Source organism: Pomacea canaliculata, linkage group LG4 (genome assembly GCF_003073045.1).
Source record: "Pomacea canaliculata isolate SZHN2017 linkage group LG4, ASM307304v1, whole genome shotgun sequence".
NCBI classification, from domain to species: Eukaryota; Metazoa; Mollusca; class Gastropoda; order Architaenioglossa; family Ampullariidae; genus Pomacea; species Pomacea canaliculata.
Genome location: NC_037593.1, coordinates 24473495 through 24617673, shown reverse-complemented (window position 1 = coordinate 24617673; position 144179 = coordinate 24473495). Strand labels below are relative to the sequence as shown.

The 144179-nt window shown below is 40.1% G+C and overlaps 8 protein-coding genes and 1 long non-coding RNA gene across 21 annotated transcripts in view; 4 read left to right on the top strand and 5 right to left on the bottom strand.

Moving 5' to 3' along the window:
- LOC112562724 overlaps positions 1 to 763 on the bottom strand; it is a 955-nt gene extending 192 nt beyond the window's left edge. Inside the window, exon 1 of the mRNA XM_025236171.1 lies at positions 168 to 763. Within this exon, the coding sequence (XP_025091956.1) occupies positions 168 to 426 (259 nt within the window). The 5' untranslated portion in view covers positions 427 to 763. The remainder of the gene's footprint in view (positions 1 to 167) is intronic.
- The window catches only part of LOC112562721 (peroxisomal acyl-coenzyme A oxidase 1-like), a 15985-nt gene extending 9279 nt beyond the window's left edge, over positions 1 to 6706 (top strand). Inside the window, exons 7-14 of the mRNA XM_025236168.1 lie at positions 1387 to 1556; positions 2480 to 2642; positions 2966 to 3156; positions 3556 to 3708; positions 4216 to 4321; positions 4754 to 4894; positions 5089 to 5295; positions 5683 to 6706. Coding sequence (XP_025091953.1) covers positions 1387 to 1556; positions 2480 to 2642; positions 2966 to 3156; positions 3556 to 3708; positions 4216 to 4321; positions 4754 to 4894; positions 5089 to 5295; positions 5683 to 5772 — 1221 coding nt within the window. The 3' untranslated portion in view covers positions 5773 to 6706. The remainder of the gene's footprint in view (positions 1 to 1386; positions 1557 to 2479; positions 2643 to 2965; positions 3157 to 3555; positions 3709 to 4215; positions 4322 to 4753; positions 4895 to 5088; positions 5296 to 5682) is intronic.
- Positions 6707 to 10112: 3406 nt separating this feature from the next.
- On the top strand, positions 10113 to 32094 carry LOC112562718 (RE1-silencing transcription factor-like). 10 transcript variants are annotated; one of them, XM_025236158.1, is made up of 11 exons: positions 10113 to 10254; positions 10815 to 10908; positions 14732 to 14776; positions 16393 to 16586; positions 16968 to 17075; positions 17204 to 17318; positions 19531 to 19614; positions 20922 to 21116; positions 22879 to 23030; positions 24213 to 24578; positions 24981 to 32094. In XM_025236158.1, the coding sequence occupies exons 2-11, from the start codon at positions 10836 to 10838 to the stop codon at positions 25671 to 25673; spliced, it is 2025 nt and encodes a 674-aa protein (XP_025091943.1). In that variant the 5' UTR covers positions 10113 to 10254; positions 10815 to 10835; the 3' UTR covers positions 25674 to 32094. The 10 variants fall into 10 exon arrangements, with proteins under 10 accessions (XP_025091943.1, XP_025091947.1, XP_025091944.1 ...); XM_025236159.1 differs by having other exon boundaries at positions 10134 to 10254; positions 10779 to 10908; XM_025236156.1 differs by lacking the exon at positions 10113 to 10254 and adding an exon at positions 11895 to 11997 and having other exon boundaries at positions 10796 to 10908.
- LOC112562722 lies at positions 32094 to 40912 on the bottom strand. Its single transcript, XM_025236169.1, has 4 exons — positions 40597 to 40912; positions 35334 to 35873; positions 34951 to 35100; positions 32094 to 34691 (listed from the first exon to the last, which is right to left on the bottom strand). Exons 2-4 carry the CDS (start codon positions 35866 to 35868, stop codon positions 34456 to 34458), a joined length of 921 nt encoding a protein of 306 aa, XP_025091954.1. The 5' UTR covers positions 35869 to 35873; positions 40597 to 40912; the 3' UTR covers positions 32094 to 34455.
- An 8698-nt stretch (positions 40913 to 49610) lies between these two features.
- Positions 49611 to 91748, bottom strand: LOC112562810 (calmodulin-like). 3 transcript variants are annotated; one of them, XM_025236324.1, is made up of 6 exons: positions 90893 to 91748; positions 57288 to 57336; positions 56156 to 56308; positions 54473 to 54587; positions 54032 to 54168; positions 49611 to 53612 (listed from the first exon to the last, which is right to left on the bottom strand). In XM_025236324.1, the coding sequence occupies exons 1-6, from the start codon at positions 90974 to 90976 to the stop codon at positions 53578 to 53580; spliced, it is 573 nt and encodes a 190-aa protein (XP_025092109.1). In that variant the 5' UTR covers positions 90977 to 91748; the 3' UTR covers positions 49611 to 53577. The 3 variants fall into 3 exon arrangements, with proteins under 3 accessions (XP_025092109.1, XP_025092107.1, XP_025092108.1); XM_025236322.1 differs by lacking the exon at positions 90893 to 91748 and adding an exon at positions 72065 to 73802; XM_025236323.1 differs by lacking the exon at positions 90893 to 91748 and adding an exon at positions 72065 to 73792 and having other exon boundaries at positions 56165 to 56308.
- A 710-nt stretch (positions 91749 to 92458) lies between these two features.
- LOC112562726 lies at positions 92459 to 101735 on the bottom strand. Its single transcript, XR_003098917.1, has 3 exons — positions 101167 to 101735; positions 99544 to 99681; positions 92459 to 92912 (listed from the first exon to the last, which is right to left on the bottom strand). It is a non-coding gene; the product is annotated as an uncharacterized LOC112562726 (long non-coding RNA).
- An 18359-nt stretch (positions 101736 to 120094) lies between these two features.
- LOC112562473 (alpha-2Da adrenergic receptor-like) lies at positions 120095 to 123566 on the top strand. Its single transcript, XM_025235753.1, is given in 4 exon segments — positions 120095 to 120563; positions 120566 to 120608; positions 121011 to 121254; positions 122067 to 123566. Coding segments are annotated over 4 exon segments (1209 nt in total). The 5' UTR covers positions 120095 to 120232; the 3' UTR covers positions 122658 to 123566.
- A 1497-nt stretch (positions 123567 to 125063) lies between these two features.
- On the top strand, positions 125064 to 132108 carry LOC112563130 (protein D1-like). Of its 2 annotated transcripts, XM_025236886.1 has the most exons (5): positions 125064 to 125343; positions 130240 to 130258; positions 130503 to 130598; positions 130778 to 130814; positions 131647 to 132108. In XM_025236886.1, the coding sequence occupies exons 1-5, from the start codon at positions 125120 to 125122 to the stop codon at positions 131853 to 131855; spliced, it is 585 nt and encodes a 194-aa protein (XP_025092671.1). In that variant the 5' UTR covers positions 125064 to 125119; the 3' UTR covers positions 131856 to 132108. The 2 variants fall into 2 exon arrangements, with proteins under 2 accessions (XP_025092671.1, XP_025092670.1); XM_025236885.1 differs by lacking the exons at positions 130240 to 130258; positions 130503 to 130598; positions 130778 to 130814; positions 131647 to 132108 and adding exons at positions 125939 to 126034; positions 126354 to 126390; positions 128170 to 128549 and having other exon boundaries at positions 125064 to 125362.
- Positions 132109 to 132586: 478 nt separating this feature from the next.
- On the bottom strand, positions 132587 to 136995 carry LOC112563148. The gene is made up of 5 exons (XM_025236906.1): positions 136272 to 136995; positions 135852 to 135978; positions 135288 to 135467; positions 134301 to 134517; positions 132587 to 133272 (listed from the first exon to the last, which is right to left on the bottom strand). The coding sequence occupies exons 1-4, from the start codon at positions 136983 to 136985 to the stop codon at positions 134360 to 134362; spliced, it is 1179 nt and encodes a 392-aa protein (XP_025092691.1). The 5' UTR covers positions 136986 to 136995; the 3' UTR covers positions 132587 to 133272; positions 134301 to 134359.
- Between the last annotated feature and the right edge of the window lie 7184 nt (positions 136996 to 144179).

Here is a 144179-nt window from a genome sequence, read left to right as displayed (position 1 = left end):
TTCATGGAAACAGTAAAAAGTAGCCAAATTAGATTTCATCTTTTTATCTCCTTCCTGTCTCCTCAAGTAATTATGGCATAGCAGTCATTTTGACAATTAATGCTCACACACTTCATATATTTGCTTTCTGCACAAGAATTAATTATGAATTAAAAAATTGCACTTACTTAATGACTTGTGCAGGCGAATTCGATACAATGGCCATAAGGAATCTGGCTTTTTAGCTTTAATAATGAAGTTTGCATCTGCTTTAACAGATTTTGGTGGCCAGTTGCAAAACCTGTTACCACTGGGATCTGTATATGGTAGCAGCCAGCTGTCGGGAATTACTGCTACTGGCCCCTTTAAACCTGCTTGTGCTTCTTCCAAAAACTCAACAACATGGAATAAGGCCATCTGCTGAAACAAAATGCAGTTTATAGGCATTGGATCCTAAATATGTAAAGCCTATATCTTTGTAAACATCACTGTTATATACATGTGTAAAGCAAGCATACATTAAACACAACATAGCACAGTACATTTATTTCCCTCTTAAAGGTGGTAAAACTCCTCTGTACGCATGAATTTACCTCTTTTTCAATATATTATTAACAAATAACTAAACAAGATAGACGAACAATTCAAATGGATACTGACAGATCAAAATGTGTTGAAGTGGATCCATCTTACCTTAATGCTGCTTAAGAACGTACTTTTATGATAATCCAACCAGAAATGGGTATGTGAAGTGGAGTTCTGAACAAGTTTTTTACACAAATGCTTACACAGGTAATATCATCCAAGATAGACCTCCAGGAAGCTGAGTCTGATGTTTTAAATTCAGAAAGACATGAACACACAATGTTCTTGTCAATAGAAATTCACAGCTGTTTCATTAAGAAGGTGCAAGAGCTGAGTACATCCACCTCACCATATGTTTCCAATCGTAAAAGACAGGTAGTGTTGGAAATCGCCGAGACTTTCGTTCAAACGTACGTCCTTCGTCACGTAAGGGAGATAGTTGTGTTCATAAATGCCTAAACTATCTTATGAAATTTTTTCTTCTAAACCACGAGCTGTATATGCCTAAAAAATATTTATATATTTATATTATATTTCAACGCTAAATCTTACAATGCACTCAATAGAAAAATAGTTTGATACTGTAGATAACTCTTAAGCATATATAAATGTACTAGAAGAGCTAAATTGTTGCATGCCAAATATCTAAATAATTCACCCATATTGATCTTCATCTTTAAAAAAAATGAAAAAAATTGGTTATATTTATTAAGAAAAATCAGTCTCATGAATAGTCTAATAAATACCACAAATGTTGTCCCACTGACACCATCTTGCATAAATGAAAGGATAAAATATGATTTAATTGTCTGGATTATTCAGATTCTACCAGATGGCACATATATCTCACCAGCAAATGATCGTCTCCTCTATGCTGGAATGACATCATTACGCGCTATGATTGTTGGAAGCAATGAACGCTCTTTGTGTATGGCTGTCACAATTGCTGTGCGATATAGCGCAGTACGAAGACAGTCAGAAATTGAGCCTGGGTATGCTTCACTGATTTATCACTGTTTATTAATTAGTATTATGGTTGTGTCAAATAAGGAAGAAAGACCAGTTTTGTAAAATATTTTTGTCGTCAGCTTATTTTTCTAAAACATCAAGGAAAACAGTTTTTGACAACTGTTCTTGGGACATTTTTTTCATTTCTAGTGCTACCTGAACCTGTTTAGGAAACCTTGCTGTTTTGTGGTATGATAGTGATTTAGTGTGTGTTGTTAATTGTGATATAGTATTGCCTGTAAAAATTTGACTTCAAATCAGTGATATTCCTGTGCATTCGCGAACCAGTTCTTCCATTGAAAAGAATGCTGTTCGCATGGACACAACAGATTTCATTTAATTTCATTTGTTTATTTCAATATTTGAGCTTGCTAATTGAATTACTGGTGGCTCTACAAAATTTCAGTTTTATATAGATATAACCCTCCCTTAAAATTTTGAACAGGTTTGTTGCTTTGTTTGCCATCTTGTTGAGAACGAAAATAGAGCAAAACACAACTTGAATTAGAGATACTGTGGTGTATGTCAAATAACAAATGGGAAAAGCAAGGCACTTTCACAAAGCTATTTCCTAAAAAAAGAGTTTGCCAAATGCTGAGTGTCATATATAGCCTTGAGATTTATCCTGATTGGTTGTTTATTTACATGAATGTTGGAGGGGGTTAACAAGATAAATCAACAAGAAGGTGAATAAACAGCAAGTTAGTTGAGAATAATAACAGAGTGAAAAAATTATATTTCTTGATGTTGATAAAAGATCCAAAGCGCCATAGTAGATATGTTAATATGGTTTGATATATAAATATATAGTGTTAATACAAAGTTGTAAGGTTCTTTCTTTGAGGTCTAAGAATGGCAGAACACAAATTGTCAGTATCTTTAACCTTTTTTGCTTTTTTGTTTCTAGCTCTGGAGAAGTGCAAGTGTTGGACTTTCAGACACAGCAGTTTTGTTTGTTTCCGCAAATGGCAAATGCCTATGCCATTAAGTTTGCAAGCAAAGCCATTATGGCCTACTATCACAATGTGGCTGTTCATATCAACAAAGGAAATTTAGAAGAGTTGCCCATTGTAAGTATAGCCCAGACAGATGAAAAGAATGTTTCTCAAAGTTCCAAAAATTGAGCATATATAGAAAACAATGCCATAGACACATACAAAACCAAAGATATTAAACAATTAACTCTATAACTGTTATGACTTTTGACAATTAATGATGAAGAGGATGAGACTGGTAATTCGTGGTGGTGGTAGTTTGGTATGTTGCCTGATCTTTCTGAGTCCCAGAAAGACATATGAGCTGCTAGCACACTAGTTGAGTACAAGCTTGGCATGTTTTCCATACTACATCAAAGTCCTTAGTGCTTGATGTTTGGTTATTCTTTCTTTTACAGCTCCATGCACTATCTGCAGCCCTAAAGGCATACTCCGGATGGATATGCACAGAAGGAGCCAAGGCATGTCAGTTTGCATGTGGTGGTCATGGTTATAGTGAGGCAAGTGGTCTGCCAAAGATCTTCAAGTCTGTGGAACCATCTTGTACTTATGAAGGGGAGAACACTGTCCTCATGCTTCAGACAGCGAGGTAATTGTGTATGAGAGAATTATAATTGTGGTATCACTACATAGTGGTAGGCATGTAAACTGCTTGGTCTTGCTAAGTTCAGAAGCACACTCAAACTACTAACACACACATTGAGTATTGAAAGTCCACTGGAAAGACCTCCTCAAGCCATTTTAGCCAGTTACCATTAAAAAAAACGCAAACAAAATAGGAATACTTTCACTTACAATGAAAATTATAATTATCCATGACACTGTTGGATTCACTTTATATGTTGTTACTAGAAACAATTATAATTTTGCCCCTTTCAGAAATCAGTTAAATTCCTACCAAACTGCATAATCTCATGCTCGTTCAAGTTTTTACAGAATTTTGAAAACCATTAGACTGTTAGGGAGATTTTTTTTTTCATGTTATCAGGTTCCTTGTGAAAAGCTGCAGCAGAATAGCTAAGGGTCAGTCACTCCCAGGTGTGTTAGCATTTCTGCAAATGTCTTCTGGAGGTAGGAGTTCACTAGACAACAGCTGGAGCACAGCTGACCTTATTCTAGCCTACAAACACCGTGCAAGAAGGTGGGTAGTTTTTTAGCAACTGAAGAATGCCACAGAGTCTTTTTATATGGTTCTTGTAGTCTTGCCATTGTGGCTCTATGCTCCTGGAGGAGTAACAAAGAATAAACAAGTCTGGCCAACACACTGTTGAATATGAAGGCAATATTACTGTTTCATTGCAAGGCCATGATGCTTGATATCTATTTATGAGCTGTGCCAGAATTCATGATTTTAAATTTCTTGTTGCAAAGAAAGTCTGTTACTTACAAATTTACAATCCACATAAAATGATGAAAAAGAAAATGGAATAATATGCTTTAGACAATTAGACCGAGGATGCTTTACAGGAAAAGAGAGGAAAAAGATTTAGAAATAGCAGAGACAGAGAAAATGGAACCACAAGAAAATGGAAGCACAAGATACACAGAATGTTACCTTGAAATGTGCTTTTGAAGAAATGAGTAAGTCTGCAAGTTTATTTATACACCAGTAAAATTTTTATCATGACTGCTGTCCTTTCTGTGGCAGACTTGTGTATGATGTAGCACAAAAACTGCAAACATCAATCCAGCAGGGAAGACAGTCTGGAGATGCATGGAATGCTAACTCTGTAGAACTGGTCAAAGCATCAGTGGTAAGGCAAGGATATTACCTATTGTATAGAATATAAACAACTAGAGTTGACCACAGAAAGGTTAACTCCTTTTAAAAAGAATTTTCTTTCACAAAGATTTTGGAAAATAAAATTACCAAGAAGATGAGTATAAAGGCCTAAATGTTTCTGACATTCTGGCTAATAGTTTTATATAAATATAGATGATAATTTAGTATTTCCATTCATTAAAAAACATGAAAGCTTTCCTTGCAATGGAGTGAGAGAAAAATGAGATATACAATTATTTGTGGGCAGAGGTATACGTACACATTTCACTCCATTAATAAACTTTTACTGAAGTTTCTAAATAATGGAATCATTTATATTATTTGCCACTTATGTGGCTAATTTTGTTTATGAATGTTCAGAATTATTCATTAGCGTTCAGATGGTCCTTTGTCCATTTTCAAGGCCTTTGCCCAACTCTACATTGTGGAAACATTTGCTGATGTCATTGAACCTTTGAATGGGAGACTTAAACATGTCATGGAAACTCTATGGCAGTTATATGCCATTCATGGAATAAGCAGTTGTCTTGGAGATTTTCTGCAGGTTAGCCATACTGATTGTATTATTTTTATTATTTCACTTTTTGTGTTATTTAGCACTGACATCACTGATGAGTACAATAGAAAAATTGTTTTTATTAATCTATATTATTAAAAAATCATGTTGTTGGTATTGATTTTTAAATAGTTTTAATCCAAGTACTTAAGTTGGACCCATATTTGTTGGGGAAAAAACAGGATGGATTCTTCAGTAGTCATCAGGTATCACTTCTGCAGTCCCGGTTGTTGACACTGCTGGCAGAGTTACGTCCAAATGCTGTGGCCCTGGTAGATGCATTTGACTATCCAGATGCTGTGCTAGACAGTGCACTGGGACGCTGGGATGGAAACGTGTATGAGGCTTTGTATGACTATGCCTTGCAAAGCAAGCTTAATGAGAAACAGGTGAAGAACATTGTGTTTTGTGCTCTTCTCCGCTCCCCTACACGCTATATGTAACAGTCAGTTTATTATTTTTAATAGAAGTTTGGTAACTAATGTTTTACATTAAGGTAATTTTTTGTTTTGTTTTTGTTCTTTCCTGTTGGCGGTGTTTTAAAGAAAAAAAACTACTCACATAGTCTGTCAAATTAATAAAGTAGTCTTTCATTCTGCATGATATCATTGTGTGATGTAACATTATCTCTAGTCTGAGACAAGAAAAGTAACCTTGATCTTGACTCAGCCTTCATTCTTGTCTCATGCACAATCTGATCCAGCCGAGTCTGTACCTATATTGTTAAAGCTCCTTATCAGGGATATTCTATTATGCCTACTGTTTATTTTGTGAAGGTTTTGGATGCATACCACAAGTACCAGCGCCCTTTTATGGAGTCACAGTGGAAGCAAAACTCACTGCCAGTGGTTCAGTCTCACCTGTGACATGATAACTGAATTTTTTTTATATCTGTTGTTAAAAATAGCCAATTTCAAACATTTACATTTGTAAATGTAAAGTGTTTGGTAAAACTTTTTTTGTACACATGAATGTTGACGGATTTCTGAGGTATACATTGAATGGACAATGTCTTTCTGATAAACTCTGATGGTGTTACAAAGAATTGAAATCAAGAATGCAGAATTCAAGTGACTGGGTGCTATAGGCTGATTATATAAGTTGTTGCTGGAATGCTTTGCAGTATTTCACATTTTCTTTCATTTCAGATCATTACTGGTTAGAATGCTAATAATCACTACCCACAAGAAAAACTACTTTATTTGTGATGATAATATGGATGATAATGACAACTATAGCAATGAATGTGAAGAGGAAATGTGACATTATCACTCGGTTTCATTATTTAACTTTCAATTTATTCTTTATTGTTAAGTTAAGAAGTGTGCAAAACACTTGAACACAAATACTTTTTTAGAAGCTTGTTGATGTGTACACCTGGACAAAAGCAGCTTGCATACATAAATATATGATCATGTAGTAGATGAGAATTTAAACATTACCATTCTTTTATCATGCCTTTTATTCGTGTATAGAAATACCAAAGTGAAAATATGTTCGATTATGGTCATTCAAATGCTCAGTTTTAATGATAATGAAATTATATCTTGAATTCAATCATTTCTTTGAAAAGCATTATTACTTCTCCAGTTGGTCATGACCATCACATTCTCCCATCAAGTTTTGTCATCAGAAATCTTTTTAAAATATGAAGTTAAAATATTGTATGACACAATTAATGTATCAGCAACACCCTTGAAACCATGAAGCTGACTAAAACAGAAAAAAATTTGCACTGCATAACTATTTGTGTAAAATAATATTATTATTAGTAATAAAAATTAGGGAAAAATTTGAAAATGTGGTCTTGTTTTGGCCAATCACAAAGAGAAACGTATAAAAGTTCTTTTGTACCTGAAGGCACACTATTTCAATGCCTTTTCATACACACTAAAGGAACACTTACATAATAACATTTGTTTCTTGAAATGGACAATAATAAAGTATCACTGTCATCAACATCTTAATGTAGAAAAACCATGTTCTCATTTTAAAAATTTTATTCTCTTCTAGGACAGAACTGCAGTATCTTCACAAAACAGTCCATCGATTAATAAGTACTTTTCTCTCTCACTTGCACCAACAATTCTTTTCCCAATTTTCTACAGCTGTGTCCCTTGCCTCTTTGTCTCCCCTGCCCCAAGAACATTTCCTGCCACACAGGGTTTTAACAGTGACTGTTGTCAATGCTGTTGTGTCAAATACCTAACCTATAGTGTGATCTTAAAATCATTTTCTGATAACATTGTAAAAAATAAAATCAAAGCACGGTACAAAAATAGAGAAGAAAAATAGTAAACTAAAAAAGCCTCAGATAACATAATTGAAAGTGGCCTAATAAATTATTGGAATGCATTTTAAATATATATATACTTTCTCAAATAACATCTAAATTAAATGACTGACAAATCACAAATAATTGAATTACATGCTAAGACCAATCCACAAAAGAGCTAGCGAAGTCTGATATTTTTTTCAAATTTACAAAAAAAAAGGAGCAGCGTCTGTAAACGCTTTGAAGTTCTATACCGACCGAGCAAGGGTGTACCTCCTCTCACTAATCTTCCCACCCACTTCACTACCACCACTCACTCCAGGCGAGATCAAAGACTTCTGAACAGACGAGGCCCAAGAGATTAGCAGTAACGAAAAAAGATTTGAATAGATTAGATTAATCCTCAAGTTTTGGGAAGATTATTAAAAAATTTTGCTGTACGCTAAATATACCGACAGAAAACAAATTAGGGAGGGGGAAAATTATGTTTTTGTTCCGATGGGTCCTCTTCGTTAGCTCTGATTACAGTTTTTTTAATAAGATAAGTTGTTTTTTTTCCAAAAGGATCGCTTGTTGGTCATCCCAAAGGCAACTAAATGTGCAATAGGACTTTGTTGACTTGTCCTTCGTCTCCCTCCCAACCCCTTTCTTCTAAAAGCGGTCCATCCCATCACCGGACAGATTTCCTTAAACGTCTCCCTGGTTGCACTATTCTATAGATCATACTAATCTGCCTATTAAAATGGTAAGTTTTTTTCGATGCAACATATCTTTAATAAAAAGAAAAATTGTAATTACATATGGATTTGCAACAAGTGAATTATTGACCGATTATTGATTCTTTTAGAGTCTTCTGTCCTCCCTTGGCGGTGCATGGTTATTGTCTAACTGATTACATCATTTATTCAATATATACTGGTTTGAACATAACTTAATTACAGGCAGTTATCTCACACGTACGCTACTTAGATAAGTATCACATTTTTTGGTCCCTCTCCGTTAGTCTCATTTGCCGGGCGCGGAGTAGTCGAAGAAAAGGGATCATAACCTTAGTTTTCATAACCCACCCATGTCCTGGCGTGACTTCAAGGACTATGACTCTATGTATATACGCGAACTGTTAGTCAAACATGCATCGCTTGATTGTTGTCCGCAATTTAGTTTTCTATCACGGGGTGCGCTTAACCAAGGCGAGACTTTTCATTGTTCACATGCCCATGAGATCTGTTTGGACTGGTGGAAGGAAAATATCTATATCTTTGCCAAATGAAATGATCGATTGGATTAATATAATATTCATCTAGCATCTGGCTACTGTAATCATCATATGAGGGTGTGTCTGTCACGGACTTCCTCTCATCTGTAAGTCGGAAGCCATAAACATGATTACAAGCATTTCTACGACGCTCTTAAGGTTATCTAGAATCCAGTCGATCCCGTCCTCGCTGTAATGGTACATAGCTTACCACTGAAGCACATCCTGGAGAGATGAACTCAGAACTTCGACAGTGTCCATCGTTGATCAACGATAAACCGTTTCCCGTTTGTCCCTGGTGAAGACACACTATGCGACCTTCGTACACCACTCACAGAAGATCGAGGAAGTCGTTCAAGAAGGCCATCAAGCAGATGGCGAGTGGTAAGGCTTCAAGATCAGTTGGTATCCCCGTCGAATTGTACAAAGCAGGAGCATGCTGCAGTGGGCGTTCCAATTCTTCTAGTCCTTTTTGAATGGTGCACAATTCCCCAGCAACTTAAGAATGTTACCACAGTCACCAATTAGAAAAGAAAGGGCAATCGCTAATCCTGCTATAATCAAGGGCATCTCATTGCCTTACACATCGGGAAAAATCTTGGCCCAACATGCAGTTACTTAACTGCCTCGATTTTCAGCTTCTTGAGTGCTCGATCCTGAAAACCACTGTGGTTTCCATGCTGGGCGCGACACCACAGACACAATCTTCGAGGCCCGCCAACTCCAGAAAAAGTGTCAATCCCACCTGCTGGATCGCAAGATAGATGGGCTGGGCTTGTCGTCCGTGCGCGTTCCATGGCGAACTGTGCAAGGTGGAAATGCACTACAAAGACAACATTCAAGCATGCATGCCCCTCAGAAACCGTGGCATCGATATTGGCTTTGCACACCCATCCCTCACCCAAGGAGCCCATGCAGCTGAGTTCAGACCTTACGGTAACTGGTAACACAATAGAAACGCAAGCACACACGGCCAGTGTCCAGCTCCGCCAACACCACTCCATGTCCCACATATGCTCCACATGTGCACTGGGAGACCATTCAGGGCCCGGACTGGCAACACTAGAGCCACCTCCGGAACGACAATACCGAAACTAACATTTTACTTATTTTTATGGTGAATTTATGGTTATTATCGCCATTCGCTTTGGCTTTGCCCTCCCACACCCATCCCTCACCCAAGGAGCCCATGCAGCTGAGTTCAGACGCATTACGGTAACACAATAGAAACGCAAGCACACACGGCCAGTGTCCAGCTCCGCCAACACCACTCCATGTCCCACATATGCTCCACATGTGGGAGACCCTTCAGGGCCAGGACTGGCAACACTAAAGCCACCTCCGGAACGACAATACCGAAACTAACATTTTACTTATTTTTATGATGAATTTATGGTTATTATCGCCATTCGCTGGACAAATACTATGCTGTTATTGCTATAAACACACGTACGTTGCAAATAATATTTTTGTTCTTAGGAAATATTTTTCTCTCTCGATCACTGATATCGCTCTCTCACACACACACTCTTAAACAATAAGTAGGTTAAAGGGTGAAAAACATCCCAAGCAATTAACGAACAACTTTACTAAGGTCATCCCAGTACATAGTCTCTGATTGTATTGTAAACACTGTCTTTCTGTTTCGCAATAAAATAGCATCAGCATCACTTCCCTCACCATCCCGCACACGAGACGACCAAGGGAGGGAACTGTGAAATATGACCGCGGCTACAGGATGCCAAGTAAAATTCCTGGCGCCAAAACATTGAGAAAACTGGAGATGGGCTTCACCAACTTTAAAGTACAGATAACTAGGTACAAAGTTTGATCATAAATTTTCTGATACAAAATAGTTACTGACTAATGAAATCGGGCAAGTGTATTTTTATGACCCGCGTCCGCCACAAACCATTCCCAGGTCACGGTTTGAAGGAGCTTGATGGCTTGCCTGTAATGACTGATGTAGCATGTCGCATAGACCATTCAAACTTTACAGTCTTTCAGAAAAACAATATTAGAAACGTATGCACGGCCACTATATATACTTTAAATTTATTGGTAGGCATGATGCAACATCGGTAACTTGGATCCGTCAACTCCCTCATTATGATTAGAAGGAGTGGGTGGGTGGTGTGACGTAGGAAGGTGGTGGCGGGTGGGAACGCGCGACAAATTGGAACTGAATTTATTTATTCTCAAGTAAACTGGATGTTTAAAAATTCTTAAAACATTATCTTAATATTTTGATGTTATAAATATATTTTATTATTTTCATTTGGATGCATAATATTGACAATTTATAAAGATTTAGCGAAAAAAGAACACACCCACGCTTTCAGGGGACGTAATTTTTGTGACGCTCTTTCGCGTCGAAGGTGAAGTTGAAGACTTCCTGAATGTCCCCCGTCGGGCCCCCAGATTCCACATCCATCAAGATTGATCAAAAACACCACCTCTTTTTGCCCACTGGTGAGTATTTTCTCGGCAGAAATTGAGAGAAATCATTTTTTATGAAACAAATCAAAGTTTTTTGCATGAGTTTTCCATCCGGAGGTAGATTTTGATATTAACTTGGCGCACCCCATGGCGGTCAGTGTTTGGGTTCCACAGAGGGAGGGAGGGAAAAGGGGGAAATTGGGTGGGTGGTACGGCACCAGATTCGGCTTTTCAGAGCGCGGCTCGACTCTCATTGATGCCCGATGGCCGTTTTCGGATTGCTAAATGCCCGCGGAACCAAGATCCAGGATATTTGAAAGAGTTTTAAAACAAATTATACCTAAACTTTGAGGATAATGGCAAGGTAAGCCATCAGGAAAAATCAACTGCGTCTCCTTTTTGGTAATATCAAAAAACAGTGTTGTGGCATTGCAATTGCTATTTAAATACGAAAATAAAGTGTTACTTAACATTAATTTCAATAAATATAACATTATATTGCTTTATTATTTCACCTGATGTTTATTTTTATTCTTTGATATTGTTGTGGATTAAACAAACTATTTTGATTGCTTGGCTGTTGGGTTTGGTTTGCTGACAGAATTGTGCATTTTTGCATCTTCTGGTGGGATTCATGCTTGAAAACAATGATTTCAGTTCATATTTTGCATGATTTTAGCAGGAAGTGAAATAGTCTTTTTTTTTTTAATACATGTTACAATCACTTTCCTGTGAGTGAATAAATTGCTGAAATGCACACATGACTGCACAATCCATTTTGATTCAACACTCCATCTATGCAGAGAAAGTAGTGTACATTCTTAATGGTCAATATAAACAAGTGTCGCCGTACTTTTACAAGAAGTAAAGTATGAAAGTTCTTGCCGAGAACTTAGAAAGGTAGAATGCGTTTTTCAAAATTTATATTCTGTTTTTCTCTGAAAACTTACGGGGCCAGTATCAATAGAAACCTTAATTGTATCTTATGCCTTCTAAGTTTGTCTTGTTAATCTTTGCAGTTCTTTCTTTCCATGGATGAAATTCTGAAAAATGGCAAGTCTTTGCCAAATTCAAGGCTATTTTTGCAAGCAGAAGCAGTACAGACAATTGAGACAGGTTATGGTAGGTTATTTTATGTTGAATAGTTTTTTTTTTTTAATGGCTAATACAATATGGTGATTTTTCCTTCATGTAAGTATTAATGCGACAGGACCAGCAGTGAATAAAGGTGACTTCGGTGCCTTTGGGACTTGTGACATCCACTTTGTGGATAAGCTAATAACCTAGAACTGCACACTTTTTGTCTCAAGCAGTTTTTGAAGCTGTGATTATGCTGTGTCTGCAGATCTGTCAGTTAGTGAAGGTTTTGCAGGTAGTGAAGGCTTTGCGTATTGATTCTGTCTAAAGCTTGCCAAAATCTGAGAGAAGATAAAAACTTGTAGATGATAATATTTTATGCAGATGAAATTCGTCGAAGGGCTATCATTTGTCAGGAGATTGAGAACAAAATAATTTAGGTAACTAAGTATGGTTTATAATTTTGAAGAGCTTTGATTTTATTTTACTCCCATAATCATTATCTCTAAAGCAAGAGATACGTATGATTGTAAACAATAGACATCGACTGTGAAAGAGAAGTGAGCATCATAAATGAAAAAGATTATACTGAGCATTGTACAGAAAAAAAGAGAACATCATTCTAAAACAAAAAACAAAAAAATCAGCCACAGCTTGTATTTAATTAGCTGGTCTCAGGTATATTTCAGATGTACAAAATGAGGGTATCAATAAAGTATCACATTAAGGAGCACTTCACATTAAAAGTTTTACATTTTGAATAAAATGAGTGGCATGTTCTTTCTCAGATCATTCATTGTTTCTACTTACAGTGATTCCTGCACCATATTGTATTTATCTTTCTTTGTTTCTTACAAACATGCAGATGCACATAGCGAGAAAGACAGACACATGCATACATTTATGTACATGTATGTGTATACAGTAATCCCTCGCCACTTCATGTTTCACCTTTCGCGGGTTTTTATAAGAAATTAATGGGAAAAATGATTCGTGGATCTACGCTTCTTCATGGATTTTCTGCGAAATTTGATCAGTGGAAAATATATATATATTTGTGACCGTCCACAACGAATTGAGTCTTAAGTTGCGCGGAGTAGTTTTGTGCTCGAGGTCCCGAAAGGTGATAGGGGTCAATTTTGTGCAGCTTGACTTTTCTTTTGAAAATGGATTCCTTGGTTATTTCACTATCAGGAAAATACACTGCTATGTCACTGCTAGTTAGAAATTGACTTAAAATACCTTTTAATCAAGGTACCCTACTGTGATTCGTACTGATTTCAGACGAAATTCAAATGCTGTTTTGATTCTGTTTCCCAGTCATAACCCCATTATACCTTTCCTTAAAGTCCGGAGTCTGTATGTTCAACTTCTTTGAGGAATGATTCAAATATTAACCAATCAAAAGATTTTTTTGCAAAAGTTTAGTAGGAGTAAACAAATGTGGTTGACCATCTCGACGCTAATCTTTGAACCCGATTTTTTCAAAATGGCTGTCACCGTACTGTCACACTTCAAACATTTATAGCACACTGAATTTTTAGACTAGAAGAACAACTTTTGTATCAAAAGAAAGTTTAGAACCTGTACTTTTTTAAAATGTGCAATATGGCAAATCTCAGATTTCTGACTTAAGACTCAATTCATCGTGTAGGGTCACATTTTTTGAATTCTTAGATGAAAAAGCCCAAAGTGGTATAAAAATATATTACTATACAATTTTTTTACATTATGTGTGTGGCAGAGAGAGATTTTGTTGGTTTATTGTTCTATTACAGGTACTGTATTGCTCTACAGTACAGTACATATTATGTGCTTGTTCTTTTATTTACTTTAAAGGTACAATACATGCGCAGAACAGTGTGGGAATGGTTATTAGGGAAATGGGAAAGGTTTATGTAGTGTAAAAGTATGGGGAGGGTTTATAAAGCCTTAATATAGTGTATCAATTACATAAATAGATATACCGTTTCTAGTTCATGGATTTTTGGTTTTCACTGGTGGTTCTGGAACGCATCTCCCGCGATAAATGAGGGATTACTGTATATATATATACATTTAGAGAGAGAAACTGGAGCTTCCAGCTCCCCCACCCCTCCATCGCCACTCTTCACTCTTTAATAGTGCCAGAAAGAAAGAGAGTAAACATTCTTGTGTTTGATTTCCCTGCATCATTAACCCTTTAAAGCAGCATTTTAAAAAACAATACCTTTCATAGAAGCATGAAAATCATTTTTAACCTGAATTTTACCATAGCAGTTTATGTCAGACATATCTTCGTTGAGACATATGAATGCAATGTGACGTTTGGCAACAGAGATGAAGGTAAAAGCATGGGCCAAGATGGTATATTATCCTAACAATAACATCTACCCGGCTAACAGAGAAACAGCTACCTGGCTGGACCATGGCTGAATGCATTGAAGGCAGATGGAAACACCTGCCTTGACTGGTTTTATGCATACTTATTTAAATCTGACTTAATTTGCACTTTGTTTTTTATTTTTAAGTTAATTTATTTTTTTAAAGCATTTTGTTTTTTTTTCCCTTTTTCCAGCATACCAAACTTAACAGCCATTTCAACAATTGTTGGTTATGCAGCCTTAGGCTTTCTGGACTCGGAACTTTTATGCCTCAGTCTTATTGTATCCTGATATGTACAGAATCCATAAAAAAATGCCGGCTTCTTTTGAGTCAGCAGTAATTCAGATACAAATAATGAATTTATGAATGTACCATGTTGGGCCATCTAAGGTTTGAAAAATCTGTGTTGGAACAGGTGTGCACTCCAGTTTCACAGCAAATGAAATGAACTCACTGCAGTGTGAGCACAAATTTTGCTTTATTTTTACATCCCATTCACCAGGAATCAAAGATGAAATAGTAACTTTACTGCTTAGTACATTTGACTAAATCTCCTGTCTCATATTCATTTCCCTTTTTCTAATTCCAAAGAAGGATCAGAATGTATTTATTGCATGTTCCTCGGAAAATGTTTAAACTTATACTGTGATTATTAAAGACTGTTCTTAAATGATATAGAAAAAGAAACAATTTTTGTAAACACATCAGACTAGTGTTTGCTATAGTATATATCATTGTTTGACTTGCTGTTGTGTAATTCTGCTTTTGGGAAATGTATCTAACAGCATTCGTCACCTATGGCAGTTTCAGTCTTTTCTGATCTGCCAGAAGTTTATAGAATGCGTCTAAAAAGTATACCATGCCTCGTTGTGCAGGAGTTTTAATAGTAATAGAAGAATTGGTGTAAAAGCTTTATATATATATATAACTGTTAATGACTTTTGAAAATACAAATTTCCAATCGTAAGAGTTATCAGCTAAGAGGGCTTAAAGTAAAGCAGTGGACATTTCACTTATTCATCAACATACACACACACCCTACATATCAGCAATAGAAATAGTAGACTACATTTTAAAAGTGAATTTCCAAGATGTCTTATTTTGCTTAGTTCTATAAAATAATTTATGAAAGTAGTGCATAGAGCTGGTGCACATTTATAATTTTGCTTTTTTAAAAATAAATTTTAACTAATGTTGTCTGAGAGATGATAGAGTTGAAGAAATTTGTGACGTAGAACCAGAAGTATTCAGCTTGGTGATGGTAATATTGTAGCTGTGTCCTTTAAGTTTATTGTTTTTAACTAATTAAGCTAATAAAGGAAGTGAATAGAAAGTTGTGCATTAATAAATCTTTCAATAAACAAATATTATGTTAATGCATTTATTCTATTCTAGCCAGTTGAATATTGATTGTCCATTTTAATGAAATGCATGAATAAATTTATCTTGAGGAAATGAAAGCGTAGAATGAAAAAATAATAAGTGTTGTGAAGTTGAACAAACATGAACACTTTTTAACATATTCTGTCAGTTGTTATTACTAAAAATTTCAAAATGTAAATGAGTTTAATAAAGCAAATTTAATTAAGAGATGAGACCTTTGACTACAGAATGCTTTGCACAGTGAAAAGAGCCTGCTGTCTGAAGGGTTAAAATTAAATATCAGTATGCAAAGAATAGTACAATGACTTAAAAAGATAAATTTAATGTCAGATTGTTGTAAGTTACACATTATCAGGCTAAATGCTTGATTTTTGCAAGGTAGGGTCTTGGGCATTCTTGATACCATTTATTTCGTCTTCATTATAGTAAATTTAGAATCTGTGAGATGAAGGGAGAAGGTTGTTGAGGGGTTAGCTGTCGTCTTTGTCATCATTCTGAATCTTGCCAAAAATATTTTGCCCTGAAAGGAAATGTGGGTGGTTGAAATTGTTTACTTTTAAGAATATTTACTTTTTTATTTGTTTATTAAATTATATTTTGGCTTAGCTGCTATTGGGAAGAGTGTTGTTTGTTGACTGACTCAAAATGTTTTTTTACAAGACATTTTGAGATTGGGGAATGTGTCCATTTCAGGGCCCCTGCCGCCTGCCATTATGGACCAACTGGCAGCTGCGGCAGCGGCGAGTTACGTCACTCAGCCAGGGCCACCTCCAGGGCAACAGCAGCAGCAGCAGCAGCAGCCGCAGCACCAGCCTCCGCCGCGAGCACCTAATCTGGTAGACACTGCTGTACAAACAGATGTCACGACTGTGGTGCAAAGCAAGCAGGCACGCGTGACTTTCTTGTTTGACATGTTGACATTTTGGTTGCTTTGTTTATCTGCCCTTCTCTACAAAACTTTTGCTGATTAGGGTGCAGACAGAAATTAGAGAATTTTATAGGTACACTGATGTCATAAAATTATGATTATTACCTTCTAAAGTACATTAGTATTTATCATAAATTTGATTGTCAGGCTAGTGAGAAATTTCGTTGGTAGTACGGTCGACTGTAGTGTAATTAGGAACATTTTTAGGATTTTATGGGAGCATTTTTAGGGTTTCATGCTAGGTTGATACTTATGTCAAGAGTGTATGCTGTATATATACCATACAGGTGTGTTGTTTGCCAGCTCCTCCTTTAAGTATGTGAAAATATGGTGTTCACAGGAGATGGCCAGGGCTCAGATTGCAGCAGCAAACAGGCTGTTAGCATCTACCTCCTCTATCACCTTCAACTCTTGCGAATACTGTGGACGTGTCTTTGCCAAAAAAGAGGTAACGTCTGCTCAAGTTAGTTTTTTCCCCCTAGTTTCTTAGGAAAATAAGTTTTGTTTGCTTCTCTAATAAACACTTTCCGTTGATCGTGGAAGTTTTTACATGAATTTGGATATTTCACCTTGCAGTATCTACGACGCCATGTCAGAATCCACACAGGTGAACGCCCATACAGGTGTGTTGTTTGTCAGCTGAGTTTCCGCAGAAGTCACCACTTGCGGCGCCATGAACTAATGCACACAGGTCAGTGGAGAGAAGGGCTAGTTATTGTAGTGTGCTTCTTACCACCTGTGCTTATTCTAGGACATTTAATCTTTTGAGTATTTTTGTGATAGCTGTGCAGCAGTAGTTCTAGCACTTGGGTTAATTCTTGACATTTGCACATGGCTGTAGTTGTCTCTAACTCTCATTGGGTTGAAAGTATTTTAGAAAAGGTTGAAAATAACTGCCTAGTGGGCTTTTTATCAACTGTGCTTGCTGGCACTATGTTTCGCAATGATCAGTTATGGTGGCTAGTGTATTGCTTGGAGGCTTATGTGTATGCAGCGCAGTTTGTAGAGGGTTGGTTCTCTAGTCTACAGGGCGCTGCCTTGCCATGATATAGCCTTAGTTGGTGGCTTGGCGTAAAACACCAATTCCATCCACCCTCTAGTCTACAGTTCCTTGTTGATTGTTTTTAATGGTAACCATTTTTTAAGCTTTAAAGTGGTTTTGATTTTCTAGGGTTTTTAGGTCAGATGGATGCTCTAAGAAGTAAAATATATATTTTGACTATTATTAAGGGTCTTTTAAATTGTAGAAGTGATAAAATACTATATAAATAGCTGTTAAACAAACGTATTTGTGTAACTACAGTGAAAGTTGTAAATTAATCATTTTTGTTCAAAACATCCAATTATTTTATAAACCAAGTTACCCAATAACATCAGTCATATACCAAAACTTTTGTGTATTTTGTAAACTAGGAACAATATGTTTGTGAACTTTTTGAACTCTTCAAATGCTATTTTAAGCCAAACTAATGTTCATACCAGGATATCCTTTTGTCATTCTTAAGTTTATGCATCTTTGATAAACCAACTAAATTTCAATGCCGTAGCATAAGCTAATCTTGAGATCTTTTTGTTTTTGTGTTCAAAAACATCAGTTGGAGAAATTCAAATTTTTAAGTTCTATGATGAAAATAATCTGTAAAATATCTGGTAATATTGGTTAAACTACAATGGACAACCTACCATATGATTTAAGTAAAATCTAATATGTCAATATCATAGTTTTTCACTCTTACAGATTTCTCGCTCAGGAGCCATTAGCTCTTTTGTCCTCCCTGTTTTCTGTTTTTGTTTTCTGTCATGGCTTCATGTTCTGCTTGCACAAATAAGATTAAGTTTGGATTACATGCAAACTTGCTTTTATTTTAATTATTTGTAGCTCATCATCACTATTAATAAGAGGTTGATATTTTTAATTTTTCATCATGAAATTTACTGAAACATTCATTCTATACCTGACATTGACACTATTGTCAAGTCTCCATTTCCATGTAATTGGGAAGAAATGATTCTTAAAAAAAAAATAACCATCAGAAAGTTTTAATTATTTGTTCTGTCACAAAAATAGGTTTGGGGGGAAAACCTCCAGAGATGCCTAATATATCACAAAATAGCTGATCAAGGAAACGTGAAAATGGCTTCAAAACTATTTATGGTGTTAGTCTTTCACTTGTTTAGCAAATTAGGGGATAGAATACAGATTCCAATGATATGCATGTTGGGCTTCATGCACTTGTCATGTGCATAACCTAGGCTTAAAAAAGTATCAGTATTAGCATGAAGTTTTTAAAAAAAAAATCGATAAGGGTAGGTGTAAAAAAGGAATTTATTTTTCATCAAAACCCATGCTTTGTAACAAATAGGTGTGAACTTTATAAATATTATGTATCGAAGTATCAAAATTTGATGCTGTAGGCCAGGTCTCCCCAAAACTGTTGCTTTCTCCAGCCACCCTTCGCCTTAAAGTAACTGCTGTATTGAGGGGAAAAGTTAATATTATTGTAAACTTAAAACCTTCTGTAGGGACTTACAAGGATCTGTTGATTTGGTGTCATAATTTTAAGGTTAGTACCACAAAAGCAGCTTACTGGTGAATATCTTCAGACTTACACTGTATGTCAACTTTCTGTGGAAGTAATGTTTATGATCTATTTTCTCTGTTTTCACATCATTTGTCTCAACGTGTACTTGCACAAGCTCGTTCATAAGTGCTTTAACAGTCTGCGATTGCAGGCACACCAAGGGTAATTGTGGGCATTGATGTGTATTTGGAGCATGGGTTACATAGCTGTTGAGATGCCTGATGGATCCAGTTATGTTTAATACAGCACCGGTGGTTTGCAGTAAAATGTATTCTCATTCTAATTTCTGTGAGTTTGAGAAGTTGCATAATTTGTGTGCAGACGTGAAGCCATTTGGCTGTCATCTGTGTGACAAGGCCTTCAAGCAGAAGCAGCACCTCGATCGCCACCTGACAAGCCATTCTGGTGAGCAGCTGCCTTTGTAGAGCAATTGCAGGAACGACAAACCTTCTTTAACACCTTTTTCTGGCATCCCTGTCCCTTGATCTCATTTTCTATCCGATAACAAAGATTTCAGAGTCATCCGAAAAGATGCAGATCTCCACTTGTAAGCTCTGGTTTGCCTTTTTATGTGAGACCTCCATTTCTGTATGATAAAGAATTAATAAATTTCATAAGGTTGAAACAAAAGAGAAAGTTTTTTTTAAAAACCCTCCTTATAGCGAACGACACTTGCGGGAATAAGTAGCAACTTTAGATCCGTAAATGTTTATGCACTTATATGAGCAGGAAAAACATTCGATCAAAAGTGTAGTTTTTTCATAAATCTCTCTTGCTGTCATTATTATGACTTGTAATTATTTTTTAAATCTTTTCTACAAAAGACTGAAGCTGGTTAGATAAAGGACGTCTTAAGGTGTGTCCCTCAAGAATAGTCTTATATATATATATCTCTGTCTTTCTCAAGCAGTGAATTCTCGCAGCTGTCGTTCCTGCAATTTGCTGCAGTAACACTTGATATGTGATTTATTTTCGTTCCGGCAATTGCTGTATAAAAGCAGCTGCTGTTGAATGGGGTTGTACTGAATATAATTTTGAAATTCTGAATATCCGGAGTGCTTTGTTGCTGTCATTTAATGTTTCCTTTTTTCAGTTCTTCTGCGTTTTAAAAAAATTTTTTTTTCCCCTTCAGCATTCTTCAATCATAAACTGACAATCTGACAGTTTTGAGGTGTTTTTTTTAAGTGCCCTACCCCCCTTCAGCTCCCAATGTTGGGGAGTCTTGTACAGAGGACAATCCGATTGCTCAGAATCGCACCAGTGACCTTGTATTTAGTTCCCACAGTTTTGGAGCAGTCCTTTTTTCAAGACTCTGACCTGCAGCCATACAATTCCATCAGTCCACACATCAGTTGTGAAACCTTGGTATAAGGGGAGGTAAAACGAGGCTGAAAATGTGTGCTTTGCCTCATATGCTTTGGCTCAGACATTATGAAACCGCTTAGGGTTACAATTTTTATGACCACAAAGCTAAGGTGCCATCATCCTTGCACTTTTACCATGATGTCAGCATGTTAGGGAGCAAATCAAACACAAGAACATACATTGGCACTGTCACCAGTGCTGCCTGCTAAGGGTTTGGCCTAAAGGAGATAGGTCTGTGCTGAGAGTTGAGAAGTGTGAAGGGCTGATCTGGACCCAGTGGTGGCGTCAGAATCCTTCATAACAAACAGCAGGCAGTGAACACTGTGGCCCTTTCTTGCTGATTACAGGTGAGAAGCCCTTTGCCTGTCATCTCTGTGAGAAAGCCTTCACACGGAAACAGCATCTGGATCGACACGTCAAGATGCACACAGGCGAGCTGGAACGTACATACAAGTGCCATGTCTGTGAGAAAATGTTCTTCCGCAGCCATCACCGTGACAAGCACTTGAAGTCACATGGTATTGCTGCCCTTGAAACTAAGAGTAAGTGTCGCTAAGGGGACTTACTAGTTTGGAGCATAGATAGCTTCATGATTGTTATATTATCAAAAGACTTTTTTTTTTGTGTATGAAAAGATGCATTACAAAAAAAAATTGATATGTAAATACTTTTATGTAAGTGTTGAAAAATAGTCTTTTTTTATGGTAACTTATTTTCTCTTTGTACAATATTGAAATCTGTGTGATTTAATATTTCCTCTAGTAGTGTTTCAATATTTGTACTTTTAACCTAAAATGAAGACACACCATTTTAAAGAGCATTTTTTGAAACGTTGATGTGGTGTGACTTTTTGGAAATATAGTTTTTGTTTTCTAATACTAAGTTCAGATGAAAGATGGTAACTGTACTGTATGGGACAGAGAACTCGTGTACTGACAGTAGATTATTAATTAGAAATTAACCCCCCCAAAAATCTAAGCAAAATATATAAACATAAAGTGCCAAACAAACAAATATTAGAATATACATTAGATTTTAAATATTACTATTTTTTTTTTGGTTGTTGGATTATGATTCCTTGTCGAATTGAGAAACCACCAACCTGAATGGGGCACTGTTAACAGGGATAATATGGATCAGGAAAAACTTCAGAAAGTATATTTCGAAAAATGATTTCTAGTCCATGGAAAAGTCAGTATTTAAAAAATTCATTCAAAGTCAGAAGCGAGTAAAAAGAAACATTGTTGAAAATTGATTATACTTAATTTTTGAAGCATTAACTATTTTTGATTTTTGCTTTAGATTGAATGTTTTTAATTGTTTTCTGTATGAGTCAGAAATTGGCACATGGCACAGTAACTTTCCCTGCTGATTTGACTGTTGCCATCCTCTTTAATGTTGACAAAGCAGACTTTAATCAGCTGTGGCTTCCAGATAAAAAATATATCTTTTTGGTCATGGTTTCAAGAAGTGAAAAACTTTAAAATCAGATGTTCATTCTTCAGCATTTATTAGAACTCTTTCGAATTGTTCCTAAATAATGACAAGTTAAATAAAAGCCTAATCTGTGCAACACAGTTTGCCAAAGCCATGATCCATCCAGTGGATGGGCTTAAATGAAACAGATGGTCCTGATTGTTGTGTGTACAACTGATATGTTCTCAGGGAGAAGCAATATTATTAAATTGAGCTTTAAGATGGGGTTCTATGATGGTATGAGTTGTATTTTTTTTTAATAAGACTGAAATCGCACTTACATGTAAAAAGGACTCAGAAACATGGCAACATTCTTTTCTTCATCATGTCTTTCCCTCTTTATTGAGAAACATCACATAAATGAATACATTTTTTTACTGTAGTACCTGTATAAATAGATCAGAATGCATTGCAAGTGATTAAAAGAGCAAAATATTGATAGACTGATCAGCAATTGGACGTACATGGATGCAAAATGTTTAATGCTGGATGTTGGGTTTGGACCATTGAAAACATAAAATCTTCTCCAAAATATTCTTTGCAGTATTCAGTTCTGGCTTTCCAGGAAAATGAACTGATGTAAAAAATTAAAGAGAAGTGGTAAAAACTAGTGATTGGTTTCCTTAAAAATTTTATGCCTATCATTTTCTTTCTTTTTTTTCTGTCGAGTGTTTTTGTTGCTGTAAAAACTTGTACGGGTGCATCTTCATTTTTACAAAGGACTGCATTGGCATGTTTCTGTTTTGCAGTAAAATATTTGATAAGTCTGCCTTTTTACTGTGATTGTTGTGCATGTTTTTATCAGAAGACTGGTGATTGTTGTTACAGATCGCAACCTGAACTTCCTGCCTCTGAATATTGATCTGACAAAGCCTGGAGCTGTGGAAGCACTAAGTGCTACATCCCCACACAGTGGCACCAGTGACTCCTCAGATTCTGACGATGAGAAACAACCTACCCCTGACAAGCAGAATTCACAGGTACCAGTTTCTTCATGTAACAGATTACTAAAAAGGATGCATCAAGAATATAATGTTCAAAATATTTTAACTTATTTTAAAATATGGAACTTTCATAATATTCCAATGAAGACTGAGAGGTTTTGCAATATACCAAGACAACAACGCTATGTTAAATGTAAAGTTTGTAAAATATTGGAGAATTCTGCTATATCGTAGTGTGTGATTACTTCAAGAATAGAAGAAAAAGATTAATTCATGGATTTTATTTTTAACATCCTAAAGCAGTTACGCTTAGCTGTCTCTTTTGTTCCACAAAAAAGCATGTACGGAGAAAACTGTCCAATTTATAAAAAAAATTAGTTACAGTTTTTGAAAGTAATGTCATTGTAAGTAAGTCATATTATAGATGCAATAATATTATTAACATCATTGCCATCCTTATCTTAATATAATTATGGTTTCCTTTCTCTATATAACATTATTCTTAAAAGTATTTTTATTCAAGCTCTGTCGGAGGAAGTTGTATGGAAGTGAACTATTTATAATGTCAGTTTCTCCATACTCATCAATGAGTAAAATTAATGTTTAAACTTTGTTTCGAGGAGTATATTCATGGTTCAGATGTAAATTAACTTGGTTGAGTGTTGTCCTTTCTTCCTTTTGTTTAAATTGGCAGCAGAAATATTGGAGTTGAAACTTGTTCTGTCAAATCACAAAATAAAATCTTATAGATCTCATTAATCCTGGAAAAAAGTTCCAACACCTGAACATGGTCAGCAGGAGAAAATATGGGAAAAAGTCCTTGAAATTTTTTATGATGGCATGTACCCTTTAATACTTGGTTCTGGTTTTCAGTTGGTAGTAGCTAGGCCAGTTTTAAAAGTGCCTGTGTAGCCATTTTCTGATACAACTTACAGAGCCCATCGTTTATCATTTGTGGGACATTTCTTGTCGTAATAAATCTTGTTTATTAAGTTCTTAACCTATCATCCAGACATTAAGTTTATGTTTTTCCAAGTGTCATCCCTTTGATTATGCAAGTGTTCCTTTGTTGTATGGTCAGCTGTCAGTGTGTTTGGGGTCTTTTGCTCATGGTGCGTTGAGCTTGCAGATTCAGTTATTATTATGGCTGTTGATATTATTATGGCTTTTATCCTTTTTAATGATTAAAGCTATTTGTTGTCAAATGATCATGATCAGGTTACCAAACTAGAAGGATGTCGCAAACGCAAGACTCATTCGCCAGTACGTTTGGCCCTGGGTGAGAAAAAGAGCAGAAGTTCAAAGAATGACACGGCTTCCAACACTACGACAAGCACCAACACTGGCGATGCTAATGGGCAAAATTCTGCACTCGCCAACCAGAGGTCCACCTTTGACTATGGTGGCATGCGAAACGACATTGTCTTTCCACGCAATGAAGCAGTGAGTGCTATGGCCATGAGAGACAACACTGGCGGCAACAATGGCAACAACGGTGGCAATAATGGGGGCATGAATCAGCAGACAGGTTCCTCAACAGATGGAGGAATGCAGACGCCTCATCATCTGGGTAGTGGAAACCAGGTATGCTTAATTCGCTGTTGTTGGTTTTATGTATTCTTTGTCTGAATTAGAGGACATGGCAGGGACAGTGAATGTCATGGTCCATTCTTCGGAGGTTTGAAATGTTTTTATATGCAAGTCCTTTGGTTGCATGCTCTTTTTCTCTTTTTTTCTCTCTCCCCACCCTCATCTATTCAGTTATTTTAATAAAGGATTTTGAGGAAGTAAAATTTTAATAAGTTTTGGTGATAATGCCATTTGAAGGTGTCACTTAATTTTGATGATAATAGGTTGCTGCTGATGAAAAGAGGTAGTTTGACTTCAGAAGTAGAGACTTTATAATAAGGTGTTAATTTAAAAAAAATTATGTTTTGTAACCCAGCATCATTCTTATTGCTGCATGTTTCTTTCTCTTGTCACCAGGGAATTGACATGCAGCAACAGTCCCAGCAGCAGCACTTTGCCATGGGTGCAGCTATGAACTGCCTGAGTGCAGCTCAGCTTCAGCAGATGATGGCAGGCCAGCGCACAGACATCAAGGTGGATCCTTCTTCACAGCAGCAGGAGGCTGGCGGCGGTGGAGGAGGTAATGGAGGGAAGAGCTCACAGCCACTTGTTGTCCCAACCTCACACTTTTCCTCTGCCTCCAAAATGGCCGAGATTCAACAACCCAAGTACACTTCTGCAGCAGCAGCCATTGCTGGCAGACAACTGCAGCAGGCAGGAGTTGGAATGGGTGTTGGGGTGATGGAACAGCCTGTCCACTTCAAGTCTGTGGTTGGAGCTCAAGGAGCAGCAACTCCGCACCAGACATGGCCCCCAGCACTCAACTGGCCACCAAGGTTATCTCTCTTGCCAGATGGCAGCTTGCAGAGTGTTCCTGCGCTGACCACGTATGGAACTGTAAACATGGCTGACCTCAACCAGGTTAGTGGGGCAGCCATGTACTCTGCCCAGAAAGCTATGGAGATGCGCATGGCAGCTGGTCTTCACCGCTCGCCTTCTCTCGGTGGAGATGCATGGGTACCTGTTAGTGTTGGCTCTGATCGCAACGGTCAGCGTGGAGGGCCAAGTGCTGGTGATCGCAGGATCTACAGCCCTCAACCCTCGACCTAGACAGCAGGCTTGCCTTCTGCCTGATTCTGTTGGTCCTGGCATGGCAGGAATTTTGCTGCCTTCAGGATTTTAGTTCATCATATTTTAGCTGGCAAAAGTAGCTTGTATGGTGTTGGAAGACTTTGCCCCAAACCAAAATGTTAGAACCAGCTTGGTTCTGGAGAAGAAGGGACGTGCAGTTGTCTACTTGTGTAACTGCTACCAATCTCTTATTTGGGCTTATGTTTTTTGTTCAAAATAACAGCAAAACTGAATTGCTTCCTTCATATTTTTTGTCAGCCCCTTCTTCCATTATAGGCCTACATGTTAAGCAGCCTTGGAATCTTTTAGGGATGGTCCTGTGTTCCTATTTGTAGAGAGAAAAGTTTGCATGTTCACTTTTATTAATGATTGAGTTCCGAGCTTATTTTGGAGAAAATTCATGTCTTAGATGTATGCAATTTGTTTTTCTTTTTTGTTTTTTTTTTAAGTTTGCGTGAAAACGTGTGCACTTCATTCTTAAAGCCACCATTATTTGGTCCCAGCATGTTATTTTGGTTATTTGTTCTTTTTCTCTTGCTGTCTGGTAAGCTCATATTCTTTCATCTCTTCCCTCTTATTTTATTTTACTAGCTCTTTCTCTGCCTTGTGCTATCATTAGTATGATTGTCTTTGGACCAAAAGTTGTGGATTTGAGACTCCAATGTGCCAGAGGCTGAAATCTCTATCCACCTAGCAGTATTTTCCAAAGAAGGCCAAAGGCAGCAGAAGAGGATTGGACTCAATATGCCATACCCTAGACATGGTGAACCATTCTGAAGTTCATTATCCCTATGGCCACTAGAATGTGGGACACTTTTCTGCATGATAAGTCTTTGTCCTGGCTCTGGTTATTAAAAGGATTTTTATTTTATTCATCTTTAAACCAACTGGTAGCCATACATTTTCTGTGGATACTCAGGAATAGGACTTATGAAAACAATTTGAGATATATGGTGAGAGGGTGGGGGATGAGTGGTTTGGAGTAGTTCGGGTTAAAGATAAAGAACCAGGTATTTACTACAGATAAAGGATGACAGGCCATGTGTAAAGTCTTGTCATGGCAATGGGCTGTAAATAGCCAGAGCAGGGACAGAATTTTCATGTAGTCAGTACCATGTCATAATTGCTTGGGATCAGTATATTCGTTTCCCACTTATCATGGACTCTTGTCAAAAATGTTTTCATTATAAACAAAAGATTAAGATATATATAGCTCAAAAAGAAAGAGACATCTATTTTCATTTCTGTTGCAAAGTTTCTATTTGGAATGCGGAAGTTAACCTGTATATAATGATGTAGTTGTTAAACACTCTGTTGTCTGCTGGGTTTCATGGGTTCAGGTGCACAGTTGTTTCCACATAACCGTTTCCATACGCAGATGTATTTGTTAAATGTGGCCCCAGAATGTCAGACATGTTACTTTCCTGGGTATTCCCATGTTCTAGGTAACTGACATTTCTGGATTTGTTCATCCCTCCTCCTGTTAACTGTTGTTCAAAATAACAATAGTGTCACCTTTATGTATACAACGTAAAGCCAGGTGTCTCTGGAGGCTTCAAAGCCGCCTTGAGAAATACAGAGCTCGTGTTGGTCCAGCGTGTGTTGCATACTGTTCTGTAATACCTCATTATACTGCAGTGGTCTGTCACTTTCGTTCTGTACATACTGCAAGCCTCACAACAGTGGGAAGGAGTGCGTGGTGGGGCGTCATCACAGTCTTCAGTATCATTGACTTCAATTTACTGAAGACCCTGCTACAGGAGGTAGGTTTTTATTGTGTCGTCAAGTAATCCTGGAATCTGCTGGGAGTGGAGGGGAAGGTTGCAGGGCCTATATCATAACACCAAATATAAGCTGAAATAGTATTTTCCTTCACATTCGTCCCTAGACCAGATGCTGCCTTAGGTCATCGGTAAAACATAGTTACATTCTGCCTCCATGGCTTTGTCATAATACTGAGTGGTTAAACCCCAATGTGACTGTCTGTGTACATAAGTTGTGTGTAACGTTTGGTATGGGGAGACGTCTGTAGGGCTGTACAGTGATGTGTGAAGAGGAGACAAGCATGTGACAAATACATTCATCGCCATATATCTGTACTGAATGAGTCATCTCTACTTGAGAGCATATTGTTTATATTTCTTATAAATACTTTGGATTTGTGTTAAATGTCCTTCATAGATTTCTCTTGCACCTTTGTGGATATTTTAATATGTTTTTATCAGATGACGTTTTGTGTTCTTATACATGTGTTGGTTTAGCTGAAGCTTTGTTGCAAAGGGCTAACCAGCAACAGCAAAGTTTCAAGTATATATCATGCAACATATAATGAGTGTACCACTGTTTTATTTTACCTTTTTTTGAAATTGTATATAATATAAACACTGATAGCTTATGTGTATGCTGTCAAAGAGAATTTCCCTCTGATTTGGTTTTTATCATAAGAGTTTTGGGTGAAGATAATACACACAAGATATATCTTCTAAAACTTACTGGCAGGCAGAATACACCAGGATGATTTTAGGGCAAAAGCTGAAAGATTTTACAGCAACTTGTTACCAGGAGACAGAGTTAGTAGTCTGTACTGATGACTTTGAAATAGGTGTTAAATAATCACTAAAGGCCATTTGAATAAAACATTTAAAGCACTTGCATAGTTTATCATTGTCTTAAGCAGTATTTTAAGTTCAGAGAAAACATTCTATCTTATAAAACTGGCTGAGAGTCAAGCAATAGTCACATATTTAGCCAGATAACTTGTCTACATTTTATAGGAAAAAACCCCACTGAATAAATTTTATTTTATTGCTATCTTTACATTTTCCATATTACAAAAAATGTATGCTGTGTTTAAGCTGTGGAAAAGCTTTTTGAAGTTTGGTTTCCTGGTGAATTTGTTGAAGGGCTTCACTTACAGGCTGTTGTATCTTTTGCCATCTGCTTTACCCAGCATTCTAGCTCTATCAGCTGCAGTGCATGACATAGTACAGTAGACTGCCATCTTTGTTCCATACTAGCTGTCAGCTGTAGGTGCCTAGACCATACTTAGGAAAAAAAATCCAAAAGAGGTCTGCTGCTTGTTGGTCACCAAGTTCCTGGGGTGAGTGAAATGAAATTTCTTGCATGGTCATGTCATGTCTCCTTGACTGTTCTCAACTCAAGAAGAATGAACCTATGAGAACGTGGCTTCCTGTTTTCAGGGTGCTATATTTTACGAAATCATTTCATGTAATAGAAATCTTTGTGGTTAAAATTTTTAATCTATTTCTGTACTAGGGATTTTCAACCAAGATGTTTATATGTGGTAATAAAGACTTACAGAGTGATCATTAAAGCTTAACACCTTGGGTTTGACTCTATAGTTGTCATGTGATCTTTGGTAGATGCATGTTGACACAACAGCAGTTAGATTAATGCAGCAAATTGCCATATCCTGAAATGGGGATTCAGCTCTTGGGCTGTAGTGTTAATGTCGAGCACCATGTTTGATAGTGAACTTAGTTAAGTAGAATTGCTGTTGTTGATGATCATTGATGTGTGGTTCTGTTAGGCACGCTTATTGCAGCATTTGCATCACACAGCATGTAATAGTCTTTAATAAGTTGTACCTTTTTGCAATAGCCAGTTGAGTTTGAGGAGTGGGAAGACAAAATAGTTTGACATAATGCGTTGTAGTTGTATAGGATTTCAGATACAAAATGTTTATGTTGACTGTCATTAGGGGAGGAATAACGACTGTGCTGCCATCAGTGTTTCCTTGATTGTGTACAAGACACATATTTGTTGCATATTATGCTTTTAATGTCAATTTTGGAGATAGCAGTTTGATGTACATGGATGCACGAGTGTGTGTGTGCTGGTGGTGGTAGTGGGAGGGGGGAATGCGGTGATACAGTCTGTTTGAGAGATGAAACAAGGGGAACATCTGGGGCACATTGTGTGCACTCAGGTTTTTCTTTCTATAATTAAAAATCAAACTAGAATTTAGTCACAGCTTTTTATGTTTGCTTAGTATCTATGGCATTGCTGTCCTTAGTTACATGTCTTTACAGGGATTTATCTGTGTGTGTGAATGTGTGCATGTGCACTGTGTGAATACACATATGTACTTATATGCACCTGCATGTTTGCTTTATATGTTGGATACAGGTGATGGTGTAATAATACAGTGTTTTGTTGGGCTGCTTATTGTCATCTCCCCCATACAAAAATACCCAAGTCATGATGACAGTATTTTTCTCTAAGAATTGATTTATGTTAAAGAGCTGGTACATGCTTTTTAACTTTTTTGCTTCCCCTTTCTCAAGAGAAAAGGAACAATTACTCATAAAAATTACTTTTGATCAGGTTTTTTTTTTTTTACTGAAGTAATGGCATTTCTTTACAAATTCTTATAGGCTCTGTTTAGTTTCTGATGCAATATTTGTGTACAGCACTAAAACAAATGAGTGCCTTGAATGCATCTACATATAGGCAGTGCACATTGTATCCAGTTTCTTTGACAGGTATTTCACTCTTGTAAATTTTTTTTAATCTTTATTTTTTAAGATGTCACATGTAACTATTGCTACAGTGTACATAAACATAAGACAAAAATATTCAGTTTTAGATGTCAGTTTTTTTCCCCATCAGTAAAAATAGCATCAGTTTGAAGAAATAATGGCATGCCAACTAAAGATCTGTGTGTGAGGTGTTGGGGCACTTACTGTTTTCTCAAGAAAAAGCCCATAGAACAGAAGAAAACATCCTGTTCTGTTTTTTTTTTTTTTCAGTGGGGGAAAAATGGAGAACTGTAAGCAGGAGTAAGGGACAAGAAGTGATGCTCACATTTTTTTCTACAAATAATTAAAATCGATCCAGTTAGGAAGTTTAAAACCAATTTTTTCTCAGTTTGTATCAGACGTGATAAATAATGCATGTGTCATTACAATCCATTTTACTTTGATGAACATTGAAGATATTTGCATCTTGGATTTTTCTTTTTAAAAGCATAACTGGTCACTAAATTATACAGAATGTGGGGTTTATAATATGTGTTTGTGTGGTTGTGTTTCTAGCATCATTATTGCTACATTATTGTTGGAGAAGATGGATCTTGGACTTGCTTGTTTCATACTTTTTCCATTGGATTTCATCTCAGTCTGAATTCATGAATATGTTGGGCCAGATTTTTCTTTTGGATTAAAGCACTGTAAAAATGTAACTTTAAAAATAAAATTTTAAATGCGGTTATAAATGTTGTAAAGTGGAATAATGAGAACCCAAACACAAGCCCACAGTAAAGATTTAATAAATGACCAATCATCTTGACTTTACACTAATTGGGGAGAAAATAATGAATATGCCTTTTAAGGATTTTCCCCCTTTTACTGCATCCAGCCTTTTTTTTTTTTTTTATGGCGAGAGTTGTTATTTTGAGTGTATGTTGTTATTATCTTTCAGTCTAACAGACTGCTGTGTATCTGGGCCGAAAGCATGTGTATGTGTGTTTATTATATAATCTATGAAACGTGATAGACATTTGACAGAATTATCTCCATATTTTAAATTTCTTTTTTGATATATCTGGGAGGGCATATTTCTATGTATGTTATTATTTTGAGCATGTAAAATGCTCGGTTCTAGTACTCAAGTCATTGTATCACATTTAACTTTGCCCATTCCGCGGCATATTTTACCACCTTGTTAGACTTGCAGAATCCACCCCTCTTGCTGTATACTTGTGCCTGTTGCACTGCTCTTTCTTTTTGTGGATTGTAAATAATTTTTTTAATGAACTCCTGCACTGCAGCACTGATGAAATGCCACATGGTGATTCTCATAACGGTTGTAAGATGGGACAGACTGTTGGAAAAGCAAAGATAAAAGTACAGACTCTTCATGTACAGTGTATGGATGTGTTGTCTGTTTTGTCTTCCTGTGTAACAAGTAACTTTTGTGTAATTAATTTGTTTTGGCAGATGTGTTTTATTAGTTTTAGCAAGAAGTTTGTACTCTACAGATGTTAAACATGTTAATTTTTGAGTGTCCTTGCAATCTCTAATATTGTGCAAATACTGTAAACCTTTTGTATGTTCTAATCATGAAATTTCTTTTTGCATTATTTTTAAAGCTAGAATTTCTTAAAATTTAAATTGAATCAGGATTTTTTGGTCAAAATTTGATTGTAACATGAAAGCTGTTCTTGTTTGCATATAAATTTGCACGAGTGAAATAGAGCTTCATAATTATCTTTTTGTGTTTCGCTTCAATTTTACTTAGCTCCAAGCTTAAAATAAATGCAGCATTTTCTCGCATTTTCTCATGTCTCTTTGTAAATAAAAGCAGAGTTTTTTTTGTGGTCCAACACTACATTGCATTAATCAGTAGCAAAACCAATAAAAGCAAGTCATTTGCAAAACCATTTGGAATTGGCTTTTATTTGCATGGATTGAGCAGTTTGTATTAATTTTTTTAAATAAATAGTGCAAGCAGATTAAGCAGTTCCATGTAAGGTTAGTAAAACGTAGATGCAACTTCGTGTTTGAAATATCCAGCATGCAATTAGTGTAGTTTGTTACATTGCTTTGGCCTTGTGTTACTCATTTTGTTAAACACTTTGTAATGGTAAAATTAAAATGAACAGTTTTACCCGAGGTCATCCGAAAGCATGTGTGCGGATAATTATAGCATCCATCAAAGTATCTATGACCTCAGCATTTCTTCAACGGTGACAGGCTTGACTGTTGCAAAACCTCTGCATAACGCCATCTTGTAATTTTCTATTCGGTGACCCAACGTTTAAAATAAAAACCAACGAAGCAGCAACCTGGGCTCAAAACAGCTTACATCAGATGTGTATAATAACGTTTAGGCTGAACACAGGCCAAGTCTGAGAGCTGTCTTCAACCAACACACTTTGTGGCCCTACTTCCCTCATCTGCCCCAAATTAAAAGAGACTACTTTTGAGGCTACAAGTAACAAAGTTTAGTATGTTCAAGGTTACTTTGACATCTTCAAGGTCCAGCAGTGATGCTACTTTTCATGTATGGTAGTGCTTGTAATTGTATATCTCGAGAATGGAAAACAATTTGCCCCTTTTTAAGAAATAGTATTTCGCACTGAGATTTACACAAAAAAAAAAGAAATTTGTACAAGTAGAGATTAATCACTAAATGATCGAAACGTTAAAAAGCGTGTGGAGAAAAATATCCTATTCATGAAACAACTCACAGCTCTCAGCACTGATTGTGAGTCTTGCCATTGTAATTATAAAATGTCAGCAAGCACCGTAGAGGGGTCGTGATATTTCACTGGTTACTTGACGGTGTAGTGCAGGTCATGATCAAAGAGCATGTAAAATACAGCAACTATTGTGGTTAATGGGCAAATGTCAGGACATTCGATGTGTCACTAAGTGTAATTTTAAAGTCCGTCATGATGGTGGCTTATGGGATGACGGGGGAAGTGGTGGGTCTGTCCCTGGTGGTGCTATCCAACTCGTATCTGTTTTGAAAGGTCTACGTTTATGCTATTAGCATGAAAACTTTTAAAATGCTTTGTTTTGTTTAATATGATGCAGATCAGAATTATATGTTTGCTCAAAATATCTTATTTTTAATGATTTTTGTAGTTGCTGCAGTCTTTCGCTGAAGAAAATTTAGTAATTTTAATAATCTAACATGGTTGGTAATGGCTGGTACTAATAATACGCCAGAAAGTTTCCTTTTAAAACACATTTATGTACAGAAAATAATTGATTATCATGATGAATTGATAATAAATTCAAATCGTTAGATTCTTTTGACAAATATATGGTGTGCAAATATACACCTCACATTAGATAAACTGTATAAAGTCTATATACACTATTAACAATTTAAAAGCACTTTTAAAGATATGATATTGTATTAAAAACTTAGAAGATATAGACAATTAAGCGGTTTAGCTGTTTCAATATAATTGCTACTTCAAACTGGATAGGGAGTTCCGTTTTCGTATGTACAGTAGCACTTATCTGTCCAAGTATTATATATTTTTTTCCTTGAATGTTTAATGCAGTTTTGCTTGTGTAACTCATCGCAGTGAATACCTGGTACATCTGAGAACTCGTGCCTTTCACTGGCACAGCCTTATTCTCACGCTGCAATGTTCGGCACTTAGCAGAGCAGAAGACCATGCAAGGTTCATTGGATGTGTCTGGCACGGTACATCGTTCATACTCTCGGCGAAACGAAAAACTTGCAGTAGTGAAACCACTTGCATCAAGGCGGGCAAGTAAGGTGACACTAGGTCCTCCTCCGTGTCAGTGGTTAGACTGGTTACACAATGGAATAACAATAAACATGCGATGCTCTAAACATCTACACACCTTCAGATAGGTCACGTGAAAATTAATTCCTCCAACGCTCACACTACGGAGCTGTGAGCACTGCTGACAGAGTTTGCTGTGAACGATTTGTCCACACTGCGGTCAGCGGCAGCTCGATAAGGGGAATCACTCCTGGGGACGCGAAGCGTCTCCAGCGGCGGCTTGCTGTCGGTGGTCTCCCTTGCACCGCGCGGGAAACGGGTTGTACTCCTCGTTGGTGGCGGTGACTATCGGCACAGTGGCCTTTTCTGTTGGTGCCGCGCTTTGCTGAGACTTGCCTCTGTTGAACTTAGACAGCGCCAACGGGAGCTTGAGCAGCGCAAATCCAGACAGCAGCTTGGAGGATCGTGGTTGGGCAGGGCTTCTGGAATGTTCTCTGGGAAATGGCTTGTTGCTGGAGGCGAAGGACCCTACACTCGGGGCCCGTTTGGAAACCTCGGTGCTGCGCGCGCTTTGGCAGGACAGGTTGCCCCATACCTTGAGCCCGGTACGAGTCGCGCACGTGGGTGAGAGTGAAGCGAGGCAGAGAAGAAAACCGATGATTTGCAGGGCGAAGGAGAAGTGGTAGTAGACCTCGCCTGGTGGGAAGTCCTGCTTGTCGGGGTAACCCCTCCGTAGACCACGATGCTCAGGAAGGAGCAGATCACTGCAACATAAAGCTGATACTATGAGAGATTTGAATGGCTTACAAAAGATATTGCCAAGCTCATTGAACAGAAACCTAAAAGTCTCATATGCTTAACAAAATTCCTTTGTTTTCTGCCCACTATACACCATCATCGTCAGTCAACACACTTTTTTTGGAGGGATGGGGGGGGGGTGAGAGGCTAGGGTAGCTGAGAGAGAATATCAAATATCCACTTAAGGTTAATTTTGAAACGATGACAAAAATCGCTGTAACTGACCTGACGACGACAACAAGACGATAAAGGCCCAGGAGGCCTGCGAACGGCGCCTGAGGTTGGGGATGCAGGTGTAGGGCGTCATGACGACCAAAACTGGCAGCAGGATGAGAAAACCCAGCACCGCTAGGATCTGAGCCGCCTGGTACCAGGCTGAGGACAAAGGAGCAGGAGAGAGGGAGAGAATTAATTTACTTTCGTGCCAGACAGTCGGTAAGGGATTCACGAGTTTTGTCACAAGGCCGAGGTGAAATGCACATTTTCACCTTCTCATTTTTTTTCGCTGTATTTCTGTGTCGGTCTTTGTATTTTTTCCATAGAACTCAATAAAATGCTAAAAAAAAAACTTTTTAAAAATCTGCTGCACAGAATGAAAGATAACTCACAGGGCAGACCATTAACTTTCCTGATTCCGTTATATGTTGTACAGATCCACCTGCCGACCGTAGTCTCTCTGTAGCAGCTCACCCAGATGCCCTCGTACAGCACCATCTGTTGGCTCATGTAGCCAGCTGTCCAGTAAGGAGTCGTGACGGCAATGAGGTGGCAGAGGAAGCCCAGTCCCAGCAGAAGCACCGACAGCTTCTGCCAGCCCCCAGTCCCGTCACAGCTCCACTCGTTCTTCTCGTAGTCGAGGTGGTACCTGTCGGCAGACCGCTCGCCTACGTATCCCACGTTGGAGGCGCTGATGTCTTTCTGCGAAAACGAGACTTCCCTCTGAGAGCGCGTGGCATCCCGCTCCGTGAAGGTGTCATCCCTCTCAGTGTAGTTGTCGTCTCTGGTGTTTTCAGTGTCGTAGCTGCTGCTCCAGGCGGAGGTGGTGCTGTAGAAGGTCTGGTCGTGAGAGGTGTTCACTCGCCGTCCGTAGCGCGGACTGGCGCTGTAGCCTCCCTTGGGCGGCACAGCCTGGATGCCACTCATGCTGCCTGGAAGGACAAGAAGGAGGGACAGCGGTTATTTAGAGCGCTGACCATGAGATATATTTAAATATGGATCACCTTCGAAGATTTTAATACCTCTATTAACCGGTTGTCTTCTCCTTCACCCACCACTTTTCCTTTCCTTTGTTTTTGTAGTTTGTAACTACTTTTATAGTCAGGCTGCTCTTTTAAGTGCATCGAAGTCACTACCAAGAAAGGAAACGTGCCATATGTGCTTATTGACTATGAATTAAACCTGGATATATTTTAATAACTTCACTCTCATTATTTATTTATTCGTCTATCTCTTCATTAATATTTACGCAGCATTTCTTGTCCTACGCAATAGTAGTTTCTTTTTGTGTGGAACATAGTGCTTTGACATCCTCAGTCTAGGTGATATAAACACAACATGGATTATTTCCATGCTAACAGGTACCTAAAGACTACGGATTATTAGTTATTACTTTCAATGGCGATCAAATTTGAAAAATGTTATGGTCGATATAAATTTTGTAAAAATAAAGTATATGTCGACACTGACTTTATTTCCATTAGTTTGACAACACCGTCTTTTTGTGAAACTTCAACGGACTTCTGTCCCGCTGAACATATCTTTGTTTTGGTTTGGGGGAGTCAAAGAAATGGTCATGAACAGTGTCACAGTTTCTCACTATACACATCATGAGATTCGAGGTGGAACTTTTGTCAACATTTTTTGGCGACTTTCCTCTCCCTGACTGTCCTCACCCACTGAGTCTCGGAGTGTCATATAAAACAGGATGTAGACTTGAAAGATTGTCACACAGGGACAGGGTTGTGTATGAGGCAACCTATTTATAATCTGCTTGCACACACCTGTCTTCATCTGTCTTTCTGTCACCCACCTCTGTCTCGAGTCCGTTTTTGATCGTCACTGATGTAGGCTTCCTCGATGGTAACAAGGCTCAGGGCCTGTCATATTTGTACATATGTTTGATGACATGAAATGGATGTAATAAAATACTACAAACATGTGGCATAGCCACATGAATGCACTCAAGTTAATAATGTATGGTACAGGTAAATTAGTGCATTTGCATTAATTTTATGTTTCATTTATTTTTAGCTTGGGTGCAAGACCTTGCACAGTCACCGATACAGCCTTCCATCCTCCCCGTCAACATGTTTTATTTTCCACCATAGGGTATGACCCCCTGAGACTAAGGTGAAATGCTATCCCTTAGGACACAGGTGTAGCAATTACTCGCTGAGTATAGTTGCTCATTCAGAGGATATTCTGGTTACCCATCTTTATGATATACTGTATTTGTATTCACATTAGCAATAAATAGCAAAAATATGACAAAGAAAACTAAACTGATTCCACACTATGCAGCTTCACGTCTGAGACTACATTTAATTGAAATAAAACTATAACTATAATGAAATAGGGAAGTAAGCGCCAATTTAAGAGAAACAAATAATTAGTTATAACCAGCTCTGCACCTGAAGGTTCTAAAATAAGATTTGGCCCTATCAAAGGTTTGTTATTGTTGTCTTCCTGAATAATTCTTTTTGTCATCTGCTTCCATAACTTAATTCTTTACTGTCGAGTGTCTAAGTCAGGCCTCTATTCAAGATTAAAGAATACGCAGGTGTCTTTCTACCTTTTGTCAGGTTTACGTCACATGACAGACACTTGAATGTACAGAAGACACTGTCAGACCAGGAAGAAAAGAAGAAGAGAGAGAGAAGGAGGGAATTGTGTGTGTGTGTTGCGTAATGTTATAATCGTCACACTTCGTCCTCTCGCTGAAACACTATATATGCTTGCGGTACGTCACGTAACACGCTCCTGTAGTCTGTCTTTGCTACGTTCACTACGTCCACGACAGGGTGGAGCTAAGAATAGCCCTGGAGAAGCACGTGATCGCTCAGCTCACGCGGCTCTTGACCTTCCGCTAAGTAGGTTGCAAGATGTACAGGTGTTATGAAGCACCTCACCTTGATTGTCCTTACCAGTGCTCTCATTATCGTCCTGACACGGACCTCACTCCTCTCTCTCTCTCGCTCTCTCTTGATAAGTCTCTCTCACTCCCTTCTTCATTTTCTCTCTCGCTCACTTTCTCTCTCTCCACAACAATTCAACCAGACAGTCCACACTGCAATGGAACAGATGTCAGTGAAGATGAAGTTCACTTTCTATGCATGCTAATCAAACAAAACTATTTGTCCTTCCCTGTGTCATCATGATGATGTCAGGGACATTAAAGCTGGACAATGTGTGTTATAAACAACTCTGCATTTTATTGCCTCTCGTGAGGACGGCATCGAGGACATCAAAGAAAAGAGGAAGAGCTAGTCATATACAGTCGTCACCCGTTATCTCGTCCCCCTTTCACCTGCCACCCGCTATCTCGTCAACAGTTGCAGCAAAACGAAATTCCCTTAATATTATCCCCAGGTATAGAACATACCCTCGTTATGTCTCCACCTCGCTCCTCGCTTATTATTTTGGTGGCGACATGAGGAATGGAACATTACATACTTCAACGAAGGGCCTGAGTGTATGTAAACTGACTCCCTTCATTTTCAGAGGTATCAGGTGAGAATCGGTTTTAAAAAAAAAGCCAGATCATTGGCTCAGTGCCTCAATACTTTAACCTGACAGCACCGACCAAGTTACACAGACTTCGTTGAAAGCCAAGCTCTACGGGAGCTAGTTTGACTTACCCTCTCCCACCCCTATCCCAACCCCTAAACAATGTAGTTATAATTATGTTCTGGTGCTTGTGCACCCTTCTATCGTTGTCTCTCTCATCTGCCTACCCTCTCTGTCTTTGGTTATTCACCCACTCTGCCTCGTCACCTTAACTCCCAACGTTTATTTATTTTTTTAATTGTTGTCAACTGAGAGTCGGCGGCGGGGACTTAAATGCAGTTGTTTTCTTTTTAATTAAAAAAGTACTTGTTACTTTAATTAGGCAGGGAGAGAAGGATTCATTGGAAATACATCACACACTCCATCTCCTGTGATACAGTCCGTGCCATTGTTCTCCCGCCCTCCCCACTAATGTCACCCGGCGTCTCGCACTACTTTATGTGTAGGAATGTGGAGGTGCTCTGGCTCTACACTGGTATGCGCTTCTTAATGTTACCTCAGTTAATCGCCAGCTTTTTATTTTTTACTGTGAGTGTCTGCAGGGAAAATAGGACTGTAAGGTCGTTATTGGAAAGGAGACCATTGGAGATATCAACAAAAACCGATTTTCAGACTGTCTTACACACTGCTATCATATAAAGTAAGAAGACGATATATGCGTTTGTGTGGCGGGGGATGTTGGGGAGGTAGATGATGTACATGAACCTGACTGCAAGATATTTGATACAACCACAGGGTCAAGACACATTCTAGGACTACTAGAAGCCGAGCTGGAACTACAGGTATCAGCAACAGGTGACTAAAGAGTTTTGAAAATGACCGACTTGCATCTGGCGAGGGAATCAAATTAAGGTTGCAAGCAGTTGACCGAGAAATAATAACCATGATTTAGCAAAGCCTTTAGCACAGAAATTAGCAGCTTTAGGGCTAATACAATGTAAATGCAAAGCACAACTTTCTTTTCCACCATTTCTTCTGTAAAGCTAATTTCAATTATTGTTGAAGAGATTTGAGTTGGCTGAACCAACTTCTGACAGGCGGGATTTGTAAGGGTAAGGAAGGAAATTGTTAACATTTCTGGGATCAGTCAAGTGTTTTTTAAATATAAATGTTAATATTGCTGTGCTATGAATTAGTAAACAAACTTTCTAGACTATCTAAAGTTTTACTGAAATAAATTATTTACTACAAAAAATCCACACACCACAATTCAAGAGTTTCAGTTATGCTCCAGTAAAATCGTTCCTGCGCATCACTTCGGTTGAGACCCGATAAACAAATCTTGCTTCAAATAATTTTTTGGTAGGGATAATTTAAATTAAGACAACTAAAACCGCATAATGATTAATTTTTTTCAATCTTAAGGGACTGCAGAACATGACCTTATGTTAAAATGTCCTCTCTATCAGACACTCGCCCTGTTACTTGACATTGTACAGTATGGGTAACATAAAACTTGTTTACAACTTGATTGAAAGCTGGAAATAATGCCATTCACACTTCATACCGATATTTTAAAAAATAAATAGCTTATTTATATATTTGATTTTTTAAAAACTGTGCATTTTATTTATTTGCTCGTTTATTGGAGCGTGCTTACGGTAACCAGGCATGCCAACATATTTTTAATGGATTACTAAGCCCAAATGTTACAACATATAACCATTGTAATAATAACAATGTTTCCAATCATCATACATTCTCTAGTTTTAAAAATAGCTTTTAACAGGAATGTACACATAGTTTTCGGGAGGTTTTTAGTTCGTTCAAAATAATTGTCATAAAGACTTTTCCTGTTTTGGATTATTCGGTTGTCTGATGTGCCATTACCAACTTGTTTTATATACTTTGTTATTCTTTTATCTCCTCTTATGCAAATAGTATATCGTGTAAACGATCGAGCATTAAAACATTGGCATAACACTTCTCCCTAGCAAAGACTTGTGTAGTAATTTCTGATGTTATGTTTTACAATCTTCAGTTGCTAAACAAAAATCAAACAATTTATAAATAATGAAATCCCCGGGTATTAAGTTGAGAATCCCACTGTGTTATAATCTGTAAACAAAAACAAAAAGGACATACTGAGCTCGGAATACTGGTGTCCTCTGGCGACTACACAGATGTCTTTCAGTCAGCGTGTGGGTAACAGGTGGAGGTGTTGTAACCGTGTAACCGACCTCAGGTGAGAGGAGGAGGCTCTCCTACAGCGCACGGTGCGGCCTCCCTCTTGTCTCCTGTGAGGTGAGAGGTCGTCGGTGTGCAGCTCGTCGGCGTTTGTCACGCGGCGTCTTCGAGAAACAGTCTCTGACATGAGGCTAGCACCTGACTGCGTGCACACGTGTGACGCCAGCATGCGTGTGTGTGACTGTGTGTGTGTGTGAGAGAGAGAGAGACTTTGCGTTTACTATTTACTTGAATACTTCTCTGAGTTTGTGCGCTCGTCTGTTTGTGTGCATGTGTGTGCGTGTTAGGATGCGTGAGTATTCGCGTGCCTGCTTGGATGTGTGTATGTGCTCGTGTGTGTTTTTGAAGGTGTGTAAGGAGCTCTCATGTTCTAGCTTTTTCTTCGCTGCTCGCTGATTTATGGGACTGAAAGTCCAAGTGTCGCTTGTTCATCAGTGACAAGAAAAGTGTCTTGTTACTCGGCGAATGGCTGTACTACAACACACACTCATACTCACACACTAACACACACTCTCTCACACACACACTCACACACTCACACTCACACACTCTGTCTCACACACGCTCACACTCACACACTCTCTCTCTCTCACACACTCACACACTCTCTCTCACACACACTCACACACTCACACACTCTCTCTCACACACACTCGCTCACACTCTCTCACACACTCACACACACTCACACACACACTCTCTCTCTCTCACACACACACTCACACTCTCTCTCACATACACACTCATACACTCACCACACCGAGCTCGCACCTGTCTACATACTGACGGTCCACATGTCATGTGTGACATTCTTTGATGGTGTTATATCCTGCTTCTAATTTCTGTCCCTTCTATTTTCAGATCTTGTATGAAAAGCTTTTCATAACTTCTTTGTTCTTATCTTTTTTTCTGGGGGATTTCTATTCTCCCTCTGCAGCTTTCATTGTTTCTTTGTTGTTGTTTTTTTCTTTTCTTACTTTCACTTACTTCATCTGTCTCGATTTTTCCTCTTTCTGTGTCTTTATTTTGCCAATGTTTCCATCTCGTCGGTTTAACAATTTAAGCAAGAAGATCTGGTAGCAAGAAGTATGGAATGCTTTGTTGAAAAGATATTTACACCGGATCTGTCGTCACAAACCATTTACTCGTTACATTTGAGCTTATATCTACCTGACGCATGAGAGACAAACAAAAGTGATATTCATTCTGTGTAAAAGTCTGCACAGGTGTTGTCACTCACTGATTAAAGTATTCCCTCGTTTAACTGCATGCCTCGCATCTCTTTCAAGTAAAAAGTTTATTCAGATCACTGGATTTTGGCCGTTTTTCGAAATAATGTATAAATACCTTTATTCCAAAGAATTTAATTTAAAAGGAGCTTTTGCCTGATTAAGTTGAAATTAACTGTTCGTACCTTCAAGAAATAGTGACATTTTATTATTTTAGTCACACATCTCAGCTAACCCGAAACAACATTTAAAAGCGGGTATGTCTGTAAGAATTCCGGTGAAGCCACTGTAGGTGACAAGGACTTTATTCATTTTATTCACCCTACAGTGTCCTCCACATTCCGACACAATCATCTCACTCTCCCTAACTACTCCAAACAAGCACGAGTATCTCCACCTCATCTCTCTTATCAAGAACAAACAAATAAGTTGGTGTATGATGTCGCCACCTACCGCTGTGACCTCTCATTTACGTCACGCGCAATTTCGATAACCTCTTCTTCACCTCGCCGTCTCTGTACACATCGCTCGCGACATTTATGATATTTTGTGTGTGTGTTGTTACTCGTATTTGATATATGTATGTAGATACAGTGCAGGGCCATTTAACTGCCGTGTAGTAATCCGCGAATTAGTTTGAGCCGCGCAAAAGGATTGGATCCCAAGTTTTTGACACCATGGATCGCAGGGACCTGGCCATGGCCTCTCGAGACAGGTGTTGGGTGTCATTTTGACATTTTGAATGTCCGTGATTGACATGCTATGAAAAGATATGAAATAAAATGTTTTAAATGTATTTGATATGGTTGTTTTTCTAAAAAAATAATTTATTATTAATTTTAAGACCGTAGTCATGATTTAATAGGCAGCACGCAACATCGTGATCGTGAGACTACGGCACTCATTTCAAAATGATGACTCGCGGGTCAACATGTGAGATAGGATTGTAATTAAAAAGCATGTGTTTTCTGGTTATAGGCTTGTGACCTGCTTTACAGAGTGATTTAGTTTCTGTGCTACTTCCACAAGGATATGTTAAAACTATGACCAAGCTCCCTTAGGGAGCAGATGGTTGTCAAAGGAAACAGCAGCGTGTTCGCGCGCGCAAACACACAAACACTAAAGTTTTTTACTTTGAAGGTGTAGCACCCAATAGTTGCTTTGCCATCACATGATCCTCAAAGTTAAAAGGGTTATTTAGACATTCAGACTTAGGGGTCTATGAAAGCTGTGATGTTAAATATTAAAGTAGTAGTGGTGAGAGCTCTTGACCAGTGACGTCCACACAAGAATCCAGACCTGACAATAAAGACACCCTTGACACATTTGTCTCCGAATGACATTTGTTCTTTAAGGACGTTCTTGACTGTTATCTGTCGGCACACAGCAAAGCTTTCCACGATGGTCATATAAAACATTTGCCTTTACATATCCTATAGTAAGTGGTTAACAACTCACTTTTGGGTATTTCGCCGTTCGGTGCTTTTAAACCTGACTCAGAGCCTCGTGCCATTGAAGTACAGACTTGAAGTGAGCAAAATATATTTAGAGACAAAACTTTGCCATCCTGCTTTTATCAAGACAGCGATGGGGAGGATAAGGGGGTGGACCGAGATCTGAAGAAAAAAAAAACTTACTGTTTTCGACCTTTAACCGTTCATGACCCCAAATGCTCAGGCTGTACGATGTATCTCTCCCATAATTTTTTATTTGATCTTGTAGCACTAAACATCGTTAGAGACTAAGCTGATTCAATCATTAAGTTCAAGTATGTAGCGAGTTAACAAAACATACAGCTGCTTTAAATTTATTACATAAATGCAGATGAATTAGTGACTTTGTATTTTTTTTAGAAAAGCAAGTATTGGTTTACTTAAATCTTTACTTCTGGCGTTCGCAACCAGTTTGAAAATGTTGAGCCTAACCCTAACCCACAATTGGCCCATCAGCGAGTAGATAATTGTGAGGTAACGGGAAAATTAAAAAAAAAACTCTCACAAGAGCTAAGATTTTCTTGCAAACTCAGTAGAATTTGTCGCTCTTTAAAAAAAAATCATTTTGCTATCTGGATACCTGTTAAGTCTTTATTGTTGACTGCATTATGAATCGCACAAAAGCCATGTTTACTCGACATGTTTACCTTACAGGTAAATGCTACGGTCAGAAAGGATGGCAAGACTCACCTTTTGCAAGATCCAGAAATCCAAAAGCTCAGCACAAACTTTGTAGGTTCATTGCTAGTTGATCTTAGACGACAACAGAAATCAACATAATCATATTTAAGGCATTTTAATTTGTAGGAGACGAGAAACTGTCGTGAACAGTTATGTAGTGAACATGGATGGACATCTGGCTGAGAGAGAAGCGAGAGGTTGTTGTTTGGAATGTAGCCTGGAGTCAGATGCACGTGCGTGTGTCCGTGACTTCTTGCCAGTCTGCATGTTGATCAACAGGTAACAAAACACCTGTCGGTAAGCAATGACCGTGGGAACGCAGCACCAGCAGAGTCATCACACGTGGGCCTGTCAGGACCACAGACCATACAAAGGCCTGGAGCCGCCATGACAGCTCGCTATCCACTTCCGGTACAGGCGGAAAACGGTGTTTCAGTGATGTAAACAATGGGATCATTGGTCAAGTTTTCTGTATTCCTACGAGGTATTAGTCTAACACTGACTGTGAAAAAGTATCTTGTTACAGAAGTTCTATTTATTTAGTATATTTTTTTTACGATGATGTAGTCTTCAAAACCGCTGGAATACGAACCATGGTCCACACCAACTACTTCCGCAAATTGCCAAGCACTGTTCACAGCAAAGCCATGATATGATTAAATATTAAATGACTTTTACTTTTACCTCTATAAACAATAATGACAGACAGAAGGCATAAACTTTAAAACATATTTCGAAGGCATGGTCCAAACAGATACTTCCAAAACAGGCTTTCAAATCGAAAAACTTTATCAACGAAGAAACAAAAAGTCCATGAAGTTAATACATTTTTTATGCATCCACAGAGATGTAAAATCGACCAATGTTTGTATTGCTATCTTTAGCATTATCTTCTGTTTCATTCACACTATTGGGAGAATTAATTATACATTATGAATGTTCATTTACAAAGAAGCTGCTTTCTGCTAAAACTTAATTATCAACTATCTATTTACCCCAACAATAAATACAATAATTACCAACCCTTGATGGTGTTTAAATAATACAGTCTTTGATTACCAAAAGCTGATTTCGAGGATCAATCCTGTTTAAAGCTCTTTGCCACAAAGCCCTCCTTGATGGATCTCATGTATGTACAAAAATCACTTTGATTAAATTACAGCATCTTTTAAATTAATTTATCATTAATTTAGTGTCCACTAACTTCAGAGCACTTTAGATGCATCATTTCCGAGCTGATTTTATTTTCTTGTCACGAAGTTGTAATGAATGGTTGAGGGTTGAGGTGTGGAATATTCTTGTGGTCTTTTGTATGCTTGTAACTGTTGTTGTTATGATATTGTTTATCTTTTTCATGTTGTGAATGAGTGTATGTATCTATGTCTGTGAGTGAATATTCATACGTGATGGTATTTTTAACTTGATTACTGTGATAAGAGTTCGTTATTAACCCATTGTTATTATTATTTGTAGCTTGTTTATGGTAATGATTAAATCTGTTGCTGCTTTTTCTGCAATCCATTCATTATTTACAGGTGAGAGGTTTTGTTCTCTCGGGCTTAACAGGCAGACAACAACGCAGTATGAGAGAAAAAAAGGACCCAAAAATTACTTAAATAAGCAAGGAAAAAAACTATGATTATCCAAGCAACTCTTTGCATCTTCTTTCTTTTTTATGGGGGGAGGGATACAAGAACTCCCCAGAACAACAACAAAGGTGCATTCACTGTCATTTGAAGGAAACAGACAAAGTATGCGAATGTAGAAGAAATAATCTGTTGCATCTGCTGATTTCAATAGGGAGGAGTTGCATGATATGAACACAAGATGCCTTGAAGCTGAAGTAACTGAAGTTCGACATCATACATATGACTTATCATAATGTGTAATGATTCAAACAGTAGCGGCTCCTCATGGACAATAAAGTTGAACTGTACCTGACGAACTGGTCCAAACGGCAATCCAAACTGGATATGTCTTTTTTAACTATTAATTTCATTATAATTATTCATCATTATCTTGAACACTTACCTCATGACAATTCTTCATTACCTTTTAAATTATTCAATTTAATTGAATAAATGAACTGGTGCTCTCTGTTATTGATTTCTGCACGGAAGGACAACTGAATGAGCGAGTGAACTGGACGAATAAAACTTCAATCTGCGGTCTAAAAGCTGCTCGGTGGCATGTAGTAAAAAAAAAAAAAATTCATTAAACAAATCGAGCCCCGACCACCATTCGCTATGTTGTAGCAGCTTCGACCATAACAGTCACCAGGGAAGCTCCTGCACTTTCAATGGCCCCTGTAAAGGGATAAATTAAAGCGAAGTGTGCACGTGTGGCAGAAATCAGAGCTAAAAAAAAAAAGTCCGCTTGCAGTTTGCGATCGCGCGCCATGATCTCTCTTTGTGTTTTACGATCTCCGCGCTCAGTGCGTTGACCCTCGTGGCCGAGCTCTCCTCCATCTCATAAATATCCAGTGACTGACTCGCTGATCCGAGAGGAGCTTCGGGATCGGTGTCGCTGTTGTCGAGGTTGGTTGCGATGACTGTGCAGCCAGCGGACAGGACATTCAACTTGCAGGAGTTAACTTGACTCCAGAGAAGGTCGTTCTTCGCATACCACTTGTGTGAGAGACAGAGGAGGGTGCGGGGTCGGTGGCGGTGGTGGTGGTAGTGGTGGAGGTTGTGTGTGTTGGGGATGCGAAGATGACGCTGTTGTTAAGAGTTTGTGTGTGTTTAAACGTTCCCTGACGGAAGCATTGTATCTTGGGATTAGTTCATCGCACGAGACCTGGTGTTGGAGGTCTATGATCAAGTAGAATAAAAGGAGCATACAAATTACAGTGGGGGTTGGATGAAACCCGAACTTACATTACTGGACTGCTGGAAAACGAATTTTGAAATACTAAAACGAGGCAAGCTACTACAAAGCTTCCGGTTTAGTCGCATTCTTTGTTTAGGCTCGCCGAGACTAACAGCGGAGAACAGCGCAAGAGGCTAAGCCTTGGTCTCGGCAGACAGACAGCAATCCACCTATACACGTCCATGATGATACTAAACTAAAATATAAAAAACAGCCTAAATTACATCAGACTCAAAGGACTTCTGTAGTATTTACCTACACATAAAAAAATCACATCCTATCTTTTGGTGTCCGTACATTTTGCTCCTTCTCACACGAAAATTGTTGTGCTGAACAACTTGTCTTCAGCTTCTTCCTCAAGCATCATCTGAACTTTCTCCGATTTGATGTGACCACCTCTCTCTCCACGGATGACACGGTTCCTGGCTAGTTCGCTGGTCACTGACGTCACTTCCTGTAAGCCTATAATATATCATCGCCGACCTACGTTTACTCATCACACACGAGTGTGTCAGTCCAGAAAGCAACAATGCGTATGACACGAGGCCTTGTCCGCTGGCACACGTGACTAAAGGGAGCGAACATCTGTCACGTAATGAGGAAATATCAAGTCGAGGGCTTGAAGTGAACAAAGGCCATTCATTCTCTGTAGACATTTGGGGGAGTGGGAAAAGGTAGTGTCATTTTATTTTTACTTTTATCTTGCCCAAAACAGCAACACTCATTACTTTTCTTTAAAAGAGAGAGAGAGAGGAGAAAGAAAAAAGTGTCTTTCTCTCTCTGTGTCCTTCTGTGTGTGTCCCTGTGTGTGTGTTGGAAGAGGACTGGAGTGCTTCGAGGCGCCATCGCCAGCAAGAACAATAATAAACCGGCAACGACGGACATCCGGGTATTGTTATCTGTAATGCTGACAATAATGCCGGAAGCTACAAGGCATTTGCAACATTACATCCCGAGGGCGATCACTTGGCGAACACACATCGTTCTGCTGTAAATAAATATATCTCGTCACCGGAACGAGAGAAGCTGTAGAGACTGTTTACTCTTGTTAAAAACACTCTCCTACTCTATTTTCTGTACAGATGTACTAAGGCAGCCAGCTTCACATTAAAGTCATTCTAACCGTTTTACGTTGACACGTGACAAGTATAATCACCTGTAAGAAACCTATTGTTGCCTACCTGTAAAAAAACCTGTTAAAACTGCATTTACTTTTTGTTTGCGTGATTATAACCCAAGAACTTTGGTAAATCAGGGGCAGAGGTCTTGTTACACGGACGGTGTGTCTCGTAGGGTAGGTGTGATAATCCAAGTCAATGAGGTTTTGGCAAACCACCCAAGTTTTACACCCGGCGACCCAGCACACGTGGAAGTTTGAGTTGCAGAGGTCTCCAGGGGAAAATTTCTCGGAAGGTTCTCTCGGACCAGAGGGAAGTTGAGCGCAATACCATAATGACTGTGAGAGAAGTCCTCTGAGGTCAAACCGATAAAACCCGAACCTTGACGACACATCCTTGACTCTGGAAGGATGCACACCGTCACTACATCGCCAGTCACGTGATTTCCTCGACATCAACAGAAACCCGCCAGCTGTCACAAACCGGTCTCCGTGCCAGACGGTTGGTAAATAAGTAATGGCTCTCACTTCAAATTACGATATGATGGGGACCAGGGGTCAGATGCACACACATAAACAATAAAATAATCTACTTCAAGAGTTTTCATTTCATCATCTGTAGAGAAAAAGAGTAAAAGGGATGAAGATGATATGATGAGATGATCTGTAAACACACTAATCAAGAATACCAATGAAAACCAATAACAAACGGTTAATACAACGCTTATGTCATCTTGGGAGGGTGTAGGATGAACTAAATCCCTGTTACCAATTCTGGCCTACCCACCAAACGACCTACACCCGCTGAATCAGCTTTAAATGAAGTTTGAAGTGCAAAGGTCACCGATGGAGGGAAGGGAAAGGTGGATGATGGGTTTTTCCACAGGTTCTGCTCGGACAAGCGGAAGCAGCGCACAACATCAAAATGGTGTCCAGGGACTTCGCGAAAATCCTCCGCCCAAAGTGCAAACCGTGACGACGACTCACCACGAGCCAGTCACGTGATCTCGTCATCGATACGAGGCCGTCAGCGGGCTCAGACTGGTCTCCGCGCCAGACGATCGCTAAATAAGTAATGACTTCCGCTTTGATTTACGATATACTGGGGACTGTCCAGAAAATTCTATCGCGAAGAATAACTAGAATTAACACAGTTGCATTGTAAACAAAAGTTCAACTTAGTGCGTTTCTCAAAGTTTGTTTATTTATCGGAAAGTTAAAAGCAAAGAATCAATCAGTGCTTCGCAAAAATCTCACTTTAATCGGCAAAAGCCCTTGAGATCGTTTTATGGTTATGTAAATATCCACTTATATGATTTATTATTATACGAGAGTGGATCTTCTTTCTTTCTTTCTTTCTTTCTTTCTTTCTTTCTTTCTTTCTTTCTTTCTGTCTGTCTGTCTTTGATGTGGGTTTTTGTTTTCTTCTAGTGGTATTTGCTATACAGCTCTAAATAACACATCACACATCACAATCATATCCAGCTTCTCGTTCATACATCCATAATAACTTCAATACATTCATAAGGTGCGACTTTACAGTCTGTAAAATTTATTCAAAGAGAATAAAAACATTAAAGTGTTCAGCGGATGCTTAATATCAAATTCTTATTTAAGCCAGAAACAAGTTTCAGAGCAAAATGATAACACTATTCTGACGATGCTAGCAACTGAACAGATTTGTAAAACAAGAAGAGAAGGTGTAAAAAGTGTAAAATGCAGATTGCCTTTGAAAACATTTTAAAGTTGCTACAACTGTTCTGCCAGTATTTGTAAAACTAATGTGCGCTTTCCAAATAACATTACAACCCCAATAAAACTTTATAAACTTCTTTTCCATAGATATTGTAAATCCAAAAACAAAGCCAAAACATGAAATAGAATGAAGAGCTTATTCAGAATCTTTTTTAACACTAAGAAAGTAGAGTTAGGACAGAACCCAGCTAAAACAGAAATAAAAGACCCAAATATATTTTTAGAAATTAAAAAAAAAGTGTGTCCAATGACTGTTAACAAAGTATCTAAATTTCATAAGAAAGAGAGAAAAACTGGAATTATTCAATACAATACTGTTGTAATAGTCTGTAAAAGTAGATGTGCACTTGTAAATAGGATGGAGTGCATCATTTTCCCATACAAATATACATTCTTTGATTCAAGAAAATGTCGTGATCCTCTGAAAGACAAGTTTTATGCGCGGAAAAATGTGTAAGGTGTATCTTATAATTAAAAAAAAGTCGACAAGAGGAGAAAGGATGCATGCCAAAAAAGTTATCTAAGAGTGTTATATAATAAATTAATTTGTCAGACTTATTTTATTAAACTCAGGCACAATGTACACAAATGGTTCAACATTGACGATGTTTAAAGAGCTTATTTAAAGTTGTTTACTGACATCTAAAGAATCAAATCCCGGTAAACATTTTCACACTCTCCTGACTGTTCATTTTTTATATAAAAAGTTTAGAGAGTGAGTCCAGGGCGAAAGACGGGGAACCTCTGAGGTCGTGGTCACGAAGCTGAGGTAACCCTACCCAGGGATTAGCTATGAACGAGTAAGTGTTGGGGTGTCTTTTATTTGGAAACAAGTCCAGAATGTGGAGACTATCTGATCATCTCCAAAACCACATCTTGGGTATCGTCCACAGCTTTGAGGACTGAAGACTGGAGGCTTTGAGGGAAAGTCAATCAAACTAGAGGGTAGGAATTTATCTCTGTCTCATAACTACGATATGAGCTTTGTGTACACTTTGTTTCTGTAGAAACACATTACTACGCAGAGAATATTTCAGTGAAATCTCATCTGGGTGACTGAGGTCTCAGACAATACTGGCCATTGTTAATGGCGGTGAGAGACGGGATGAGGAGAAAGGAGGAGATAAAGGGAGATGATAGATGTTGTTTGTTGGTATCGTGCTGTCTTGATTAAAACTGTCAAATAAAGACAATTGAATACACCACTGGTTTATTTAATCGAGTGGAATGCTTGAAACAACATAATGCTAGGTTAGCGAAGAAGCTGACCATCTGGAGTCTAGTCTTCGCCAAGTGCAGACAGATTGTGGAAGGCTGTCTTCAAACTGCTGTGTGAGTGTAACAACATTGTGCAATTGAAACGGGTCAACAAGGCATGGGGAGGAAGGGGCAAAGGTCAAAATTCGTTGCGGCCGGGTGAAGGCCGAGCAGTCTGAGGAAAAAGCAGTATTTTTGTTTTCCCTGAACAAACGCTGCAAGGGAGGTAAGTATGGAGCAGGTGGAATCATTGACAACATGGAAGCTGCATCTTGAGGATATAAATAGCTGCAGAAACACGAATCAGCCTCGTATGTGTCCGTGTGTGTGTGAGAGAGAGAGAAAGAAGGAGTGCGTACATGTGAACGTCTGTGAGTCTGTGACGGAGGATGTAGATGGCGGTGTAAACGTTTCAGTCTAGGGTCATTCGGGTCATAAATTAATATTCCTCTCATCAATTCACGCGGACCGATGTAATTTACAGTGGAATGTATGCACTGAACTATTGCTATGAGCACAAACAGTATCAGATAATAAATTTTCTTTGTTTCTCCCTCCCTCACTTAATTTTTCTCCATCCATCTGATAAATGGTTTTCCTTCTTCTGCTCTTATCTCTGTGCGCTTTGAACTAATGTCTCAAGTAAAAATGCTATGAATGACAATATAAAATATTAAATTATATTGTTAGCAGTTATTTAAATGTATTGAAAAAATTATAGGTACACAGTCACAAACCTGACTCGTATGAAAGCCAAGATTTCAGCCCTGCTTTTGCAATTAGATGTATGCTGGTAATAACTATTAGTAGTTATTTTTCTACGACAGAAAATATGTAACTATTGAGTTTACTGGTAGGTTGTGTAGCTACAAACCAACTTCAGCTAAATGAGTTTTGGTTTCTCTAAATGTAAGATAGCCGACAGTTGATGAGCAGCTTTCAAACATGGCGGTTCCTTGTTTTTGTTTTACTTGTGTCCACTACAATGTCTGCAACTGTTCTTCCTAACACTACTTTACATCTTTCAAATTAACTTTTCTGTCAGATGACTGGCAACAATTCTGTTATTTAACCATTATCACCAAATTATCTCACTGCATTTGGAATTCTAGTTTATTAGAATGGGTGGTCTGTCTAATTCACCAACTTTAATAGATATAAACCACAGTTCACTGCCATTTACATTCCACTGGATTTACTTTAAATGAACTGAAAAATTCGAACTATCTTATAATATTATTTGTGCGTAGAGAAAGAGTTTTTCTGAGGTAAAAAAATTATTAACATCGATGGTTAGTTATTTCCCTTGTAGTGCAAGTGTGGGTTCAGCTATTGATTGTCATGATAATAAAGAATTTTGTGCTACAGGCAAAGATATTATTTACATGTTATTTATTCCATTATGTTCAGAATAAACTTGAATATTTAGTGAGGTTTATATAATAAAGATATAAATTTTATATAAAACAGTTATTTGCTGTTTTTCGTGAAGTTTAAATACATTTATTTAAAATAAGGTCTGTACAAATTGTCCTACCGCATACTCACTTATTTCATATTCAGCTAACTGTTTGAGTAAGGTCGATTAAGTCCAGTAATTTATGTTAGTTAATTGCTATATTGTCTAATTAATATCAAAATTAAAGAAAATGCTGTGATAAAAGAGATTGTTTTGTGTTTTTCTGTTGGAATGCGAATTGCTAGACATATTAACAAAAGTTTCATAAACATAAGCATTCTGCCTTTTGTTTTTTTCTATTCGTTTTGTTAGACTTGTTATAACAGGTTCATGTACATAATTTCCACAATTTGTAGAAAAGAGTCTAAGGTTGAGGGGCTGTGGAAGAGTTTAAATACCCGTTGGACTTGCGGAAAGGGAAAAGTGAATCAGATGTAGGAAAATGTCACATTAAGTCCAGATATTCTTAGACTATAATTATAAAAGATAGAGCTGAAGATGAATACTTACAGAAAAATACAAAGCTTTTTCTCCCAAAAATAGAAGGGGAAATATCACGATTTAAAAATCAGTCAGTGAAGGATGTAAAACGCTAGACTTTGTGTGCAAGTGTGATTATGTGATTATAAAGTGAAATATTCAGAAGTGTCTTTCTTCCTTGACTACAGATTAGTGCAAACGATTATAAAAACAAGAGAAAAGATGAAGTGTGTGAGTTAAATATATCGACCAATAGATTGTGAGTATTTTCAGTGCAGTCCCAAAGCTCGTCTATCGAATAAAAAAAAAAAAATAAAAGCAACCGGAAATCCGGTCTGGGGTCGCAAAACAGGAATGTCGTGCTTCATGCTGCCATTGGTGCGGAGGCGAGACCACGTGATGTGTCGTCACATCGCTGGGCAGATTTGATTGGCTTGCAATCCGAAATCGAGGCTCCTGCCGTTGCCGAAGGTCACAACGCAGAGACGGTCAGTCAGGCGTTGGTTTTTTAGATTCTGCCAATGGTGTTGTCACATTTGGTCACGTGGGGTGTTGCTGCATGGCTCGCATGAGATCTGCAAATAATGAAAAAAAACAGAAACTGAAATAACTCAGGTAACAGAGTTTTTGCGCTTGAAGTTAAATGCTTTTCTACTATTTGTTCGATTTCTTTCTACCCCACAAAAGAGTAAGAATGAAAAGTAGCAGGCATGACATTCAAATCATCTGGCCTCAGCTCCATGGGTTCTCTGAGTGAGGGAGCTGCGAGGATGGACAGTGGAGAACAAGCTCCTCCCAGGTGGCAGGATCAGTGCCAAGGTCTTAAGGATGGCTTTGAGGCCGTCTTTGTAGAGATGCTTTGTCCATCCTGGCCTGGCACAGATCGCCATGGAGCAACTGCAATCCTAGAGGACGATCTCATCCGGGTATGTCCAGCCTACCTCGCTTGTGATCATAGCAGAATTATGAGGAATGGATTGCTGTGAGAACTGACCTTTGTACTCAATGAACTCCTCGCCGTCACGCCTGGCTGACCTCAGGAGGTCCTCCACCTCTTCGTTGGTCATCCTCTCGCCCATGGTCGTCATAAAGTGACGGAACTCCTCCACCTCAATCTTGCCGTTGCCGCTTCTGCAAAAAGACAATACCATCGTTGTTCTCGTCATAAACGACTGGTATAAGTGAGTGGTGTGATGACACAGAGATGACACAGGGATGGCACAAGGATGATACAGGCAATAGATACTTGAACATGTCAGCCATATATGCGTCCCCAACAAATGTACCTTCAAGGGAAGCAAAAGCATGATACTTACTTGGGTGATTCAGGGACAGGCTAACGCAAACACACACACACACACATATAAATAGGCAAGTCAGAAGAGTAAAAGAAATCTCTAGGTCTTTTGGAGAACTTAAAAAAAAGCGCACGTACTTGTCCAAAACCTGGAAAGCCACCAGGATGTCTTCTTCCGCGTTGTTGCCATAGTAAATGCCACCTCTTCGTGCTATATATGCTTCCACGTCAGCGAAGGAGATAGTCCCTCTTGCTTCAAGCAGATACAGAAAGGAAAAGATTAACACAGGCGCCATGTGATCTGTTACTCGTGCGTCTTACAGGCAACCACACACACACACATTTATCATTGAATTTGATTTCATCACTCTTGATTGTGGGCGGGGATGGTGTGTGCAAGTGCACAAATGCCAGGAAATGCTAACGGAGCGACGATAAAACGATAATAAACAGAAAAGGACGCCAGAAAACAAAACACTGATCTGACTGAATGGAGCTCACTTCTGACGTCACCAGACCTCACGCGCTAGAGACGCGGAGGAATACATCCAAGAGATTTACCGAGCGTGTCCACCTTCTTCATGTCCGGTGGACTGTATACATTACACAAACAGGCGTTACATCGGACCCTGACATCTGACTCTGACACGTGATGAGTGCTATTTTTAATGGACGCCAGTCACGTGGTCATGCGCGTGATCTTGCCAGCGCACACACGTAGCCGCGTCCATTTTAGAATGGCAAAGTCACTTTAGTGCAATCAATGACGAGCTAAGTAGTTCGTGTTTAGACGGAGGGAGGTGCATGGTGGGTATGGAAACCCATAACAGAAATGACGGCTGCCTGTGCAAACCTACTTCGTTATCACAACCGAAGCAACCGTCATGATTGCGAGCTCTCCTCTCGGCGGAGGACATAAAAATCGAAGGGCAGGATGACACGGAATCTCCGATGATGACCAAAATGGCGCGCGCAAACGAAGGCCGTGCGTATTAACTATGCCGAGAGCAAACATGGTGGAAATAGATGAGAGTTATCTGACCCCATAAAGAGGAGGAGGAGGAGGAGAGGAGGAGGCAACTGCAGTGTTTTTCCTAAGAAAAAAAGGATTTTTTCTTTGTTAGTAAGACGGGGAAATAAGATCAGGTGAAAATCTCGTGACATTGTTTGAAACAACAGCTCGTCACCATATCTCTCCCTCTTGCCAGTGTAGATAGTTCATGATGTCAGATAATCAGGGGATGGGGAGAATCGAACGGCCACCCTCCTCTCTGTGCCAGCTAGTAGTTCCGTTCCATCTGAGTTTCGTCCCCGCAAGGATGAAAGAATCAAAGAACCTGGCTTTTTAAATAACCAGTCAGATGGGCGTTAATGGATTGCACTCTATGATTCATGGATTTTATTTATTTGTTTATTTATCTCTGTTGTCTAAAGCCCATGTTGAGCAATCTGCTTGAAGGATGTTACACAATCTGGACTCGTCAGAAAATTGGCAAATACGGCTGACTGGTCCAGCATGCATCATGATGAAAGGTTATTCAATAATAAAGGGAGGAATAAATAAAGAGCATAAAATCCAGCATATTATCTGGCAACTTTTTCATTTGTCATTTCTTTATTTTTGTTTGCTCGATATTGTTGTTGTTTATTTCAGAGCCGTAGTCTGTACGCCAAATTTTATTTTCAACATAACAGCTGCATGGCGACTAGTCTGGATTTAAATTACACAACATTTGCACATTTTACAATAATTAAAATAGTAGTAAGGTCAAGGTCAGCGAGGAAAGGTGAAGTCAGTGACTTTAAAGTCACTACACTTACTGCACTGACCTGTGACCTCCAGCTCGTGCCGCGCCTCCTCGAGGTCCTGTTCGGAAGGATTCCACCCGAGACACCTCAACAGCTCGCCCAGGTCTCGCACCTGTATCTTGCCCTTGCCAGCCTTCTCGAACATGGAAAACGCCTGCTTCAGCTCTGCAACATCACCAGTCACGTGGTCCGTTACTGCACACCTTCTGGTACCTGTCCAGTCCAGGACAGCCCGGCAAGGTAGGAATTTTATTGTATTTTATTGTATGATGCCCTACCTGAACTGTAATGAAACTCTACTCGTCAGTTTAAAGAAAGGAAAATAATGAATTAGAAGATGAACTGTAAGTGATTGATGGGCTACAACAATCATGGTTGTGCAAAGTTCCAAGTTGGGAAAAAACAAAAGTAAAACACTTCATTGCAGATTACAAAACCATGTTCCAAAACGAAGAGGTTGTCCATTTAGGTACAGTTATAAGAAATGAGCATAATATGAGAAAAAAAGAGTTCCACGGCATTCTAAAAGTGAATACAGCCAAACAGAGTTTGAAAATAATAATATGAAATAAGGAAGAATGTTGAGAATAAACACTGGCTAACAACATTATTGGTAATGCAGACAGTTTCAGATGTTGCTGCTTCTTCAATGACGCCGGCCTCATACTGAAAAGAAATGTTTAATTGGTCAGACAAATAAATATTGCCAACACATTCAAACAGATACTAAGAATCCAAAAGGCATACACAATGGACAAAACAACAAACAAGAAGACAAAGTAGCAAATAAAAGACACACAAAAAACACATATACAATAATATAAAAATAACCAAGAAACTTTCCATAAACAAACCAGACGGATAATGAAAAAAAAAAAACCAACAGACAAATTCAACAAAAATAAGACAAATAAAAACAAAACAGTCTGAATGATAAAAACAACAACAAATAAACAAGAATAAGAAGAAATGACAAAATCAAACACAGAATATAAGAGGGTAGTACACCCCCCCAAAAAAAAATCAAAACAATAACAAACAAATAAACAAATCAACGAAAGGACAGACAAAAGAATATTGTAGACGAATAAACACCGAATATCCGTGGAAAGAAGAGAAAATAGAAAGGTAATGTAGGTGTTACCTGCTTTCTGCTCGTCAGTCAGTATGATGGCTGTTTCGTGCTGAGGAGGCTGAAAGAAAAGAATCAACAGTAGTGAGATAACTTGGTGTAGTTCAATGGAGTTTATTTTGATATCAACACAATAAAATAAAAATTGAGCATGAGGAATTGAAGAGAAACACGAGCGCTTGACATAAACAAACATCTCCACGCACACAAATAAGAACACCTGGCAGCATCTGCTGTAAATAAACATCCAAGATGCCAGTGGAAACGATCCTTTCATATCCAATTTCAGCCCTGTCGCAACATGCAAATTCTGTCCCCGAAACAGGCCAGAGCAACAAAACCCCGACTTTCCTAAAATAGAAAATAAAATTGTTTTCTCCTTTGCCAAAGAATATTTTTTTAATCAAGGAAATGCATCGCACTTTGTGAACTCCGAGTTCAAGCAGGTCAGGCGTGACTAGAGTGGAGTTGTAATGTGTTTGCATTCATGGCATCTGTGAACTTTGCTCTGGACAACCATTGAGAGGAATGAATGCTTTGTGTGGGGCGATAAATGTTATTGTGTGAAGGCTATCTTTATTTTTGGAAACCTTGTCTTCTCTTTTCGTTTAGGACATGACATCGAGCTACGATGTATACAGCTTGAACATTTAAAAGGCAGTTGTAGCAGTGCTTCTTTGTTCCACTATTGCTCCTCCACAAGTATAAATAATAATAACTTGACATCACACACACAGACACGCACGCACGCACCGCTCCCTAATTTAGAGAATACTCAATGCCATGTATAAAAACAAAAGTATGTAAGAGATAAGAGTTATTCTAATGTAAAATATTAAACGCAGTATACAAACTAAAACATTTGTATCAGGTTGCATTCGAACGCAAAGTTTATATCGCATTAAATGGCGAAAATAGAATGCACTAAACTACTGATATTGCTCTCTCTCTAAATATCAATCTATCCTCTCTGTGCCGTCTGATAGGCAAGGTGACATCTCTCTCTCTATAGATATACATTATTTTTTTGTATTTGCCTTATGGTAGTTATTACTATTATATAGTATAAACTGGTAATAAATCGTTTATTTTTGCAATTTTGCATGAAAAATATGAACAATCGCATTTTCCAAATAGTTGGCTAAATTCATCAGTCTTCTATAAGTTACAAATGGATTATTCCTCTGGGAATGACCTGCGGCAGTTGACGCAATGTCAGTGCCGATGTCGATGATATTAGTTGCTGATGGCAGTTTTAGTGTCACAGTGTCTAGGGTTTCAGTGCTCAGATATGATTGGAATCCATTTTGCTTTGCTCTCTCTCTCTCTCTGTCGTGTGAGGTCTTTGTGTGTACTTCGCGTATTTATGTGCATGTGTGCGCGTGTGGATGGACGGACGGATGTACGGCTATACTGTGTGCGTATGATTCTTTTGAGTAAGAGTATTTGACAGGTGATTGTACTAACCAACCGATTATAAATATTCCATTTATCACAAGGCACGTCTTAATAGTAAGACACATTAAAGATAATGCTTAAACACACATATGCATATGTACACACACACATACACACAGACGCAAACACACGAACAATTACATTTATAAAGTATATGTACAAGAGGAAATAGAACACACACACACACGTGCATGTGTCTATACACGAACACACACACAGCCACACGAGCAAATAACCTGCAGAAGACACGAGACGTACACGTGGACATTTACTGTTTCTATAAAGTACCAGACCATGTATTCTCTACGTGTTTGTCTCTCTGTACCAGCTTCACGAGGTTTCCACAACGGCTTGTAATGCAAGTTAAAGGCCAAGCTACAAATGTCAGAGTGTGTTGTGTGCAATGATCAATTTACTTTTCGTTGATGATATTTTCAAATTGCTGCCACAAAACGAGGACCAACGGCTCAGATGTAAAACATAGTTCTGATAACCTTTATCAGACAGAAAAATCAAACAATCGCGATAGTCCGACATTAAGGCTATTTACTAAAACATTAAGCTAACAAGGTGTTTGTGCAGTTTCCTGGGTCAACCGGGCCTAGACAGCAGACACCCGAGAAAAAAAAGTCTAAAAAAGACAGGAGAGAAAGGACAAGAAAAGGACATCAGAAAATGTGGGCATGGAGGCTGGCGAGGTCTGTCGGTAACAAGCAGCAGGAGAGGACATTGCACTCATGGATTGACTTGTCACGTACAGACCCCCGCTGTATTTATCTCTCAATGGTCTCGGTGAATGCGTCCATTGCGGCTAAATGATACTTTACACAGCGCATGCGCAAACACACCAGGCACTTTCCTTCCGGTCTTTCCTCTCTCCATCTTTTTCTTTTCTCTCTTCTTTCTTAACTTATTCGCTTTTCTCCCTCCTCTACACGCGCAGACAGACAAATTTACCCACAGACAGACTCTTTCAATCTTCTTCCTGCCTAAAATTTAAAAAAAGCATTTAATATCACAAATACATCTTAAAATATTTTCAACTTGTCTTTTAGGAATCTCAAGGTGCACACAAGAAACTATGTTCGTTTTTATTTATTAAAATGTAAGCAGAGACTATATTTCAGAGACTGCATTTGTAAATGGCTTTTTTTAGAATAAATTAAATAGTAGGTAAAAAATAATCTACATTGACATTGGAAAGATCAAAAGAAAATAACAACAAGAAATTTCTGAAACTTCTTTTTTGAATCAGTCAGTGCAACTTCTTATGGTTCACTAACAGCGGAGTCGGAAATATAACAAACTAAAAGTGATTTCAGTCATAAGAAAATCCGTTTTATTTATTTATTTTTTTATATTTTTATATTTTTTTATTTTTTGCACGTGGAAAGACTGCTGTACGAAATGTTTGGTTAACCGAAACTGTAAGGAAACAGTGAATCTGGAGGAAAGAACGAAGGTCTCCATTGTTTTATCGAGATCTCTTTCACACGGTGTGTGAGAGTTTGTTTGTTTGCTTGTTTGTTTGTTTGTTTGTTTGCCTGCGCGTCTCTCACACTGTCTGGCCTCTTTTCCATTCCTACATCCTGGCGTCCTTCATCATGCTACTTTTCCCTACAAATCCCATATTCCACCTGTTTTGAATATTGCCAATGCCTCTCCGACAGGAAGCCTCATAATTTGAATTCATCAAGGTGAGGAGATACAGCGCCGTGGCTAATGTGCTAACAGGGTATTGCGGGTGGCTAATGAACTAACAAGAGAGACTACCCATTCTGAGGTCATCCTGCATAATTCACACCCGGTTAAGGTCAGCGACTGCCTCAACCACAACCCAGCAATGGCTGCTTCTCGTCCTTTTACCGTTTAACTGACAAGACAGGAACTAGCGTGGTCAGAATGTTTTTCTAACAATTGGATAACGCTCAGTTCAAATTTTCGTCAATCTGGACAAACACACTCCTTCTGATGTTAAGAAACAAACACGAGCACAGAAAAATGTAACATTGTGAGGTCACAGAGCCGAATTAACAAATAGTTCTAGGTCTGTGACTGGCTCAGACCTTCACAACATACACGTATCCATGTGTAGTTCTGACGAATGTGTTGTTGACCTCTAGCATTTTATTTAGGAAAGGGAAAAACTGTAATGCACTGGGAATAAGGTTCGGTCCCGTTGTGTTATGAGCAGCAATTATTTTGCTTAATGATTTATCCATAGCTGCCTATAATTATTGAGAATGTAGGCGGGGATAAGGGGGGAGGGGAACAATTGGGACACATATTGTTAACATTTCCATCGGTCCTCCGCCATTTAATGCGGACCTGTTGGAACGGTCACTCCTGGATGATGCTTTCTCCTCTGTTCTTGTGTCTGCTTCCCTTTCTGCGTCTATAAGTGTGTCTGTGTGTACGGTTACACGCGCGCCTGTCTACCGGACCTGGTAATGTAGAAACATGTCGGCATCCCCAGGTTTCCCTTTTCTGGAAACCTTGTTTACGACATTCCTCCCGTTTTCCATTTTTGGATCCTTGTAAACAACGCAGCGTTTTCTCTGTCAGAAGCACGAAAAATACAGAAGTCATGAAAGGTGACATCAAAGTATTCAGCAGAGACCGCTTGTCACATGTGGCTTTCAAAACACTTGCCTGAGGAAGCGCTTGACTGATTGGGTCTATTTGCTGGCAAAAATAAAAGATTTTCTTGCTTCAGAATCCCCCCACCACACTAACCAACCAACCAACCAACCAAACCAACCAACAACAAACAAACAAACAAACAAACAAACAAACAAACAAACAAACAAACAAACAAACAAACAAACAAACAAACAAACAAACAAACAAACAAACTAACAAACAAACAAAGAATACCAAAATCCTTCCCAGTCTCTGAGCATCTATTTGCCACATACAAAGTTTCTAGTTCACATTTAACGATGCAGACATCGTAAATTTAGGAGACAAGGAAGTGAAATTAAAACCATTGTTTATTTTATTCACATTTTTTCTTAGCTACACCAATCAGTCATGTATTCGTTTCTTTTGGCTAAAAGGCTCTCTTGTGGGCTTTTAACTTTTTTTCATTTTCTTGAATATTGAAGAACAGAGCTGGCAACATTTTCATTCCTCACATAACAACGATCGACCTATGAAGCTAAAAGAAATAGAACTGATGTTTGTATACTTATAGACAACTGGTGAGCAGTCTTTAGTTCATTTTCTTGATGTATTTAATAAATTTGTGCAGACTGTCACGTGTACGGTATTATCCGACCTGCCTGAATGGACACATCACCGACACGACAGATGTGTATGATATAGATATGATATAGATATGATATAGATATTTTAACATTCTAAAACACATAAAAACCAGCACTGTCATCTCCAGTCAAGAGTTAAAAGAACAACACAGCTCTCTACGATGACTCAATCACAAACTGTAACACACAAACACTAATGCACTAAACTTTAGAAGTAAAAGATGTTAAAAAAAAACAAAAAAAAACAAAAAAAAAAAAGACCGTAATATGTTATTTTTTTCAAAAATTCTCTTATCATTTATGAGGTCGAACTTGAAATTGAACTAAAATCCCGCAGCACAACCAGCTTGATGTACAAAAATCGAGAATGCTTATAAAGCTCTTTGTTATGTTCTTAATGTTTTTTTGTTGTTTATTTATTTATTTTTTTGTGTGTGTTTTGGTCATGCTTTTAAAAATGCAGTGTGCTTTTAATGCCTCAGGGTCTAGAGATTAAAACGCGACATTCTTTCTCGACATTCTGTCCACATAGAGCAGCTGGTAATCTGAGAGGATTTCTTTTCTTTAAATGGTTTGCTGGTCTTTCAGAGAAACATTGAGACTTAAATGGAGATGTGAGGATCGATATGGCGGACTGATTTCTCCAAGCTGTCGTCTAAGCATCGAGAAATTTGCCTCAGTGCCCTGTGAGAGAGAGAGAGAGAGAGAGAGAGAGAGAGAGAGAGAGAAGAGAAAGAGAGAGAGAGAGAGCTGGCTATGACATTTCTCTTAAAAATCACTCAACACAAAGAACACTTTCCCGTTTGAGTGTTTGTTTGCATGTGCTTGCGCCTGCAGTGAGTGCGTTGGGATGTGTGTATGTGAATAATTATGATTGAGAGAAAGAGAGAAATAGTGGGGTAAGTGAAAGAAAACGTAGAAGGAAAGGGAGGGAGGACACAGGGAGACACAGACATGAGAAATTGTGAGACAAAAAAAAAAAGTGTGAGACATATAAAGTATGTGAGACAAAGAAAGACTGTGAGGAAGAGAATGTCATTGACACAAAGATTGTGACACAAAATGTCTGTGAGACACAAAGACTGTGAGACACAGAAAGAAAGTCGAACAGTGCAGCTAGCTGGACTACATTAGTAACGGTGGCTGGAAGAACAGAAAGTTTTCTCAAAAATTGGAGAGCAGCGAGTCCTGGGTACGACTTCTGTACTCATCTACCCCACGTACAGCAACAGAGCTTCATACTCTCCTCTTATTTATGTCTCCTTCATTTCTTACTCTCCGACTTCCTGATAGTCTTGCGTCGACGTTTGAAAGGTAATCACTGTAAGACGATAGACATCGAAGACCGGAAATGACGTTACAGGGACACAGACGATTGCGTCCCTTTGGTGCTCCGTGGCCATTTCTACCTTATTTCTTTGATGGAGCCCACTCTCCATACACTTCTTCTCCTCCTCACCGCCCATCCTCCTCCATCTCTCACCCTCTCCCTCCATCCTCTTTTGCATTCTCCGACTTTTCTGTTGTAATACGCTGACAATGCAGCGGGGGTCATTAAGGGAGACAATCTCACATCTGCCGTCTGCGAAGAGATGGTTGTCATGGGAACAGGTTGCATGGCGGTGGCACTCTGCTATGCTGGTGCCTGTCTGACACGTTTTCTCGGGGAACCCTCATCTAAGAACACGAGTCTGCCACCTTCTGTCTATCTCCAGAGGATGAGACAGATTTGGAAGCGGTACTTATCTCTAAGCCCTCGTCTTCACTAATCCAATGAATCAATATTTTTTGTTAATCGAAAAAAAAATGCGATGGCCGAGAAGAGGAAAGATTCATTGGACGCTTCACCAGTGACATAAGTAAGGTAAGTTTCGGGTGAAAAAAAAAAAAAATGCAAAAATTAGTTTGTACGAGAGGAAATATATTTTCCTTTGTACGCAGCATGTTCAATTAACACTTCGCTCCTGTCTCTAAAGAAAAGAAAATCGTTTTTGCAACCTTTAGCCGCATTTCTTGCCACTGACCCAGAGAACAGTCAGCGTTTGTCTGTGGTAATCAGAACACAAATGGTATTAACACACGTGTGCATACCCCTCTACCCAATTCACGTCTGTTTGACCGTTATACACGTCACGTCTACCCATGATTCACATCTGCTTCACCATGGTACACAGGTGTTAACTTGTAATCTAATCTGTTTACGCGATACACGAATATTTGTTGACCATAATTCACATCCTTCTCACCATGACATGCTGTGTCACCCATGATCCACGATACACAAGTATTACCCAGAGTTCCAGACGAGTTTACCATGATACCTGTCCTGTTTGTCTTTGTAGCCACGGTGCACATGCATTTACCCATGTGTCTACCCACGAAGAACGGTTTAGCTCTGTGCTTTATAGTCTCAAACTGCCGGCCTTGGTTATTTTAAGTCGAGTCTGCTGGTACCTGAAGAAAACAATTTTACTTTAAGTAATCAAGATGGCTTTTCGGATAGTAGCGGCAGCAGAAGGAATCAAGCTGGCACATAAGTAGGATGAGTATCATCACGTGGTGGTGCTGGGGATGATAACGATGATGATGATGATGATCATTACCAAGTGATGATGATTACCAGTTGTCTCTCTATCTCACACACACATATATATATAGAAAGTCGTCTGGTGTGACGTCACGGAGTCAGCTGGGCAAGTCGAGGTCAGGGGTCACAGTCCATCAAAGACTGAGAGATATGCCCACCCGCGACACAGGCCGAGGCCTCAGAGACAACTTCCACGACATTTACAGACACGTCCGGCCTGGGACAAAGGAGACGCTCTCTGCCATATACATAATGTACTCGACAATCACGACAAGGTGCCTGGTGATGACGTACTCGTTGTCATAGCAACCGGCCGTGGGATGTGGCACTTGCCGGTTTCACGAGCAGAAACCTCCACTTCAAATAAACAAGAAAGAGAGATGGAAGTAAAAGAAGGATTAGTCTTCATTCTTTGAAGCGAGACTTTTGAAACTTGTGGTTGACCTCGTTCGATGTGTCTGCCAGCGTGGAGGGAGCCATGGCGGGTGGTTAGTGAGAGACAACTCTGGTCAACGTGCTATGCATTACTTCCCTTCTTTCACAGAGGGTTAGGAAGCGATGGCATCAAACGTGCACACAAAAGCTTTTAATGAATTTAAAAATAAAATGGATTGGTGAGGTCCTTAACACCGCCACACGTATTTTAATCAGATTTCTTTAAGTTTCCTTGCGTTAGGTTAAGACTGGATTACGAGGCCAGAATGAAAGGAACAAAGACACACGACATTTATACGCGTGAAATCCCTACCTGACCTGACTTCCTCCAACACGAAAATGATCTTTCTTTCTCTCTTTCTCACTCTCTCTCTCTCTCTCTCTCTCACACACACACACAGACATAATTCGAAAAGATGAATAGTTGATTTATTATGACTACACAGAGACCACACTCTCCTAGAATAAATGAATGAACAAATAATCCTAGCCATCCATCGAATTCCAGATAAGTGAGAGAAAAACATGAAGCCGCCACAAACGGAATATTGACTCTCACCTCAGAATTGCTCGTTGAGAGAATCATTGGCTGATTCTCACGCTTTTATCTTAAACCACACACCTCTACCTGTCGTGATATATTCGACCACAAGTTCCACCTGTTGTGTTATCTTAGATCATACTTTTACCTGCTGTTCTATCATTGATCATACTTTTCACCTGTTATGTTATCTCTGACCACACTTCACACTTTATATATTTTTTTCGATCTACCCTCTCTTGTCCTTCTTCCATTGACTCTTTGGTCTTTTTTAATACTGTACATTTACATCGTGGTCGCCCTATGCTCCACTGGGGGCGATTAGGAGGAGGAAGAAGAAGAACAACAACAACAGCAACAAAACAACATCATCGTACTCGTTATGATGTTATTCATTTATACAATTTCAGCAGCGGAAAAAATTTATGACAAAATCTTCATAATAAAAAAAAATCATAGTATCGTGCATAAGGGATGTACAATAGCAAGCCTGATCTACGTAAATAGATGAAAGATAATCACAAATAAATAAAATAAAACAGCCTTTAGATCAGGTGGCAATGTGTCGGCGCTAAACAATTTATCCTCGCGGGACATCGCCACACCATAAGAAGATAAACCGCAGTGTCGAAACCATTTTGAAATATTGGTTTGCAGACAGCTTGCAGAGCATTCCCCTGGCAGACCTCAGTGGCGAGACCTGCCTCATCTGGAGCACCGCGAATGCGAGGCCAATTACACAAGTCTTCGCCATCTTGGGACCCGCCGCAAATGGTCTCTTCCGTCTAACGGATTGTCTAACGGAAGCTGCGTGGTTAGAGCACTGGTGTCCCCGCCAGGGGGCGCACACCCACTGATACACGTGGCAAAGCCCCCCACTGGCCCTGTTGTCGAATGGGAACCTGAAACCTTGGGAGTCTGGCCCCAAAAAGTGAGGTCCTTCCTACATCAGTCCCCAGCGACACGAGGTTCTGGAATAATCTGTAGGTTATATATCTAAGGCGACTTCCAGTCTTCCTCTCAGTTCCTGTTTACAGACTCTGAGCCAAGGCTAACAATAGCAACAATAACAACATCATTGTGTAATCTCACTTGAAGATAGGCTCGATAAGCTTTCCGAAACAAACTAAGTACAAATGTATAAAATATAGACTAAAAATGAGCATAAATACCTTTCAGATATAACATGAGGTAACAAGATATATATATAAGCACAAAAAATACATGCCAGTATAAGAGGAAGATCTCACAAAGTAGAGAAAAAAGCAGTTCAGGACTTATGTGGATGTGAAAGACCTACAACAATCAGATGAATCGTCATGAAATATCAAACAACAACAGTTTGACATACTGCAATCATATGAATCCTCATGAAATATAGAAGAAGAAGAAGAAGAAGAAGAAGAAGAAGAAGAAGAAGAACAACAACAACAACAACAACAACAACAACGCGCTACGCACCATTAGTCACAGAATGTGTAACCATCCAATCTGGTCAAACATTCCTGGGATTATGTTACACACTCTGTTACAGTGACATCAAGGCTGTTACAGAGAAAAAATCCTTTAAAAAAATGGTGAAAGAAGAAAGTCGATGATGTAAACCATCTTACTTTTCAAAGCTTTTGTACCACTTCGTAAAGCTCTGTCTTCGTGAATGCTTATGTCTGTGCCGTATGTAGACATCAGAAGACACCACGAAGATCGAAAACACTACAATTAAACATTTCTGATTGAATTTCCACAAACTGCGATCTCTCTCCGGGAATAAACGGTTGTCAAAGCGAGGAAAGCTAATAACTCAGCAGACGACACCAGGCAGAATGTCTCAGAAAAATGTTCTCCACACTGGAGGATCGGTGATTGCGACACAGCAGGCGGCTGCCTGGATATTGCAGTCCGTGGACCGTGTCCTAAATCATCTCACCCCGACACAATTCTTGAAACTCCCTTGGTTATGATTCTAGAAACAAATAACTAAAGCATCAAGTCTGTCTACGGTCAAAACGATTCCTCAAGGTTTTCATCTCGATCAAAAAGAAGGGAATGAGAGAAGAGATGCAGAAGAGATAGAGCAAAGGAAGAAGGGAGGGAGAGGTTACTCTGTCCAGTACATAGGGAATATTTTATTGTTCTTATTGTTACCCGCAGGATCGATGTCAACATCTTCTTGCAATTTCATGTCACGCCTGGTCAATGTTTTGGAGGGAAATGACATCAAAGAACATGTGCGCCATGAAATGTTGTTTGGATGATCGTCCTTCACCTTGTCCTCCTCCTTCTTTGATGTGCACCGACTGACCTTTTGTCGGTGACTTTCTAGGCATCGTAATGTTTGCCTTTCATACAGAATTTGTTGTTAAACTTCAGCCATGTTCACTCACAAAAATTATTTCATGTTATGTAGTTCCTGTTAATTACTGTTTGGACTTCTTTTTCTTACTGTTACATCCTGCAGTCCAAGACATGTCTAAATCCTTCTTAGTCTTAATGAATGTCTTCGTTGATTTTTTCTCTCTCCTTTTCTTAGCTTCCTTCTTTCTTCCACTCTTGTTGGATTATAATTTTTTTATACTAGGAAATTATCTTTCCTTGATTTATTCTCTCTTTCTCTAATCCGGGCATTTCGCCGTCTCTGTTTGGTCTTAACTACACTGAAAACGTCTTCAGAAACTAAAAAGAGAGACATAAAAGAAAAAAGAAATAAAATAAAATGTTGAAGAGCATCTAGTGCACTCGAAAGATTTAGTATGTGTCCGAATTTATTTTTAGGCGCGTAAGTAAAGTATGTCAAGTATATGAAAAGTGAAGGATGTCAAAAAATTGTTTACCTGATGCTGACCGTGTTACAGAGCTCATTGTATCCATATGAAGAGTTGTACCTCTTATCACATCGATTACCCTTTCAAGTGAAGCGTTTATTGATTCACTCAATCAAAGACGAGAACCTTCTGCCCTTCCTTAAAGTGTCATGCACTTCTTTATCCCTTGTGTCGACCTTCTTTATCCCCTAAGTACAAACCTGTTGCCATTGTTTATCTAAGAGCATCAGCACCTGGTTTATCTACTGGTAAAAGAGTTCTCCATATGTTAGTAACAATGTCTAGTCCTTAGTTACCCCCGTGGTAACAGTGGTATTTTTTTGTTTGTTTATTCGCTAGGTACTATTGGTATTTTCTTCTTTAAGAGCGTTGTGTTGATAAACTAAAATGTTTATCCATTAGATGTTAGTGTCATGTCCTTGTTTATCTTCTAAGTACGCGTGGTTGGTCCTTGTTAATCCTCTGGATAGAGTAAGCATGGGATAGTTCATGACTGGCCGTCCTTCGTGCGTTCAAACAACTCCTTAGCTTTCATCCTTCTCTGTCTCGGAGAGATTTGCTGCTGATGTTCACGGCAGTCGTGGGTACATCAATCATTTACCAGCTAATTTTAACGGATCGATATTTTCCTTAATAACCCCACCCCATTCACCACCACCACCACCACCACCACCACCACCACCACCACCACCACCACCACCACCACCACCACCACCACCCACCACCACCATGACATCACCGGGTTATTTTTAGCTTCATTTTTTTTTTGTTCGTTCTTTCAGCGACTTTCCAAATCTCTTGCGATATAAGCGATGTGTATCCTAGGGTACCCGACCCTCCGAGGAATAGATCGGAGAGATGCAGAGGTGACTGGCAGACTGGTCTAATGTGACAGGAAATTGTGTTGCCTACTCACAGGGTGTACCGTGAGAGAGCCCGCCAATGATTAATGTATGGCCGCTGTGTTGTTTTGTCTCCTCCGTCTGGCTTCCACCATCACCCCTGCAACCAACCCACCACAGCTTACTTCTGCACTAATTTACAGTGTACTGGAGTCGTTAAGACATTCACGTGACACCCCTAAGGTCAAAAGGTTGTGGAGTTCGCTTCTGTTATCTCTCGACCATCGTGTATGCACTCCTGGATCCACATCAAGATATGACTTAACATCTGTCTGTCGGGGTCAATCTTTTAATTTCCCTGGGTTATCTCTCCTTGTCGATCAGTGGTTTGATTTCCCTATTGGTCAAAATTAATTATTATTGAGGTGTCACGCATAATTAAACTTATCCTGTCTTGGTGAAGCGCTTACTCACCTGGACAAGGGTCACAGGGTTCAGACAAATTTTCTCGTAGCTGATCAAATAATGTAGAGTATTTCGACTGTCAGAGAAACCTTCAAATACAGACCTAAAATTATCACTTTATTTGAGCTGCTTTTTATTATCGTCAGCCCCTGACAAAGGGAGGTAACGAGTGGTAAATAAGCAAATAAGCAACAGCTTGCACATAACGAGCGTCTAGTGGCGGCTATTGTTTGAATTGTCGATCGTCTGCTAAACTACCAGGTAGTTATTGCCATTGCCATACAATGCGAACGATTTTGTCATTCTAAACGCGGAGCATGAGAAGGACAAACCACACATCCGGTAGTCTAGTCACTTGTCACCACTGAAGTCAGAAGGCCCCAGAGTCAGTTCTCGTCTCGGGACGTACTGTGCATGGAACACCCGTTCACAGGACCTTCCTCGGGGTTTTTTTTTGTTTTGTTTTTGAATATTCAAGTTTTCTTCTCCATCCCTGAATCATCAAACTCCCCTATAGCGCAAAAATTGCCTCAAAATGGAAGAAGCACTTTCATTCTTAACTAACCAACAGCCAACCACAGCCACAATAACAAGTTCTCGGATTCTAAAAAAAAAAAAAAATAGAATGTTTAGAAAGGTGATTAAAGGGTTGAATCAAACTATTGCCAAAACATCTCTGTCTCGCTGTTGCCTGCGCAGAAAATGTCAGCTCTCGGTCAACCAGTCAGAAGGCCAAAGCCAATCACGTTTTACCACTCAGTAATTGTCGGAGGCTGTGAAGACCAGTGTGGAAGAGGATACGGGAAAGACCACAAAAGCTAGTAAAACCCCCGTGCTTAAAACAATTTTTTTCTTTTCTTTATTTTCTTTCTTTTCTTCTCTCTCTAGTTTCATTGCTCACCCTCCTGTTCTGCGTCGGACAACCTCTCCTCCCGTCGTCCTTTATTAGGAGCACTTCCTTCAAAACCGAATTAACAGAACTATATCTGTGCTCTTGGAAATGAATTATTGATGCCCTTTCTACGCCTCACACACTGGCTGAGGGAATCGATTCACTTCCTTAATTTACAGTGTAATTAAAACAGGGCCAATCCGTGACCCTAATTACGTGCGCGGCAATTAAAGAGATCACGAGAAGTAGCAGTACTTGTCTGAAAGGACTTTGAGTTCATTAGCACGTGAGCCTGGATGGTTGATGGAATTCGAGATGGAGTTGCTACCACAAGGAACGAGACCTGGAACTAGTTGAAGATGTGTAGTGGGGTTCAAAATTTTTTCTAATGACCTCAGTGCAAGATACTATTTCATCAAAGCTGGGTAAATCCCACCCGTCCTCTTCTTCCTTCTGTTAACGCATTACAGGGCTTCTGCTAAGGCTAAATTCTTTGGGGTCCCGGGACCCCTTCTTCAGATTTTTAAGCGGTCCCTGTTCTTTGCCCAAATTTGAAGGGGACCCCATTGACGAAAATTGAAGGGGTCCTCTGAACTTTTAATGCGTACTGTACGCAATTTTTTGCGTAAGCAGAAGCCCTGCGGCATACAAAACATCATCATGTCCAGAACGAGGCCAGCAACGCAGACGTCACAATTGTACATGAATATTCTTCCGTTACAAAGGGCTCAACCAATGGGAGAGCTGGGATCATATGTTAATTAGGCGTCTCTCTGAACAAAGGTGATGGTCTCTCTTTTTTCCTACTTTTTTCTTTATGTCTCTGTTTCTCTCTCATACAAAATAGAATAATTTTAAAAAAGAAAAGATTAAAGGTGGACACTTTCCTTTCCTGTTGACTGTACCAATCACGGCAGACAAGACATAAAACAAATGTAATTATCGTGATTAGTTTTACTGTTTCCTACATAAAGCTGGAGCGCTAAGGCTGTTGGGATGTATGACGCAGTGGCGCTCACGTGATATATTATTTGTGGAGCAAAAGCCAGGGAAAGTGTCATCGGTCGATAAGGCATCCATTTTGTTCCACCTGGATACCTGTCAATTTGATTTGTACTGGATTGACAATGGCAACATGCAAGAGAGCAGCACTTCAGTTTGTCCACCAGAACTCTAAATCAAATTTACACCTACACGGTACAGAAAGAAAATAAACAGAGCTCTTTGTATTGACACTATTCAGAGAAGTCCTCTTTCTTATTCTCTCTCTCTCTTTGTTTGCTTATGCTAAACTGAAAGGTTGCGAACACACAGACGTTCTTACAGACCTACGAACAGATAGAATTGTATTCCTTTCTTCCCATCTCAAGAAAGTCAAATTAGACACATAGAAAGGTGGACACACAGAGTTTAAAAAGAAAGAAATTTCCATTAAAGTTGGATACACGAAAAGCCCAAAGTACCAAAAAAATCTCTACCTCAGCCTCGATCTCAGAACCCGTGGACCCGATATCCGATGACCGGCTCCTGGTGATGACGGCTGGCTTTTCTCTCTGGCATCTGTCCGGGGCGTCCATCGCGGACAACTTCCGGATCCGGCTCAGACCCGCACACACCCCTCCTGGTTTTCCTCCACTTCCGCTTGAGCTGCCCTTTCGAGACATTTGTTTCTCTACTATTGATTCCAAGTCCAAGATTTTTTTTTCAAATTTCTTTGTAACATATACTTGCTCGCTTCCTAGACAGCTCGCCCTGGAGACTGCTTGTCTGAGTTGTGGGCCAAACGCTAGTAGCTCGACAGACAAGAAGATGGTCCGACCTTTTGCTGAAGGTGAGACGATTTCTAGATAAGGCCAGACTGTTTGATGAAGACACTGCACGGTGGAAGCACTCTCCCTTCAAGCCAGCCAACCGTGTCATTGGGTCTTGTGAAGGTCTCTAGCTGCCTTCCTAGTCGCTGACTTGCCTCTCACTTCACTGATAGCAGCTGAATCTTGGCCATAGTCAGCGCATTCGGAAAAAGAATTGTCAGTGTGCTTCATTCGTGAAAACCTATTCACATCCAGATTCAGACCTAATCTCTTACTCTCCTATTTTGCTGATAAAAGACAATTGACGGGCAAGAGTTCTCAAATGAAAAGTCTGTTCAATGCGGACAAAATGTGTATTAAATTTTCACTCTTCTCGATTAAACAATCAAGATTGTTGAGAGCGGAGAGTTATTCTGTTCAATCCCTGTTGTTTCCGACTCTTGGAATTATTGTTCTTGGACGTTGAAGGAAAGGTGTCGTCGCTGCTGAAGTTGAACGTTCAGGGCCGTGTACAAAATTGCTAGTTCAGTGGAAGGAATGAGACACGGTAGAAGCACGGTACCCTGCTTTACTTCTGTTTAAGTACTTTTGTCCGATCTCTCTGTCTTTCCCTTTCACTCAGCCAGATCAGGTTGGTTTTTTCAAACTCCTCGACGTCTGAAACCACACGCACACACAAATCAGCGTTTGTGTCGTCTGCTGTCTGAGGTGAAACTATCTCAAACGGTTTCCTAGTCTTGATAAACGATTAATTTCTGGCGTAGATCGCGGTCACCACCTGTTCCTCCACTGGAAAACCATCTTGCCAGGCACACTGAGGCAGGTGATTAAGAACAGTTCAGCTGGAGAACAGACAGGTCCCAGGTGAATTTTTCCTACCGTTGATGTTGGCTCTTCAGGTAGGTATGAGTGAGACTGGATAACGGAGAGGCCAACACAACTATGTGCAGGTTTACAATACCTGGACACAGCTCGCCTGAATGATACACCTACTCGTGAGCAGCAAGGTGACACCTGTTTCAAACACACATGCGACCTGGTGCTGCACCAGGTGAAAGCATGTGCTGAGAGCTCAGCGAAGTACGTCCACGTTGAAATACTTCACCAGTCGGAATACCATCATTGTTCTTTGATGCTAAATTTAACTCCTTTGTCGGCACTGTCCCCCTTTTCCCCAAAGCGAGACTAGATTTTCCCCCCAGTTGCCGCGTCCTCTTCGGAAACCTCAAAATTTTGTCAGGAAGGCGACCAAAGTGGGAGCAGATCGCTTGTGCCAGCCGCCAGCATCGCCGTGGTCTTCACGCAATACCAACGCACGCACGCGCGCGCTCGCGCTCTCTGCAAGCTCTGGCTAACTGTACTCCATTAGTTGACACCAAGTGTGGAGCAGAACGACTGGATAATGGCGCACAGGGCACGGCGTGCCACTCCATTGTGCTCGGGCAATTTCGGATGCCCCGTGCCCCCTCTGATACTATGATCAGGGAGTGTTTGAAGTAGAGTTGGGTATCGCTGTTGGGTTTGGTGTTTGGAAGATAACTTGTCCGTGTTGATGTGCATCCATCGGTTGGTTGATGGAAGATAACGTGTCAGTGTTGATATGCATCCATCGGTTGGTTGATGGAAGATAACGTGTCAGTGTTGATGTGCATCCGTCGGTTGGTTGATGGAAGATAACGTGTCAGTGTTGATGTGCATCCATCGGTTGCTGGACAGACGATGGTTTGCACGTGCGTTTCGTTGTTGATCTTGAGGACAAGAGAGGGTGCGTTTCGCTCACATCAGTTGACCAGTAAAAGGTTTCAGTATCTGGTTAGTTTGTGCATTCACCTTCTTTGAGAGGACAGCAAATAAAGAATTGCTGAAAGGAATTTGAGAATGCTGATGATCTTATAACACATTCCATCACACTGAGCCTCTGTCCTCGGCTTACAGACACTGCTTCTTATGCACTTTTAAAATGCTTAAATCAACTTCTGCTGAAATATATATTTACACAACAATCTTTTAAAATGTAACTTAAAATAGAGTTTCCAGTAAGGGATATATATATATCAGAAAAATTAGGTAGTCATGTGCAAGATATCTCTCAGACAGACAGACACTTGCCATTTGTAATTTATAACTAAGTATAGTCACTCAATTAAAGTCTTCATATCATTGCGGACGGTAGAGACACACGTTTTGCTAAATCAGAGAACACACAACTATATCCACTTATTTGAAATTCATTTGTGTTTATGTCGAATATGAAATTCTATGATATAATACTATCATGTAAAGTAATATTGTATATGTTTATTATTTACATAAAAACTCATATTAAAAAAACGCATTCTTTCTTACTCGTCTAAAATTTCTCAGACAGAAATACCACTTGCTGCCCCAGCTGTAAACTGTGAGGCATGTCCTTCTCAACAATCGACATCCTTTGCGCTTTTCCACGAGATATTTTAAGGAAAAAGCAATCTGCTAAGAGCATCCTATGGTTCTGAGGTGAACAATGCGTGCACTTCATTATCAATGGCGCTGGTTTAAAAAAGTAGAGATTCGATTTTTGTAAACTGCTGCTTTTGTGGCCGACAGTATCTTGTAAGCGTTAAACCCTAACTTCCGGTTCGCAGGCTAACGAATGCATTAAATGCTGTTTGGATGTCAGGATTAATAAAGTACACTGGCTGAACTTTCATTCATGAACTTGTCATCATTCATACTCGTCGGGTGAGCACTAAGGTTCTCACCAACAGACTTCACAGACCGCACATTCAGCACAAGTGCCTACAGCCGCCATGGCAAATCGTTACTGACTTCCGGTACAGGCAAAAAGGTGACCTTTCTGGTGTTTTAGTGATGTAAACATGGACTTGAAATACTTTGGCCAATACCTTGATAGAATTATAATTGACAATGCATTTTTATTCTGATTTTATCAATTAAAAATATAATAATGAAAGTGTGTGGTCCCTGCCATTCCCTGGCAAGTTCCAAACCAATTAAAACTTCAAAACACTGTTCACAACATAGAATGGCATTATTAAACTAATTGCTATTACTTGTACCTCTGTCTGAAATGTTGAAACAAATTCAATAGAAGGTTTTACATGAAGTTATTGGCATTAAATAAAACAACCTGGCATACATTTATCATAGAAGCTTTAGGAATTATAAAAATGACAGCAGGACTTTAGCAGCATTATTACTGTATAGATTAATGGCATCTGATGAACTGAGCAATAAAACTGTTACCAAAATACAAAATGTAAAAACGTCAATGAAGTTAATATAACTGTTCACGTCACAGAGTGTAAAAATAAACGATCAATCTTTGTATTGTTATCTTTAACCTTATCATTATTATTTTATTTACACAACTGGGTAAACTGATTCTACATTATGAATGTTTTGTTCACAAAGAAGTTGCTTTTTGCCAAAACTGAATTATTGACACCATATTCCACTAACAATAAATACAATAGAAAAACCTTGATGCTGTTTAAATAATACATTCTTTGATTACTCAAGGCTGATTTCCAGAACCAATCCATTTTAAAGCTCATTGTAGCCTTCTATGATGGAACTGATGGTAACCTGAATATGTAAACACACCTTTGCACGTGAAAAAAATCCCTTTGATTAAAAGCATTTTCTTAAAACTAATTTAGTGAACATTAACTCATGAAGCTTCTGCTAGATAATCTTTCATTGCTTATAGTGTTGCAAACTGTATCTTTTGAAAAAATCTTCAAGTGTCACTTGCATTTGCCGAAGTTTTCTCCACTGAACGACGGACAAGTATGTTTCAACAAATGTTTACATTTTCACTTAAAAAGTATGCAAACAAATCAACATGCATATTTACACATGAAAAGACTTGTTAGTATCTGTCGTCTGTCGATTTGTGCAACCATTCCTACAAATGATAAGAAATGTTTGGGGACTGGTTATGTAAACACACATAAGCTTTAATAGTTGAAGTTCCCCGAGCTTTGTCGCCGAACTCGAGGAAATCTTTTCTCCAGAGATCATAGAAGTATCTGTTCCCACTCCCAAATTCAATGATACCTCTTTACACAGAAACAATTTTATTTTCCTACTTTAAAGACATTTTATAGGTCTACCGGGAAAGTCTCAGCATCATAATAAATTTAATAAATAATATTTCATACCTTTGACCTAGAGATACACATATAAGAGACGATTAGGAGCAAATGCGTTATCTGTTTAAGAACTACTTTTGTCTAGTCTCTGTCTACAACATATGTCAGTTTTGTCAAAATGTTTTCCCAAAGCAGATACATTATTTGAGCTTGATTGCTTTATACATTAAAAATTCTTATTATTTTATTCTTTCCTCTCATGTCCAACACAATCCCCGTCACTTAAAAATCTCATCTTGATAGAAATTTGTTTATTAGTATGGATATAATATTTCTATTATATTTGTTTATTATATGGAATGGAGGGCGAGATACAGGGAGTTATGGGGTAAAGATGGAGAGAGGGAGACAAACAGAGATAAAGACAACGACACAGAAAGTGTGTGTAGATAAAATTTCAGATAAAACATCAGATTAACCAGAGTTTATTATCGCTGGAAACAATTATTTTGACCACCGCACTGAAGCCGATAAAAATAAGAGGCGATAATAAAACAAATATGTCTAGATAGTATGAAATGAACAACTACTAATATTATTGGTCTCTAAAGTGCAGATTTTAGGGCACTTCACCGAGAAAGCACAGAAATGTAGATTATTTGTCAGGTCTAAGAATCACACAGCCAAAGCACCATCATCTTCACCGGCAATAGCCTTATGTAAAGATTTCAACACACAGCTCGTGCCACCTTTGTGATGTGAGGAGAGCTCCAGATGTCGGGCGCTAGAAATATAAAACCACATTGTTTCTGGGGCTGACAACAGCTGCGACATCATCGACACTGAACAGAGCAGTCCATAATTATAGACCTGGCCAAGTCCACGTTGGAATATTGAATAGCACGCAGAATATTCTAGTGTGCGGGTCCCGCCTGTCCGACAATGCGTCCAACGAAGACATTGTTTCCATGCAACCAGTTCTTGAGCAGATGAATCTAGCTTTGAATATTTAGTGTCGAAATATTTTGTAATTTAAAACTTGTCGGCAAGATGGTCGATACAGTTGTGGTCTTTGTAGTGTAGGATGTAGGTTAGACACTTTGCATCACAATAGCGAGAATCACATTCACCTTTGTCGGAGACCGGACAAGATGAGTTTGGGTGTGCGTACGCCAGTATATATAAAGTATGTTTGCTTGTATGTGTGTGTGTTGACATAAATATAGGAGACACACAAAGGTTTAATGTTGAATCTACTAGGCAGGGAGATGAGACACTTTACATATTACCTTCCCTCCGCTCCTAAACTTCATTTCCCGTTAATAGATATTTCGATCAATGGATTCTATTCTGTCTGCTCTCCAGTTCATTGTTGCTACTGTCAACAGATGGCAGGTATGTGTTTGAATATGGTAAAATTTCGCTCCCGTGAACATGCTCGCGTTGTTTCGAATATAATTTTGCATTTGCACACGTGGCTCGTGGCTTGATTTATTGGTCTATCACATACACGTGGCAACAGCTGGGCTGCCGTTGACATCAAACGAAGGTCTTAGGGCACGACGAGTAACAGGAGACAAGCAAGTGGTGCTCGTGTCCTGGCACGAGAAAGATTAGCCTTTTGGGGTGAGAAGCTGCAAGCAGGAGTATTTCACGGCGTTCTTCATGTAAACAAACGAAGCTCACAATATTTTGTAAACAAGCAAATGTATCTCGCAATGTTCTGCATGTAAACAAGAGTATCTTGCAACGCTCTAAATACAAGGAACGAGAATAATCCTTTTTTTGCGTTAGCGAAGGCATCTTAGCATAAATCTGTATACCCTGGATGGCTCTCAGACGATTTTTTTTAATTAACTCCCAGAACGAGGCTATTTACAGAACAGCTTCCGGTTTTGCCATGTTTCAGCTTCATTACTAGAACGAGGCTAGTGTGTACAAAGTTTCCGGTTTAGTCATATTCATGCTGTAGGCTCGCCGAGACTAGCAGCGGAGAACTTCCCAAGAGGCCGAGCGTTGGTCTCGGCAGACAGACAGCAGTCCACCTATACAACCGTCATCTCACAGCGTTTTGCCGTATGCAAACAATCCTAAAGCTTCTCTGCATATACAAACAGTTTTAATATATAGCTTTCTCTGTACAACTTGCTGACCAAGTCTGCTACGTGGAGACTGTGAAAGAGAGCCCCAAGCTACCATAGCAAGCGTTCTTCTAGACCTGCTATGTGCATGGCCGTTCTGAACTAGATAAACATGGGGTCTATGTTGTTGATTTGAAGTCTGAAAAAAACAAAACAAATACGTTCTAAAACTAATCATCTTACATATCTTCCGGGATAGATCTTCTTCACACCAGTAGAACAGCAGCTGTTTTTCACTTGACCAGCTCATGCTAGTCAGCATTATTTCCCCCTGGACCCACCTTCACTCTACCTTCCCTCGCCATTCTCGCCAGGAGCCTCCACACCCAGGGGAAATAATCCACAAAAGCCAGGCGGGCGTAAGCCGAGTGCTGTCTTTGTTTGGAGGCTTTCACGAGCAGCACTCTGATTGCGAAAATTGCTGCATGCTAAACTCTCGCCTCCGCTTACATCATTTCTCGTCCAGGGAAAACTGTTCTGTTTGAGAACAACAACAGGCCATCGACGAACATTTGATTTTTTTGGTGGGGTTGGGGGGAGAGAAGAGGAGGAGAGGGGGAGGAGGGGAGGGAGATGCGAGGCTTAAGGGAGAAGTAGTGGCTATTTCCTCGAGTCGGCAACGTGCGCGTGAATGTACGAGAGTTGTGCGAGACTGCAGCGCGATGTATAGTGTAACACCAGGCAGACATCACACACAGAGGGCAGACGCACGCTTCATGGAACCATTAGTCCGCGATTATCCATCATGTAGATCTCTGGGGTGTAAGGGAGGGAGGGAGGGATCACTCCGCTCTCTCTGCTTCCCGTGACGTGCGCGATCCCCCAACACTTCACATTCCTGTCCACGACCCGATGCATGCAGCGACAGCTCGCTCCGCCCCGTGCAGCGCTTGACACAGTGAACATAATTGTTGTAAGGATGTAGACAGTGTGTTTGTCGACAGGAGGATTGCATATCTCGCATTCTCGACCTTTTATGATTGATTGATTGTGTGTGTGTGTGTGCTTTGTGTGCGCGTTTGCCCTCCACTATTCACTGATGCTACAACTACAAATCACGACTGAAGCTGATAGTATAACTGAGCTGTAGTAACTGCATCACCTTCAAAACACAATGAACTCTTTGTTTGGTGACCATTATTATTCTTATCTTTGTGTTTCAATTTTAAGCGCTTTAAGTCCCACTGATGCTGAAAAGTCGTTATATAAATGCGCTTTTTATTATTATATAAATATGCAGATATTATGTGTATATATGTATTTAGTGGATGGGTGTGTCCAATGTTGATATTTTAATATTTATATGTGAGTGGTGTTTGTGGTTGTGTGTGTATTATATGTTTAGATATGTTAAATAGTGTGTGTGTGTGTCGCATGTGTATAAGTCTTATAATATTATATATCTGTACATGTATTATATATAGTGGGTGTGTGTTGGGATGAGGGGTGAGTGCACGCGTGTATTCGCCCGTGTGTACACGCGTTTTGTAGAAGCCTTAGTTTATGTATTCTTCGCTTTTACTTGATGAACATGTTTTTCTTTCAGAATATTTCAGTCTTTCGCGAGGCATTAAGATCGCGCAGATGAAATCTGATGTTACTCCTTCTCTCCCCCATTCCCCAACACACTAAAACTTTGGTTGCACCAAGAACTTGTATTACTGGACTGCTGTTTTCCAGTTAACTGCTAAAACGAGGCATGAGACTACAAAGCTTCCGGTTTAGTCACATTCTTTGCTTTGGCTCGCCGAGACTAACAGCGGAGAACTTCGCAAGAGGCTAAGCGTTGGTCTCGGCAGACAGACAGCAGTCCACCTATACACATCCATGGTTGCACAGTCATTTTTACATAAGGGTTGGAGGAGGTGCTACAAGATCAGCTGACTCTTGGCTTGTCAAATCCTCTCACAATTCCCCGCTTCTGTCTTAGTTTTACTCACTCACCCATTGTCCCTCATTTTCCACACCAACGATCTCGTCTTACTTGACAATATTGGTCTGTCCTCACTACTGCAGTTGCAGTTGTTCTTTTTTCCTCCATCAGACATTCCCATCCTCTGCTTTCTTCTAAAAATCGTCGCGGGAGTGTAACACATCATCCTACAGAGTTGTATCCCTTTCAGTCCTTCCCTCCCCCTCTTCTGTCCTCCACTCGAATCCGTCGTTGAAATCGGTTCATCTTAAGTGGCTTTTGACGTGCGGTCAAATCCTGTTCTTTCCACTTGCCTCTGCTCCTGTTGTTGGAGAGTATTAATAACCCAAACTGTACCCTCTCCCAAGGGAGGGTCGTAGACGAGTTCATTTCTACCTCCCTCTCCCCCCGACACTCAAATAAATCTCCCTTCTAAATGTTTCTCTAAAAATTTTGCTTGTCTTAATTAAGATTCTTAAAAAATTGCAGCAGGGCTTCTAGGCCAAGCTTGACGAGGAAGAAGAGACTTTAAAAAACTAGTAATCTGAAGATGAAAACATTAATGGCGATTTATTTTTAGAGACGATTGAAGTAATGAGAGCAAAGCAGTCAGGACCAGGCGACAAGGGAAAGTCGTGCAGATGCACAGACACACATAAACACCGTTTACTTAATTGATTAATTGGTTAGCTGATTGATTGACAGCAAGGTAGCCAGACACGGGTAGACAAGAAGGCGGACTGGCTGACAAATGGTGTCTGTAGTTTCTGCGCTCTTCAGGCAATTGCTGTGAAATGCTCGACCGAGGGTTAGCCAAGGATGATGCACGCTACAGCGGCATCTGCATCCCTCTGACGTCAAAACGCCGGAGAAATTTAACGCTTTTGAACTGCGGTTGCCTGGAAACGGAGACAAAGCAAAATTGTATTACATCTTGTTGCTTTTTTGTCTCCTGAAGCCAGTCTCTGATCGCATTCGCTGGTCTCTGTGGCCGTCATTCTTTCACACACGTACGCGCACGCACACGCAGCCACCACACACGCGCAAACACACACATACAGAGTACCACAGGTATACATACATACAGACAAGCACACTAGAGTTCACCCCACCCCTACACACATCCAGTTTGACAATCATAGTCATTCAAACACGCACACACATACACAGATAAACAGATGCAAATTATACATTCTCTCTGTCTCTAGACCTCCTCCTCTCTCTCTCACATGTTATTTTTACATTCATACATACATACTCGCACACAGACTTGCGCACTGACAGATGGATTTTAATCACGATACAAGCATCCGATAACACAAGCTTTAAAAGGCGTACACAGACACACACACAATCACACAAACACACACTACACGCAGCTTTGTAACACACACACACACACACAAACATATTCAGTCAAACTCATGAAAGCAAGCTTGCGTGAAACACGAAAGAGCCAGTGGAGTAAAATGCCAGTAAGGGATACTTTCGTGTCATAAAGAACAATCGGCTAAGAAACCTGAAACGCCATCAGACAGACTTCTCTATGGAAACAAATAAAGATATATCTGTTCTAATAACCATGGCAATGAAAGTGCAAGGTGACCAAACAAAGAGTGACAGCAAAGGTCATGTGGACATGGAGGAACATTCATGATAATGCTCATAAGTCTGTCACAAACTGATATCCATCACGAAGGTATAACACTTAGAGACAAACTAGATCATCAGCCAAAGTGACAGAAGAGTGAAGAAGGCCTAGTGAGATAAAAAAAAGAGAGAGAGAGAGAATATGTTACTGGAGGCGGGTGGCTGGTCTGCTGTAATCTCAGCAAGTAGTGGAGAGAGAAATGATTAAGTGAGGGTGGCGAAGAAAGTGGAGTACCCGGAGAACACGCCCTAAGGCCAGACCTGCTACAAACATTGAGTGTCCCGGTATTTGAACTCAGGACTCCCTAGTTCTCACTGCTGTGGCGACAAAGGGTTTAACCACTAAGCTACCGGGCGCTCTAGTGGAGCTTAAAGGGACACAACCGTCTGCTAATACTCTAAACCTGTGAACATACTGAAGCGTGTGAACATGAGTGCACATGTGCAACAGGTGCTTTCGAAAGAGCAGACACTATTTTGGATTAAAATAGATAATAAAAAATTGTAAATAAATTAAAAAAAAAAAAAAAAAAAAAATTCCAGTGTCTTAGGAAGAGCGCCAAGCAAAATTAAAGGGAAGTAACCAGCATTTCTTTTAATGACCAGTCATACATGTGTTACAACCCCTTAGTTACAGTTCCGCTCCCTCCTTTCGTTCAGCTATAGCTTGTTTCCACTATCATCGACCGTTATTTACGACCATTATAAAACAACAAATACAGGTACTGAGTATGTGACTGGTTCGTTGTAAGATGCTGACAGCTGCATGCAACTTTCATTTCAAAACTTTACAGTAGTTCGCAGACATCTTTCCGGGGAAAGCATCTAGTGACATTAGTCACCGCAAGCGATTTTCTGCACGCGAAATGGGAAGCAAATGTTTTAATCACACAATTCATTCATACAAGATTTTGAAAATATTTGGAAGGTTTTGTGTGTTTATTTGTTTGTTTGGTTGGTTTTGTTATGTTTTGTTCGTTTAATAAATTTTATGTAACAGTGCAGAAATTACCCATTCTCCAGAAGTTCAAGTCTAAAATCAGAGAAAAAATTATAATGAAAAACCTCCTCATTATACGCACAAAGGCAATCACATCATAAATAACATCAGTAACTGATGTAAGGCACATTAAATGTAGTCAACATATATTGCAAGATGTGGCTAATGTGAATCGTGCAAGTGAAGTTACACTTCTACAGAAATTATAATAATAATAAAATACGGTGCATGGTTAACCTCCAGTCGGTGGCGCAAGAGACCGAAGGAAATGAGTTTATAACAACAATCCACTGATTCCAGTCTACTGTATTGTTTGTTCGTGTGTTTGGTCCTTTGGTTGTTTGTTATGAATCCCAGAGTTCTGGAGTTAGGTCCTTCAACTCTCAGCCCTCTCCTCCCGCAATCTCTTCCCTCCTCCTTCGTCTCTTCCCTCTTCTCTTCTCGCTGCCGACTACTCCTTAACTTCCGGTTCTAACGGCTTGTCGGTCCGCAGGAGTTACCCGCCGTAAACAGGAGAGGATGCTTGCACCCCCACCGCCTCCACCCCTTCTGTCTCCGCGGACAGGAAATTGGCGCCGCTGTGGGGCAGCTGCTGATGGCGTTATTGACGGACGGCTGACTTAGGATGGTCGTGGCAGAAGCAGCATCAGCCTCAGCAGCCGCCGAAAACGTGTTTGGGGCGGTTATCTCCGGGCTGATCTGCCTGTTGACTGACCCGTCAACGATCAAAGCAACACTCGATGAACTGCACCAAAGGAGCAACTGCACCAGACGATGAACTGCAGCAGAAGACGATGAGCTACAGCGGAGGCTCAGTTGCAGATGAGGAGGACCTGCAGCAGACGATGAACTGCAGCCGTCTAATGGTAAACATTACAACTTACTCTCGATGGCTAAGTCCTCTGATTATTGCAGGACTTCACAGACGATGCTCAGACTTCAGACCTGCTTTAGTACGCTTCCGTGTAAGAGTGAGTGATGGACGGACACACAAACATCGTCTTGTAGAGGAAAGGACAGAGAATACAAAAAAATGTCCTTTCTGCATGAATCTTACAGAGGATGAAGCTCGTGTTCTTTTTTATTGTCCAGATATGTAGATTTTCGACAAGAGTATCTTAAACGTGTCACCTCACACGACGAGAATAATATTTTACGATAATGCAGGAAGAATAAAACAACTAGACAAGCGAACTTGTTTTATAGTTATATATGATTGTTACAAATTTAATGTGTTCTGAGTCATTATATCAGGACTGGGGAGCTGGCATACAGATTGTATTATATATGTGGGATAGGGATGAGGAGTATAAATGAGTGAGTGAGTGAGTGAGTGAGTGAGTGAGTGAGTGAGTGAGTGAGTGAGTGAGTGAGTGAGTGAGTGAGTGAGTGAGTGAGTGAGTGAGTGAGTGAGTGAGTGAGTGAGTGAGTGAGTGAGTGAGTGAGTGAGTGAGTGAGTGAGTGAGACGAAGTAATATTAACCTGCAATCAACATGCCGTAAGGTCGAGTGTCACTTTAAAGTCCACATAAACTAGTTTTTTTCCAACAATTGGATTGAGTTTTTTATAATTTGTACCAGATACTGAATGCTTCAAGGAAACAAACTATTTCACATCGCAGTTTTCACCTGTGTATCGTCAGGTCATGACCTCAGTTCCCGCGACAAGAGTTCGCTCCTTGTGGCAACGTCTCGTCACGTGGACATGGAATCCCTTGTACTGGCCGAGGTCTTTTCTTCTCAAGGCTTCTTTAGTCTTTTTGCTATTTATATCTTTCTCTAACCCTGACATTTATAAACACGTATTTTGGAATTAAGACGTAAATAAGAGTTACAAAAAAATACATTTCAGTTTTTTTATTACTATCACATTTAATATCAACTGAACTCAAATAAACTATATCAAGAGTTCAGAAATTTTAAGGATGTTACGCGTGTTATCTTTATCAACTGAATTTCTAAATATAACTAGTGTTGACGTGTCTCTTTTTGGTCGATAAATTAATCAACATTCAAAACAAATTTATATTTGTCAGACAGAAAATGCAAACATTTTGAATCATTTTATATCAATAAAACCAGGTGCACACATTTATCAGGCATTCAACACTTTTTATGAAATCTGAATTTGTCATTGAATCAGGAATTTCAAAATCAATAAATCATTTCCCCTGTTTATCGAGGCGCAGGGAACAGTTGACATAAAGATCAATTATGTTCAATCACTGGCCGAATGTAAGAAAAAACCTACAGCGATCTACAGTGTTTGTAGTGTGGGAAAGACGAAGCAGGTCCTGATAATGAAATGTGTGTTCGATATCAGGCAACAACATTTGCTTCTTTCTTCATTTGATGTAGCCAGCTGTTACCAGACAGCGGTATTTTTATAAATTGTTCTTCTTCCTCCAGTTTGTCTTTCGTTTCTTTCTAGGTCTCTGAAGATCTGGTCTCTCCCTTTAATCTTCCTCCCCTTCTCTCGATTTTTACACTTTTCTCTGCTCTTTCCCTATTTCTTTTCGATTTTTCTCTCTCTCTTTTCCTTAATTATCAACTACTTTATCTGAATGTTTTTCTATTCCTTTTTTTCACTCCTTGTATTCAGGCATCCCAAAATATGTCGTGAAACGAAATGTTGATTTCTTGACCACAGGTCCGACAGGTGTTTACAATATCAAAAAATAGACTTCGCAATGTCCAGGAAATAACAAGCGTTGCAGAACGAAATTTCTTCTCTGCTCCTTTATAATGTCGATCGCTATGACATTCCCACCGCAACTTTTTTGTTAACATCAATATGTTTTATTTATAAAATAAATATATATTGTAGTTCAATTAAACATAGAAAAAATGCAAGCGAGGACCATCGAGCATCGCCCTGAGGCTGTCCATGACTTGTGTGTGTCATGAAATGAAAAGGATCTGGCGAAAGTTAGAGAAGAGATTCTCTAGATGGAGCAAAGTCGAGATGTGAACAGAGTTGAGATGTGAACACGTGGTCACGTGGTGCTTCATTTTTCGCAGAGGCTGGACTCTTCTTTGCTAGACCCATATTACAATTGTATCAATTTCTGGATCCATTGAGAGGTAATTTCATCTTATCGTCGAGTTATATTCATGTATATTACAAACAAAGACTTTTTTGTACTCTTGACAACACACACACACAGGGATGCCATCACAATGTTTCTCATCATGAGCTGTGCAACTGCCAGACATGTAACGAGTCTCACACTTCTTTCCCACCCTCCAAACCAGGCCCTGTATTTTGTTCTCTGCTCTCCCTCTCCTCTAGGGGAGGATCCAGCAGGTATTACCCTCCCCGTCCTCTTCCCTCAGGCCTTCCTGAGAAAATACCGATGAGAGCTAAAGGGAAACGATCTGATCGCTTGTCAAGCGTGTGATGCAATTCAGCCAACACCGCTGCAGGAGGCTGGCTGCCATTTTGGGATGCTTGGGATGACACGAAGAGACCAGGTTTGTAAGTGTTCGCTCTCATGCATATTCAGCTCCACATTTTATCCGCTCGTTGGGGTCTCTGACGTGTATAGTGCATCCTAATTACAGAAATATTGCAGCCTCTGTGTAATGTCATCGCTGCAGGGATGTATTACATCGTAATTCACGAATATGGCGGCCTGCATAATACAGCAAAATTATAGAAATGTAGCCGCCTGTATAGAGGTCCATAAACTGCAGCAGTATATCTCCTCCATTCCTGTATAGTGCATCTTAATTACAGGAAGGTAGTCTCTTGAACAGAGCAGGGACATCGATTTTCATGCACTCTTCCTTCTGTGCTTCTCTAGCGTTCGCCTGTTTGTTCTCCTAACATTTTTTTTTTTTTCTCTCTCTCTCTCCTAACGTTCGCCTACTTTATGTTCCTAGCGTTTGCTTGTTTCTTTGCTCACAGTGTTTGAGCATTGTACTCAAATCCTCCAGGGAACTACCACGTCTACCTTATTCTTCAAAGCCTGGACGCGACTATTGTTCCCACTCACCTGCCACTCACCTGTTCTACGCATGCGCGAACAACAAAACTTGTCTGCGAGTCTAACAAACTTCGCTCTCGACCAAGCATTTTGCAACAGAACGAGCACTTTGTCTGCTGTTCAGAACAACGACAAAATATTTTAAAATAAAAACGTAAAAAAAAATCCATTAAGAATTGAAAGAGCAATATTCTCGCTGAAAATCGTTCGTTTTACCTGCTACAGGGAGAAAAAAAATTCAAATGAAGCTATTTGTAGAACATGTATTGCCTTTTCATTGGACGCCATATAAGGACAATAAGAAGGCGGTCTGCGCATGTGTGGCGCAAGTAATTAGGACAAAAATTAGCCGCGGCCTGGACTGGGCCAACGTTTTTTTTTCTTTTCTGTACATAAACATTATAAAACAGTACATGGCCTTTATGAACGATTTTAATTATGCAAAGCTGCCACTAACGTCTATATAATCCATATTAGAGCTGAAATTTTGAGTTTCGTCTGCTCACGCATTTGCGTGAGAAGAATTTTTTTGTTCCAGAAGTCAGTGTCAGAGGTCAGCAGCGCAATAAGACGTTCTAGTGCTGTTTGAGGGGTAACTATACCTCCTGTTTGTGGCTACTGTTCCATATCTTAACTCTTCCCAACGAATCGTGTTTGACTAGAAGAACAGCCCTGAAGCGTCATCGTCGACGTGGTCCTCGAAGAGGGCGTGAGGGCCGGGGGCAAATAACTGTCATCACGCACCAGTTGTCCTCTCATGCACGGACTCAACGAGGACTGCACCATGAAGATCACTTGCATGCCTCCTACGTCTTCCACCACGCAATCCATCAACTCAGACATCAAGCGTACATCGCTTAACTCACTCACACCTCACCCACAGACATCAAGGTGTTTTTATCTCACTCACACCTCACCCACAGACATCAAGGTGTGTTTATCTCACTCACACCTTACCCACAGACATCAAGGTGTGTTTATCTCACTCACACCTCACCCACAAACATCAAGGTGTGTTTATCTCACTCACACCTCACCCACAGACATTAAGTTGTGTTTATCTCACTCACCCTTCCACCAGTCAAACATTTTGGAGTGTTTCACTGTGCCTCCGTCGGTTTCATTACCACCTTCATGTACAAACTCATCAAAGACTGTTAAAGAAGCACGCAAATAACTGAGTAACACTGTGTTGTTGATACTACTCGCTTCTACAAGAAACACACTAAAGCTGACCTCACACGGTGCGACAAAAGAAGTTGCAGTCAGGAACGTGCCTGTCTTCTCCAAAGTATCCCCCTCACCCACAACTTCTTCCAACCGAGTCCGCAGCAAAAAGCCGAGACAAATGATCTGATCCCATTTCGAAGGAATCAAATGGCAATTTTTTTCCAGACGATGGACTTGTTCTCGACCACATGTTTTATGAGACAGAGTGTAGGAAAAATGTATAAATCAGTTTCAAGGCAGATTTTTTTTTTGAGGAGACGGATTTCCTCATCGTCATTACGTCCTGTTTGTGCTTTAAGCTCTCCACAAAGAGTTCCTGATGGTCTGTTTTCAGAGATTGCCCTAGGGTCTTCTCTCCACCTGTGCACGAAATGAACACGTGCACAATCTGTCCTTCTTTTCCACTGCTAATCTTTTGATTTATTTACTTTTTGTATTTTAAAAATTAAAATATGGTTCTAAAGCTGCAACTTTCGTTGATTTAATTATTTAATAGTAGCCTCAACGGAAAAAACGACATTTTTAAAAAAAAACTACTTTGCATGTCTCCGTGTTCGACTTTGCATTGTGGCTTCATCATCTCCATCCTGTTATAACTAGCTTTTGTCGATGTAATTATTTATTCAGCGGAACTCTCGATAGAAAATTGAAATTTTTCTAACTTCTCATTCCTACATCCTTGGCCCATACAACATGTCTCCGTATGCATGTTTGATTTTGGATTGTGTCTTCATGGTCATGTTATGGGCAATGAGTTCGCCTCCATGGGCGGGGACGTGCGCTATAAAAGATGACAGTAATGATGATCAAATTATCCTCATCATGTCATAAAGTTTCATTTATATGCCAAGAGGATTGCCTTTCTCAATGGAATGAAATCAAAATGCAGATTTGATTGCGGTGTTTATGGGCTACTCTTCTGTTTCTGATTTGTACTTGGAGATGTGCGATGTTTGTGGCCCCGATTCTTGAGAAGAGATGTTCGTCACCGACTCATGGACTGCCCATGGAAGGAAATATGATCAGAGGTAGTCTTCAGCTGACGGATTTTCGGCAGAACAAACTGACATTATTAACAGGTGTATCAAATTTATGGATCGAACATTATCTAACACAGTTCTGAATCGCTCCAAAGTCCAAAGATGCGTCAGAAAGTTCAAAGAAGGGGCGTGGCGGGTTTGTCATGCTCGTTCTGCGCTCGATGGTCTTCTCGGATGGTTTGTACAGATGTCAGTGCGATCTGGGACATTAAAGGCTAATAAGAAATTGAAGAAAGTTAAAATCTGATTTGATTGGTGTACGTTTAACCAGTCTTTCTGTGGCACCTGCCTCTTTACTGCGTAAGGTAGTAGATGGCAACTTAATGAAACATTTGCCGAAATTGTGAAAAAAAGACATCGAAGAAAGTGTTGGACAGTACACTTAGGAAAAGCAGAAAAATTAATACACTGGAGAAAAACAGAAAGTATATATAAGAGAGAGATAATAGATGAAAGGAAAGTAGACAATTTTTTTATTACAAAAATACACAAACCGAATGTGTTTATGCAACTCGCAAACAACAATTGTGACAACAAAATACAGCATACATTTTAAAAAAGGAGGTATAAAATAACTGGTTAATTGTAAGTAACATGCCTTAACACTTTTTAAGGTAAAGTGAGCGTCTAAGGCTTAATTCTGTAAACAAATAAATGTCTGGTGGTTTGACTAGTTATGGAACAATGTAATTAGCCCTGTCTGCTTATTTCAATTTATTAAGGGGTGTTTTTTTTAGGAAAGGGATCTGGGTTTACAAATGGAACCATGGGCTTAATGCTTAACTCTGAGTTTGATTACAGAAATTGTTTTTCTACAAAGCTTATTGTCAAGATGGAGACACGCACCCAAAGCTGCATGACAAACCGTATAGAGATGAATGAGCGCGAGTCAGTCCCAAGTCTCTCCTCTTTCACAAACCACACAAGCAAACACTGTAGACTGTGATACACGCTCACAAAGGTCCGGAAATAAAAGTAATCCCAAGTCTTTCTACAGTCTTTTGTCAAGTGTCCACATGATTAAAACCCATCATCTTTAAAAAGCTGAAGCTACCTACTCGAAAACCTGAGTCTGAACAAACTTCCGTTTGAAAAAAAAAAAATCTCTGCTTTTACTGAAGAGTAAACTGTTGTGGGAAGATTCAATCAAACCCCAAGAAAAATTTCTAAGGAAATCGATAATGAAAGCTGCATAATGCAGGTTGAAAAGATGACATAATTGATCAGAACCGTTCCATTGACAACCGGCAAGAGTTGAAAGAAAAGTGCAGTGCAGAATGAGAGAGGAAGGACTGCTTAGATGTGTGATGGCGGGTTGTGGAGTTGGGTGTAGAGGAGGGAATGTTGAGTATTTAAAAATGTCGAAATAAATCTTTTATCGAAGTAGCTGCAAAAAAAAAAAGAGAAAGAAAAAAATAAATTGAAGGGGTTACTTACCACCTGTCGAATCTGGAACTGCCGAGCTTTGCCCCCGGGTCTGTCAGGCCGTCCTAATCCTCCCACGGTGCGCCGACCCCACATGGAGTTGGTTTGGACGTGTGCGGCACTGCAGCAGCGGCACGTGCAGGGCGCCGTGTCGTACAGCACGTGTAGGACTGTGTGTGGAGGGAGGAGGATGGTGGTCAGTGAGTAGCCGCTGTGACGTAGCAACCCAGCGCAGGACACGCACCACCACACACACGTCACTCGTCAGGTGCTCGTCCTACTACCTGCGCTGTGGACATTCATTCATAAACCAGGCAGGTCCATCAGTGGGGGAGTCAGGAATGCAGGACGAGTTCACGTGATGTCAGGGGGGAGAGGGAAGGGGAGGGAAAGGGGAGGGGATGGTCTTGCGATCGCTTCCGCCACGCTAGACAGACAGGGATGCAAAGACCGTTTTTTCGCCTCCGAGCATGCGCTGTGGTTCAGACGTCAGCCATCGCGAGCTGCGTTGCGACTCACAAACCGTTAAAAAATCACATCACGCAGCCAGGGACCGTGAGGGAAGCCATAGTGTCGCTGCACATTCCAGCTAATTAGCAGTAGCATGCACAAGTTTGTTAAATTACATTTCTGAAATTAAATTGAGATTTCTGTTTTTTTTTGAGTCCGAGTCCCCAGACACATCAACAGAGGATGTGTCTGGTGTGTTTAGCCGTTTGGCGAAAGCCGCATCTGGTCAGTGTTCTCACGTGTATAGGTGGCGCTGTGGTATGGTCAAAGACCTGCTTCATGCGACAGAATCACTTCTGAGTTTATTCACAGTTGAATTTCTTTAACAGTTAATGTAGAAATTAGCCGAGGTGGTGTTTACACACAGGTCCCAGAGATGTGACTGGTCGTGTCCACTGAACGGCGCTCACCCAGCTCCTCTCTCGCATGCGTCTTAGACGAGGTTTTCATCAATCTGTCTGGTTGCTTGACTCTCCGTTCCCGGGGGCCTCTTCTTATAAATTACTCGTCGATCAATAATTGTTTGTGTAAAATGTGGCTGTTTGCTCCAAACATTTTCCAAGTCTTGCGAGGATTTCGGCACTCATTTTTTATTTAGAGGATCGTGCTGAGGCAGAGTAGGGGTGGCAACCTTAGTTGTCCCATAGGTCTCAGCAGAAAGTATCAGCTTATCAAAGTTTCTCGTTTCTTGATATCATCACAATAGACAAATATATTGCTCACATGGATAGATGCTCCACAGAATGACACAATCACAATATAAAGTTCTTAGAATGAAACAATAAGGTGGCTCATGCTGACTCCTACATCCGCACAAAAAGGTCTTCGAGACAGGCCCATCTCTGTTATAGTAAAAGTGAACATTTTTTGTTATTTTTATTTCAAGCAAAACTGTTTTTAGAATGCTTTTTATTTTAAAAAAATGTTTTGTTAGATTTTTTTATTGTTTTTGACTTGGTACAAAAGTTGTTGGAATTGTTTTATTTTTTTGGAAGGGGGAGCTGTACAAAAGTGACTGTGTAAACTTTTCTTAATCGTCCTGCTCATCGATACAAGGTGTAGGTAAAGAAACCAGTGGCAAACTAGCATTGGGATAAAAAAAAAAATCTTGCTGGAAGAAGTAGTCACAAGGGAATAACACTAACCTCCGTGTATCCCAAAATACTTGATGAATGGGTGAAGGATTCTACACGCGTAAAACGCTGGTACGAGAAATCTCGAGAGAACCTCTAGACTTCAATAAATTTTCTCAACCACCAAAAAAATTCTTGTAAATTATCTCCCTTAGTTTTTCCCCTTACAATTCACTTTCACTTGTTTCTCCTCGTGTTGACAAATCCCATAAGGATGTCGTTCTTAACGCCTTTGTTGCGTGGCTGGGAGCAGCTTCGGGGTGTCCTCCTTGCTCTTCACAAACAAGAAGAGCGTGAAAATGTCTGAGATCACTTTTGGTGATGTCCAGAGTCGAGAGAACGAAGAGAGGGAAAGCGTTCCGGTTGAATGCACTTGACTGGAAGATGACCTGGACAACAAAATTTATACAGGAACTTTAATTAATTAATTATTATTAATTAATTCTAATAAACTCTGACAAACCATGCTGTTGATGTCAATGGAACATTTATTATTATTATTATTATTATTATTATTATTATTCGAGTCGACTCAGCAGCAGCAGCGACCAAACTAAAATTTGTGTCTAGCATTTGGACGTCTGCTGACGGCTCGCGTATTGATTGGTCAAAGCTGTCCCATAATTTAGAGGGAAAAGAGATTGTGAAATCAGCAAATGCCTTTGCACGGTGCAAACCGAATTATGCCAACGATTGCCGTGCCCGCGAAGAGGATAATAAGTGTCCCTGCAACTTCGTTTCTATGGAAACTAGTGTGCAGTTCTGTTGGACATACGGTTACCAAAACTGAGCTGAGTTCAGGCAGAATTTGTGACGATGGTTTGGAGTCGCTGAGACATAAAGTGAAATTGTTAACAGAAAGTTTGAAAACTTTAATTTACCTTCTTTTGGTAATTTGCAAGCGTCCAATGTAAATAACAAGCCTCACAAATCGATTCATTTTAAAATCTAATAGCTTTAATTGATGTTTAAAAAACTAAATTCAGCCTGCGATAAATTGAATTCGATTGGCAATAAAAATCAGCTGATCAATTGGTTTAAAATTGACGACCAGCGTTCTCATCAATTATCGCCAGATTTTTATTCGTTAGAGCCTGAATACATGTAATAATGAACACGATGGTGATGTGTATACATGTACTAACTGCAACTAAATAGGCATGACAACCTTTGTCCTTTAGCAATTCCAAGGCGATTTTTAGGTCTTTTCTTTCTCTATCCCGGCTGGAAGCTGCAAGTATGAATAAACTTGAACGTATTCAACTTTAAATGGACCTGAATCCCTCAATGTGATGACCGGCTGAAGTCTGTGAAATATTAAGTTTCATCTGTCTCTAGATGTCTGAGCCCAGATCGCCAAGTTTTAAAATAGCCATCTGTGCCTCGTCATTTATTTTTACCTCGAGGATATCGATGAAGAAACCGGATTCGTCATAATGTGTTCAGAGTTTCATGTAGCAGTCTTTCAATAAAAAAAGGACGATAGCATTTATAAATAACATGAATTTCTTATTTGTGCACGGAATATGTCATGATTTAAGACTCTTTATGATGTGCACGCGCAGGAGGAGAATAATAAGGCCATTTTACATTGGCCATGCACAGTGCAGTCATCTGGGAAGTCCGGTGAAGATTTGCCGAGGTCGCAAGCTTTTGCAAAAATACAAGATGTCTTCTCATTCTAAAGACGCTTATTGATTTCTCTTCCTTCTCTGATTAAGGTGAAGTGCATGCAGAGGGGAGTGAAGCAAAGAAGACATTCTGCCTGGACGTGAGAGAGGTAAACAGAGAAATCCTCATTCAAGCAAATCGCGCAGTTGTCTGCCGCTAGACTTTTCGCTTCTTTCATCGCCGAACAGCAGCTTGTCCACGAAGGAGACGCTTTCAAACTGCAGAGTCGACTTCAGAATCCTATCTCCATTCTACAAGAAGCTGTGAGATCTGTCATGGAGTGTGCTTTAGTAGCAGGAGGAACAGCTGCATCTCATCCTGGGTGCGATGAAATCTACCCCAGTCCGCGAAATGGAAAAGATGGCCTGTGTGTGGCCTCTAGAGAGAAAACATAGCCTCAAAATCCTCTTGCAAGGGGGAGAAAATGAATAGGATGTTTTCATGACCCTTACATGCGAATCTGAAACAGCCAACAAAAATCAGCAAAAGAGAAAAAGCATCAAGCACTTATACAAAGAGCTCTGATGCCAGTACTAGGACATCCTCAGTGACAAGACACTTCCACACTGATTTCATCTTGCCCGACTGGAGAGTCAGACAATGGATGGAAGTCTCCACCAGAACGCTGTTTTTGGCATTTTTTTCTTCTCCTGGAAGCCTCATCCTCACTATAACTGACATCTACCCACCTACCTTGAGGATCAGCGCTTATACAGATGGAGCAGAAAAGAATCCATCCACAAAGGTAGTAGCGGCATTGAAAAAATCTCACTTGTAGGTGGAGAAGCCTGTGTACATCTAGACCCAGCAGACGTGCCTTTCTCAAATCACAAGTACTTGTAATTTAAAAAAAAAAGACATCCCTTCCACCTGCTGAGAAACCATAGGCTACATTTCGATCTGCACAAACTTTTAAGCCACAGACTCAGCAGATGTTGACCCACTCCTACTGACCTCAGACCTTCCTATTCTCAGTCAACTTCAGCATTAACCACTACCCGTTGAGTTCCATGGCATTTGACCTTCCAGGCAATGAGCAAACCCCACAGCCTTGAAGAACACCTTCAGAAGATTTTCAGAATAGATTACTCTGAATGGTGACTACCAACCAGGAACTCATCCAGCAGATGCTGTCTTTGTCCAGGGAACTGTGGTCTTTATTCTCATCAAGACAAGAATTTCAGTCTGAGCTCAGTGTGAGTGTTAAGCCTTACAGCGGACTTTGAAAGTGGTAGGACTGCCATACCCACAAGGCAAAGTACCAGGAGCTGTGGTAGAAGGGGGTGGAACTTTCACATCCTATTCCCTGGGGACTAGAAACGACCTTTGCCAGCTTTTCGGCATTCCTCGACAAAAGGATCTGATTACACAGATGTGAAACTCAGAAAAAAAAATTTTTTTACAAATGCTATATCTTTACAACTAGGGGACAAATACAAGATGGGTTTGCTAGACCCTAAACAAATCCCAAATTATCAAGAGGTTTAGCTGAATCCTGCACATTGTGCATCCAGCTAGCCCCTAAAAAAGTCGTTGTGCATTTAGCCTTAACCCCTTCTTCTTTTTGAATGATTTAAAGGCTGCATAAACTGTGTCTTTCTATCCAGACACATTTTTACAAATCTTCTACATTTCAAAGTCTCCTCCTACCAATCCCCTGATCCTAGTCTTTTTTATTGAGAAGGACAATCTTTAAAAGAACAAATGGAGCCGCCTATAAGTTCATCTAAGAATGATGACAGAGATTAGAGAGGCACCAAAAGTGAGTGGCATTGAAACCACAAAGCACCAAACCTACTTAAGAGATTTTCTCAAATTTCAGTTTATGAAAAAAAATGTGGAACATAAGCTGAGCAACTCTTAGACATGGACGACAGCACAAGACTCCAACACACTTTTCGTCTGACACAACCTTCTAAATGTGGCCTAATCGATGACATCTAAAAATACATTTTCGATCAACTTGTTTTCTGTCTTCTCTGAACGTGAATAAAAGAACGCAGTTAAACTTAGAGACAGAGCTAAAATAGAAAGGTAATTTATCAGGGATTTCGTAGTTTCAGGTAAATGGCTTTCATGTGCTAATTGTTCAAGAGGTAATTACAATCGCGATAACTAATCCCAAACAGGAGAGCTAACATTGTGTTAGCGATTAAAACTAAACAATGCTGCTAGTCAAGATGAAAACACTTAGAATCATTTCTGAACCAGCGGCTAACAAATTACAAACCACGTGAAGAGCTTTCAAAGCAGAGATTAAAGCAAAGCATCAAAGATTCAACGAAAAAAACAAGAGATTAAGGACAAACTCAGAACATCTAAAATTATCTCGAAAGATCGGAAAACCCTTCAACTATTAATTTAGTCCTGCTGTTTAAAGTCCAAGCTAACTCAAGACCACATTTCCATATTCATTAGTCTCTCTCTCTGCTCAGCGTCTCGGGGATTCTCGTGGATGAGTTCCGAGACAGCGAGACTTACTGGACCAGCAACTCTGACACTTTACAGGCGCTACAGAGGGTCCGGCATGTATAAAAGCTGGCACAATGAACATGACAGATATACAGCCCAGCAGGGGTCGACAAAATCCTGCAAAACAATGGGCAGCACATTAAAGTTTATTTTTGTAACTTTCTCCTTATTTTTCTTGAACACCGCGGCATCAGGACTGTGTCAAAGACCTCAAATTTGGACATACGGGATGTACATAATTTAGCAACATGCAAAAACATGTTTTAGGTAATTTTTATGATATATATATATATCCTTTAAAGCATTAAGGCATAAATTTTCATAACGAAGTGGATACAAATACTTGAAAGACAATTTATTTTCATAGAGATTATGTATGCAAAGGAATAAAAGACAAACAAAGTGGTTTGGCTTCATTCTGGAAACTTTCAAAATTTGAATCGCTCCTGATTACACGGTTACGACGACGAATATCTTAAAAATATTCTTGAAGTAAGAAGCTAATGTACACATGACTAAAGAGTTTAATGTTTGTGTGTGTGCTTGTTTAAAAAAAGTCATTTTAAGGTACTCCTGGATTCTCTAAACACCTACAGATGGTCTGAAAGACTTCACGTCAAAGAAGAACTAAACTTTTATAAACAGAGCATAACTACAAACTTTACTGAGCCTATGAACACATCTTTTACATTTTTTTAAAAGAGTGAACAACAAAGATTAATAAGATTTTTAAAAACGAAAGAATCCAACTTTACATAAATACACATTCTTCCATCAATCTATCTAAGCAGACAGGCGTGGGTCGACAGACTTTATGTGTTTTGGCGGCTTATTTAAGCGTATCAGATACAAAAAAAAGATGCATGTATCTACTTCAACATGATTACTGGCGCTGTGGTCTCTCTGTACACCTCTCCATGCTCCCCCTGTTCGTCCAGTGACAGCCATCCTCTGTCTCCAGGCCCCTTCAAGCGTAAATCACACGCACTCCCTTGTTTCTTACCATGGACCCCAGTTCTAGAATTCTTTGTTCTGGAATGCTAGACACTCGTCCTCTAACTCAGCATTTATATATAACTTGTAGATGTACCTGATTCAAAGCCCCTTCTTGTTAATGGTGAAAAAGAAAAAAAAACAAAAACAAAATGCCATCACACATACATAGGGTCAGTGATTGTGACAGGCATGAACTGAAACAGTGGACTAATGGTGTCAGAAACAAGGTCCTAAAATTATTTTGGGCGAAGATCGATGCATTAAGTAAATAAAATACTCTTGAACTATTGATCTTTCCCGCCTTGCACTGGAGAAATAAACACTTTTCAATCAGGCATTTTCAATATAAACATTATCTTTCCAGGAAATATCAGATTAAATAAACTATAAAAATACTTATATAGACTTTAATTCCCTTTTCTAAATTTTGTGATGAAAGATAACAGCAACAGCAACACTACACAAGGCTGAATCACATCAGGAAAGTTCGATTAGAAATAATTATTTAGGGTAAGAGATAGAAGTTTGATTGAATGTATGATGAACAAGAGCACTTCTACCGCGTGTGAAAAAAAAATGAAATAATGACTAAAAAAAAAACCTCTTCACATGCCTGAGCACGTGCGTGCATCATCTGCAACAAGAGATGTGAACCCTATCCTCCTATACAGATGCTGTTAACCATATCAGGGCTAAATTAGGAATTGCTGGAGGGTGTTAATGCATCATCCTCCATTTAATTTTTAATTTTTATTATAACTATTATTTTTTTATCCTAAGCCCGTGCGTGTAGCTCTTCACCGAGGAAACAGAATTTATGAGATTACTTCCAAGAGAGCTTTTTGTTTCTGTGCGAATGTGCGAAGTTAATTATGAATACAGAAAAAGGCAGAAAATCCATTGAAAGATGTTTGATAAAAGAGCTAAAATGAAACATTAGCTGTTGACTATTATCACATCGATGAAGCTTCAGTGTTGTATACTTCATTATTGGTACACTTGGTAGATGATCTGGTTGTCAGTATCTTAAAACAAATTTAAGCTAAATAGAACTTGTGATCTAGAACTAATGTCAAACAGAAGTTAATTTAAAGTATAAATTTTATTTTGTCGAAGCTACACGAAATCATCGTTGTTATTCACATATATTTTAACCCGTTTCTTTTTTCAACCCTTTAAAAATTTCTTAAAGCACCACAATATCATCAGAAGCATGATATTGAATAACTCTTTATTATACCATTACAATATATATGTAGGCATCTGAGATTAGAAAGGTTAGGTTCTACATTCCTTTCTCATCGACTGGTTAGAACACTGGGTAAACAAGCAACAAGTCTTCATTGACTGATGACGATGAGGAGAAGGAGGAAGGAGGAGGACGAAGACGATTTATTTTGGCAATGTCTGTCTCTTATAATGGAGAAATTTATACATTAAAATTGGCCAAGAAATAAAAAGAGACATTGAAATAAATCGTTTGAGACTGCCTTAAAAAGTCTGCAGATTCTTTACTCTATGAGGAATTCCTGAAGGTCGACAGATTCATTTAAAACCAAAAAGCCACTTCCCAGCTTCCAGAACTTTCTTGAGGGGATGAAGGGTGCCGTGCGCACTGAATCATACGTTCTGTATAATCAACAAAAAACTGGAAACGGAATATTTCACTTTTGGGGAAAATTTAAAGTAAACAGGTCTCTGCCACAACACACCCAGTTGCAAAAAAACAAAAAAACAAAACAAAAAAAACAAAAACAAAACAAAACAAACAAAAAAAACAAACAAAAAAGCCGCATTCGTTTTAAAGATTTTGATTGTATTCATGGTATTTGATACAAAATATCAGAAAAAACTAGAAAACAGTAATCATCAAGTACACACCTCAAGTACATGATTACTCATGTTATGGACGTATATGGAGATGCATGTCGCTGCTCCTACTGAATCCCTGTTGCAAGCACCGCTGAATGCACGCACCGTGTCACGTGACCCTTACGAACCAATCAGCGTACGCTGGCTCTGTAGCAAAAGATAGGTATCGGTGAAACATTTTTTTCACTAATAAAGATCACCATTAGAGAAGATCAGACAGAAAATCAGCACTTATGTTATCCAGACCTGTTTGAAAACCTGAATGTAACAATATCTACCTTCGTGTACAATATTATTGACAGGACATGCGTACTGCAGACATTTTTTGCGTGAAGAAAGATTTTTTTCTTTTTAAATCGGCCTAAAGATGCCAACAAGATGAACTGTATGAAAAAGTATTCGATCGATAGAAGAAAATCAGCAAAATTAAAGCTTTTTGTCAATAATTTGTCAGTGTTTTACAGAGATTTTTTTTTTCTCTGTGTGTGTCTCTCTCTCTCGCGCGCACACAGACACGTGCGAGCTTGTAAAAAAATTAATAGAGATAGATATCAGTACGGGTAAAAAATAATATTAAAAAACAGAGAAAGTAAAGGCGAGAAAAATGTTAGTAGGGAAGCCAGGCCTTGTGATGGCCTTTGTGCAAGTGTGCAGCAGCCAGAGGCGCACAGCCTGCGGCCATTACCAGCAGCCCATGACGTTGCTGACCTTCTCCACGCACCCTGAGCACTCTTCACTCCTCACTAAATTAGCCGCCATTGTGATTCGCTGACGCCAGCCTCCTCTCACGGCTTCCAAGTTGTCTGGTTGCGTCAGTTGGAATCGCACGATGACACGTGGTGGGAGACCTACCTGTAGTCTTCCCACCCCCCACACACAAACACCTCCTCCCTTTCATTGTTATACACACACACACGTAAGCACGCACACAAGCCTTTATGTTATCTTTGTGAACAGCTGCTCGCGTTGCAAGAGTTAGGATTGTTGCAGTTATCGAGAAGAAATTTGGAACTTTCTTCATATTTATCTTCTCCCTCTCATAGGTTTAAAATACTGCCTTACTTGTAGAGGCAGCACACATAAAACTGTTTTATTAAACAGAAATTAAAGACCACTAGAACAGAAATCTGATCAGAAATTATGTTTATTACGGTGTCCCAACTCCAAGGCGCGCATGAGCGAGTTCGGTGCCCGTGTGGCGCAAGCATCCTTCTGTCAGTTGACCCAGCTGTGTAGTGGGTATTTCACTGTAGAGGCCTGGGATTCAAGAATCTTTCTTTATTTTTTTTTTCAATAAGCTATCCCCGAGATAAATAAAAACTTAACACCTCACTCCTCTACAACCTAAAGTCCATTGACTACCTCTTTTATTTTTTCTTAATTACAATACAGCGAGTTACTCGTTCAGGTCTGGTCAGCGCTCCTATCACACGCTCTGTCGTCTGCGATTGCGACCGGTTCAAAGGTCATCTGCCTGGAGAGTTTTTAATTACACGAGCGACTCTTACTTTGTCGGTCACGGTTGATGCTGGGTATACCTCCCTGTCAACGTCACACGAACTCTTTCTTTCTTTTTCTTTTTTTAAAAAAAAAAAACTTGCACTAGGTTTAACTGGAAGACTAGTGTCTTACCTGAGGAAGGTAAGATGGCGAATCTGACCAGCGAAGATCACGGCGAGTCGCGAGGAGATGAGCGTCAGTGTGCATGCCCTCTGACGTCCGTGCAGCATCAGCGACAGAAGTCCATCGTGGAATGTGAGAGGAAGAGCATGCCAGCCGGCGATGCCCGAGGACCAGGAGACAGAAAGAGGACTGCGAAAATAAGAGGAGGACAAGTGAGGTTGGAGGGTTTGGGTGGTAGGAGGGTGGCGGGTCACTGAGCGAGGAAGGGAGGAGAAATGTGGAGGGATAGACCGGAGAGAGATGCTCGCTAGAGGGAGGAAAAGGAAGAAGACAGGCAGGAGGGAGGGAGTTAAGACATTGATTACTGCCATCCGTAGCGCGGAGACGACACATGTCACGTGCATCGCGCGCGCGCGGCCATTGATCTACTGTGTCGGGCGGACTGGTCTCTCGGCTTTGAGCTCCGCATCCTCCTCCGTCTCCTTCTTTCGCTGGATCTATCAGTGTTTTCTTATTAGCTCTCACACATAAACAAACAAACAAACAAACAAACAAACAAACAAACAAACAAACAAACAAACAAAAACGTAAACAGCCACCCACACTAACCCATTAAGGTAAGGACAAACATTTCTTCTTCTGTCTTTCGCGGAAGCATTCTGAGGGAGCTATGTTATTGTCACCATAACGATCAAGGTCGTCAGCTACGAGGGTTCGTATCCTGCTTTACGCACACGATATATTTTTTGGTTGAAATTTGTTAACAATCTTTATACATAAAAATACACACGTATACACCCTTTCAACACCTTTCATCCCTTATCATACTCTCCAAACAGTCGCGCCCACATATGCACTCCTACATATACACGCCCACATATAGAAGCCCACACATACACGCCCACAGAGGGATGCCCACATATAGATGCCCACATATACATGCTCGCTCAATCATTTCCATGATCTTGCAGCACGTGACACAGGTAATATGTGCAGGTAATGTACACAAACCCACCAGCTCCAGAAACACTTATCACTCGTATTGCTACTCAAAATGCCAATTTCCGCAGCATTTGGTTTGTTGCCCGTAGCAACACGGTTTGCGACATTTTTTCCCATTGACCCACTGTTAGTGTTGGTAGTTCTCGGTAAGTTTGTTTCAGATCCGATTGTTACAAATGACATGGCATCCTTTTGCAAATTAGTTTATGTAAATATTAAATTTAAGACAAAGGGAAATATTTATATTGACACAGAATTTCCACGCTTAGTTCGTCAACCGAGACAACACACATTTGACAGACGACAGGTCACGACCAAACCTGTTTGCAAAAAGTTTTTTTTTTATTTCTTTGCTTATACTATTTGTACACAATATGGGGGTTTATTTGCACTAAAACTATTCATCACGGATTTCTGAGAAAACATTCATTCTGATCTAGTATATGTTTGTCTGTCTGCCTAAACCTGTAGGTTACGCACGGAAGATGGACATCCTCGTTCATACGTTCGACCCTCGAATAGTACTGGTCGTCGGGGGTAGTTGGGTGGGTGTGGTGGAGCATGAATATATGATGACAAGGTCTGCCTTGGGCAATGGTCAGCAAGTCCTGCACTAGACCACTCATTCACCTTCGTAAGAAAGTTCTTTCTCTGGCCACCTCGGCATCGAACAGCAATCATCGAAGGACAGACTTCGAGGTGTGGTGCTGAGTCACGTGGACAGACCAGACCAGCTCCCACCGCTTGACCTTGTGAATACTAGGGAATTTTTTCCCTTTGTGTTTAGCCAGTCATCTGCAACGATTTGCTTACCGAGTACATAACTACTATCACATTGTGTGCGGCTCTCTCCACCCGACTGTACTTCGAGACTAAAGTCCGTACCTGGCTCCCGAGCATCCTTCTTCCTAGTTAAGAACTGGGATCGAAGTCCATCACTGATCCTCCTGAACTAGATTTAAGGAGATGAGTGGAAGGGTGGGAATCCCCACAAAGGGCAGAAGGTAAGCAAGTATAATAGTTTTACCTTCGGAAGTCGCTGTCTGGTCATTCGATGCGAGCGGCTCGGGTATCGTGTGTCGGGTGCTCCTTGTTGTTTGTGAGTTTGATTGACCGAGAGTCAATCGATCCAGAAGCTGCCAGGAAAGATGCCTTAGGGCCAGGAGCCAAGGAAGAAAGACACTGCAGGCTGTGTTCGTATTTATAAATATCTAAGCTGTTTTTTGCCGAGACTGTGGCACACTCAGGTGACAGATGACGTCATCAACGGCTATTCCGAGATCGACAGTTACCTTCCTTGATCCAGACCAGCCTCTCTCTGAATGAAGTAAACAAAAGACAGTGGAGTAAACAACTTAAATTAACATTGTAATGCAGTATTGTAATGTTATCAGTACACAACACCGTCTTAGAAAATGATAGTTTCTTTGTTTTGACTTGTATATCTCTCTCAACCTTCATTTGTTTCTCTCTTTCTCTCTCACTCACAAAGAAACATTCATAATGACACTGTCATAATTATCACCCTGATCCCAATCATCAGAATTACTTTCATCACCCTTTGCATCACTATAGTCGGATTATAATAGTAAAAAAGATTTTAAAAAACTTTATCTTTGAGTTTTATGAAAATCTCTTACTAGCGCGCGACAGAAAGAATAATATTTATGTCCAGGAAGTAGCCTCCGCCTCTTTCTCTTATTCTTTCCTTCTTGAGCCTGTTTAATTTTTCCAGGACCCCAAATGTCAAGAGATTTACGAATCGAATTAAAAATCCTTCTCAGTCCCGACATACTCAATACCAGACATGGAACAGATATAGGGTAGACGGACACAAGACTTACTTCAAGTGGACATACTTAAACAGGGAAGTCTAGACTAAATATCATTTGACTAAACATACATAAAACCGACAATATTGGGTTAATCGGTCAGTCAGTTGCATGCAATTCTTCAGTTAAAGTTTGGATAAAAGTAAGTTTTATAACGTAGGTTATTTTTTTATTTACATAATTTTGGTCAATCCTGTCCCATATAATTTTCTTTTTCATAGGAAGAGGAAAAGATTCATTCTACTCTTCGATATAATTACTTGACTGATAGAAGGATAGCTTAGAAAAAAAATCTCTTTAGGGGTGCTGGATTTAAAGAAAAAGCCTGGAATCCATATTTTTTAGAGAAGATAGACATTACGAAAGATACTTTTTAACAGAAATTGCGAGAAAAAAACTGTCTAAAATGTCGTGGACCAGAAAGCAAATCACTAGTCAAAAGAGAAATCGTTTGTATAAATATGGGGTAAAGGCAAATAATTCCGAGAATTTTTTTTCTCGTTTCTGCAGCCCTGGGCGAAGATGCAGCAAGCCAGACCAAGTCTTCCGCGCAGAAAATAGTTCTCCGAAATGCCAACTCCCTTTCCCCTCCTGACCATCTTCATCGCACCAGACACTTCTGCCGCCATGCACTTCCTCGTCGCTTGAGAGGAAAATGGCTGCCATCAGGATGAAAGCCGTTTATTTGTTCGTGCGAGCGCTGCAGAGGGAGATATCGATGTCGCGAAAACAAGGGGACATCATTTGCGGAAGCACAGAGGTGGCGCTGCGGCTGCCCCTTTCCTCTTTCCCGCTTCCTTTGCACGTGGCACTCGTGACAAACAGCGCGCTGACGTCAGGGGACGCACGTTTGCCCACCAAACACGGGACCCGGAGGCTGGCAGCACGGAACCTCTTCAAGATGGGGGAAAAGGGATCAATGACACGTGAAATAAGAGGGCGCCATCCATCTTTGAGGCTTTGGTGAGGCCCCGAGGAGCCCCTTGTGGGCCTGTCGCGCGGACTGTCCTCCATTTTAGATCGCATCTTTGATTCCCTCGCTGGATGGTGTTCCTCCTTTAATAATTTGTGTGTTGGGGGGAAAAGATTAGTATGATACTATTTTTAGATGTCTTATGTCATGTAGGTGGTCAATATATGCATCAATGTCAGCATGCTTATGAACAAGTATGAGTGTTTGATTTATTTTTCTGCTCCTCCTTGTTTTTGCTTTTTTATTCTCTTTTCTTTTTTTCCCTTTCACTTTGTTTGTTCAGTTATTTCAAATGTTAGCAAGTGGAGCATCCATCGCAAGGAGGAGACTCGCAGCCGTTACTCTCACAGGCGTCCACTTGAATGTGTCGTGACAGAAGTAATATTCAGCCAGCGAATGGAAAGACATTATCCTTAATCTCAAATCTTAAGAACCGCTTTAACCGTCACGTTGTGGAGAATTTGTGGATTTTTTTGTGCAGGTTTCCTGTGATTGTCACATAAAAAGTCGCATTTGGGGGGCGCATGTGAAGAGGGATGTGCGGCATGGAACAAACGCCGTTCACATTTGAAGCTCGGTTATTTGTGAGAAGAGAAAATTAAAGGATTGACGAAAATACAAACTGCATTACCAATTAAAGAAATTGCTTTTAATAGATGGGTATTCAGTTTTGCATGACTCTGTTGAGGACAATTCAGCTGCACTGTTATCGGGTCTCCCAAAACATGTCGACAGTTTTCTGCAGAAGACAGATGGAGAGATTACAGGCATTGTTATGGATCGCACACATTACAGTAACTTTTTATAACACTCGTATCATTTTCTGCCCTAAAATTGTAGATTTTGTAGGGAGTTACAATGAATTCTGTTGCTTGACTGCTAAGGCAGACTTCATTGATAGAACTCTTCAACTCTGACCCCGGAAGCAATTCTGCAGGTTATTTTTTTCTGTTATTAAAATATGACCACCTCAAAACTGAATTTTTCTCTCTCATTGATATCTGTGTTTACTTTCGAATTGGTATTATTTGTGCAATGCTTAGTGAAGAGAAAATTTTGTTCATTTCATTTTTAAATGAAGTTTGAACTGAATCTGAAAACAGCGAGTAGGACCGTTGATACCCTGGATGTGTGCGGGTGAAACAGGGGAAGATACTTGAGCAGGACAAGGATTTCTGAGAGGAGTTAATGCGCTTGTTCCTGTTTCATTTCTTACTTTAATCACGAACATCCAGCACGATGCTGCTCTAGCTAGAGGTATATATGGTTCCATTTGACCAAAAAAAAACAAAAAAACAACAACAACCCAACTACAAAAAAACAAACAAACAACAACAACAACAACAACAACAAAACAAAAATAAAATAAATAAAAATAAAAAATAAGATTGAAATCTCCATTGACTAAGCTTGGCATTACATCAAGAGACGCTGTTACTATGTCTACACAATTATATTTTACACATGGCAGGAAGGGAATAGTAAACTGAAGTTAGGAACATTAAATCGATAGATCGATCAGAATAAAGACATGATTATGCTGGTTTTCATTAACTTCCGATCGCTTTCGTTCCTTCTCCAACCTCCCAGCTTCCCCCAGCCCTCATCCCACCACAAAGCGATTCGTGAGTCAAAGAAATTCTGGTTCTACTCGTTTTTCACCTCGTGAGTGCACCCACTTCCGCCGCCTTTTACACTTTTTTAAGAGAAGCATTCATCTTGGGGGAAAATGTTGTACACTTTTAGCAAATCTTCCTTCCAGAGAAAAGAGTAAGATGTTAATGATAATGAAATCGTGATAGTCCATACTGCCCACAGCTGCTGGGGACCGGTTAGGTTTTAAAAATATCTTAGTTTGAAATGACGATTGGGATGTTAGTGGTTAGCTCTTAGATACCAGACATTAAAAAAACGAATCCACTATTCACTTTCGATTCCTCTGCTTCTGATTGAATGAATGAGGACGTGAGTGTGAATAGGAAAACGGGTGGCTATAGGTGATAGAGGATACAGGGTAGAGTAGATAGAGGCAGTGATTGAGGATACAGGGTACAGTAGATAGAGGCAGTGATAGAGGATACAGGGTACAGTAGATAGAGGCAGTGATAGAGGATACAGGGTACAGTAGATAGAGGCAGTGATAGAGGATACAGGGTACAGTAGATAGAGGCAGTGATAGAGGATATAGGGTACAGTAGATAGAGGCAGTGATAGAGGATACAGGGTACAGTAGATAGAGGCAGTGATAGAGGATACAGGGTACAGGTAGTAGATAGAGGCAGTGATAGAGGATACAGGGTACAGTAGATAGAGGCAGTGATAGAGGATACAGGGTACAGTAGATAGAGGCAGTGATAGAGGATACAGGGTACAGTAGATAGAGGCAGTGATAGAGGATACAGGGTACAGTAGATAGAGGCAGTGATAGAGGATACAGGGTACAGTAGATAGAGGCAGTGATAGAGGATCAGGGTACACTAGATAGAGGCAGTGATAGAGGATACAGGTACACTAGATAGAGGCAGTGATAGAGGATACAGGGTACAGTAGATAGAGGCAGTGATAGAGGATACACAGTGAAGAGCAGTGATAGAGGATACAGGGTACAGTAGATAGAGGCAGTGATAGAGGATACAGGGTACAGTAGATAAGAGGCAGTGATAGAGGATACAGGGTAACAGTAGATAGAGCAGTGATTGAGGATACAGGGTACAGTAGATAGAGGCAGTGATAGAGGATACAGGGTACAGTAGATAGAGGCAGTGATAGAGGATACAGGGTACAGTAGATAGAGGCAGTGATAGAGGATACAGGGTACAGTAGATAGAGGCAGTGATAGAGGATACAGGGTACACTAGATAGAGGCAGTGATAGAGGGTACAGGGTACACTAGATAGAGGCAGTGATAGAGGATACAGGGTACACTAGATAGAGGCAGTGATAGAGGATACAGGGTACACTAGATAGAGGCAGTGATACAGGGTTAGCTAGGAAGATACAACATTTAAAGTTTCTCTTTCTATTTCTTTTTTTTTTTCTTCCATTCCGTGCACTGAATAGCATGAACCTTCCTAACCGCATCTACCCCCCGCACCTATCATTAGTTTGCTGTGAGTGATACTACCCGGTGAGAGTATACCCAGTAATCAGCCGCAGGTCGTGCAGCACCTCGCTGTGGCGGGGATCGACCCGCGGCAGTTAGAGGAAATTTCCCATCAGAAGCAAAGCAGCTGCCCGGGGGGACCGGGGGGGACCGGGGGCCCGTAAGTGCGGCGGTCGGAAGCTCTCACCCACTGCTTCAAACGCCATCTTGCGGACAGTTTTGGCGGAGCGTGTGGTTAACCTGCCCCGGGGGCGCGGGGTTAAAGCGGTTGGGTTCAATGCGAGGCTGTCGCGGCTCGCGGGGAGGAAAATGGAGGGTCAGAGCCCCGGTGTCATTACTACGTTGCATCCCCGGGCTAACCTCCCCCATCCCACACGGTAACCGCCCAACCTGTCACAGAGAGAGGAAGAGAGAAGAAGAAACAGTCTGCAATTTATTCCTCGTCACTGGGCAACGGTCTGTGACGCTACTAGGTCACGTGATCGCCTGCCAGTCGGACGAGCGGCATGTGACAATGATGATAATGTCTGTAATACGCAGGCTTCTATTACGAAGGTGCTCGTTGGGCTTAGGGGAAAAAAAGTGGATAAACTAAAACGTAAAGACGGGAAAAGTGGGAATAGATAAAAAGAAAGAAAAATAAAGAGGAGGCAGGTGGATGTGGAGCTGACATTTCAGCTTAAAATCAGCTGATCAGATTCCAGACTGAACCGAAGATTGCTGGCAATTCTGCATGCTTCAAGATAATAATAATAATAATAATAATAATAATAATAATAATAATAATAATAATAATAATAATAATAATAATAATAATAATAATAATAATAGCAACAATAACAACAATAACAATAGCAACAATAACAACAACAACTACTACTACAAAATCACTCAGCATATTGGTAACAAACTAATAACATCCAAGTAACTTTGAACTTAGTTTTACCTGTATTTGCCTTTTAAAAATATTAGAAACTCACTCCAGAGAACACTAATGACATTTCTATTCTGTGAAATTGCTAAAAAAATTAACTTATGTGTCCGGTAGCTTTAAAAATCCTCGTAATAACAATACCCACCACATTGCTAAGGTTGAAACTACAGGCGAGTGAATGAAGTTTCTCTTCAGTCCGTACAGGTGACAGCGACAGGACTGGGTGGACAGTGGAAGAAGCTGTCACATTAACACAAACAACAGGCGGATGTGGTCGGTTGTAATGTCGCTGAATCTCTGAAAGGATCTTGATGGATTTACGGGCAGGAAAAACTGGAAAAACCGAAGAGGACTGCTAATGTCAGACATTACTCATCTCATCACCCACGCATGGTAGAGTGAGCCATCAAAGTCGACATCGCTCAGTTTTATTTTATCCATCTTATTTCCTTTTTTTATTCTCTTTTTTAGCTTCTTTCATTTCATTTACATTTTTAATTCTCTTTAATTTTTTCTGATTTTTTTCCTCATCGTAATATCTTCGTTTTTTAATTCCAAATCTTTCTTCTCTTTACCGCCCCTAAGATAGAGAAGTATCAACACAAGCATCTTAATTTTGACCTCAATGAAGCCAGTGGCATGCGAGGACACAGCACAGGACCCATGACCAATGTGACTTGTGTGTGTGTGCACCTGCACCCAGAGTTGTTTTGTCGGCGTTCACATCCTCTTGTCGCCGCCTCAGCCATTCGTCTGCCCCGACAGGTCCGGAAGCTCGAGCCACGCGGATGCTAAGAAAGTCTGACGATGCATGGCGAGGATAATGGAGGCCTTGTATCCCATAATTGGGTGAGAAGTCTTTATGGACAAACTAGCTTTTTTAACAAGTATGTGTGCTTTGTTTTGTTTTGTTTTGTTTTATTCTGTGCATGTTGTGCGTGTTTCGTGTTGTGTGCGTGACGTGTTGTTGTTGTTGTTTGTTTTGTGTGTGACGGATTGACACGTGGTCTATTTTATTTCACCTTTTATACGATATTTTATATACAGGGAGTGAATGTGTGTGAATGAGGACACTAGTGGTTCAGGAATGTGCTAGAGTGCCGGAGAGTACTGTGTTCCCCCACAAGTTGTATTATTGTCAAACATTCGGAGTTCCGATCGTTGAGAAGGAACATTGTGCCTCGAACTCCCAAGCAACCCTTGTTATCTCCTTAGTCGAGGTAAAGATTTGTTTATGTGCATAACTTTTTGATAATTATTATGATAATCCATCAATGTACTAACATATGTAAAATATTTTCATCATTTGATGGTACAATGTACGAATTTTGGGGTAAATAGTTTAGTGTCACCACCATGCATGATTAATTATTATTGTTAAAATGAAGGTCGAAGATGTTTTGAGCTCGACAGAAAAACAAGTATTTAAAAGCAACACACAATTTACAGTTTTGAACCAGGTATGACCAGGTTTTATACGACCTCTCGTGACCTATGTTGCTGACACAGGATCCGTGTGTCCCGGGTGTCATAGACTGTAAGGTTGAAGTCTACCCCGGTCCTGTAGCGGCTTCAACCATTCCTCACATCCTCATGACAAACTACAATCAAAATAATTCACTGATGGCGACCTTGTTCAGCGGTCGACTTCCTTCTAAAGGAGAAACTCGTTTTCTTTGTTGCCACCGGGAGTAGGGTTACCGAGAAAGTTTCTCACCTTCAGTTACCCGACTAAAGCTTCACCTGGGTGGCACCTCCCTTTCCTCATCCTGCATTGTGTTGTCATCTGCCTGCTGGAATTCTGGGAAGTGTTGTGTTATTGAAAGTGCGTCTGTCAGTTTGTTCATGCATCATACTTCAACTCTAATCGCCGAAAGACGTTAACGGATTTTGAAGTTCTGTAAGTATTTATCAGGGTGTGGTCTGACCGGTACAAACTTTCTATATTAACTGACTGAAAACTCAGAGTGAATATTATAATTAGTGTTGAAGGGTGAGAGGTGGTATTTTCATGCATTTGATAATTATTTTGATGATTGGTGGCTTATGCCTTACTGATTTTAGGTTGTTTGCGGATACTGAGTTAATTGGATGTTTAGTAACCTCCATTATACCCAGTGAGAGTTTTTCCAAACCGCTGACCTCATTGAAGCTTCTAACATACAACGAAGACACACAACAGAGACAAACTGAACAGGAATACGTTTTTAAGGCAAAGCAAACAAATAAACTGTCGATGTCCGATCACACGAGATATTACGAGACCCACGTCTCCCACTTATAGATGTCGTGGCAGTGAAGTGAGTCCTCCCTCCCAACCCTTACATTTTCTCTGATCTCTTGTGGGGATCTCTTGTCTCACTCGAAGCCATGTCCAAGCTGGTTCCCAGTCTGCTGTAGCGTCTTGACTTTCATCTATCGTCTCTAGACGAGAACGCAAATGTCGGTGTAGTGGCTCGGCGTCTCCTCGACACAAAGGTCCAGAGATGTTCAAGCCTCGCAGACAACCACGCACTGTAGGTCTTCACCTACTATTACTTGTAATGGGGGTTCCTTGTCAGCTGCTTGACAAGGCACTCAGTTTTTTTTTTTTTCTGTATAAAACTACTTCTTTCCTCAGTTCTCAGTCGACAGGTTCTTGGAAATCAAGATCTTGTACCATTGGCTAATTTATTTCAATGGAAACACGAGCTACGTTCCTAAGGTTCTCGTCAGATTAACATCACATTAACACCCGGAGAAACCCTTCTCAGACAGGGAGAGAACACCCTGTCTCCACACAGACAATGGGTCCTGCAATAATCGACTTTTTTCTCATCAGCGTTGTAACTAATTAACCATGAAGGAAACAATGTTAGGTGAAGACTTACTTTACTTTTAACATGATTTCTTTCTTATATGTCAGACCTAGTGTAGGTTACTTGCTCGGACATTGTCCTCGGAGCGTGTTGTCAGTTAGAAGCACAACGTCCTCAAGACTCGCGACAACGACCCCTCTCCCACTACGCCGTCTCCACTACGTCTACGTCTACGTCCCCTTCCAACATCGTCCATAACATGCCGTAGTCGCCGTCTGGCCATCAAGGTGCTAAAAGCGTCTGCACTACGTGTCCAAGGATTCGCGGCCATCCTCAAGGTCCGGGGGGTAGGCAGGGCAGGAGGGTTAATCCTCTCCTCTGTAACCATGGTTACGAAGGTTCGCTTGAAGTACGTCGACATCACGAGATGATCTCAGACAGAACTGTAGACGGCCGACAACTCCGAAAAGGATGAATGGCCAACATCATTAGCCGAACTTTGCAGTAATGGGTGTTGGGGTGAGAACGTTGAAAAACAGAATTGTTATGGGAAAGCCGCGACAGGAGGACAACAAAACCTTCACCTTATTCAAAAAATCGGGTGAAGTGGGAGAAAGGGTCCGGAAGAAATCTTGTGTTAAGAGAAACAATAAAAAGAAAGAAAGGAGAGTGATGAATTGCAAAGTACCTCAGCTGTCGAAGCGAAGGTTTATTCTCTTGTGAGTGAAGTGGAAAGAGCGAAAAAAAAAAGCGATTTTTACACAGCATTTGTTTGTTTTCTCTTTCAGCAACAAATCTTTCATCTCCAGCAAACATTATTTCACATTTGTAAAAGACTAAACCCGTTTAGCAACAAATCTCTGTCTTACATTTAGATGGACAGATAGTCCGGGAAGTCAATGAGCATATAATAATATTCTCTTTTATATAATAATTTAATGCGTATTTCTTATAATGTAATATGTGCTTTTATAAATAACAGACATTGGTGGCTTGCTAGCTACTTTTTTTCAAACGTAAACCACTCCGGTTCGTCTCCCACCAACGTCTCAAATGCAGGTCAACACTTTTCTAACCAATGTTAGTGGTTTCTGCGCTATTCGTTCGTTTTTTTTTTTTTTTTTAAATGCCCCGACTCCTTGACTGACAAATTCATCTGCCACTCCTTGAAAATTCCACCGAGATTACAGTAGCTCTGACATCACCAGATTAATTGCGCAGAAGAAATTCTCCCTTCCCTCCTTTCCTTCTTCTCTGTCTCTTCTCTCTCTCTCTCATGACCATACTAATGATCGACGTTCGCCCTGGAGGTAGGAAGTGTTCCTGATATTTCCTCAGCTCACCACTTCATCCTACTCAGTCATTCTGTCGATCCAGCACCGGGATTCTGGCACTGGTGCCGAGTAAATCGCTCTCCCCCTCCCTTTCCTGTTTGACTGTTGTATTGCGGATGTGTACAGACAATTTTTCACTGTAATGAGACGGTAAATATCCTGTTGATTACGAAATAAAAATTATTTGATAACCTGGTGGCTGTGGGGACAGTCAATGTATTGAATTATTATGTCTATACGATGGGTATATGTTGAGGACCGTGACCTCCCTGGTGGATGACCTGCTCCTCTAACCGCCAAACTTAGGAACAGGACCCTTTCCTAGTCGATATTTATTCCATAAGTAATCATTTGAACAGATCATACCTTGGGTTATCTTCTTTTGCAAAAAACAACAACAAACAAAACCACTGAAGCGTTTACGAGCGACCATTATTTTTTTTTAAAATTGTAATTAGCTTCTGTTTCATTCACCGACGAACTGTGGAATGGTTCCAGATAATCAAGTTCCAACAATATTCTTGATCTCGGACACGATTCAACTTGCAAGCGGGAGTCATATTCCAATTCTCGGATTAAACTTTGTGTTTTGTCACAAATTAGTTCGTTAGCAATGCTAAAAATAGACTGGGATTTCCTTCTTCCTCCTCGTGTACAACTCTTTCTTCTCCGCGCAGTAGGTTTTGTTTAAGATTTATACAGTCGGTTCAAGCAGGTCGGAGAGGATTCCTGCCAGAGCTGTCGTCTCGCTTCACACACGTCCTGTGATTTGTGATTGCGAGAGCCTCACACCAGGTGAGATCAGGTGTCCGGGCCCCTCTCCTCCCCGGCACGTTTGGCGGCCATGTGTGAAGTAAGTTCCCGTTACACCGCCTGGCCTGGTGTTGATGAGTAGGATGTAGCCATGCATGCCAGAAACGGTCCTGAACGTGACTTCAGGTGGTCAGTGTGACACGCCGCTAGCCCTTAGCCATCGCCAGGTTTTTAATCACTCCATTTGTTTGTTTCTTCATCTTGTTAGTTTGTATTTACCCCTTGTCTGTACTTACTCATTGTTGGTACTTACCCTTGTTTGTACTTACACCTTGTCTGTACACACCTTGTTTGTTTGTACTTACCCCTTGTCTATACTCACAGCTTGTTTGTTTTACTTTCATCTTATTTGTCCAAGCCTCGATTGTGTTAACTCCTGGTTTGTGTATACTTGTACATTACTTATACCAATATTGAACAAATTGTTTTTATTTACATATTGCTTATGCTCACATTTTGTGTGTACATTCTGTTTGTGCATGCTGTTTGTACTCACATATTGTCTATATCCGCAATGTTTGTACTCACACTTTGTTTGTATTCCGGAGTTGTCTTTATTCACGCTTTGACGTCCAACTAGTTTATACTTATACTTGGTTTGCCTTTCTCCAATCTTTTGTTTACTTACCGTGCTCTGTCAACATTTTTGCAAACCCCAAAAATAAAGGATTAAAAATATGCAATGACATTTAGAAATATATAGATAAAACATTGGACATTCTCTGCCCCTGAGCACACATCTCTTCTAATTTTCTTTTTTACTTGCGAGATTTGTCTATCTGACAACCGATTTGTCTGTCTGACAACGGATCTTCTGACAAAGATGGATGGAATGACTTGCCTTTTGTGAGTTTTTTTCCCCTAGTTCGTCTGTCCTCTTGCATGACTGTGTTTCCCTCATGATACGTGCCTATCCTTCATAGACATGTAGTAGACAGATTGTCTACAGTCTACACCTTTCTAGATATAGACTCCTTGGTAGTGCCTCTGTAATAGTGATGCAAACTTCAACCACTAATCAAGCTTTTTGTAGACCTGAATCCGTTACAGAGGATTTTTAGAAACGAAAACCTCGAGAAAAAATGGCTAAATGCGAGTGTGTCACATCAATGTGCAGTTTATTAGTCGCGTGACCTCAACGGTCACGGTCACGTGGTGCCAACATAACCCAGCACGTAGCTCTCCACTCATGTATCCACCGAGGGTGTTGTTGTTGTACACTGGCGACGCTGTGTGTGTGTGTGAGAAAATATACATTACACACACACACTAGAATGCACATATGCACTATCTGATTAAAAAAAAAAAAAAACACGCGTAACGCTCACAAGCACAGGCACAGAGAGGTTTCTCACTAGCATACTCACTCGCTGACACACACACACCTACGGTCGAGCGCGATGATCCAGGTGATGAGAGATAAAGTCCTCCCTCAACACCTGTTTTCCTGCTGTCAGGAAGATGAATGCGCTGTGCTGTTCACACGTCACGCGGGGGTTGTTCCTCCCACGTGAGAATCTCATTTTATTTTTATAAAGTGGACGTGAGTACGTGCACTCCGATCCCGCTACACACTTTTACCTGTTCCTCTCACCTGTGTCGCCTGTTCCCTCCCTCCCGGTGACGCCGACCGTTAAGCAGTACAGCGTGTCGCTTCCGTCGCTTGCAAATGAATGCAGGAGGGTAGGGGAGCGACAGCCCACCTGTCTACGTCACTGGCCAACACCGCACACGGCGGCAGACCTTCATTTCAAAACCCAGGTGAGTCCCCCTCTCACCACCACCACCTTTCAGGTGAGAACGGCGGATTTTCGTACTTTCTTACAACTGTTGGTCGCAGATTCACTTATGATGGTGGATGGACCTCAAACCAGGTGCAAAAGCTCGTTATTTTCCGGATAAAATTTATTTTACTGTGTGGAATATACCTGAGGAGCTTAAAGTCTTCTACCTGGCCGATCCACAAGGTAGGTGAGCTGTGTATAGGGAAGTGACACCTGTGTTTGTGGATTGTTTTGAATTTTAATTAATTACTGACTGTAATGGCATAATTGCTGTGTGAATATACGTTCTCCCGTTGAGACAGAGAGGGCACATTATAGTCCAGATGTTTATTTTCTCTGACTGTAGGCAGGTTATTCTTCCCTAGTGCACTTAAGTCATGACCAGACTGCACTGTACTTAGTATACATGTTGTTTATAGACATATTGTGCATGAGCCAAGCACAGCTTGTTTATTGTTTTGTTTGTCTGTCTGTCTTTTTTTTTTCTTTTCTTATTTTTTTTTCTCCTGTGACTTTCGTGCTTACCGCTCTCAGCTTGTTAGGAAAGTCGCACAGAAACCTATTCATCCCGGATGTTTGCCTCCTCATAAGTTAACCTTACCAGTGACAACTGCGAGTGTCCACTTAGCTTTTTATTCCCCGTGTTTTGAACTGAACATCACGTGACTGTCTGGACCCAGACCAACGATTCCCAACCAGATGTTCTGTGCACTGGAAAAATCAAATCATCGACTGTAAATTGTTTTCACTAGGAGAGTAGTTATCCCTTGGACCACAACTTCCTTGATGAGAGATAGGCTCAGTCACTTTGATCTTTGACCCTTGGATCATAAAGAATCCATCAGAAATATTGATGGTGAACACATCAGGTTCATCAAAAATTATTCAGTTTTGTTTTCGTTCTGATTCCTGGAATGATACCGCGGCTGGTATAAACATATTAACACTGTAGACTTCCCCGTGGGCAAAGCCAGCAATGTCCACAGACGCGCTTCACTGCCCAGCCTCGTAATGACTGCGATATAAAGTGATTGATCTGCAGGTTCTCGGGACTAACTGATGTCAACAGTCCAGCGACTTGATGGATTGACTCCATCACAAGGAATTGATAGCCATTCCTGGCACTAGGGTCTGTAGGAAACACACGGGCAGCTTCAAAACTTTGAGCAAAGAGAATAAGAAGTTTAAAGACCCACTCGTAAAACATGTCTGTCGCCACACCTGCATAAAAATACGAGAAAGCTTATTGTGGTTCGGCCACATGACCCGGTCAGATGCGCATGAATTTTACTGAAATGAAAGAAAATCTTTGTTAGTGATTTTGTCAGGGCGTTGCCGGTGTTGTGTGAATTGTGAGACAGGTTTACGAGGTAAGACTGTTTTACGAGATGAGACTGGTTGACGAGGTGCGACTGGATTACGAGGACGACTGGTCTGTTCTAAACGAAAACACTTGAAGATCGGTGAGAATTTTCTGTAATCATGTTTACAAATACAGGTAGTTGTCGGCGTATACGTGTACATGTTTACCAGCAGGACAGGTATCCATACAACAAGACTTACAAAAAGATTTATAGCAGAGATATTTTCTCTTTTTTGATTGTGAGGGCGTAGAAGCTTTTTAACCCACACCCGGAATGGGAATGCGGTACTCGGAGAATAATAACTGCCATCCCGCCCAACTACAAACACACACACACGCATATATAAATATATATCATACACACATACACACGTAGGTGCGTGCCTGAATGTTTCAAGCATTAACACAACACGAATGTAGGTCTGTATAATTTATCTACATGGTCTGTATATAAACATATGTATGTGATCCTGTATGTGATCCTTTATTGTTTGTGCCTAGACACGGGCTGTCAATCTTCATTCACTCAGTTACCTTCATTATTCACACTTTTATCATTTCTTCCTGATGGATGTAGGTACAGAGACCAATAGCCTTACATCAGGTTGACTGCTGCAAGTCTCCATCTGTTATACCGATATTTCTGGACATTTGTCAACTAAGTGTTCATTTTCGTGCCAGTATTTTTCTCATTTTAGTCTGTCATTAATTCATTATATTTTTTCCCTTTCCTTACCGCCAATTCTCTTTCTGTTTTGAAACCGTCTCCCTCTAACTTTCATTGTGATATTCACTGTGACAAATTGCGGGTTGTAAAGATAAAATTCTCATCCCGGATGTTTGTTTCGCAAGAATGCCATTCTTACAATGGGGGGATGTTTTCTCGGCCTTGTGTTTGAACTGCACAGACCTATAATCACATACTTTTACGCAGTAGAACGAATCTCTTGTTTCAACTAAATATTTTCCGGCAACTATTGCCCCCCCTGTGAGGTAGGAGGGGTTGGCACGACTAGCATTGCATGCATCAGTGACCACAACACGCAGTGCACACACCGACACCCGGGTGTCACTTGTTGTGGAGCGTTGCCAACGTTCGCTATGCGGGACACCTCAAGGCCAACCCTCCCCACGCCGTCCCTCCCCCTCCCCCGTGATATCTAGGTCGACACAACATCTATAAACATTTCTCTCAACGACTGCTTGCCACCTTTCTCCGTCGCTATTATGCCCTACTCTCACTTTCCTGAAAAATCCAGGTCCTCATTTATAAACAAAAATCCTAATTGTCGTAATGGGAAATGGTTAGCATAAATTTAAAAAAAATTGTCGTTTTTTTTTAATGATTAGACATTCTTGAACAGTTAAAAATTTGTTTTAATTCTCACTCACTCTTTCACTCACTAAAAAATGATCGCAAGAGTTAAAGACAGTGTCATGTAACACGTGACACAACCTTTAGGAACACTCAATTAAGTCGTCTGTCCTCTTCTGTTTACCCAGATCTCGCATTGTTTTCAAAATAAAAATAAAGCCAGCCATGAAAGGCCAGCTGTGTTGATAAAAGGAGAAAAAAATGGCGGTCTGCAAATAGCGCAGGAAGGGAAAACATAACAAGTTATTGAGAGAAGGAGGAAAGTTATGTAAGAGACTGCGGAGGGGAAAACCCGCCAATGGGGTGTCGCGACACGGGTAGGAAAAAGAAAAAAGAAAAAGGAACAAATTTTGTAATTTTCCTGCAAGTGCAAAACAGCTCTGAAGGCTTTTTAATGTGTCTGTAAGCTTGTGCTTCTGTGACCTGGCCTGGCATAGGGTATCCAAGCAGGTGAGACAAGCAGGTGAGAAGATCTGTTAGGATAGAGTGATGGTCTAATACTGGATAAAGGGAGACATAAAATGGTCGGATGCGAAGATATTTTTGCTGAAGACGAGGTAGTAATTCATGTTATCATTTTGATTTTTCTTTTCATCATTCTTGTCATATCTGCTGACCTTTAGCACGTTTTCAATCCGGATTGTGAAGATTGTTATGTCAGTAAATATAATGTTACACCGCGGGCATCATCATCATCAGCAGCAGAAGCAGCAGTACAAGCAAGAAAACACGAATCAAAACCACAAAATGTTTTTCTATGAACAATTAGTCATTTTTTACACATCAGTGTAAAATTTGACATTTAAAATTATCAGCAAATGACCCCAAAATATTAAAATGCAGAGTGTGTAAATATGTTTAAAATGTTAGGCAATAATTCACAGACATCATTGGCCTAAAACACGATAATTACATTGCACCATGCACATCTAGAAATACTTACACCAGTGTTGCTATTAAGATACAATGCTCTCTTTATCGTCGCTTGTTATTTGCACGAACTAAAAAAACTCGATGTGTTGTTTTCTTGTATTTCAAGCCGCTACCTGTCTATTTATAGCACTGTGTGTCTTATTTCTAGAATATCATTTTGGAAAATGCAAAAAATTACTATATTGTTTCGCGTATTTTTTATTTTATCAGGGCCTCTTCTGATCATCGTCTGCGGATGCTATTCATTATCAGAGACTTCACGACACACAAAAAACGACAGCTTCGAGGCTTCTGAGATCACAAAGGTCACGAGGGGATTAGAAAGGTCGCTGAGGTCAGAAAGGTCATAGACGTCGAAAAGGTCACGAAGGCCAGGAAGGATAGGAAGGTCCAAAAAGTCCAGAGAACGTGGACTCAACTTACTTTGAGGATCATGGAGATCATGAAGGGAAATTTGTGGAAGTCGATGATGAGCACCACTCACCCCTGCCAATTTCTGCCGTGGTAGGAGGACACAGTGAAGCTCAGTGGAGATGATCGATGTGCACGGGTCATGTATCAAATCACAATGAGAAATATTTAGTGACATCGTCTGCACCATAAATTGCCATATTTCTATGGCAGTGCTGCATTATTGAATGACGTGCGGAAAGAATTTAAAATATTGTTTAAACAAATGAACTTTGATGAACAAAAGTTTAAAACAAGACAGGACCTTTCGTCGGCTGGAAAAGAATAATGGATAATCCATTTATCTTGACCCCAGCCTAAAAAAATGAAGTTTGTCTATATTATTAAAGAAAATACTCCTTTCCTGTCCAACTCCACAAAATGGCGGCGAAGGACGACGCTAACTACACCAACAGCTCCGTCGAAGAGATTCGCGATGAGGTCAACAGGGTCATTTCCATTGAGCTGATCCCGGTCATGGTCTACCTGGGACTTCTCAGCCTCTTCGGAGGCATCGGCAATCTCCTCGTCTGCTTCGTTTACTACTCTCGCCTGCGGATGAGCACGCAGCACTTCCTCATCATCTGCCTGGCGCTCTTTGACCTCCTGACCTGCTTCTTGGTCATACCCTTCGAGATCAACGACCTCAGCCACTACTTCAACTTCACCCAAGAGGCCGTTTGCAAGACACTTCGCTACGTCACCCACTTCTGCACTTTGCATCCATCCTCACGCTTATAGTCATCGCAATAGACAGGTCAGTATTTTTGGTTTTAATAATATTTATTATTGTGAGATTTTATAGCTCGGTACCCACCCAAACTCAGACCCTGAGGGAGACAGCCGCAGATTGTGGCTTTTAAAGTAAGTTTAATGGAAGGTTACTTGGTCCTTGTTCTCCTGATACCACCTTAAATCTTTTTCATAGACCGAGATTTTTATAGTGAGTGTTCAGGTTTCTCATAAAGAATATCAAGGGAGATTAAAATAAACATTAATAGGTAGTTAATTTAAGCCTTTTCGTAAGTATGGATGTCTATAGCTGGGATATTCGTTATTCGGGGACTTCTATAATAAACTATTTTGTTCAGAGGCAGGAAAGCGCTCAAAACATGTTCACAACATTTTCTTGTTTTAATAAAGTGACTGATCGCTTCAGGTACAGAAAGGTGTGTCGACCCTTCAAACCGCAGATGACCATGCGGAACGTCAAGATCGCTTTGGCCATTAACCTGCTCCTCACCATCGTCCTCGCTATCCCTGCTGGGGTCATCTACGGCATCCGGACGACAGTCACGTTCGTCACGGTGGCGTGCCGGGTACAGACTGCTCCACCCACGACGGCATGCGGCCCACCCCGTTCCCGCTACTGTACAACTCCTTTCTCTTCGTCGCTTTCATCGGCCTGACCATCACCCTCGTCGTGCTGTACGCGCAGATCTGGAGAGAGATGAGGCGGCATAACCGTTACATGGCCCGCAACTCTGACGCCATAAAGGTCAGCGTGCGTACCGAACGATCGTCCATCTCGGAAATTTCCGTCAAAGACATCCCTCCCGAAACGAACCACTCCAACATAACTGCTACCACCCCCAGTGACATTCCCTCCTCTACCACAACTGTTAACATGCGCCAAATTCTGATGCGTGCGCTTCTGGAGATGTCTCAGACAGTGCTTCCAACACCAATCAAAGGCCGACCTCAAAACGGATGTCCGTGACCTTTGAAAGGGACATTCAGGTGAAGGGTCATGGTCGTGAAAACGGAGCATTTATTGACGAGGAGGGAGAGAATGGCCTGGCGATGACAGGCGACGGCGACGCGTTTTTGCATCCCAGCGCGATGACGCCGGACTGTGATGACACGAGCCCTCGGTTAGAGCCCGACGGCGTGTTCAGGAACTTTCAGGAGTCAGACGACTCTCAGCTCCATCCTCTTCCTAAACACTGCCGATGTGATTCAGATCGCCAGTCACGTGACTTGAGGAAGAAGAACACTTTTGTCCAAACAAAGAAAACGATGGAAGAGGTGATGACATTCGGTGTGAATCGGTGTGGGGATTGTGGGAGTCATCGAGTGGATAGGTCGGCTCATGAAGATACTTGCAACAAGGAACGGTCAGACAGATGCACTGAAGAGCACGTGACAACACGTGACACACCGTCGTACAATCGTGACATTTCGCAAGGAAGTAAAAGTTCCTCTATAAGTATAGAAGCAGAATTTACTCCCCTCCCAAGCTAGAAATCATCAGGAAACGATGGACAAAACAGATCCCCGACTGTCAGCTAGTAAAATCGTGACTATCAGTGACAAATGTGATGTCATCCGCCGCGACAGTAGTCCAGTCAAACTCACTCTCGTCAGGAGGCTCACTAGCTTCCTGGGAGCCAACAGCAACAGCAGGAGGAAGAGGAGAAAAAGCAGCGATGCCAGGAGGCAAAGTTTGGACGGGTTGCGAACCCCCCGCAAGCTGCGGTCCGCGCCCTCCATCTCCTCCCGCACCACCACCAAAGCCACCATCATCGCCTTCTCCGTCACCGTCGTCTTCGTCCTCAGCTTCCTGCCGCACCTGTCGCTGCTCACCGCCCGCATCGTGCTGGGCGACTTCGACAAGACTCTGCGCGGGGCCAACCTCGTCTTCTACAACATCTTCCTCCGCTCCTACTTCGTCAACTCGGCCTCCAACCCCATCATCTACGGCGTCTTCAATCGACGGTTCCGGGCGGAGTGTGTGTCCTTGTTCTGCTACCTCCTGACCTTTGGGAGAAAGCAAGTGGAGGTCAGTGAAAGTCTCAGTCACTGAGTCACGTGACTTCGGAAGAAAACTTTGTGAAAGTCAACGATAGTCTCAATGAGCAACGGGAAGTCACTGCTGACACCAGAGGCGGGACAAGGGTCAAAGCCAGGGATTGTGCAAAAAATGGGGAAGGGGTATGTCGTTGGTATAAAGTCATCGTGTGAAGAAAGGATTCTTGTGTTCCCTAGTCCTAGCAACAGGCAAAGCTCTCTGAAGTTTCAGTCCTTCTCTCGGTCTGTGTCCCGTTCCATACCTTAAGCCCCAGAAAGCTCACAGATGCTTGGCTTGACTTTATTATGCGAACAGAAGAAAAAAGGAGACTTGTCTGATAAACTTGCAACGTGAGCCGTTACAAATACTCAGTGTGGTGAGTTTCTTTCATTCCATCCAAAGAAATCTGACGGTAGAGAAATGTGCTATAAATGTGGTGCTACGTGTTCCTTCCAGAACGAGGCTAGTCTCGGAAATGCTTGACGACTCATAGGAGGTAACAAGGTAACGGTCTTCTCAGCCTCACGGCAGTTGAGGCACCAGAGCGTGTTCATGGCCAGCCAGGTAAAGGTGGATCTGGAAATGTAGGGAGAGCTTTTCAGTCACCGAGAACTGACCTCTAGAGTCGAGGTCCCTGACCACCGTGCTATGGAGCTTTGTTGATGCAGGAGATTCAGTTTTAATAGACCTTTGGCATATTTCTTCTTCCTCTTCTTGAACGCTTCAGTGCACGGGTCTCGGTGGAAGAACATTGTATGGAGACATTGTATTTGTCTGGTGAAAAACACACCCTTTAGAAAGAATAATTAACTGAAATTCAGAATTTAAGGAAAGTTCGTTTTATTTGTTAATTTTTATGTAAAAATACTCTTTGGTGATATTTAAAATATATTAATTGTAATCCTTTTTTTGATATTGTGTCGAGAGCTCATTTGCTCCCTCATGTGTGTGTTTTCCTTCGTATTGTGTGTATATATGTGTGCAAGAAAAGTTTCTGCTTATGTGAGGTAGGACAGCAGTTGTATTGCTAAGAATATAATTATACATTTCTCGGCACGGATGAACAGCAGAGACCATTTTCATCAACATTTTACATAATGCTGTCATTTAAGCAATAAAAATAAGGTATTGATGCTGACGGGGCATTGTTACGAGTGTTATTTAAAGATCGCCGATCTGGAGCAACAGGTTAGAAAAATAAAATAAGACGGACTGAGAGGAGTTGGACAAAGGTCATAACCTCAATAGCCATCCTGCTCAACTGCTAAAAACAGTCTTCATCATTTACCAGATTTATTTTCGGGACGGCTGATGCACGTTTTCAGTGTCCACCCGAGGCTTATTCCAAGGTGAGAGCGGGTACGAGCTAAAATGTCAGACCTGTTCCTCTGAAAGACTTATTATGCCAAAGGCGTCAAACTCACAACCTTGATTTGTTGTTCTACCCTCTGTCAGTTCTAGAGCATTAAATATTTGGTGGTTAATACTTTTTTACCCATAACATGACAGAAGCAAAAACGACTCTATAGATAGACTGCTGATGTACTTGTAGGAAAACTACTCACAACTAAACCTTTGTTGTCCTTTTCGTCAACCGTTGCCCAAGTACGTCCTTTTTGTTGATGAACATGTGCTTCTGAGGGATAAGCGTTCGGAAATGACATTAAAGGTAAAATAAGTATGGTAGCAATAAAATTACATAAAAAGAGAAAGGAAATCATAACAATAATAAAATCCGTAGAATATGTGCGTTACTTTTGTATTTAATAAACAGACGCAGGTCATCTGAACATCATTTTTTGTGTTTATTTATTTACTATACTGACCTAGAAATATCGTACTCCCTAGATAAAAATGTATTCACAGTAAATCTTCTATCAGTATAGTACAGCAAGCTAGCTTAGAAGTCCTTGTGGTCTGTACCATGGCCAGCTTTCTGCCCATACATTAGAGACACATTTAAGAGGAAAGGAGGATCTGTAAGGAGGCAGCAGCCCTATAAACGAGCACAGGTCACATAAAGTAACCTACCTTCTGTTCTGCTCACATTCTCAAAGATTAAGCGAAGAATGCCCCGCCTTTGTAGGGGCGCGCCTTGCCTGATAAAAGGAGGAGGAGGAGAGAAAAACAGAGACTGGAAGCCTGATCTTATCAGAAATTCTTTCACCCTAATCCAAAACTACTCAGAGCAAAGAAATTATTAAAGCAATTGTAATGACAGCAAATGCGCCTGTTAAAAGTAGTGTACAATGATGCCTTGCCCTCTACTATAGAGCGAGATTGCCATTGTGATACATATGAATATATAATATACATGACACACATACATAGACATATAAACGTGTTATTTTGTGGCTTTCCGATGAAGTGCAACTACTAATGTTTATCTTATCTGAAGCTCAGTATAAAAGTAAAGATTTTTGAAGTGATGTGGTGTGACGGGCCGATCTGGTCAAAGAAACAAAAAAGTAAGCAGCATGGCGGAGTTACTGGTGTTAGTCTCTAGACTGGTGTTGGTGCTGACGTCATGTTTGCTGGTGTCGTCCTACGGTCAGACGTGCACGTGGCACGAGGCCGCCGTCCCCGTGGCGAGCGTTGAGTGCAGACACACTTCTTCTCTGCTCACTGTTCACTATGACACCGCCGTCACCTGTGAACAGGATCTGTCCGGCAAGAACCTTACCAATGCCCCAACCGTCTCCTGGCGAAATGGCCATTCTGTAAGTAGTCTTTAGAGGTGTCGCAGGTGTCACGTGCTCATTAATATAAACAACAATATCTCTGACACAAACAGTTGAATTTTTCAGTGCTGGTTTTGAATGGTTTAGTATGTATGATAAACATGGTTTCCTTCATAGGTAAAGAGGTCGTTATTTAATTAATGAATAATTGTTTTAGCCTGAATTCCACCTTTGATCCGTTTTTCATTTCTCATTCTAGTAAAATGCAGTAGAAAATGAGAAAAAAAGTTTTGTTAACAAAGGCTAATGGAGACAGTTGTGGACATGTGGACCACAGTCAGCTGAGAAAATGTAATAACTGATCATGAAATAAAGAAAATCGCGTGAAGACGCAGATGAACACGACAACAAATGATCAACAGTTTGAGAGAGAGAGAGTGGTGGGTGTCAGGGACGGGGTTAAAGGTTGATGGTTCATTGATCAAATTCAGAGGATGTGGAAACAGGTTCCTGGTTTCTGGTGATGTGCCCACGTGGCTTATAACTCTACGTTGAAGATAATATCATTATTATTATGGACTGATTTAATCGTCCTTGATCCCTGACCCTTCACAGGCGGATATCTACCTGCTGATAATGATTGACCCGGATGCCAGTACACCCTGCAAACCGGATCTGAGATACGTCATACACTGGGCGGCCTTCGTTAGCGTAAGCGTAGTCTATCATCTTACCTTTTGTCTGTCAGCATGCCTCATTCCTCCCTTCGTTCTTTCCTGCCACAATTCATTCATTAGTCCATTCGTTGGTTGTTTTTTTCGTTCGTACTGTTTAATTCATTTATCATTTATTTATTCATTCTTAATTTTTTTTCCTTCCTTACTTCATGCTACGTATATATATATATCTGCTGACTGATGTAGCGGATTCGTCTGAACACTTGACACATCATTGATTCTTATTATTTTCTGTTTAACCTCATTCTCCAACAATATTTTTGCAGCCGTCTAATGTGACTTACTTTTTGCAGGGCAGCAATGATCTGCGTATCACAGACGAATTTATTTGTAAGTATTGTTGGTAAAAGATTGTCATGCATTTTTAATACAGTTACAAACGTAAAGTCGGATACGTTAATAATTATGTACTTGCTTGTTTTATTCATTATAAATATTTATTTTGTTTTCCTTAAGAGGTTTTAACTCATTAGCATTGGCCTACAGTTTTTTTTACAAGTGTTACGGATTTTGTAAAAGATGAATTTTTCGAAATATGGTTCAACAAAAAGTCTTCATGTGTTCACATCCAAATCAAGCGCTAATCTGGAAATACTCCAGCTATTTCGGGGACATGTTCTGTCACAGTTTGGACAGATTTGTAAGGATTTTTTGGCTGCCCTACATTTAAGACTAGACAATAAAAATAAGCTCTTAAAAATAGAAGAAGGACGTTAGCCAATTGCAGTTTTTGTGGGGAGGGATGAGGAGGGTCGGTTACAGTGAAGTGTCGCACAGGAACATCAGCGAGCAGAAGCCATTTCAAAATCACGCAAGAAGATATGTCCTTCTTCAAGGATTCAATGAAGTTGGGTGGTTTTTCTTTTTCATTTGACTTTAGCTGTGAACTAGAACCCTAGAATGGGGACTTCATTATCTTTTTTTTTTCTTTAAACTCTTCTCCTCCAGAAATGCTCTTCGTGAACACTATCCTTCTTATCCCTCTGAGCTCTGTCAGCAGCACATAAACTATTTGAAGGTAGAAGACGGTGGGAGCCAGGTCCCCCAACTAGGCAGCTCTAGAGATTCTCGTGGACAGTTCCACACTGAGAAAGAGTCTAATGTCCTAATAATGGCAGGCGGCCAGGGTCTCCAGTTCCAAAGAGAGAGAGAACGACCTCGTCCTCTTTTTCCCACTTTCTGTCCTTCGTTGTGTTCATTCATTGTTTTCTTGCTTTTGTCGTTCCATTCTACTTTCTTCTTTCTTTTTTCCTCCATTTTTACTCCTTCTGCCTCATTCTTTCGCTCACATGCACTCTGTGTATGTGTGTTTGTGTGTCAGTGTGTCTTTTTTTTTAAAAATCTGATTTATGTAGAATCCAGCCGATATAAAGGCAGGTTTTTATGGTACTTGTAGTTCTCATACAAAACTCAAAAGTAGTTGCTGGGGAAGCTCTCGTGCACAGCCCATCTTTCTCGTGGGCACGTGTTCTACTTCTTGAGGCACGTGTCCTACAGTGAGTAGCACCAGCCACAGTCGTGTTCGTGGTTGCACGGGAAGATCAATCAGTCTTTCCTCGTGTCTGTTTAGTTTTCCGTTTTTATTTGTAAACCTTGCTCCTCAGTGAGTGTATAGTAAGTCAACCTTAATGTTAGCATGTCTGTGTTTATTAGCTTCTATAATAATTTTGAATTGTTGACGAGGCCAAAAACCAAGTACAAAGTTAACAGCGTTTGCAGATTTTCATATTCTAAGAAAGAAAGAAAGAAAGAAACAAACAAGCAAGCAAATAAACAAACAAACAAACAAACAAACAAACAAACAAACAAATTAAATAAATTTAAAAGGCCATCAAACTTGAAAAAACATGCATACTTTCCCGACACTTATTTTTCTCATCATTACTAGCATCCGGACTTTTTCATCAAATTTTCATAGCGGTATGTAAATGACTATTCCAGCCTCCAAGTAAAAAAGTTTTTTCAGTTTACTCCGTCGTCATCCTCCTAGCAGAAAGAGAGAGAGAGAGCGCGCGCACAACCTCCAAACTTACCTTACCTAGAAGCTGCGTTATCACAAAATGATATCACGTGACAGTAAACCTTTTTTCCCCTGTCGGGTGTCTCCAGCCTACAGAGGCCCTCATCCGCCAGAAGGAACCCCTCCTCATCGATATCAGTTCTTCCTCTACCGCTGGGTTCCGGAAATTACTCTCCTCCATCCCACTTTTCTGGGCAACGACAACAGCAGCCGCTTCCACTTCGACTACGACCAGTTCAAGGCCGTGAACCGGCTGGAACATCTGGAGGCATTCTTTGAGTTTCAGTACAGTCGGTAACTGGAGTGAGAGAAGGTTTCACAGTTTGCTGCCATCCTTCTCACATCCCCATGCTTTCCGTTCGTTTTCTTGCGTTTTGATAGAGTATCAGTGCGTATTGTTACCTACTGTTACGCATTATAAGAATTAAGTTTGTTACAGAAGGGTAAGATGCTTTAACTAAAATGAACTAAAACTTGGCATAGAAATTCCGTATTTGCTGATAAATAAGAAATGAACTACCATTTCAAGATTGTGTCATGTCAGAAAAACAAGTTATCTATGTGAAAGGTGTTCAATAAAATATAAAGCCAATAAATATGAGTCTGTGTTTCGTAGATGAAAGCAAACAGATGGTTGTGTCTGATGCTACTTTTGTGTTTTGCTCTCATTTCTCTGAATTTCTCTTTGTATTCCTCCTTTACCCACGGGCTTTTTCTGGACTGGTCTTCTCACAGCCACAAAAATCGGGAAAAAAGCGAGCTTACTCACCAAAGTTGTGTTTAACAACTCGTTTGTGATTGACCAATCAGTATTTTGTAGATGAACTTATACTGGGCTTTATATACAGGCTCTGTACACACCATACTAAAAATAGAATGACGATCACCAAGGAGATTCAATCTAGCGGTCTCTCATCGCTTTTATTCGTCATTTTTATCGTTGTACAGTCGCTCTCCCTTACAACAAGATAGCTTCTCAGATAAATAGTAAACTATTGAACAATTTCGCTTGTAGTCCTTTCTGTGGATGCCCAATAGGTCATCGCCTAACGAGTAGAGATCCTGGAATATATATATTTATATATACATAACGACAGACAACAATCTACAATGATGAGAAATATGAGAACATTTTCAGGTTCATTTCCTTTTTCTTCCAAGAATTTTTTTATAATTAGTTTTTTTTTTTCTATTATCTATTTGAAAAGTAGTAAATAAAGTTTTACTCCTTTTCCCTCAAAGTTTGAATGAATGATTTCATACACATAGATGATTTCATACATATGACTACTAAAAGTTAGTGACTGCTTAGTGTGACTTTGACTGCTTATTTCTTTGTTTTTTTTTTCCCGAATATCTCATGCATCTGCAACACTTTTTCTCTTTTGCCAGTGATAAACATTTGAAACCATTTTTAAGAAGTCTCTATTATTAAGGTATTAGATTGCTCCCAATGTGTAGCACGTGACCCACAATGTAAGATAATAAATGGTCCATAAAGTTCATATGTAATAAAAATCGTAGAATTAAGTTCTTTCGTTGCCTTTATAACTTTCATGCAAATTAAAGCAACAGTATCCACTGATGTTTCTAAAATCATCTAAGAAAAATTCAGAAAAAGAGACATTATGTGTTGTCTTTATTACTGCTAAGCAACTGTTTGTTTACAATCACCTTAATAATCTATTTCTTCGTTCTTTGTAATGCCGAGTTTCAAAAGTAGACATGTTCAAATACTGGCGGCTTCCTAAACTCTCAGTTTTTTAAAACGTTCTTTACATCATTATAAACTGCTTTAAATGCGAAACATAATTTAACATGAACCTCCGCCCTCTGGGAGTGACCGAGCTTATCTGACAGTCGGCATAATATAAAGTCGTAGATAACTGAGGCTGTGCACATCAGACATCGTGGTGAAGAAGAAAAGTAAGCAGCATGGCGAGGTTGCTGCTGTTTACTTCTCGACTGGTGTTGGTGCTGACGTCATGTTTACTGGTGTCGTCCAACGGTCAGACGTGCACGTGGCAAGACGCCGCCGTCCCCGTGGCGAGCGTTGACTGCAGACACACTTCTTCTCTGCTCACTGTTCAGTATGACACCGCCGTCACCTGTGAACAGGATCTCTCCGCGAAGAATCTTACCAGTCCTCCAGCCATTTCTTGGTCTGGAGCCCACGCGGTACTTTTTTGTTTGTTTGTTTATTGATTTCTCTTAATAAATTAATTCTAACAATTTATTAACAATCTCGGCTAAGCAAGATAAATCAAGGACAATGTCAAAACTTGTTTAAAGTTGATGTCTGTGATGGTAAGCTACTGTACCATATCAATCAAGTAATGTAGGGTCTGGAAATTGGATGTTTAGTGCGGTGTAACAATATTTTTTGCACTCTATGATTGTCTGATCCTTGGCCCGTTTAAAGGCGGAGACCTACCTGCTGATTATGGTTGACCCCGATGCTAGGAGTCCTTGTCAGCCAGTGAGCAGATGGGTGTTACACTGGGCGGCATTTGTCAGGGTAAGATTTTATCTCACATAACATATTTTTCGTTACATTTTTTTCCACTGATTGCCATGGCTTATCAAACCTAGATTAAGAATAGCTGACTCATTTTATAATTTTACCAGTTTCTTGGTTGTATTTTTCTCCAAGAATATCATTACAAAAGTATATCACCTGGTTTTGTTATTTTACAGGGTGACAAAAGCCTGCAAATCACAGAAGAGTTTGTTTGTAAGTATTACATAAGAAAACTGTTGATATAAATTGCAGCTCTCAACCGGTAACTTAGCCATTGATTGCGATTCTGTGAAGAAATTGGAATTATTCGAGAAGTGGGAGCAGGCAGTGTTTATGCTGAGAAGAAGAAAGAAGTCACGTTTGTCTAAATGTTCGTTTTAATTTCTCGTTAGTCTGTTCTTTCTTCGAGAAACACCTAGACAGTGGGGAGAGGACATACAATGGCACTGCCATTATCGTGAAACGTGACTTGTGGAGAAATGTCACGTGCCACTTGCATGCTTTGCGCATGCGCGACTCCTGCGATAAGGAAAAGAATCTGATTGGTTAATCCCTGAGACTATGACATCATTGTCTTCTTTACATGTTCTTTTAATAGATTTTGTACTCAATAGAAGAACGGGTTCTTACGAAACGCGAAAAATGATTGAGAAAAAGTACAACGCGTCACTTGCGAGATCTTTGAACGTGTAATTAGTTGATAATTACTCGACATAAAAATAATAATACAATTTGTAATTTTTCAGAGCAAAATATTGGCTTCAAAAAATTTTGTGCACATTTCTGTTATAAAATTAGTAGAAGAGGGATGCAACTCTGCCAACACAAACATTTACATGTAGCTGTGCTTACCTCCCATATATTATGTATGTCTCAAAAATAACCCTTTTTTTAAAACCAGTAAATTCAGGACAAACCCTTGATTAAAAAGTGGACGGTGATTGAGTTGTTACATATATAGTTGTAGCGAAAAATTGATAAGGTGCATTCATGCTAATAATAAAGGTCCAGTTTTTAATTCTGTTTTCTGTGATCGTGTCTGCAGCCTACGCAGGGCCTCGCCCACCAGAAGGAACTCCTGCCCACCGCTATCAGTTCTTCCTCTATCGCTGGGTCCCGGAGATCGAACTCCTCCGCCCTTCTTTCCTGGGCAACAGCGACACCAGCCGCGCGCGCTTCGACTTCGACCAGTTCAAGGTCGTGAACCGCCTGGAACATCTGGAAGCCTCCTTTGAGTTTCTGTACAGTCGCTAATTGTTGATACTAGAGGGCTAGGCTTTTGTCAACTCTCCGCGCCCTCTGCAAATTACCTGTTCTCGCTTAACACCAGGTTCACGATTTAAAGCTGTTAAAATAGGATTTAAGCGTTCAAAGCAAATCTTTAACAAACTATAGCTGAAGGAATAGTTAATCCATTAATTAATGGAAGTCTTCATAGTGACTTCCATTATAGTCCGACTGGAAATCGTTGTACATTTGGTATTTTAAATAAATTCTTATAAAACTTCATGAAGTTTGTATTTGTGGAGGAATAGTGCCATGCATAGTATATGACTGGTTTATATTTGGTATATTTGCTCCTGAGGGATGTAATACATGTATAATCAACGCTAGATACAAAGGATTGAGGACAAAGTCCGAGGCTGCTACAATTGCAAATTATAGAAGTGATAATTTATAATATAAAAATTGTATGATATACTAGCTGGTCTAACGTAAGGGACTGCCAAGAGTTAACCACCATGATATTAGGGAAAGAGCAACTGAGTGTGCAGAACCTGTGAAGTCTTGTATATGTACCTCAAAACAGTCTTGAATTGGTGCAGTGAGCTCTACCCATCCAGTCAACTGCAACCTGACTGCCAGGCATTTTGTTACGGTCAGGCAGTTCCTCCCGTGTGAGAACCATTGGCATGCTCCAACTTTCACTGAACTCAACATTCACTGAGAAAATACAGAGATTAAAACCTGGAGGAGTATGCACTACACAATATCTTTATTTTTGTCTTCTTGTTCGTGTAAATCACGGCAGCAGAACACAGCTTTGTAAACTGCTCATCATGGGGGTTCTTCTAGAGTTAAAAAATAACTGCACTTGTTGACAGGAACCTGTAGCTCATTACAACAACTTCTCAAACACATGAAATAAAACAGATATTAGCACAAAATGAATAAAAAAGTAACATAATTCCTGTGAAACTCTCAACAGTGACAGGAATTGTAGAAAAGCATGATTTGTAAATCCGTGGAAGCTTCCGTATATTTTGATTATTTTGTAGATAGAGACAGACAGAGATGATATTTTAAGCATCTTTAGAGCAACATTCATCCAACTGCAGACAAGAATATCGGGGGGAGGGTAAACCCACTGAGGGACAGAGGTTTTGAAGCACTTTTGAAGTGGTCTGCAGCACAGAATGCATTAAACATATCATTGCCAACATTGATTCTCTCAAAGATGCAGTACGGAACAAAAATACGTCTTTGCAAGTTTTTTTTGAAAGTAGTCGGGGACTCATTACGAGTCTTCATCTGCGGGACTTCGATTTATCACCGCATGCTCGTTTTTTGTAACAGTTGAGCCGCAATGACAAGTTGTCTCCTCTTCTTCCAGCATCATCTCTACCTTGGCGCTACATACGTCACAGCGGTACCTGTCTAATAGATTTACCTGTAAACACGAAAGCAAAACGGCTTTCATTACCACACATGAAAGGAATGACAAAATGAAATATTTTTAGACTCACAACTACCACAGGGCCTTTAAAATAACACAAATATATCTGTAAAGCTGTGAAAACGTCGTTATTCATTTTTTATTACCTAGTAATACATTTATTTTTTATTTAATGATTGATCCACTTGATCCATATATTAGCACTGTTTTTTTTCATTTTAACACACACTTTCACGTTTTAGAGAAAATATTGTCCCAACCACGATTTATATGCCGATGCAGTATTCTGTTTTTGATCTTACGATAGTGATAATTTAATAGAGTATTTGGATGTTTTCATTTTTATGTATTGATTATGCTGTCATTCTAAGAAAATAATTTGATTCCAAAAATTGGAATGTTTTGTACTTACGTAAATACCCCTAAGCATTGGGATAATCTGAAGACCAGCTGATAATACGTGAATTTTAAAAAATATTTATGCCTTTGATTTGTTAAACTCTTATTAGCCTTGTTGTTAGCCTTATTTTATTTTTGTCGGCAGTTACAGAATTAATAAAATGCAGTCAGATAAATTAATTCTTATAAAGTGTCTTGAATATTAGAACACAATTATGCTCAAAGGCAATATTTGTATGAAGCTCCCAATTGAAATTTATTTTATTGACAATCAGGCTGACCAAGCTTACACTTAAGGTACTAATGATCCACTGGATTTACTAGGATTAAAATTTCAAACAAATACAGTTTATGAAGAAAAAAATAGCATATACAAGAACACTCCAAAGATAATATGCACAGGAAAATGATGGTGCGCACATTTACTAGACGACAACTCAAAACAATTTCTTCTTCGCTTGCATTAATTATTTCCCCTGAATCAAGGTGTGACAGCTAGGGTGTAGGATCGCTCTGTTCAATTGCTGTTTGCATAAGAGACTTTTCACGTTATGACATATCTCGTAGTATTTAGCATCTTTGCCTACCTCACAGCCAACATGGTGACCCATTTCATGACTTACCTCATACGCCTCGTAGCCGTTTTGAAGCGTGAAGGCCAGGTAAAACTGTACCCGTTCACCTACATACCGTGAACCTTCCAGATTACTAAGGATGGGACGTAGAAGACATGGACAGGTGTGCAGTTTTCCCCGAGGTCAAGGTTTATCTCTCCTGCAACCTTTTTGTTTTTTGGGCAAATAGTTCCCTTGCAGACGGCAAGTTTTGCTCTGGAATAACCTGTATTGAATAGATGGTAAACAGACAAAAATCTTAACTATACATTATCAGTAAAGTTGTTTCAACAAAACAGAGTATTGAAGAAAAGGACGAAGCGGTAAATACTTTTGTAAATAATAATAATAACTTTTATGTAGCCCTATTACCGTTAGGCTTAAAATATTTTTTTCTCCGTGCAGTGCATGCGTCCGTTAAGAGTATGGAGCAATATTTGTGTTCTGTCTGATCATATTTTTCTGGCTGTTCGTTATTTGCGGATAAGGATCTAAGCAATTCCTTTAATTCGATGTTAATTTTAGCAAGTCTTTTTTTTTAAACTAGTAACCGCAGGAACTTTTGTTTTTAAGCTGTTCGACTTTTTATTCGCATGAGTTACTGCTGTTCAAGCGCACGTTATTTTTTATACAAACCACGACCTTGAACTACTTGACTGCTGGCAGACGATTTTTTCAGTTAACTACTAAAACGAGGCAGGTCTGCACAAAGCTTCCGGTTTATTCACATTCATTGTTTAGGCTCGCCGAAACTAGCAGCGGAGAACTTCGCAAGAGGCTAAGCGTTGGTGTTAGCAGACAACAGTCCACCTGTACGTCTGTGTTAAAACCCCTAGGGAATCTACATGTTACAGACCAAACCAATAAATCTGACATATTTACTTGATCGTACTTTATTTACAATTATTAAACTTTCTTTCACTTAATGAAGATAATCTAAATGTAGTTGGTATAAATTGTATTTGTTAAAGTTGCGTAAAACTCTGTGGGGTTCACCGTTCTTGATCCTTCGGTTGTCCACGTGACCCACGGCGTTGTTAGACACGAGGCGCCGGATGTCTTCGGAGTCATATGTGCCGAGCCACTCGCGAGGGCATCGAGGACGCACCACCAGCTTGCTGAGCTTCTGCATTTCCTCCCGCAACATCTGAGCTTCTAGAAGACTCTCGTTGTTCCCTGTAGAGCAAATTTATTGACTAAGATGGAAGGAGTCTGTTATCCCCTCTTATTGTCACAAATATCGTGTTGAACAGATGACTTCTAATTTCCTATAATCTGTAAGAATTCTTAATATTTGATTTTTTTTTTTTTGGAAAATGGATGAAGCGTAACGGACAAAAAAACCTTTAAAACTTTGTTTCCATTTTTTTTTATTAGTACAGTGTTGTCCACATTTAAATTTCTGGTCCCTCTACATGTGTTACAGAAACAGATAGTCTGTCAGGTCATGCAAATATCAACACTGACACTATTAAAATTCAAGGTATTTTATACAATGCAAGACACCACACGTAAAAGTAGCACCTAGAAAGGGAGATGAATAAGTACTAAATTACGTACCCTTTTTCGATACACTTCCGAATCCTAGAAGACTCAACAGAATGAACAGGTAGAAGGATGACTGGGGACTGCGAACAGACTCGTGCCAATGTCTGACTCGAGCCACAACCTCCTCCAGTGTGTAAACCTAAGATAACATTCAACATATTATTCTCTACGTTATTAATAAAAAAAAATACCTCCCAGCAATATACGAGTTACCCTACCATTAATAAGTATTAAACCTTGCATGTTATAGCTGATTCTCACCCTTCTGCTCATCTATTATCCATTTTTCGACCACACTCGTTTATTTATTTATATATTTCTCAGTAGTCTATTGAAGCTAACTTAACTTAAAAGTGTCTTATCCTGATCATAAATTATCGATAAAAGTTTTCAAAAAGCGTTTTAAGAGGCATAAAGGTTGAATGCACTTACTCTTTGTAAACACGGGTTTCTTATTGCCATCAGCCAGTCTTTGTAGTCCAGCTCTATTTTGCACTTGGGTGAATCATTGTACATCTTTTCATGGTCAAAGATGCTTTCAAGCACCTGGACAAGGCTAGCGATCTTTTCTGGTGATACAGAGGCATCAACGCAAGTAAAATTGTCCTTGCGAGAAAATTCAAGCTTTTTGGCTATCAGCTCAAATCGTCGAGAAGATAAAGAGTCATCGACAACGAGAGCTCTAAGTTGGTCGCTACAACCGTGAAACAGATCCGCGTACCACAAGACGGCTTTCTGGAGCGAGATGTCGTGAATATGAAGCAACACCACGTTGTAACACTCCATAATGAGATCCTCTATCTCCGTCACGCTTTCTCTGATAAAATCAACGTTTTGTCCGCTCTTTCTCTCGGAGAGGTATGCTGGCATGCCTCCCTTGAAGAATCTGCGAACGAATTCGCAGGTCTGTAGGCGAACGTTGATTTCATTAATGTACTGATAACAGTCTTCGTGTCCACGGGGAGTGTATTCTCTACAGAGCATGAAGTTACTACAAGCTTTGTTTGCGTTCTGCACGATTTCGTCAAGCCTTTCTTGAAACTGGGCAGCGTTGGTTGGCTGCTGTGGGCCGTCTTCGGGATTTCTGCCAGTATATTTGGCAACGCGCCTCTGAAACAGCATCCCAAACATGTGATGAATGTGCATTAAGGTCAAGTCCAAACCTTCATCGCCCTCTCGATTCTCGCGTCGTTCATTGCATAATCTCAACGCTTCTTTGAAGAGGTCTTCTGCTTTTTGTTCTTCTTCGGGTCTACAGCAGGAATAGAAACGTGCAAGATGCGCCTTGAAGTTGGGATCGTCTGGAAACGTGTTGCACAGTGCTTCCAAAACTTGAACGCGTCCATGATAAGGTGGTTTTTGATCCAAGTCGAACATTATTTGAGAAAACTGTGGCTTCCTCTTCTTTTCGTGTTCTTCTAGGTCACCGAGATCTTTGTTATCTCGGAATATAAATGTTCGGGCTAGGATACTCGTTATGGTCTGAGCTGTCAGAGAACGCTTTGGCTTACGCTTTGCACATTCACTGATAAAATCAATGCAGAAATCCTTCAAGTTACCCTTTGCTTCTCTGCTCAGATGACAATTTGATCCTCGAGCTGAACTTCTGTTTCCCCTGTACAATATTTGTTCCAGTATCTCCTTGGCTATGATGTAATGGCAGATGCGGATAAAACGTACCCTGGCTTCGTTGGTGTCGGGTACAATGAACACTCTCATCGAGTATGGCAGGTCCTGTACATCCAGAAACTGGCTCTGGCCTCGGCCTGGAAGGAGACCAGCAAAGAACTGACATGGCATGGAAGACTGTCCATAATAGTAGACAAGTGCGAGAAAGCCAAGATATTTTTGCCAAAGATCAAGCTCTTTTCGTGTGTTGTCATTCCACAAGTAACCACTCACAAAGGACTGAATTCCTTTGAATTCATGGTTGTACACAGTCATTCCATATTCGAACATGTAGTGCATACTTCCGTTGCGAACCTCCTTGTCCAATTCTTTCAGTTTTTCTTTCTTCTCATTCTCATCACAATGCTGCGTAAATCTGAGCACAAGATTTCGTGACTCCTGTTGAGTGACCTCGCCTTTCAAGTAGAAACAACCCTGTCTGAGTGTCGAGTCGTCTATTGGGTACGGGTATCTCTTGACGTGAAAGATGACAACGTAACTGCTATTCAAGTGGAGAGACAGCTGCTTTAACCTTGGTTCATCTTCACCGTCGATCAGAGCTATAACGGGCAGAGAGGTCTTGTGATGGAGAAAATTGAGCCTGTTGGCCACGTCTTCCATTGACGACCCTGACCGCAGTTTCACTTGAGCACAAGGAACTTCCTCATGTAGATCCCATAATATCCGCTGTGCCATTGTAGATCCTCCAGCTCCAGGAGCATGAAATATTGTTATTCTACCCGGTTTGAATACGTCAATGTGATTGCTACGAATGTGTTTGACAATCTTGTTTGAGATGCCTCGTTCAACATCTAAGCAGCCTGCTCCGATGTCGTATAAAGCATACCAGTTGAGTGTTCCTCCTCGAAAAAAATCTTCTGCTTCTTTATGAAGGTCTTCTGCCGTCAGAGCTCTCTTTGTGTACGGACTTTCAAGGTACAGCACTTCCAGATCTTGTGTCAGCCAAGCAGCGTCGCTAGTAGTCACTGACACCGATTTACCATCAGAAGGAAGCTGGTATTGAAAATGTGTCAGACTCCCATTACAAAGGGTGAGGCGCTCAATTTCACAGCAAATGTCATTCAGAGGAACAATAAAGATTTCTAGAGAGTCTTCAAAGTCTTCCTTCAGCTTCTCCACTTGAAGTGACTCAACAAAGCACTTGTTTGGATCTGAAAAGCAGAGAATGATATGTGGCTGAGTGTACTCCTGAAGTTTGCTCAAGAACTTGTACATGCAGCGTGCTTCAAACTCCGAGGAAGGCCACAGCAAGAGAACTGTTACAACAGTGTAATCTTCACTAAACTGTGCAAGACAGAGGCAGAGCTTTTCGAGTTTTTCCCTTACACATTTGAACCAATCAGAATGAGAGCTGATGGATGTCAGACTCTCCGGAATTTCCCGTCGGCCTCGCAGACTCCACCACTGCGTTCCTTTCTCTGTGATCCCAGTGGGAGGATCACACCAGCTGGACACACTGAGATTGCGTCTTTGTTTAATCCCATCTTCCATTCTGTTCAGGAGACCTGCGTCCCTGCCGTAGACATCAAAATCGTACACAGCTATCCAGGGAACAGTGGACAAAGCATCGATGTTTTTATAGGGATGTTCATGCTGCCACACACGAGAACAAAGTGCCCCTTTCTGAAGTTTTTCAGCGATGTCATCAGCCTTTCAATGTCACTCCCAGCACAGTTAGCCGTCAAGTCTTCTGGAGAAGCAGCCAGAGTTTTGTCGATAGATAGATCTTCCAACTTTTTCCTTTGTGGGTGAATAGCAGACTTCGAATTTGATGTATTCACTTCGACTAATTCTGTTATGTAATCTGCGTTTGCTGTAGATGACTTGTGCTGTCCAAACCAGAGATGAACTTGCCTGTACATAGGATCCGTTGGTGGCAAAACAATGCTTGTGCCTTGTCTCCGAATCCACAGCTGGTTAGTGCAGAGATGAGGCTTACAATCGTCGTTGTTTACAATGCTTGGGGATCCCTCGCCATGGTTACTACAGATCTCCAAGATCCCAACAAGCTTTTTACGGCATGAAACTTCTCGGTAAGTAAATTTTGGTTTGAAGTTAAACAGGTCGTTTAAAACCAGGTTGTAGTACACCTCAGGGTTGGTGGACGACCTTAAGCCAATCAGTGCGTGTGGTGTTGGTATTCGAGGCTTGACACCTAACACGATATAGGCTCGCTGGCGATGAGGTGTGTTCCACAAGCTAACAATGTCAATCGTGAACTGCACACGGTTCCTCGTGTAGTCTTCCCGAGATCGCTTGAAAATGTGCAAATCGTCTTCTTTCTGGTTTAGGAGGTGTTCTACGACAGCATCGTCATTTTCAACCATCTGTCCAGATTCGCCGTGAAATGTGACTTTTGTGGTGTCCATTAATGTTCGGCTTTCTTGTACGTCCCGAGTGTCGTTCTCTTGTTCTTCATCGTCCACATCCTCGTCAAACTGGACGCGCTCACTTTGTAGGCTCTCCAGCCTACAGCTCGCTGACTGGACTTCCGTCGCAATATGAGAGGCTTCTTGAGTAACACAAGCAGATAGTGGGCTCGCTCCTTCTTCTGTCTTTCTTTTATCAACTTTCGAGACAAATAAACTGTTTCCTTTTTGTCTCAGGTTGAAGTGTGACACATTTTGCTCAAGAAATTGCTTAAAACGATGCGTGTAGAAATCTTTAAAATGTAACACGTCGGAATTTGTTACCTCGCGCAGCTTCTCGCATACAAGCTGCTCCAGAAAACTCATAGGTTGTTCTGGCAAGTCGGACTGATCCAAGATGTTAGTAGTGAGAGCAACGAGCAGGTCGTTTGTAACTTGTTCAGACTTGTCTATCCCTAAAAAGAGGCGAATAGAAATTAGTTCAAATATAATGGTGTAGTCGTTTTCATCTGCAGACAAATCTACAGGGATATTGACTTACATAATCAAACCGTTTAAAAACTTCTAGTTTTAAATCATTGAAAATAAGCAACAACAAAAAAAAAACCCAAAAAAAACCAAAACAAAACAAAAAACTAACCTGTTATAGTCATGACGCTTATGTCCAAGCGTTTCACTTCTGAAATATTAACTTCTTGTATTTTCTTGTTTCTATTTTTCACTTTTTTCTTTGGCATTGTTGATCCTGAAACATAGGAAACAAATGTTTTAAATGTATGGAAAAGGAAACGCCCACAGCAAAGGTATAGGAATTGGTGAAGAAAGTGAAATATCAATATTATTGTGGCTAAGCAACTACCATCTGAATATATAAATGTAGCAGATAATAGTTAATTTAAATTTCTTCCCTATCATGTTTAGTCTTTGGCTCTTTAAAAATATGTCTTTAGCTCTTCAGATGCAAAGATGAAAAATGGTGAGTGATTGAGATCTGTGTCGTATGCATACATTGTTCGTGTGTCTGCGTGTGCTTGGAAATCCCTTTATAATTTTTGTAACTATATTGTAGAGTTCTTATTCTTTGGATACCATCAAGGATAATATACACCATAACAAACAAAATCACAGAACTGAAGAAGGCTTTTTCTTGGGGTTTTGGAAGACTAACTTGACCCTAGGAGCACAGGAGGCTCTAAAGACCTCGAATTCAAATTTCCAAAACAAAACAAAGGTTTCCGATAAACTTGTTCATCGTCTTCTGCGATCGAGGTGGTCAGCTCCACATTAAGCTATAGTGTAACCAGACAAACTGTGTCTGACAAACGTGCAGAAAATCACAGCTGTCGAAAGCAGTTGTAGGGTAATCGCTGTTTGTCACAGACGGGTGATGCTGATGTAGATGTTGGTAATAACTGCCACTTGACACACCAAAAAGCACAAATACTATAAATGTTAATCTAAATAACAGTGTATATGTGTACATGTCACGGACGCCGGCTCTCACACGAGCAACACACACACGAAGTCCGTACACGTTCTTTCAGCACAAAATACAACGATTGCCTGAAGCTATCCACATCATAATATTAAGCTGCTCAGGATTTTACGACATAGAATACAGATAGATCTATTTATAAAGACGATGTCTCAACGCACAGTTCTTTAGGGAAGATGATCAAAACCATCTATGATAAGTAAACATCTAGTAATGCAATAGTCTCTACTTTTAATTATATAGGTATATCAATCTCTCAGCTCATAACTTAAAACACTTTCCAATGTTTCAATCCGCGGTGTATCAGATCCCAACCATACTCACAGTTTGTAGGGTTGTCGCCCTTTGCATCTCCAGTCAGAATACGAATAACACAAATCACACTGGTAATCTACTAGAGGTGGATTTTCCTTTCCTGAGAGGATAGAAAACTCCGTGTAGCTGAGCGACAGATGACACTCCAAGGCCGTACACAATGGCAATGTCAGGGAGGGGGTTCACACAGTCACAGTAGCGGTACTCCAAGATGGCGATACGGTACACCGAGCACACACACTGCTGGGTGTTTCACTGAATGCGATCAAGGATTCGTCTAAATCTAATCCTCCTTCAAAAAGGCTCCAACACAATTTGCCCGTACACGAAAAAAACCTTGGCTAAGCAAGGAATTACTTCTTAAACTTTGGCATCTACGCTTCTCTTAACGCACACACGTCTTTCTACTATTATAAGGTGACCAGACGTTTCGGGGGCGAAAGCAGGACACGTGACGATGATGGTGTCGTCACCGTCAAAGAACGCCGAAAAAAAGTGATTTTTAAACACAAGCGGGACATTTGATGGACTCGCCAGAAAGCCAGAAATCGGGACATTGGGTGTCCCACCCGATGAGCAGGCGGGACACGAGGTCAAAAGCGGGACTGTCCCGTCTTAACTATTATGTACGTCACTGCCGTCTGCCCGCTGACATTCTCAATCATTCTCTATTACGTGTTATTTACCCTTGCAGTTCACAAACAGAGAAGGAGTTAAACTAACTTAAAACATGGAGGCACAGACCGGTCCGTGACGTACAATACATATATTATCACCTTTTATAACTTTTCAATTGTTTTCATAACGTTTCTTTTATATGTCTTAATTAGTTGGCGATGATAATGATCGCATACTCATTGGTGCAAAACTATAGATTAATTTGTAAACTAAGTTTGTATTATATTTTTGTCCACTGAAGACAGTTCATCAACGGCACACAACTCCATAGGGTTAGGGATATTTAATTTTTTTTTTTTTTTTTTTTTATCGGTTTATATTAGTGCCGACTGTGTGCCGTTAACGGACTGCCTTTAATGAATCTCGTGATATGGATCTTTTAGTCTTTTGCACTAGTTTTTTAGTGTCGGTTGTGGAGCAGACAACGGCGAGCGACTGCAGCGATCAGATGACGGAGATCGAGTGACGTATGTCATTTTGGCGGGATAGCTTCGCTAACAGGCTCGCCATTTTTTTAACGGTCGTCGCGATAAGAAAGCTGTTCCCAAAAGGGAATGCTGTAATAAACAGCCATAACTTTTACCATGAAACTAAATCACTTCTTATCAGTGCTAGGACTAAAAAATATCAAAGGTCAAGTTAAAGTATTTTAAGGCTGTTCGTTTTCCTGGAATCACTCACAAGTATTTTGTAATACCTCTGCTGCACACTTGACTTGATTAGTCTATTGCAGAGACTGCGAAAACGCTTAAAATAACTGAATTCTTACCTGTTATAAAATCTCTAAGCTTCTTTCTGTATGTTCACAAAGTGAGCAAAAATTCACAGCAACCCAGCCAGAGGAATTTCTTGTGGATCTTGATTGTAGCCACGTACTCTACCTCTCTGTCGGTAACGGAAGTAGATGGAGACATGACTAGATTATAAAAATAGTCTTTGGCGGGGTGGTTAAATGTTGGTATATGTGTCAGCCCGTGGATGGTTGCTGAGGTGTAGGGGGAAGGTTGTATTCCTGTGCAGGCGCTAAGCTATGGTAGAGTGACAACCAACCGTAATCAGACGTTTAAAACGAGAGGTGTGTCGTGAAATAACGGACACATTTTGTTGTGTAAGTGATGTGTCAGTTTATCAAAGGTCACGCTGTGTACACAGAGGCACTTTCATAAAGTCTTGATCAGCACGACCGTTAGTGAAGGGAGAAAGTCTGATCCTGAACATTAATGTCTTCCGTACATGCATGTGCGTGTGTGCGTTTTTGTTAGAAAGTGAAGGACTAAGCAGTCCGTTGGCCTAACGTTTAGCGTTTGTCACCATTACAGCGAATATTGACTGTCCTGGACCAAGTGCAATATGTGGAAGTGTAGACACGAACCATGAACTTTTATTTCTAATAAAATCTATTTTTGTTATTCTGGTCATGTCTGGCAAGTGTCACAGCTGAGCAAGAGGGTCCCCAAGCTCGTTTTGGTTAATACATTCGTGATGGTTGATTGGATTATATAGTCTGAGGAGAGCTGCTCTCTGTATTTTCCTGTTAGCTCACCATCTGTTATGTTTTCATTGTTAACTTATAGATTTCCATTCTCGTACGTGGTCTGTTGTGGTTTTCTGCTTTTTATTCATTTCTCTAATAAAAATATGTTTGATTTAGTGATTGTGACTCACTCTTCTCTCAAATTCACTGAGCTAAGCTTTCTGGGATGGCAAGTGCACTATAACAGTAAAAAGTACATTACCGTTATGATAATAATGATTTAAATGATGATTATTACTATTAGTGGGAGTCAAATATCA

Bases quoted from the DNA above. Each gene is read 5' to 3' on its own strand.
- LOC112562722 (XM_025236169.1), bottom strand. From the start codon at position 35,868: ATGAGTGGCATCCAGGCTGTGCCGCCCAAGGGAGGCTACAGCGCCAGT. The intron at 35,101-35,333 runs GTGAGTTATCTT...CTTTGTCCTCAG, and splicing joins GAAAGTTAATGGTCTGCCCT to CCTGGTACCAGGCGGCTCAG. The intron at 34,692-34,950 runs GTCAGTTACAGC...TTTATGTTGCAG, and splicing joins CGTCTTGTTGTCGTCGTCAG to TGATCTGCTCCTTCCTGAGC.
- LOC112562718 (XM_025236156.1), top strand. From the start codon at position 11,907: ATGGATGAAATTCTGAAAAATGGCAAGTCTTTGCCAAATTCAAGGCTA. The intron at 14,777-16,392 runs GTGAGCACAAAT...TGTCCATTTCAG, and splicing joins TGAAATGAACTCACTGCAGT to GGCCCCTGCCGCCTGCCATT. The intron at 21,117-22,878 runs GTAAGTGTCGCT...TTGTTGTTACAG, and splicing joins TGCTGCCCTTGAAACTAAGA to ATCGCAACCTGAACTTCCTG.
- LOC112562810 (XM_025236322.1), bottom strand. From the start codon at position 72,250: ATGTCTCGAAAGGGCAGCTCAAGCGGAAGTGGAGGAAAACCAGGAGGG. The intron at 57,337-72,064 runs GTAGAGATTTTT...CTTTTCTTTCAG, and splicing joins GTTCTGAGATCGAGGCTGAG to CCTCCTCAGCACGAAACAGC. The intron at 53,613-54,031 runs GTCAGTTCTCAC...CATTATTTGCAG, and splicing joins GGAGTTCATTGAGTACAAAG to ATCTCATGCGAGCCATGCAG.
- LOC112563130 (XM_025236886.1), top strand. From the start codon at position 125,120: ATGGCGGAGTTACTGGTGTTAGTCTCTAGACTGGTGTTGGTGCTGACG. The intron at 130,599-130,777 runs GTAAGATTTTAT...GTTATTTTACAG, and splicing joins ACTGGGCGGCATTTGTCAGG to GGTGACAAAAGCCTGCAAAT. The intron at 130,815-131,646 runs GTAAGTATTACA...TCGTGTCTGCAG, and splicing joins AATCACAGAAGAGTTTGTTT to CCTACGCAGGGCCTCGCCCA.
- LOC112563148 (XM_025236906.1), bottom strand. From the start codon at position 136,985: ATGCACATTCATCACATGTTTGGGATGCTGTTTCAGAGGCGCGTTGCC. The intron at 135,979-136,271 runs GTAAGTGCATTC...ATGTTATCTTAG, and splicing joins GAAACCCGTGTTTACAAAGA to GTTTACACACTGGAGGAGGT. The intron at 135,468-135,851 runs GTACGTAATTTA...TTTGCTCTACAG, and splicing joins CGGAAGTGTATCGAAAAAGG to GGAACAACGAGAGTCTTCTA.